This window comes from Corylus avellana, chromosome 9 (genome assembly GCF_965113065.1).
Source record: "Corylus avellana chromosome 9, dhCorAvel1.hap1.2, whole genome shotgun sequence".
NCBI lineage: Eukaryota > Viridiplantae > Streptophyta > Magnoliopsida > Fagales > Betulaceae > Corylus > Corylus avellana.
In genome coordinates, this window is record NC_142498.1 from 22380273 (window position 1) to 22494279 (window position 114007).

Here is a 114007-nt window from a genome sequence, read left to right on the forward strand (position 1 = left end):
CGGCCCTGGAACAGTACCATTAGCAAACAGGCCAAATGGTATTCTACCACTTGTAATGTTGACGTTGCCCCGGCCCCAGTCATATATATTGCCACAAATTAGCTGACGCTCACGACCAAGAAATTGAATAGTTTCTCTATGGAAAATGTCAATATATGTATTTTATTATATTTTCATTTTGAGAAATGAGAACTATATAATAAAATATATATAGTTCTCATCTGCCACATGGCTATAACCCTTTTCTTCTATATTATGCCATGCCATCCATGAGAGCTTTTGAGTCGAATTCAACTATAATTCAACTGACCACCTCCAAAACAATTGGGAGTGGCCGGCCATTCTGTCTTATCAATTATGGGGTGGCCAAACACCCCATACATGCCACTTAAATTCTAAATATAAAATCTCAAAGTCTCCTTTGATAGATTCCAAGTTTAGAATTTTTTTTAATAAAAATTAAAAAATTGTGAAAAAGGTTTTTTAAATCACAATAATTGTATGAAAGCGACGGATGAGGTTGACTATGATATTTTGCTTAATTGGATTAAGGCGGGAGATACCAATAATTTTTTTTATTTTGTCAAAGGAGATACCAATAATTAACCAAGAGAAATGGCGTTTGTGTTTGATACTTTTAAGGAGATATGCATGCATATACAATCTGTACACTGTACCGCATGGAGATCATGGCGTGCACAACATTATGAATTCCAAAACCATTGACTTCCATGATCGGAAAAATGGCTCATATTCACATATGACTTTTTCTAGGCAAAATGTGAGGGGATGCTAGTTACCGAATTCTAGTGAACCTTGAGGATTTACTGGCTATATATTTATTTATTTATTATTATTTGTTATATTATTCAACTCAACTCGTCAAAAGTCAACTCTGCAGCTGCATACTTGTGAAAAAACTGCTCTTTTCGACGAACACGAGCTTCTCATTCAAGCAAAGACTGAGGGAGGGGGAGACCAGGGTAGGCATAGTCCCTCCAAAATAAGGAAAACAAAATTATAAGAAAAAAAAAAAAATAAAAAAAAATAAGAGTAAAGTAAAGTTTTAAGTTTATTTCGGCACTCTCAAGAAAAAATTGAGTCATCTTTTTAGATTTTTTTGGCTATATCTAATAAAAACTTTTGGCCATATTTTTAATTTTTTTGGGCCATATCTATTAAGTTTTTTATTTTATTTTTGGTCCTTACTTTCAAATGTTCATTTTTTGGCCATTACTTTCAAATGCTCACTTTTTTTTGCCCTTACGATAGTCCTTATTTCATAAAAAAAACCAGAATATATATTTTTTTTAATAAAACAATTTTAAAGAACCGAATTTTTTTTTTAGCTAGCCTCATCGCATAAAATTTCTTGACTCCGTCCCTGCATTTAAGGAAATTAAAGCTGAAAAAAGAAAAAAGAGAGAAGAAGAGTATCTAAGGTAGGTTGAAGCTGAAAAAAAAAAAAAAAAAAAAAAAAAGAGGGGGGGGGGGGGGGGGGGGGGGGGGTTGGGGGGTGCGGGCTAGGTAGGTTGAAGCTCAATTTGGACCCGTTCTATATATATTTTTTAATAAGATAAGAGGTAGGCGTAAAACCGGCCAGTGTACGAGAACTAGTCTTTCATGGGCTACCTATATCGTATTATATTCCTTTTCAACCATAATCAATATCCACTTAATTCCAACTTCCAAGCAACTTCCTCTTTTGAACCTTCAACCGCCCCTCATTTACCATTTTCCAAACTCGTAACCAACCTTTACATTATTTTTTCTGATATGGATCATGATAAATGATGGATGATTTGATTACCTTAAATTAAGAAATTTAGTTATTTTAATTAAGGGTTTTATTTGTATTTGAAGCTCTATAAGTAGGGCATTGTATACAATCAAAAAAAGAAAAGAAAAAGAAAAGGAGTTGAATGATGTAGCCCTTCTTTGTGACCTCGTCCTTACATCGGTCGACTCCTGGGGGCAAAACGAAAGAGCTAGCTTTCTTTCCTTTATTCTATAAGGTTTTGTATGTCTTTTTATCTGTCTTTTATCTCTTTAATTTATTATGAAACTCTAGCCTTACACATATCACTACTCCGATCCCTAGCCAAATGCCTGATGGGGAGATTAACTTCCTGAAAAATTATTTTAAGAAACCATAATGTAATATGAAATAATGTTATACATTACCCTCGTCATCTTCTATCCCCCATGCCTATTTGGTCCTATGGGGGTAATCCCCCATAGTATTTGGTGTATGAAAATTGATTTTTTGGTTGAGGGAACCATGACACACATAGGCGTTAAGAGGATGGGAGAGAGGGAGAAAAACTTAAGCAAATAGATTTGAGTCTAATTATTGTATTAATCATTCACTATTGTGACATATATATAGAGCTCTTGTTTTTAGCCTTGCATTAGTCGGATTTCATATTGGTTTTACGTCATACTCATCAAACGACTATGTTTCAATAAACATAGATTTCAAATTTCACAAATTACAATAAAAGTAGAGTCTCTTCTATCAGGATGTAATGTAAAACTTCATTTTACAGTTTTCAATAAAAATTTGACACATCATATAAAAAGACTAAATACAATAAAAATGAAAACATCATATCTTTAAATCAGTCACTAGATTTTTTCATTTATTCTAACTCAACGCCTACCACCGAACCCCTGACACCGGAGTCTTCAAAACCAACCAAGACGGTGGCTCCGGTGATTTTGTCAATGGGTAATTTTGTCCATGAAGTATTTTGTCAAGAGAAAAAAAAAAATATTTAGTGTGAAAGATTATATTATTTTTTGGTATTTCAAGCTTAAATTTTTTAAAAAATATAAATGGTGTTGGACGGTAGACGAAGAACAAAAAAACATTTCTGAAAATGAATGAATGATTAATATATTTATAACAGATAATTAAACATGTTAATTCGTTTCTGCTGATGAGGATTTTACATTCAAATACAACTCTAGATGGAAGAGATAATTAAGCTCATTAATTTCCTGAAGAGATCATGAGAGATAGATAGTCATCTTTTTAAGACTACAACTCTTTAAAATCTTTTTTTTTTTTTTTTTAAGTACATCAACCTCACTTCTTCATATTAAGTTATTAACAAACAACTTTCATCGCTTTTATCTTAAAAATATTTAAATCTCATTTATACTTTATATCACATTAATCACTTTTAAAAAGATTGTAAATTTTAAATAATGTGAAATCATGTATTTTTTTTGCATATATGGAATTGCTTGAAAAATAATACATATTAAAAATGTGATATGTTATATATGGAGTCAAAAAGAATTTTTCTTCTAAAAAAACTTTTTCTCAATTTTTAAAGAGGAGATGCTTCTTCTTTTTCTCAAAACTTTTTTACAACATTATAAAGCACAAGAACCTAATAAAAATATATTAACATGTCATATTTTTAATATGTATTATTTTTCAATAAAAAAAAAAATCTAAATTCATAATATGTGGGCGTCCTTATCCTTTCCTTCCTAGTAAAAAATTGAAATTGTATTTGCTACTTGCGCGTTTAGACGTATTTGACTATTAATCACACCATCGCTGACTTTGACAATTAGCGGTGCACATGAATATCAGAATAATGGGACTTAATTAATTAGTATTTCCATGCATACGTTGCGTAACGACAAATTAGATTATGAATTTTCTACTCTCATCTGTGGACCTCGAGGCTGTATATATATTACACATACGCGATTATTGTTCAGCACAACTCCAATCACCACCTATTTTCAAGTGACTTGCGCTACTTGCTTGTGAAAATCATCCTTTTGTTAGCTTTCCATATCTGCTCGAAGGAAAGATGAAAATGGAGGTGGAAATTATTTCCAAAGAGTGCATCAAGCCCTCTTCTCCAACACCCCCGAACCTGAAAACCTACAAGCTCTCCCTCTTGGACCAGGTCCATTCATCCATCTATATTCCTGTGATCCTCTTTTATCCCATGAATGAAAGCACAAGCCATTCTGTTAACGTTGCTGATATTATCTCTCAAAGATCCCAGCTGCTCAAGCAATCCCTATCTGAAAACCTAACTCGCTTTTACCCTTTAGCTGGCAAAGTCAAAGATGAACTCACCATTGATTGTAATGATGAGGGGGTTTTTTATTTAGAAGGTTACTCAAACTGTCATCTTGTTGATTGCATCAGAGAGCCTGATGTTGTATCATTGCAACAACTTTTTCCGCAAGAGATGACTTTTCAAGATCCAGTTGAGGGAGATTATGTTGCTTTGATAAAAGTGACCAGCTTTGCATGCGGTGGTTTTGCCATTGGTGTCCTTGTTTGCCACATGGTCGCTGATGGAACTGCCTTCAGTGCATTTCTCAATGGTTGGGCAGCCATTGCTCGTAAGGCCTCTGAGCTTGTATATCCTAATTTTGATGCCCCATCAATTTTCCCACAAAACGATGCGTTCTCTAAAGAAGCAGCCATGACGACTTTTGCCAAGGCCTACAAAGCAGGTAGGTGTGTTGTAAGGAGAGTTGTGTTTGATGGCTCCGCCGTTGCATCACTAAAAGCCAAAGCGACCAGCTCAAGCGTGCCGAACCCAACAAGAGTTGAAGTTGTTTCAGCGCTCCTATGGAAATCCATCATGACCGCTTTAAAGGTCACTTCCGGCGTTCAAAAGCCAAACTATCTTACCCACTCGGTGAATTTTCGCCGAAGAGCAGATCCACAATTCGCAGACTCTTCCATGGGGAATTTATTTTGGGGAGCAGGCGCATTATGCACGGCTGAGAAGACAGATTTAGCTTACATGGTGAGCAAGCTTAGAGAAGCCATAGTAAAAGTCAACGCTAATTTTGTAAAAAGCCTACAAGGTGAGGGAGGGTTTTCCAATCTTTGTGAAGTTATGAAAGCAACGACAGAAGAACTCTCAAGTATCGAAAGTTCTTTTGGAATGAACTTCATTGCGGTTACTAGTTGGTGTAACTTTGGTATCTATGACATCGATTTCGGGTGGGGAAAGCCGATGTGGGTAAGCAGTGTTGGTTCAAGCGGCGATACGGAAAGCGTGTTCCCAACATCGTTAATTTTAATGGACACAAGATCCGGCGATGGAGTAGAAGCATGGGTTACATTAAATAAAGAAGAGATGAATGCATTAGCACAAGACAAGGAACTTCTTGCTTTCGCTTCTTTGGATCCCAGCCCCTTAAAATAGAAAAGGGTACTTACCATGCATGCATCTATGAAGATCATCATTTCATTCTCTTGTTATGTAAGCTTGATCATGGCTCCTATTGTTTTCTTTTTGGGTTTTTGCTTTTGTATTTCTTTTCTGGCTTGATCATGGTTATCAACGAATAAATGCAATATGTTGTTCAATCAATGGAACATATCATTCATACCATTCTCCTTGTTAAAGCATGGCAGTAACAAAATAATTAAATGCAGTTTTGTTTCACTTCATCAGGGGCTTGTAAGAGCAATTAAGTATATGTGTCCCAAAATGCAATTGACTGCATGTCCTAGGGTAAAATAATCATTAATATCATACTATTTAAAATTTCCTTACTGTCAATCCAGACGGCAAGCCTGCGATTCTTTACTTTGGGCGCAATCAATATTCTTTATTTAAATATTGTCTCTAAGGGGTAACTCAATTGGTTGGAGATCACGTCTTATAAAACGAAAGTCATTAGTTCGAATCTCTATTCTACCTTCTTGTGAACATGTAAAAAATAAAAATAAATAAAAAAATTTTACTTAAATATCAGCCATGCCGTCCTTATGTGCTTTTGAGATGGCTTGTCGGTGGCTGAGTAAGGCTGACCCACCTCCAATGCAGTGGGGAGTGTTCAGCTATCTTCTCTTATTAATTATGGGGTGGCATACATGTCATTTGGATTCCAAATATAAAATCCTAGACGGTTGATGGATTCAAAGTTAAGATTTTTTATTATTTATTATTTATTATTTTTAAGTTGTGAAAGGATTTTTTTTTTTTTCTTTCAATCACAATAATTGTATGAAAACGATGGATGAAGGTGACTATGATATTTTAAGGTCTTAAGGAGATACCAATAATTAATTAACCAAGAGAGAGAAATGACTGTGTACGATATTTTTTAGGAGATATAAACGTACATATAATTTGGCAAGTGGGTACCGCATGGAGATCGAATCATCGATCGTGGCAACATAATAAATTCCAAAACCAAGGACTTCAATGATCGGAAAATGGCTCATGACTTTTTCTAGGCAAAATGTGAGGCGATGCTAGTTACCGATCGAAATCTCGTGAACCTTGAGGATCGATTAGCTATATATATTATGGAAAATGTTACGTGTTCTTCTAGTATTTTTTTGGTGTCCTTTCACTTGTGATGTAACTTTTAAAATTACTGTTAAATTTGAGATTATTATTATTGACTTTTAATCTATTAGTGATTTTAAAAGTCACATCACAGTTGAGAGGACACTAAAAGAACACCTAGCATTTTCTATATATTATTTGTTATATTGTTCAGCGCAACTCCTCAACAGTCAACTCCATGTACTTGCATAGTGGTGATCAGTGATGAAAATGGTTTCATTTTTACAGCTACTACTTATAAACTTGTTTTCACTGATGTTTTACAAAGTGAAGCTCATGCAGTCCTTTTGGTGGTTTATTGGGCTGCTTTTATGGGTTTGGGTCCCATCTCGGTTGAAGGGGATGCTCTAGCTCCTTGTTATTTTAGCTCTTAATAGGCCTGCTCTTTTTTTTTTTTTCTTAGTCTTTTGCAAACTCTATTTCTGATATTAGTTGCTTTGAAAGTGTCTCGATGTGCCAATTTTAGGGCACATGCTTTAGCTCAATGGGTGGCTTCCAATCGTGTTTTTTTAAGTATTCCCACAGGATCCCGATTTTCTTTTCCATTCGGATCAGAAATAGGAAATATTCTCCTCTGTAACATTTTTTCTTATTCGATTAAAAAAAGAAAAAAAAAAAAAAAACTCCGTGTCCTTGCACTGCTTGTGAAAAGCCTGCTCTTTTTGACCAATGGTCGAAAAAAGCAGAAATGGAAAATATCTTCCTCTGTAACTTTTTTTCTTTTTTTTTTTTTAAAAAAAAACCTCCATGTACTTGCGCTGCTTGTGAAAAACCTGCTCTTTTCGACCAACGGTCCAACGTGATCAGCTTCTCATTCAAGGAAAGTTGAAAATAGAAAAAAAATAAAAAAATAAATAAAAAAGAGTATCTAAAGTAGGTTGAAGCTCAATTTGGACCCGTTCTATAGATATATAAACCGGCCAACGTGTACGTACGTGAACCAGTCTTTCATGGGCTACCTATATCCTATTATTCCTATTCAACCATAATCAATATCCACTTCCAAGCATATTCCTCTTTTGAACTTCCAAGCATCTTCCTCTTTTGAACATCGACCCCTGATGGACCTTTTTCCAAACTCCTAACGAACCTTTGCACTCTTGATTTGATTTGATTACTCTAAATTATGGAATTTAGTTACTTTAATTAAGAGATTTATTTACAGTTGAAATTTCCAAATATAAATTTTTGAATATTTTCGAACCACCGTTTTCTAAAAACGCAGTCTGAACTGAACCTTTTCTATCGAAGGGCGAAAATGGAATTAGCAGACAAAGTTTTGTCACAATCTGATTAATGTTTTACTTTTACACTTTAAACTCGATCTAATCCACTATAAAGGATAGAGTCTAGTGGTCAACTTATACCTTGTGATTTTCCAAGTCAAAAGTAAAACATCTGTTGGTCGACCCCAACACGATCAGATGACAAAACTTTGTCGATCTGCTAAAATTTTCTTTACTCGATCGGCCTTCCCTCCCTTTTCATTCGTTTACTTTGTCAATTCCACTTTCTTCCTTAGATAGAAAGTTCAATTCACACATACCCTGTCTGTTTTCCCATTCGATTTTAATATTGCCGAATCTCTGGTTGGTTTTGTCATGCCGTATGATCAGAAAAGGAAACTATATTATATTACATGTTGCTTAGAAAAACAGAAGTGAGACGGCCTTCAATACTTGGAAGTCTTGAGAAAATTTTAATCATATAATAATTGTGTAAAAAGTTAAATAAATCATACAAATGATGTTATCTGCCGATCTGCATGCGTATATATTTTAAGAGAGTTGACGATATATATATTGACGTCATCACAACCGTCAACCATGCTCGATCGGATTGGTGTACGTATATTAAATTTGGCCAGTAAGCGCATGGTTGCATTGCCATAATCGATGATTTTGATGATTGGCACTTTGGGTTTTGGAGGTTATGCCCTTTAATTAGTCGTTATAACTGAGGTTACTTAATTGCGCCGTTTGAGAAAAAAACTTGCCCTTTTTGGCCACAATGATTGAGCTCCCTAAATCTCCCTGTAGAAAAGCTGAAATGGAGGTGGAAATTATTTCCAAAGAGTGCATCAAACCCTCTTCTCCAACTCCCCCTAACCTGAAAACCCACAAGCTCTCCTTCTTGGACCAGTTCCTCCCTACCATCTATGTTCCCATAATCTTCTTCTATCCCATGAATCAAACCACAGGCCATGTTGTTGCTGATATCGTCTCTCAAAGATCACAACTGCTAAAGCAATCCCTATCAGAAACCTTAACTCGATTTTACCCATTTGCTGGAAAAGTCAAAGACAACCTCTCCATTGACTGTAATGACGAGGGGGTTTACTATGTGGAGGCCCATGTACAGTACTGTCATCTTGTTGAATGCCTCAATCAACCAAACCCTGGATTATTCTACCAATTTGTTCCCCGAGAGGGCCTTGGGAAAGAGGCAACAGCGGGAGATCAATCATGTTGCTATGATACAAGTGAGCACCTTTGCATGCGGCGGTATTGCCATTGGTGTCTTTATTTCCCACATGATCGCTGATGGAACTGCCACGAGTGTCTTTCTCAAATTAAGGTTGGGGTGCCACGGCTTACAAGACCCGTGAAGCTGTTTGTCCTAAATTTTGATGCCCCATCCATTTTCATACAAAACGATGGATACGGTAGAGAAGAGTCTTATACCTGTTTGTTCAATCCCTTCTTCAAATCAGGCAAGTGTATTTCAAGGAGAATTGTGTTTGATGCCTCGGCCATTGCATCCCTCAAGGCCAAAGCAACAAGCCCAAGCGTACAAAACCCCACAAGAGTTGAGGTTGTCTCGGCCCTCCTATGGAAATGCATCATGGCTGCTTTTAAGGCCACGTCCGGTATCCAAATGCCTACTTTTATTGTGCATGCGGTGAATTTTCGACCCAGAGCAGTTCCACCATTAGCAGAATATTCTATGGGAAATTTATTTTGGTCAGCATTCGCATCATGCACAACTGAGGTGATGCAGCGGAGGTTAGTAGTGAACAAGAAAACAGCAAGTAGAAGGGATAAATATTTCTAAGATTGTGAGACTATCACAAGAATCAAAGAAACCTTCTCAAATCAATAGATGCTATCTATAAATTTAAGGGAAAAGTGATGAAGAAACTCAACTCTGAGTATTCTTATTGAGAAAACCAAATAAAATCATAAACTGAGTTTGCTAGAGGCTATAAGCATGTATTTATAGCCTCCAATACTCCTAATACTACTAGAATACGGAATAGGGACTTTCAAAACCCTAATCCCAACAAAATAAGGAAAGAAAGTCGTTTTACAGCGAAATAAATGCGGAAAAGTAACATAGGCGCCCCGAGTGCGCTCGATCGCAGGTAACTTGCGATCGATCGCACTTCCAGAGGCTAGGTGCGCTCAATTATGCGATCGATCGCTGAAACAGGGGCCATCGGTCGCAGTTCCAGGAACTCCATTCTCCAACACAGGGGAACTGCGATCGATCGCAATCAGGGTGCGATCGATCGCACTTCCAGGGACTACTTCTTTTGCTGCGCGAGTCTGGGATCGTGTCACCATCTTCTGGGGCGTCTTCACACACTTATCCATTCCCGTCTTCTTCATGAAGTCCCATACACTTCGGTCTACATCATCCTCCCCAAGTTGGAGAGAATTCGCCCTCGAATTTGCATCCTCGTCCGAAGAATCTTCAGTGAACGGGACAAGGTGTTTGACATTAAAGACATCAGACGTCTTAATATGGCTAGGCAACTTCAAGCGATAAGCATTTGAATTGATTTTCTCGACAACCTCGACTGGACCAATCTTGCGAGCCGCCAACTTGTTGTATTCTCCCACCGGAAACCTATCTTTAGTTAACACGGCCCACACGAAATCTCCCTCCTCAAATTCGACAGCCCGGCGCTTCCTATCCGCATCCGCCTTATACTTTGCTGTGGAGGCTTGTAAATTTTGAGTGGTGAACTGGTGACCCTCTATGATCTGGGCTACTAAATCTTCGGCCTTACCATGAGGTCGCTTCAAATCCGGAATAGGTGCCAAATCCAATGGGGCACGAGGATTACTCCCATAAATGATTGTGAATGGGCTAAGGCCGGTACTCCGGTTAGTGGAACGGTTGTAGGCGAACTCGGCTTGGAACAATTTCTGGTCCCACGACTTGAGGTGCTCCCCTACCAAGCTCCGAAGTAAGGCTCCTAGTGAGCGGTTGACGACCTCTGTTTGCCCATCCGTCTGTGGATGGTAGGCGCTGCTAAAGTCAAGCTTAGTACGAGACAAGTGCCACAAACATCGCCAAAAGTGGCTAAGGAACCGTGTGTCTCGGTCAGAAACAATGGACAATGGTAGCCCATGTAGGCGGTAGACCTCTCGAAAATACAATTGTGCCACATGTACCGCATCGGCTGTTTTCTTACAAGCAATGAAATGCACCATTTTAGAGAATCGATCAACAACCACAAAGATAGAGTCGTTACCTCTTTGGGTCTTTGGTAAGCCCAGCACGAAGTCCATGCTCACATTGGTCCACGGCCCCTCTGGAATGGGAAGGGGCATATACAAGCCAGCATTGGTAGCCGACCCCTTGGACACGTGACAAATTCGGCAATTTTTCACCAATCGTTCCACCTCTTTCCTCATGCTCGGCCAATAGAACTGGTCCGCCACCAGTTGTAGTGTTTTATCCCGCCCCATGTGCCCCTCATTGTGGCGTTCTTGGATAATCTTCAAGCGCAGGCTGCCCTCAGGAATGCACAGTTGAGTACCTTTGAAAAGGAACCCATTGTACAAACCAAAGTCGTCTCTGACCCCCGAGGAGACCTCTCTAACAATGGGACCAAAAAACGGATCAATAGACAAAGAATCTTTCAATAAGTCAAAGCCTAGTACCTCCGAACTCATGGCGGTCAACAGAGATGATTTCCGGCTGAGGGCATCGGCCACTTTGTTCAAGGTTCCCGACTTGTGCTTGATTGTAAATGAGAATTGTTGGACAAAGGCAGCCCATTTAGCATGTCGGGATGATAACTTATCTTGACTATGGAGGTGTTTGAGGGCCTCATGGTCTGAATACAAGATGAAGTCATTGTAGGCAAGGTATGAGCTCCAATGTTTCAGTGCTTGCACCAATGCATAAAACTCAATATCATATGTGCTATAATTAAGTTGTGCATTCTTCAATTTCTCACTGAAATAAGCCACAGGCTGGCTCTTTTGGCTGAGTACCGCCCCAATGCCGATCTTTGAGGCATCACAATGTAACTCAAAGGGTAAGTCAAAGTCCGGAAGGACTAGTAATGGGGCTGTAGTCAATTTTACCTTGATCAACTCAAAGGCGGTAGTTGCAGCGTCACTCCACACAAATTTTCCCGCCTTCATACACTCCGTAAGAGGTGCCAAGATGGTACTAAAATTTTGAATAAAACGCCGATAAAAAGATACTAACCCATGGAAGCTACGTACCTCATGAAGTGTTGTTGGGAGAGGCCAATCCCGAACTGCTGCGACCTTGGACTCGTCCACCGCCAACCCATCTTTGGACACCACGTAGCCAAGGAAAAGAACCGAATCGGCCATGAAAGAACACTTAGCCGGTGCCGCGTAAAATTTTTCTCTGCGCAACACATCGAGGACCTCCCGTATATGTCGAATGTGTTCCTCCGCGGTGGAGCTATAGATGAGGATGTCATCAAAGTAGACGACTACAAACTTCCCGATGAAGGGGCGGAATGCTTGGTTCATCACCCTCATGAAGGTGCTAGGAGCATTGGACAACCCAAATGGCATCACCAACCATTCATAGAGCCCTTCGCGCGTTTTGAACGCAGTCTTCCATTCATCGCCAACCCGCACCCGAATTTGGTGGTACCCACTCTTCAAATCCAGCTTTGTGAAAACCCTTGCCCCACTCAGTTGATCCAATAAATCATCCAAACGAGGGATAGGAAATCGGTACCTCACGGTGATTTTATTGATGGCTCGGCTATCTACGCACATCCTCCATGTGCCATCCTTCTTAGGCGTGAGTAAGGCGGGGACTGCACATGGGCTTAAGCTCTCCCGAATATGCCCTTTGACGAGAAGTTCTTCCACCTGTCGCCTCAATTCTTCATGCTCCTTAGGACTCATGCGGTAATGTGGGCGGTTGGGAAGACTAGAACCGGGCACCAAGTCGATTTGGTGTTGAATGTCACGAAGGGGTGGAAGCTCCTTGGGTAACTCTACCGGGAACACATCGGAAAATTCGTCTAACAAACCCGTGACCGTAGTCGGAACTACCTCCGTAGAGCCACACTCCTTGCCATATAAGAGATACACACAATCCGAATCGAGCATCTCCTTAATGAACTCATGCTTAGCTAGCAATGTTTGACCCGCCCCTTTAGAAGGTTTGGAATCTTCTTTCGAGTTTGGAAGGAGAGTAAGTTTGACATTATCCACAAAAAAACTATAGGTATTCTTCCTCCCGTCATGATGAGCACTCCGATCATATTGCCATGGCCGTCCGAGTAATAAATGGCATGCATCCATGGCCACCACATCACACCATGTTTCATCTTTATACTTATTGCCAATTGAAAAATTCACAAGGCAACGTTTGGATACTATTACCTCGTTTCCTTTCTTAAGCCACTCCAAGCGGTACGGTGCCGGGTGTGTCTCGGTCCCAAGGCCCAATTTCCGAACCGCTTCCTCCGCTACTACGTTCTCACAACTACCCCCATCAATGACAAGCTTGCACCCTTTGCCCCCAATTGTGCATGTTGTCTGAAACAAATTATGGCGTTGGCCATCGTCGCTCTCCGCCTTCCGGGGTGTAAAACACACCCTCCGAAGCATTAATAGAGGGCTGTCATCCCCGGTGACAAATTCTTCATCCACCCTACCATAGTCGTCGAACACCGCTTCATGCTCATCCTCCTCTCTTGGTTCTCCGAATGTGTCTCCCGAGTCAATGAGTAGCCCCTTACCATATCTTTCTCCTTTGCGGCAATCCGCCATCCGGTGGCCCGGTTCTCCACACTTAAAACATTTAGGCCCATTGGATGTTGCAGCTCGAGTCGGGGGCCCCATGGTGGTTGGGGTACGGCCTTGGTTTGGGGCGGGAGTGGTGCTGCGTGCCGTGAAAGGCCCACTTGATCGGTTTGTGCTGCCCCCAGTCCCTCGACCAAATCCTCCAAAGGACCCTCTAGATGCCGTCCTTTCCAGCAATAGTGCTCTTTGATGGGCCTCGGACACGTTAGGGGGATCAAAGAGGTTTAGGGAATCCTGAATTTGTTGGCGCAAACCTCCAATGTATCGTGACACTAATTGGTCGTTTGTTTCGGCTAGATCCACGCGAGTGAGGTACTTGTAAAATTCTTCCGTATACTCATCCACGGACTTCGAACCTTGGCTCAAATTTTGCAGCTTTTGATACATGGTTCGGGTGTAATTGTATGGTAAAAAGGCCGGTCGCATATGCTTCAACAATTTATCCCAACTGTTGATTTTCTTCTTGCCCTGTCGTTCCCTTGCTTGCTTCAATTGTTGCCACCATGCCGCTGCTCTTCCCCGGAATTTGGTTGCGACCAAAGAAACTCGTCGATCCTCGGGCACCCCTTTGAAATCAAGAATTTCTCCAACTGCTGCTATCCAATCCAAAAATTCTTCGGGTTGAAGGCCCCCGTGGAATTCTGGAATATCGAGTTTGAAACCGCTCTCCCATCGATTGGCATAGGCTTGTACATGGGGTTGATGGCCATGTACTCGGTGCCCTGCAAAAGGGTTTCCAGCTTCATTCTCCGTACCTTGTTCGTCTTCCCCATCCGAGCCAGGCGGTGGGGGTTGGTGGCGACGCTCACGGTGGAACTCCGGATTGGCCAACCGAGTATTGGCGGTTGCAAGTTGTGCCCTCAATTCTGCGATTGTGTCCTCCATAAGTTGCCATTGTGCTGCCGCTTGTTCTCCACGAACTGAGTCCTCACGCTCATACACGTTCTCCAAATTTGCATAGCGGTTACCCCTTCCTCCTCTTGTGTTTGGTGCCATGGAAAGAAACTTGGGCTCTGATACCAACTGATGCAGCGGAGGTTAGTAGTGAACAAGAAAACAGCAAGTAGAAGGGATAAATATTTCTAAGATTGTGAGACTATCACAAGAATCAAAGAAACCTTCTCAAATCAATAGATGCTATCTATAAATTTAAGGGAAAAGTGATGAAGAAACTCAACTCTGAGTATTCTTATTGAGAAAACCAAATAAAATCATAAACTGAGTTTGCTAGAGGCTATAAGCATGTATTTATAGCCTCCAATACTCCTAATACTACTAGAATACGGAATAGGGACTTTCAAAACCCTAATCCCAACAAAATAAGGAAAGAAAGTCGTTTTACAGCGAAATAAATGCGGAAAAGTAACATAGGCGCCCCGAGTGCGCTCGATCGCAGGTAACTTGCGATCGATCGCACTTCCAGAGGCTAGGTGCGCTCAATTATGCGATCGATCGCTGAAACAGGGGCCATCGGTCGCAGTTCCAGGAACTCCATTCTCCAACACAGGGGAACTGCGATCGATCGCAATCAGGGTGCGATCGATCGCACTTCCAGGGACTACTTCTTTTGCTGCGCGAGTCTGGGATCGTGTCACCATCTTCTGGGGCGTCTTCACACACTTATCCATTCCCGTCTTCTTCATGAAGTCCCATACACTTCGGTCTACATCATGAGGAGATAGAGTTACCTAGGACGGTGTGTAAGCTGAGAGAAGCAATAACAAAAATCGATGGCGATTTTGTGAAAAGCCTTCAAGGTGATGGAGGCTTTGCCAAGCATTGTGAGCTTGTGAAGAAAATGGTTGGGGCATGGTGCAGCAAGCTCTAGTGGAATGAATTACATTGCGTTTACAGTTGGTGCAACTTTGGTCTCCGTGACATTGATTTCGGATGGGGAAAACCGATGTGGGTAAGTTCCGTTGGTGCCAGCAGCAATTCGGAGGACGTGTTCTCAAATATGGTCGTGCTAATGGACACAACATCCGGCAATGGAATAGAAGCGTGGGTGATGTTAGATAAAGAACATATGGATGCATTAGGACAAGACAAGGAACTCCTTGCTTTCGCTTCCTTGGATCCTAGTCCCATAAACTAGAAAAATGATTTTTTATTTTTTTTAGGGTTAAATACTAAATACCGCCATGGGGTTTTACAATTTTATTTTTTTCTCCTTAGAGTTTCATTTTTATCATAGGAGGTCCCTGTGATTTTGATAATAGACCAAATTAGTCTTCCATCAGTTGACCGTTAGTTGATTTAACGGAATTTCACGTGGACTAATCAGATGTTGACACATGGAACTTACTTAATTTTTTTTTTTTAAGAAAAAAAAAAAAAGAAAAGGAAAAAAAATGGGGGTGGCCGAAATCACTCCCAGTGGGTACTGGGGGTGACCGAAGCCACCCCCAATGGTGGTTGGGGGTGGTTTCGGCCACCCCCTTGGCTCCAACGGGGTGGCTTGGGTACTGGGGATGGCTCGGCCACCCCCATGGATCCAGCCAGACAGGCCACCCCCATGGCCAAAGGTGGCCAACCCCAAATGGCTAGCCACCCCCAATTTTTTTTCCTTTTCTTTTTTTTTTTTTTTTTTTTTTTTTTTTTAAAAAAAGAAGAAGAAATACATTTTTTTTAATTTAAAAAAAATTTAACAAATTAAGTAGGTGCCATGCGTCAACATCTGATTGGTCTAAGTGGAATTTCGTTAAGTCAACTAACGATCAACTGATATAAGGACTAATTTGGTCTATTATCAAAATCACATAGACCTCATGTGATAAAAATCAAATCCTAGGGAAAAAAAATAAAGTTGTGAAATCCAGGAAAGTATTTAGTATTTAACCCTTTTTAATTTTTATTTTTTCACCCTTGACTGTCGTTGTCCAGTGATCGATGTAGGCTTGATCATGTTGATCAACAAATTGTCTATTATCATTCTACTTGTTACAATATGGTGATCAACAAATAAATGCTTAAAATACTGCCTCAACTCTCTTTATATATATATATATATATATATATATATATATATATAACATCATTACACTTACCCCCTTCAAAATGACTACCCTTGATGAAATGTCTCCCAAACATTTAATTTGGCTAATGTTACGACCGTTGAAATCCTCTTTTTGCCCTTAAAATGAAAAAAAAAAACAAAAAACAAAAAACAAAAAACAAAAAAACAAAAACAAAAACAAAAACAAAAGCAAAAAAAACAAAAAACAAAAAACAAAAAAAAAAACTAACAGACAACAAGGCCGTGGGTCTTTTTTATCCTTTTATTTTTTCTTGATTTAAAAAAAAAAAAAAAAATTGCAAGATATTTTTGTCATTTTAGGAGCAAATTAAAAGAGGACATTGAAATCCCAACCTTAAATAAGTTTTATACATTAATTAAATAAAAAAAAAATCGGAAAAACATTACAAATTATATGATAAATTGATGGGAGTAAGTGTAGTTTATCCAAATTTGAAATATGTAGGGCGGTCAATTGCATTAATTTTGGGACATTTTCTGTCTAATTAAATTGCTCTAACAAGCACCAGAAGTGAAATATTCTGCATTTATTTGTTGTCTTCCCATGATCTAACAAGGAGAGGGTATTTATTTGTTGGTAAACATGATGAAGCCTAAATAGAAAATAGAAAAAATATAAAAAAAGAAAGAAAGAAAGAAAGCCATGATCATGCCACGACATCGTAGTACAATGATCTTTACAGGTAAGAAATACAATTTTCTATTCTATGGGACTAGGATCCAAAGAAGCGTAAGCAAAAAGTTCCTGGTCTTGCTCTAATATAGACATATCTTCTTTATGTAACAAAACCCACTCTTCTATTCCATCGCCGGATCTTGTATCCATTAGATATATCCTACGTTGGAACACGGTGTCCGATCGAATCATTGCTTGAACCAACAATGCTTACCCACACCGGCTTTCTCCACCCAAAAGCAATCTCATAGGCACCAAAGTTACACCAACTAGTAAACTCAATGTAATTCATTCCACAAGAAAATGTCATGCTTGAGACTGCTCTAGTCCTTGCTTTCACAAGTTCCCACAGCTTGAAAAACCCTCTATCACCTTATAGGTTTTTAACAAAATCAATGTTGACTTTCGTTTTTGCTTCTATAGCCTTGCTCACCATGCAAGCTAAATCCACTACAAATATTTTCACATTTAATAACATTTGAATAGTGTAACTATTCACACATTAGTCATTACTATTCACATGTGAATAGTATATTAGTAACACTATTCACGAGCCACTATTCATGCATGAACACTAAAACATATCAAAATTTGAAAATATTGGCACCCAAAGTTTGCGTTTAAAACAACCACCCATACTCAAAAACTTCAAAAAATTTTACTTTCACCGACACACATAAAACTTTTTAAAAAATAAAAAATAAAAAATGAAAACATAGGTGGCTACCCGTTCCAAATCGGCAACCACACTTGGGGGAAGGGGTGGCCCCTCGAACCACCCCAGATGTCCCTGGGGGTGGCCTTTCGGGCCAGCCTCCACTCCAACGAGGGGGTATTTTCGCTAAAATTGGATTGAATTTGATAGAATCATTTGTGAGTTTTCCGCTAAAATTGGATAGAATCATGTGTGTGCTATTTCCATTCCTAACATATAAAGTCTTGGTTTAAGCTTAGGCCACCATTGACTTTGTTAGAAATTTGCAATGCTTAACACTAATTGAAGGTTTAAATCAAAAGATACTTTCTTGTATGCATGAGGATATCTGTATTTGACTAAGAAGTATTTAATATCACAATCCAAGAGCATCAACAATAAGAGTTATTTTAGCTACTAAAAAACTCATCTCTTTTATTTTACCTACTCATTTTTCAATACATACTACACCAGTGGTCACCAATTAATAAAATTTTGAGATATGATAGGGGCTCAATTGAATCCCATATAAGACCCAATTTTTGTAGACATATGTTTTGATTTTGAGAAATGGTAAATGCACAACTTTGGCCAAATTTTTCTCTTATGTGGTTATTTTTTTTTAACAAAACAAAAAAAAAATTCTTAAGCAATAACATCCTATGTGGTCATTTCTTTTATAAAAAAAAAAAAAATGGTCTTTTTGTTCATAATAATGACCTTTTTTTTTTTAAAAAAAAAAAAGACCATTTTTATGAAGAAAAATACAACTTTTTTTTTTTAAAAAAAAAAAATACCAGAAAAAAGGGACTACATATATAAGATGTTATTGCTTTAGAATTTTTTTTAAAAATTTTTAATTTTGTTTTTCAAAAAAAAAAAAAAAATAGAAAAGTTGGGTCAAAGTTATGCCAAAGTTGTGCCAAAAAGTTGTGCATTTATCATGCATGGACTCTTTAATTTTTATCTCTTTTTAAAAATTTTAATTTAAACATGACACAACTCTTACGAATTTATACCACATAAATAAAAGTTGGCTCTAAATAAAGCTCAATTCAGCCCCTATGGTATCTCTACAAGTTTTAGTTTTAAGCGTAGTTGATCAAAATAGTAAATACAGTAACTCCTGCATGGCTTTAGCATTCTTTCGTTCCTTTTGTATTAATGAAATTAAGGCTAAGCTAAGCCAACCTAGCTATCATAGCCAACATTGACATGACAACTACCTGGCCGGATTTGCACACTCTAGCTAGCTAGGCTATGATGATATTGGGTGGCTGAATGGGCGTTGTATTATATTAATGCAAAGCCAACCCGCATGGTAGCTAGCTAGGGGGCTTCCATAGATCGGCCCATCACCCTAGCTATCAGGCTCAATAATTGTTCACAAATTTTGGCAGCTTAGGTTAGATTACTACTTATTTAAAAGTTTATATTAATCGTAAATAATAATTTTAATTATTTTTTTAATATTATAAAACACTCTTCTTTACAAGTAAACTCAAACACCATATCAATAAATAAAGTTTAACATATGAAATATTCAATTAAAATGATTGATAAATTACAAAAGTATATATGGTTCCAATACAAGATTCTTACTCTAATTAATACCACGTTAAATTATCATATATTTTAAAATTTTAAACTGACAAAAATAATATAGATTCAATCTTACAACGAAGTGATTGCATGTAACCAAAGACTTTGTTGTGCATGTATTTATGAGGTTTGTGTCTCACATTAAAAAAATATAAAGAAAAATAGTCGTTTATATATTTTAGTGGACCCAAGTCCATTAGCTTAGGATTTTAGGCTAAAATTGCCAAATTCTTGACTTTTATGATTGGAGCATTCATGGCTTTAATTTGCTAGCTGTAATGTAAGAATCAGATCGATATCCTCCATTTTCCTCTACTCAACGCTTGCCTATTTATAATTGACATACTTGCCTGCTTGTGAAAATTATCCTTTTGTTAGCCTAATTTCCATATCGTATTGAAGTAAAGATGAAAATGGAGGTTGAAATTATTTCCGAAGAGTGCATCAAACCATCTTCTCCAACACCCCCAAACCTAAGAACCCACAAGCTCTCCCTCTTGGACCAGTTCATTCCTTCCCTTTATATTCCTATTATCCTCTTCTATCCCATGAACCAAAGCACAAGCCATGCTGTTAATGTTGTTGATATTGTCTCTCAAAGATCACTCATGCTAAAGCAATCCCTATCAAAAACCCTAACTCGCTTTTACCCATTTGCTGGCAAAATCAAAGACAATCTCTCCATCGATTGTAATGATGAGGGAGCTTTGTATTTAGAAGCTCGTGCAAATTGTCTTCTTGTTGACTACCTCAACCAGCCTAATGTTCCCTCATCATTGCAAACATTTCTTCCCCAAGAGATCTCTTGGAAACAGGCAATTGCGGGAGATCATGTAGCTATGATAAAGGTGACCAGCTTTGCATGTGGCGGTATTGCGATTGGTGTCCTTGTTTCGCACATGATCGCTGATGGAACTGCCATGAGTGTCTTTCTCAAAGGTTGGGCTGCCAGTAGTGCTCATAAGGATTGTGAACATCTGTGCCCTAATTTTGATGCCCCATCAGTTTTCATACAAAGCGATGCATTCTCTAAAGAAGCAGCTATGGCGGCTTTTTCCAAGTCCTTCAAATCAGGCAATTGTATTGTAAGGAGATTTGTGTTTGATGCCTCAGCCATTGCATCACTTAAAGCCAAAGCCACCAGCTCAAGCGTGCAACACCCAACAAGAGTTGAGGTTGTGTCGGCATTCCTATGGAAATGCACCATGACTGCCTTCCAGGCCACTTCTGGTATTCAAAGGCCAACCTTTATTAGCCATGTAGTGAATTTGCGTCGCCGAGCAAATCCGCCATTCACGGAATCTTCCATGGGAAATATAATTTGGGGAACAGACGCGTTATGCACGGCTGAAGAGATAGATTTAGCTTGCATGGTGAGCAAGCTTAGAGAAGCCATAATGAAAATCAATCCTGATTTTGTAAAAAGCCTACAAGGTGATGGAGGGTTTTTCAAACTTTGTGAGGTTTTCAAAGCAAGGACTGGAGCTCTCTCGAGTATAGAATGTTCTGGTGGAATGGATTACATTGCGTTTACCAGCTGGTTTAACTTTGGTTTATATGACATTGATTTTGGGTGGGGAAAGCCGATGTGGGTAAGCACTGTTGGTTCAAGCAACGATTCGGAGGCCATGTTCCCAAATACGATAATTTTAATGGATACAAGATCCGGCGACGGAATAGAAGCATGGGTTTCGTTAGATAAAAAAGATATGACTATAATAGCACAAGACAAAGAACTTCTTGCTCTCGCTACTTTAGATCCTAGTCCCATAGAATAGAAAATGGTATTTTTCACCAATAGAGTCAAGTCATAGGCTAATAAGGAGTAAATCTTCAATTTTTTTTTTTTTTTTTTTTTTTCTGCCCTTGGAGTGAGAGTCCATGTTTTAGAAGTCAAGACCCAATTGATCTTTTATGTAATCAGTAGTCTGTTGTTCTTCTATTTAAAGGAGAAACTATCAATAATAAAGGATCGATGATGGTTGATTACTATCTTAAAACATTTTATTTGTCAAAAGATTTAGGTTCCCTCTTATATTATGTTACTAGTGGGTTCACATAAGTGGTAGGGAAACGTACAAGCTCTCCTCTTCCTTTTGGACCAAATCTGTCCTTCCATCTATATTGTGATCTTCTTCTATCCCACGAACCAAAGCATAAGCCATGTTGTTGTTGATATTGTCTCTCAAAGATCACAATTGTTAGAGTAATGTTACAAGTCCATCTTGTGTCCTTCTTGAATCCCTCCAAGAATAATGTGACTATTAAAATCACCATTAGATTTGTGATTGATCATTATTGAATTTTGATCAAATGGTAATTTTAATAGTCACATCATTCTTGCAGAAACTCAAGATAGACACAAGATGGACTTATAGAATTACTCACTATAGCAATCCTTATCAAAAACCCTAACTCGCTTTTACCCATAATCCATATGTAAACTGTCATCTTGTTGATTGTTGAGTGTCTCAGCTAGCGACAGTAACCATTTGGATTTGGGCCTTATACCCACCATCATTATTTGGTTAGATCCGACCCAACATAGTCCTACCTTGGAACCTCCATCTTTTCCTAATTTTTCTAAGACATTTTCACTAGAAAAATTTAAAATTAAATTATAATAAAAACCCTAACCATAGCCCGGATTATAAGTTAGTAAATTATAATTTAATAGAACTCATATCGCTCGAAACCAACTTTATGTTCATTGATATGTCAAGCAAATCAAGTGTCTCTTCTCGTTTTGTTTGCTATTTTTATGTAGAGACATACTTTTTGGAAAGCTCTCCAAACTCAATGGCATGACAACGCAATTATGTTTGCACCAACCTGCGAGGGTCGGTCATAAAATGCTGAAGGCTTGTCGCTGAAGACAAGATTAAAAAGATTAAAAAGAACAAATAAATCATGCAGACGATATTGTTATTGCCAACCACTCCTTTTAAATTCATGTTTCATGTTATTTTTAAATGTATGACAATCATATAATAATCTACTAAATAACATTAGTCAATTTAAATATTCAAATTTTAGTTGAGGAAACCACTCCTCGAAATACTACAGTTGGCACTAGTGGTAGTGGTGCGCGCCTTCGCACGCAGACACTGAGTTGAGAACTCGAAAGCCTTTTTATTTTTGTTGTTTTGTTTCCAAAATTAAATTGAATTTGTATACAAAAAAGCAACAACTGGAGTCACACGTACATAATAAGAGTAACAACCAAGGACTGAAACTAAAAGAAGGAAAATGGCCAATTTACACCTAAGTCGTAATAATTAATTAAATTATTTAACTTTATAATTAAATTTACATGTCAAATTTTGTTGCCTAATTTTTTTATCATTAAGATGCTGCCACTTATGTTTATAAGATAATATATATAGATTTTTCTGTTTTTGAGCCACCATTTAAAAAAAATGCAGTCACAAATGAAACAGAGGGAGAGTATATATGTGTGAACTGAGCCTTCCATGGATGGAAGAAAATGGAATTAGAAGACAAATTAAAGTTTTGTCACAATCTGATAGCGTGGGGTCGAGGACTCGAGCCCGAGATGTTAATATTTTACTTTTACACATTAGACTCGATCTAATCCATTATGAACCCTACTAAACGTGCAGAACACCAAATAAAAATTGCATGGCCAATGGGACAAGGATAGAGTCTAGGGGTTTAGTACTTTTACCTCGCGATTTTCGAAGTCAAAATTAAAATATCCTGCGTTATTTATTTGTTGTCTTCCATGATCTAACAAGGAGAATGGTATTTATTTGTTGATAAACTTGATCAAGCCTAAATAAAGAATAAAAAAAAAATAATAATTAAAATTAAAATTTAAAAAAAAAAAAAGAAAAAAAAAAGCCATGAGCACGTACGACATAGCAATACAATGATCTTCATAGGTAAGAAATACAATTTTCTATTCTATGGTACTAGGATCCAAAGAAGCGAAAGTAAGAAGTTCTTGGTCTTGCGCTAACGTACATAGTCATATATTCTTTGTCTAACAAAACCCATGCTTCTATTCTGTTGCCGGATCTTGTATCCATTAGATACATCTTACTTCGGAACACCGTTTCCGAATCGCCGTTTGCACCAACACGGCTTATCCACATTGGCTTTCCCCACCCAAAATCAATGTCATAGGCACCAAAGTTACACCAACTAATAAACCAAATGTAATCCATTCCACAAGAAATGCCAAGCTTGAGATTGCTCTAGTCCTTACTTTCACAAGTTCCCAAAGCTTGAAAAACCCTCAATCACCTTGTAGGTTTTTAACAAAATCAACGTTTACTTTTGTTTTTGCTTCTCTAAGCTTAGTCACCATGCAAGCTAAATCCACTACAAATATTTTCACATTTAATAACATTTGAATAGTGTTACTATTCACATGTCACGAACCACTATTCAAGCGTAAACAGTAAAACATATCAAAATTTGAAAATATTAGCACCCAAAGTTTGCGTTTAAAACAACCATCCACACCCAAAAACTTCAAAAAAATTTCACTTTCATCCACACACATAAAACTTTTTAAAAAATAAATAAATAAAAACACAAGTAGCTACCGGTTCCAAATCGGCAACCACACATGGGGGAAGGGGTGGCCCGCGAACCACCCCATAGGTGGCCAATGCCACCTCCGGCCACCTCTGGGGTGGCTCGCGGGCCACCCCAGATGGCCTTGGCAGTGGCCTTTCGGGCCAGCCCCCACCCCAACGAGGAGGTATTTCCGCTAAAATTGGATTGAATTGAATAGAATCATTTGTGAGTTTTCCGCTAAAATTGGATAGAATCATGTGTGTGCTATTTCCGTTCCTAACATATAAAGTCTTGGTTTAAGTTTAGGCCACCATTGACTTTGTTAGAAATTTGAAATGCTTAACACTAATTGAAGGTTTAAATCGAAAGATACTTTCTTGTATGCATGAGGATATCTGTATTTGACTAAGTATTTAATAGCACAATCTAAGAGCATCAACAACAATAAGAGTTATTTAGCTACTCAAAAACTCATCTCTTTATTTTGTCTACTCATCATTTTTCAATACATACTACACCAGTTGTTACCAATTAATAAAATTTTGAGATATAATAGGAGCTCAATTGAGTCCCATATAAGACTCAACTTTTGTAGACATATGTTTTTTTTTTTTTAGAAATGATAAATGCACAACTTTGGCCAAGCTTTTTCCTTAAGTGGTCATTTTTTTTTTCAAAAAAAATATATATATATATATATAAAAAATAAAAGTCTTAAGCAATAACATCCTATGTGGTCATTTCTTTAAAAAAATAAAAATAAAAATAAAAAATTACCATTTTTATGAAGAAAAATACCATTTTTTTTTTCTTTTTTTTTTTTAAAAATGGTATTTTTCTTGTTCTTTTTTTTTTTTTTAAAAAAAAAAAAGGACTACATATATAGGATGTTATTGCTTTGGAATTTTCTTTTTTCTTTTTAATTTTGTTTTTAAAAAAAATAGAAAATAAGAGAAAAGTTGGGTCAAAGTTGTGCCAAAAAGTTGTGCCTCTATCATGCATGGCCTCTTTGATTTTTATCTCTTCTTAAAAATTTTAATTTTAAACATGATACAACTCTTATGTGACTTTGTACCACATAAATAAAAGTTGGCTCTTACTTAAATAAAGCTCAATTGAGCCCCTATCGTATCTTTAAGAGTTTTAAGCGTAGTTGATCAAAATAGTAAATTCATTAACTCCTGCATGGCTTTAGCATTCTTTAATTTCGTTCCTTTTGCATTAATGAAATTAAGGCTAAGCTAAGCCAACCTAGCTATCATAGCCAACATTGACATGAGAACTACCTGGCCGGATTTGCACACTCTAGCTAGCTAGGCTATGATGATATTGGTTGGCTGAATGGGCGTTGCATTATATTAATGCAAAGCAAAGCCGATGTGGGTAGGCATTGGTGGTTCAAGCAACAATTCGGAGACCGTGTTCCTAAATGCGATACTTTTAATGGATATAAGATCCGGCGATGGAATAGAAGCATGGGTTTCGTTACATAAACAAGATATGACTATATTAGCATAAGACAAAGAACTTCTTGCTCTCGCTATTTTAGATCCTAGTCCCATGGAATAGAAAATGGTATTTTTTTACCTATAGATTCAAGTCGCAGACTAATAAGGAGTAAATCATTTTTTTTTTTTTTTTTTTTTTTTTTTTTTGCGCCCTTAGAGTTAGAGTCCCAGTTTCCCAATTGATCTCTTATGTAATCAGTTGTATGCTGTTCTTCTCTTTAAAAGATAAACTATTAATAATAAAGGATCGATGATGGTTGATTACTATCTTCAAACATTTTATTTGTCAAAAGATTTAGGTTCCTCTTATATTATGTTACTAGTGGGTTCACATAAGTGGTAGGAAAACTTACAAGCTCTCCTCTCCGTCTTGGACCAAATCTGTCATTCCATCTATATTGTGATCTTCTTCTATCCCACGAACCAAAGCATAAGCCATTCTGTTGTTGATATTGTCTCTCAAAGATCACAATTGCTAAAGCAATCCTTAGAAAAAACTCTAACTCGCTTTTACCCGTAATCTGTATGTAAACTGCCATCTTGTTGACTATTGAGTGTCTCAGCTAGCGACGGTAACTATTTGGATTTGGGCCTTATACCCACTATTATTATTTGGTTAGATCCAACCTAGCATAGGCCGACCTTGGAACCCCCATATCTTTTCCTAATTTTTCCAAGACATTTTCACTAGAAAAATTTAAAATTAAATTATGGGAAAATTAAACTTTACCCTCCTAAAATTGGCAGGGATTTTCAATTCGACCTCCAAAGTTTTAATTTTTGCAATCCACTCCCACAAAGTTTCAATTTTTTTCAATTCAGCCATTCTGTCAGTCAAAGCCGCTAGCTATGACTGGCGGAACAGTAATCGCGTGCGTTGCACGTAATTACTTATGCCTTTTTGTACTCAAAATGCCCCCATCCCAATAGACTCTCACTCCTTTGTTTGCCGACAACGACCCAGCTCTCAGCTCTGATTTCCACTCCATCTCGTCGTGCACGAAAGCTAGGATGTAGCCGTCATCCTCTTTCTCCGAACTGGGGCTACTTGGAAGGAACAGAGGCTCACCACCATTCCTCTATTCTCCATAGATGTGCTTCCTTCTTCTTTTCATTGAGTCACTAATTTAAATTCATGATTATCCTTATGTACCTTGTGAGTATTCATCTCGCATTGTACATATATAAGTTTAAGTATACTCACTAAAACACTTAGGCCCGAGCTTCAAGATAATCTTTCCCATTAAGTCTAAAACAAAGGGAATATTCCCTATCATTTTTGTTCTCTAACAAAGGATTTGTATTCCTTCTTGAAGCGAGTGTTCTCACAATGCTACATGCGATTACCCAACGTATCGAGGTTATTTCAACTGATGAAAGGTCTCACTTTTTGATACATCAAAGTAACCTACACATCACATATGAGTCCACGAACTCCTCAGGATTTAGAGCTGAGAACGTCTACATCAAGGTCTTCTATTGTTTTTCTATTTGTTTGGTGAGAAAATGAAGAAAGTGCTAGAAAAAAAAAATGGGAAAAGTGAAGAAATTAAATCAATTACAGTCAGGTCCAATCGATTAAATCAATTCCAGTCCACCAATGGATTAAATCAATTCCAGTCTACCAATCAAAAAAACTTGGACAAATTTATGTTGATTTAATTAAATCGATTAATTTTTTTTTTTTTTTCCATCAACCAGTCAAAGCAATTTCAATCCAACATATTAAGCGGACCTCTGTTTGGATGCTGAGAAAACTTGGAGAAGTGAAGAAATTTTGATATTGAATGCTTACTTCTTTTTTTTTTCTTTTTTAATCTGAGCCGCTTTGACCATCAGAACCCACCTTGTGGTTCTCGGAGATGAAGGTGATCATGAAGCTCAAGAGCAACATCGAACCCATATGTTTTGCTTCACAGATGAAGCCTGCAAATTGCAAGCAACTGGTGGAGGCTTAGTCTCTCAAAACCGTCTGTTTATGTTGAGAAGGTTATGAGAAGAATTGCGAAAAGGCCCAGCTTCACAAATTGACCTTCCTGTTCTGAAAACAAATATAAGAAAGGTCAATTTTTACCTTTCTATAATACCATGATAAAGAGTTTAATAGGTTATGAAAAGACTCTCAGCCAATTTGTGAAGCAGAGAGGCTCAGCTTATGTTTATGGATTTGACGACACCTAGGAGGAATGGAAGGACGAGATGGTTGGGATTGTCAAGGCTTTGCATCAGAAATTGCCCATTCAGATGAGGGTAGTTTTTGGTAATTGATTTGATGAGGGTGGGGACATTTTGGGAAAAAAAAAGGCAACAGTGATCACGTGAATCGCACGTGACCACTGTTCCGTCAGTCAAAACAGCTTTGATTGACGGAATGGTTGAATTGAAAAAAATTGAAACTTTGTGGGGGTGAATTATAAAAATTAAAATTTTGGAGGTCGAATTGAAAATCGCTGCCAACTTTAGGGGGTTAAAGTGTAATTTTTCCTTAAATTATAATAAAAACCCTGACCATTGCACGAATTATAAGTTAGTAAATTAAAGTTTAATAGAACTGATCATATTGCTCGAAACCAACTTTATGTTCATTGATATGTCAAGAGAATCAAGTGTCTCTTCTCGATTTGTTTTCTATTTTTATGTAAAGACATACTTTTTCGAAAGCTCTCCAAACTCAATGGCATTACGACACGATTATGTTTGCACCAACCTGCGAGGGTTGGTTATAAAATGCTAAAGGCTTGTCACTGAAGACAAGATTAAAAAGAACAAATAAATTAATCATGCAAACGATGTTATTGCTGACCACTCCGTTTAAATTAATGTTATTTTTAAATGTATGGCAATCATATAATAGTCTATTAAATAATATTAATTATTTTAAATATTCAAATTTTAATTGAGGAAATCACTCCTTGAAATACTACAGTTGGCACTAGTGGTAGTGGTGCCTTCGCGCGCAGACATTGAGCTGAGAACTCGGAAGCCATTTTATTTTTGTCCTTTTGTTTCCAAAATTAAATTGAATTTGTATACAAAAAAGCAACAATTGGAGTCACACGTCCATAATAAGAGTAACAGCCAAGGACTGAAAATAAGAGGAGGAAAATGGCCTATTAGAATCCTCTCTATTTTAAATGAACTGGATAATATCCAGTTAGTTATAGTGGATGTGTATTATTGTTTTTTCACTTTTTGAGAGAATAAAAATATCCCTACTAACTGAATATTATCTAGTTCATTTGAAATTGAGAGGATCCTAATTCGTATATAGAACACCAAATAAAAATTGCATGGCCAATGGGACAAGGATAGAGTCTAGTGGTTTAGTACTTTTACCTTGAGATTTTCGAAGTCAAAATATTAAAATATCCTGTGTTATTTATTTGTTGTCTTCCATGATCTAACAAGGAGAATGGCATTTATTTGTTGATAAACATGATCAAGCCTAAATGGAGAAAAGAAAGAAAGAAAGAAAAAAAAAAAAGCCATGATCATGCCACGTACTACATAGCAGTACAATGATCTTCACAGGTAAGAAATACAATTTTCTATTCTATGGGACTAGGATCCAAAGAAGCGAAAGCAAGAAGTTCCTGGTCTTGCGCTAACATAGTCATATCTTCTTTGTCTAACAAAACCCATGCTTCTATTCCGTTGCCGGATCTTGTATCCATTAGACAAATCCTACTTCGGAACACCGTTTCCGAATCGCCAGATGCACCAACAAGGCTTACCCACATCGGCTTTCCCCACCCAAAATCAATGTCATAGACACCAAAGTTACACCAACTGGTAAACCCAATGTAATCCATTCCACAAGAAAATGTCATGCTTGAGACTGCTCCAGTCCTTGCTTTCACAAGTTCCCACAGCTTGAAAAACCCTCCATCACCTTGTAGGTTTTTAACAAAATCAACGTTTACTTTCGTTATTGCTTCTCTAAGCTTGCTGACCATACAAATTAAATCTATCTCATCAGCCGTGCATAACGCGCCTGTTCCCCAAATTATATTTCCCATGGAAGATTCCGTGAATGGCGGATTTGCTCTGCGGCGCAAATTCACTTCATGGATAATAAAGGTTGGCCTTTGAATACCAGAAGTGGCCTTGGAGGCAGTCATGGTGCATTTCCATAGGAATGCCGACACAACCTCAACTCTTGTCGGGTTTTGCACGCTTGAGCTGGTTGCTTTGGCTTTAAGGGATGCAATGGCTGAGGCATCAAACACAATTCTCCTTACTATACACCTGCCCGATTTGCAGGGCTTGGACAAAGCCGTCATAATGGCTTCTCTAGAATACGCACCGTTTTGTATGAAAATCGATGGGGCGTCAAAATTAGGACATACAACTTTTTCACATGCCTTACGAGCAGTGGCTGCCCAATCTTTGAGAAAGACACTCAAGGAAATTCCATCAGCGATCATGTGGGAAACAAGGACACCAATGGCAATGCCGCCGCATGCAAAGGTGGTCACTTTTATCATAGCTACGTGGTCTCCTTCAGTTGGCCGTTTCCATGATTCTCGGGGAAGAAATTTTTCGAAGGATGGGATATTAGGCTGGCGGAGGCAATCAACAAGATGACAATTTAGATAAGCCTCTAAATAAAACACCCCCTCGTCATTACAATCAATGGAGAGATTATCTTTGATTTTGCCAGCAAATGGGTAAAAGCGAGTTAGGATTTCTGATAAGGATTGCTTTAGCGAATGTGATCTTTGAGAGACAATATGATCAACTGCAGCATTATTGCTTATGCTTTGGTTCATGAGATAGAAGAAGATGACAGGAATATAGCCGAAAGGACTGAATTGGTCCAAGAGGGAGAGCCTGTGGGTTTTCAGATTAGGGGGCGTTGGAGAAGAGGGTTTAATGCACTCTTTGGAAATAATTTTGACCTCCATTTTCAGCTTTCTTTTCAAGCAGATCTAGGCATGCATGCAGCTCACTGTCGCCAAAAAGTAGCAAGCTTTCCACAAGCAGCGCAAGTAGATTCTACTTTTACTCGATTATTTTCTCTGTACAATCCGATGTTCAATTTATACACAAACTACGTCGTTCGCTTTAGGAATTTAATTACATAAATGAGAGTCTGTGCATTGAATCATTTGTGGTAGGTGGTGTGATTGGCGCATGTTTGATGGATTGGCGCTACTTGTTTCCATATTCGATCGGTTAATGTGTATGTTATTGTATTTTATCATGGTGGATATGGCCATAAGAGAAAATGGTAGTAAAATCATGGCAATTATGTTACAATCTGGAGGTGGATTTGAACCTTTAATTACTAAAATATAGTAAAATATAATTTTCACAGTTAAATGATAATAAGAAGATAAGAACTTATAGACAGAGGAATCTAAATGAACCTATTATAATTACAATAATCAAATACAATCTGGGAGATAAATATCAATCATAATTAGACTTGAGTTGCTTGACCAATTAATCTTTATCAATAGAACAGATGGTGATGTTTGCAGTACTGTTGGTATTCTTATCAATCTGATATGATAGGTTAACACCTTCGTCCTACATAGAATGCAATGGAGCTAAGGCCAAACAAACCTGATATGTGAAACCTTTAATTGGAGGGGAACCTAAAGCTCATCATTATTGAAATTTAGGCCACCTTTTTGCTGCATTTTTTGAAATTTCTCTTCATTTTTGGATCCGGGGTGATGAAGTGTGTTTTAAATGGGGTCCTTCAGCAGCATGACTGTCACTCTTCCCTATTCTTGATATCATATTTAGCTCTCAAAACATTTTAAAACCATACGGAACTTATAAATTGGTAATAACTAATAATTATTACAAATATACAAAATCACTAAAAGTGATTTTGCATTTTCCACCAAGCCATACACAAAGAAATATGCATGCATGCAGTAGCCACTTTGATAGCGTCTATCTATCATAGCTAGGCGCATATATATAGGAAAATGGCTAATTAAACATTTAGGCAATCTAACTCAACCCTATCCTCTCATAGTTTCAATTCTATATCACTCTAAGGGCCAATAACTCAAACACTCCATCTTGTGGAGAAAGAGAAAAGATTGAATACTTTCCAAAAAAATTCTAAGTTTCATTGGGCATAGAATACAGATATACACAAAATCAGTCAATTATTTTGCTTTCTCTAGTTAATGGTAGCAACTGTGGTATTTGCCTGTAGTTTCACGGGAGGAGGCCTGATAAGATCTTAGTAACCTCGAAAAAGAGCCAAGAATAAACCATACCCAGTTATAATGATCTTCTTAAGGATAATCCTGTCTGGGTCAATACTTCTCAGTGAACCAAAAGCTGCAACAGAAGGGGCAGCAGCAGCTTCAGCACTCTTCAGGACTATCAAGGGAAGCGGAGGAAAAGAAATTGGGGCATAAATAGAAGCCACAGAAAAACGCCCTGCATGGAGAAACCTCTCCATCTTGTGCTTGTCTGAATTAATGTTGTCAGTAGAAAATATAGGCCTGCAAAGTGATGGGAAATGACCTCAGAACTTAAGATTAATAGATCCTACAGTGAACAGCCTTATAAAACACTACCTAGCAACAAATTGGCGAAAACCGACATGGAACACGAGTTCTTCTTTTGCTTTAATAGGAGCACTATATGTATCATGCTTCTTTATGCTGCAAAACATAGACAATTCATGAGACTATGATCAATTAGACGACTAATTCACAACTGGCAAAGTGAGAATGGAGACTGCAAAACAAAATATACCTGAAATGAAGGACAGACATCTTGGACTCATGCTGAAAAAGACCGCTCGCTATGACAGGCATTGTCTTCGCCAGCGAGCATAATTTGCAAGCAACACCGTTTGATACTTCCTTTATATGCAGCCTTACGTATGAGCTAACAGGTACACAGTCATCCCAGTTTTCTTGCTGCATATCTAAAGCTTTAGCAAGAACAAGTTTCTGTGTCCTTGCAAAATTATCAAATGCAAAAATTCTGGCATATTCCGGAGGGAGAGATTCCTGATATTCGTTCAAGAAAATATTAGGAGAGTTCTTGATATTCAGAGACAATGTAGACCACCATTGCAGAATAAGAAGAATGTTACTTTTGAGTCCCTGCCAAGAGGAGGTCCTAAAGGACTTGAGGCCTCTATACTTTGCAAATCGTTTTCTAGCAGGAATATCTAACAGTGTATCCACTTCATCAGGATTTTCTGAAGGATAACAAGAAAGCATGAAAGAAAAAATGTATATCAGCAACTAGAACAGGATAATCTCCAAGAAAATTCTTTTTCAAAGATCCAATATACTATATCTCATTCATCTCGAGCAAGTGCAACACCATGTAAGCAACATGTGTTCATAAGAGTGTGCATTAATCTGCTGCTTGTCAAAAGTGACTGATACAGGCCTAAAAAATCCCTAATTTATTTTTCTTTTAGTTTTGCCTGATCATTCGTGTTTCCTTCTTTTTCTCGCTTCTGCTATATGGACCTAAGCTACTGATTCAGGCTTACATCACCAAGGACCCATCTATTAGTAACAAAAAGATAGAAATGAAAACAAGTCACTTTTCCCTCGATAGTCACCAAAGAAATGAACTGGTCCCCTACTGCACAGAAAAATCTTACCTAAGAAAAGCCATACTTTGAGATCCACTTTAGTATTACTTATAAAAATAAAAAATAAAAAATAATTTTAGTATGGTATTGGTGGTGTATACTTGGGTTGCGCCTTTGTGCTTTTTAATGAATTTGTAATTACTTAACAAAAAGTATGGTATTGGTCGAACAAAAGATAACATAAATTTCCTAGAACATCCTTTACAATGTACATAATTTAAAAAAATAAAAAAGCAGAGAAATAAAATGAACATAAGTAGGCAGATTCACTTTAATTAAGAGTAATTCAATCACTTGAAGCATTTGCACCCAAGTTACTATACATTTTTCTGGCTATAAGGTGACAACTAATCACTGCTGATTCAAGAAGTACCACTACACAATCAGGGAAAAGATTATTACCCCCTCATCTTCAGCATGTGCATTTTTTATATTTTGAATCTCACCCTGTATCTGCTCCCTTGTCAACTTCTCATCGTCCTGCATCACAGATTTACATTATAATATTGACAAAAAGATTTACATTATATGAAGACAGATACAAATTCTAGAACCCAGCTTCAAAGGTCTCATGATTCTAGTAAAAAAACAGAATTTTGTTTACTTTTATCGCTGGAGAAGATAGAAACAGCATGGAATTTGCACCTTGACACCTTTAAGTGGTTAACCAAGTCAACATAGGCTGTGTCCCCAACAACGGAAATGAATCAATGCATCTATTGCGTATTAAAACTCACCATCATCATTGAATGAACATCGGTTTCTTCATCAGAGTCTTTCAAGTTCAAGGAAGCTTGATCATCATCAAGGTCAAAATTCTTACTGCCCTTTTGATGTAGAAAATCACTCTCTTGTTCATCCAATACCATTCCATCATCACCTTCATCATCACTATCTGAATCCTCTTCATCTGTATTATCCACAATCCAAGCAGCCTGCAGTACATAAATAAAGCCCATGAGTCCATTACTATCAGAATTACGTGAACGGCATACAAGGTAAAGAGATATATTAAAGAATTTTAAATGAAAATAAATAAATAAAGGCATTGACAAGAATTGACAAGAATAAAGGCATACCTGGTATTCTGAAGACAAGATTAAAAACAATAAATAAATTAATCATGCAAACGATGTTATTGCCAACCACTCCGTTTAAATTAATGTTATTTTTAAATGTATGACAATTATATAATAGTCTACTAAATAACATTAATTAATTTAAATATTCAAATTTTTATTGAGGAAATCACTCATTGAAATACTACAGTTGGCACTAGTGGTAGTGGTGCCCTCGCGTGCAGACATGCATTGAGCTGAGAACTCGAAAGCCATTTTATTTTTGTCCTTTTGTTTCCAAAATTAAATTGAATTTGTATACAAAAAAGCAACAGCTGGAGTCACACGTCCATAATAAGAGTAACAACCAAGGACTGAAAATAAGAAGAGGAAAATGGCCTATTAGAATCCTCTCCATTTTAAATGAGCTAGATAATATTCAGTTATAGTGGATGGGTATTTTTATCATTTCACTTTTTTAGGGAATAAAAATATCCCCACTAACTGAATATAATCTAGTTCATTTGAAATAAAGAGGATCTTAATTCGTATACATAACACCAAATAAAAATTGCATGGCCAATGGGACAAGGACAAAGTCTAGTGCATGGTTTAGTACTTTTACCTTGTGATTTTCGAAGTCAAAAATATTAAAATATCCTGTGTTATTTATTTGTTGTCTTCCACGATCTAACAAGGAGAATGGTATTTATTTGTTGATAAACATGATCAAGCCTAAACGGAGAATAGAAAGAAAGAAAGAAAAAAAAAGCCATGATCATGCCACGTACTACATAGTATAGTACAATGATCTTCACAGGTAAGAAATACAATTTTCTATTCTATGGGACTAGGATCCAAAGAAGCGAAAGCAAGAAGTTCCTGGTCTTGCGCTAACATAGTCATATCTTCTTTGTCTAACAAAACCCATGCTTCTATTCCGTTGCCGGATCTTGTATCCATTAGATATATCCTACTTCGGAACACCGTTTCCGAATCGCCAGTTGCACCAACAAGGCTTACCCACATCGGCTTTCCCCACCCAAAATCAATGTCATAGACACCAAAGTTACACCAACTGGTAAACCCAATGTAATCCATTCCACAAGAAAATGCCATGCTTGAGACTGCTCCAGTCCTTGCTTTCACAAGTTCCCACAGCTTGAAAAACCCTCCATCACCTTGTAGGTTTTTAACAAAATCAACGTTGACTTTCGTTATTGCTTCTCTAAGCTTGCTGACCATGCAAATTAAATCTACCTCATTGGCCGTGCATAACGCGCCTGTTCCCCAAAGTATATTTCCCATGGAAGATTCCGTGAATGGCGGATTTGCTCTGCGGCGCAAATTCACTGCATGGGTAATAAAGGTTGGCCTTTGAATACCAGAAGTGGCCTTGAAGGCAGTCATGGTGCATTTCCATAGGAATGCCGACACAACCTCAACTCTTGTCAGGTTTTGCACGCTTGATCTGGTTGCTTTGGCTTTAAGTGATGCAATGGCTGAGGCATCAAACACAATTCTCCTTACTATACACCTGCCCGATTTGCAGGGCTTGGACAAAGCCGTCATAATGGCTTCTCTAGAGTACGCACCGTTTTGTATGAAAATCGATGGGGCGTCAAAATTAGGACATACAACTTTTTCACATGCCTTCCGAGCAGTGGCTGCCCAATCTTTGAGAAAGACACTCAAGGAAATTCCATCAGCGATCATGTGGGAAACAAGGACACCAATGGCAATGCCGCCGCATGCAAAGGTGGTCACTTTTATCATAGCTACGTGGTCTCCCTCAGTTGGCCCTTTCCATGATTCTCGGGGAAGAAATTTTTCGAAGGATGCGATATTAGGCTGGCGGAGGCAATCAACAAGATGACAATTTAGATAAGCCTCCAAATAAAACACCCCCTCGTCATTACAATCAATGGAGAGATGATCTTTGATTTTGCCAGCAAATGGGTAAAAGCGAGTTAGGATTTCTGATAAGGATTGCTTTAGCGAATGTGATCTTTGAGAGACAATATGATCAACTGCAGCATTATTGCTTATGCTTTGGTTCATGGGATAGAAGAAGATGACAGGAATATAGCCGAAAGAACTGAATTGGTCCAAGAGGGAGAGCCTGTGGGTTTTCAGATTAGGGGGCGTTGGAGAAGAGGGTTTAATGCACTCTTTGGAAATAATTTTGACCTCCATTTTCAGCTTTCTTTTCAAGCAGATCTAGGCATGCATTCAGCTCACTGTCGCCAAAAAGTAGCAAGCTTTCCACAAGCAGCGTATGTAGATTCTACTTTTACTCGATTATTTTCTCTGTACAATCCGATGTTCAATTTATACACAAACTACGTCGTTCGCTTTGGGAATTTAATTACATAAATGAGAGTCTGTGCATTGAATCATTTGTGGTAGATGGTGTGAATGGCGCATGTTTGATGGATTGGCGCTACTTGTTTCCATATTCGGTTAATGTGTATGTTATTGTATTTTATCATTGTGGATATGGCCATAAGAGAAAATGGTAGTAAAATCATGGCAATTATGTTACAATCTGGAGGTGGATTTGAACCTTTAATTAGTAAAATATAGTAAAATATAATTTTCACAGTTAAATGATAATAAGAAGATAAGAACTTATATATATACAGAGGAATATAAATGAACCTATTATAATTATAATAATCAAAGACAATCGGGGAGATAAATATCAATCATAATTAGACTTGAGTTGCTTGACCAATTAATCTTTATCAATAGAACAGATGGTGATGTTTGCAGTACTGTACGTTGGCATTCTTATCAATCTGATATGATAGGTTAACACCTTCGTCCTACATAGAATGCAATGGAGCAAAGGCCAAACAAACCTGATATTTGAAACCTTTAATTGGAGGGGAACCTAAAGCTCATCATTATTGAAATTTAGGCCACCTTTTTGCTGCATTTTTTGAAATTTCTCTTCATTTTTGGATCCGGGGTGATGAAGTGTGTTTTAAATGGGGTCCTTCAGCAGCATGACTGTCACTCTTCCCTATTCTTGATATCATATTTAGCTCTCAAAACATTTTAAAACCATACGGAGCTTATAAATTGGTAATAACTAATAATTATTACAAATATACAAAATCACTAAAAGTGATTTTGCATTTTCCTCCAAGCCATACACAAAGAAATATGCATGCATGCGGTAGCCACTTTGATAGCGTCTATCTATCATAGCTAGGCGCATATATATATATATAGGAAAATGGCTAATTAAACATTTAGGCAACACTTGAACAGATTTGTTGGTAAACATGATCAAGCCTACATCCATCGTGGACAACGACATTCATGGTTGGAAAATACCAATTATTTTCTAGTTTAAGGGACTAGGATCCAAGGAAGCGAAAGCAAGGAGTTCCTTGTCCTGCCCTAATGCATCCATATCTTCTTTATCAAACAACACTCACGCTTCTATCCATTGCCGGATATAGTGTCCATTAGCATCACCATATTTGCAAACACGCCCTCAAAATCCCCGCTTGAACTAATCGAACATACCCACATCGGTTTTCCCCATCCGAAATCGATGTCACGGTGACCAAAGTTGCACCAACTGGTAAACGCAATGTAATTCATTAATCCATTAGAACTTGTTGCACTTGAGCATTCCCCAACCTTTGCTTTCAAAAGCTCACAATGCTTCACAAACCCTCCATCACCTTGAAGGCTTTTCACAAAATCACCATCGATTTTTGTCATTGCTTTTCTCAGCTTACAGACCGTGTCAGGCAACTATATCTCCTCCTCAGCCGTGCATGATGCGCATGCTATCCAAAATAAATTTCCCATAGAAAATTCTGCTAACGGTGGATAAATTGCTCTTGGGCCAAAATTCTCAGCATGGACAATAAAAGTTGGAATATGGATATCAGACGTGGCCTTGAAAGCAGCCATGATGCATTTCCATAGGAGGGCCGAGACAACCTCAACTCTTGTTGGGTTTTGTATGCTTGGGCTTGTTGCTTTTGCCTTAAGGGATGCAATGGCCGAAGCATCAAACACAATTCTCCTTGAAACACACCTGCCTGATTTGAAGAAGGGATAGAACAAACTAGTATAAGTCCCTTCTCTACTATATCCATCGTTTTGTATGAAAATGGATGGAGCATCAAAATTAGGACATATAGCTTCACGGGTATTGTTGTAAGCCGTGGTAGCCCAACCTTTGAGAAAGACACTCATGGCAGTTCCATCAGCGATCATGTGGGAAATAAGGACACCAATGGGCAATACCACCACATGCGTAGGTGCTCACTTGTATCATAGCAACATAATCTCCCGCAGTGAGGTCTTTCCAAAAGGCCGTTTGAGGAACATGTTGGTAGAATAATGCAGGGTTTGGTTGATCGAGGCGTTCAACAAGATGACAGTGTACGTGGGCCTCCACATGGTAAACCCCCTCGTCATTACAATCGATGGAGAGGTTGTCTTTGACTTTTCCAGCAAATGGGTAAAAGCGAGTTAAGGTTTCTGATAGGGATTGCTTTAGCAGTTGTGATCTTTGAGAGACGATATCAGCAACAGAATGGCCTGTGCTTTGATTCATGGGATAGAAAAGGATTATGGGAACATAGGTGGTAGGAAAGAATTGATCCAAGATGGAGAGCTTGTGGGTTCTCAGGTTAGGGGGTGTTGGAGAAAGGGTTTGATGCACTCTTTGGAAATAATTTCCACCTCCATTTCAGCTGGAGATTTAGGGAGCTCAATCACTGTGGCCAAAAAGAGCAAGTTTTTCTCAAGGGGGGCAAGTAACCTCAGTTATATATAACGAGTTATGAGGATTCAATGACAAGCATAACCTTCAAAACCCACTGGCCAAATTTAACATACTCCAATTCGACCGACCATATCGTAATTGTGATGAAGTAAATATATCCTCAAAATATTTGTTTATTTTTATACAATTAGTGATATGATTAAAATTTTCTCAAAACTTCCAAGTTCTCAATAAGCATGGGTGTGAACCCTAGACTTTCATCTGGACTGGAAAAAAAAAAAAAAAAAAATGTATATTAATCTATCTATCATGCATAGTATCAATCTTCCGGGTTGATGGTGGCCTGAAGACGTGTTAATCCCTATTCTAATAGGTATTTGAAGACCTTTTCGATCACCTTTGTCCAATCTTAATTATCGTTGCCAACCGAAAATTAAGGAGTTGAAAAACAAAATTGTTTAATTTGAATTCAACGACTTTCAAAAGCACGTGCATTTTTGTTTTCTTCATCCTAAAATATATTAAATGATTGTAAATGTGGTCCATACTAGTCTTACAAAATGATAAACATAACAATCATCTAGAAATACATGTGAGTTAGGAAGAAACATTCTTATTTACTCGCTATGGTCGTTACAGTATATATCGCTATTGAAGAGAAGCGACAAAGTGTTCGATCGGATCGATCATTGTGCAATGTCCTAATTAAATGCTAAGTGGCATGATCAAAGCCGATGATCGTAAGCATAAAAAGTGGCTTAAAACTCTAAGAGCATTCACATCCTGCTCATAAAATTTTAGCTAAATTTAGTCAAAATATCACTTTTTTCTATTTTAACTATCAACTTTTTTAAAGTACTTATATCCGACTCAGCGTTTTAACTATCAATTTTTAATATTTTATTTAAAATTTATTGTTCTTATTGTTTTTTTATTTTTTATGTAGTACAGTTCTACGAGAGAGGATAAAATATCAATTGGCTTGCCAAAAATATAAATCGACTTAGCAAATCTTTCAAAATATTTTTGTTGGCATCCCCTCGGATTTCTCACCTCAAACCAAGCGTCAAAGACACGAAATTTTGTATTTTGGTCTCAAAGATTATACTAAAAATAAATAAAAAAGGGAGATAGAGATTAGCAAGTCTTTCATAATATCTTTTGGCCTCCTGAAGAGTCAAGACTTGTTGGGCGTCTAGAGGGAAAAGGACTTTTTCTGTCAATTATTACGATGACATCGATAACTTATGCTATCAAGTGAGTGGTCAAAAATATTTTTTATTTTTTATTTTTTGAATTGATCAAACAGATTAATTAGATTAATTGACTCGGCAAGTCTTTCTTAATATTGTTTGGCATCCCGCGGATATTTTAATCTTGAAATTGTTGGGCACCCGGCGGATCCAAAAGGAAGACTTCTTCTTTTAATATTTGTAATGACATCGATTATCACCTTTTATAGTTCATCACTTATTCAATTACATCTTTAAACTTTAAAAAGTAATAATTTAGGCTTACCATCTTCTAGAAGTTTGCAATGTTAATCCTCAAGTCAAAATTCAATGTTATATTTATGGAACTTAATGCAAATCGGTACAATCACATAGACTAATTTTGCATTTTCTTTTCTCTTTAAATTAAACCCAAAATAGAAGAAGCTGAATTTATATTATTTTAAATTTCACTTGCTGTCAGTCCAGATGGATCTGATGTTGTTTTACATTGCAATTACGTACAATGGTAATTACCATTGGAGTAATTTCTGTTGCACAACATATGACCACCACTATATATATGCCATATGCTTTCTTTCACCTCAGAAAGATGACAACTGCTATTATGCTAGGCAACCCATAATATGGAATGTAGCTACCACACAAGCAGCGATATTTGGCTACATTGACAAAATCATTGGTGCACACGTTTCTCGCATATGCACCAATACACTATTTACCAGTACACCCAAACCATTCCCAACCAGCCAAACACTACAAGGAGGCATATCCCACTATAACGCACAAAAACCGAAGGCCATATTCCATAGGGCCCTAACAACGAAGTAAAATGTAGTCTACATTTTTCCTACTATTCTTGCACCAATCTATTACACATCCTCCTTAATGGCTCGTAAATTACATAATACAAGATACAAATATGAATCACCGGAAGAAACGCATATTTCCTAGAACATCCAAAAGAATGACATACTGCATAAGACTTACTCAAAAATAAGACAACCAAACAAGAGGCAGCAAAAACTAACCACCACCTGCGGAGGGGTGGGCGGTTCTTCCCTCTCTGCCTATTGACATAGATTTTCAGTTGTCTACCATTTCAAAAAATATATATTGACGGGGAAAAAGAAAATACAGGAGCAGGTACAATGAACCCCATGTAACACCCCAAAAAAGAACCAATGTCACTCAACTGCATGCAGCTTACAAGCAAACATGAAATTGGTATTGACAATCTGGACCAGAGCTTCATTCCCATCAGAAGTATGGCTTTCTTCCATATTCCAGAATCAACCGTACAGAATTGAGCACCAGCCACGGTCGATCAAGCATCAAGAATAGGGAAGTGAAAGTCTGGCCACTTTGGATATGCACGCTTATACAAGCTCATGCACACAGTGTCATGCTGCTGAAGGACCCCATTTAAAACACACTTCATCGCCCCTGAGCAAACAAGGAAGAGAATACCATTTAATTACAAAATAAATGAAGCGAAAAGGTGACCCAAATTTCAATAATGATGAGCTTTAGGGTCCCCTCCAATTAAAGGTTTCACATATCAGGCTTGTTTGGGCATTCCAAGAATATTGAACAGCTCCATTGCATTCTAGGTAGGAACAAAGGTTCAAATCCACATCCAGATCGTCCATTAAAGAAAGTAATAAATGAAAATAAAAAAGTAACATCATGGCTTCCAGGATTCTAGTGATTGAACATTAATTTTCTATCATTGATTAATAACCATGAAATTACTACCATTTTCTCTAATGGTCAATCCATCATGATAAAATACAATAATATAGGTATTAACAAGTGTAATCTGACTTTTCTCCGGCATCAAAGCATGCCCCTTGAATTCAAGGCATTCATAAGGATTTTCTTTATTTAAAAAAAAAGGGTAAGATCAAATTGAATTAAAACTAACAAAAGTACAACAAGAGGGGATGGGAAACCCCAACAAACACTAAAATAAAGTCAATACAGCGCTTGAATTCAAGGCATTCATAAGGATTTTCTTTATTTAAAAAAAAAGGGTAAGATCAAATTGAATTAAAACTAACAAAAGTACAACAAGAGGGGGTGGGAGACCCCAACAAACACTTCAATAAAGTCAATACAGTGCTCAAGAAAAACATTTAAAAAAAAAAAAAAACTGAAATATGTCAAAAAGTTGGCCCAATCCAAATCTTCTCGACCCAAAAGCCAAACAAAGACAGTCAGATCGGCAGTTTTTTACGCAAGCTAAAGGATGAGCTATTTAGAGTCACCCGCTGCAGCAGAAACGGAGCTTGGATGCCATAGTGGCAGCAAGGCATTCATAAGCATCTTAGCATACAATGAGAAACTAAAACATTGACAGTCCTCATAACCTGTTTTTTTGGATAATTAATCGAACAATGGATAAATTCTTTTGATAGGTAATTAATCAAACAATGGATAATAACCACAAGGCTTTATAAAGTACATCTAACGGCTATTTATTTTCCCAACATAGATGCCTAACAAAATTTGAACAATTTCCATTTTAGTCTCTGGCTCTTCTTTTCCTTTAGATGAAAATTCTAATATGATTTGAACAATAGCTTCATCAGCGCTACACACAAACTGTATTTTTCTGGCTAGATGCCAAATATTCTTCCTAATGCTAGGCAGGTGTCAGATTTCATATCATCATAATTGGTTATGGTACCATATAATATTATGACACAACATTTTAATATAGATCCAAACAAAACCACGTCAAAAGCATGGAGGACACATTAAACAGCAGCCTTAAATCTGCATTATTATCAACCTTATCACTCTGGGATGAAAAAAATACCAGATTCCTTTCAAAAGATATAACATGTCAGAATAAGCACCATACCATGTGTACCAACAGGTTCTTTAATGCGACCACGGCGACCACATTTGGTCCACACTTCCACAGGCTGCAATAACCACCACCAGTATCAAGTATCCATTCATGAGAAATGTAGTATAAGACTCCAAAACCTCTTCCTCAAAAAAAAAAAAAAAAAAAAAAAAAAAAAAAATTACTGAAAATATTCAAGATTAGCAAAGAGATTCTCTTACCTTAAACCATCTCACATCCTCGGGGCTATGAAACATGTATCTCACCATGGCTTTTAATTTTGACACTCTTTGTGGGTAACTGCATCAGGAAAAGCTTAAGCTTTAAGCTAAGAAGAGTAACCAAAAATCGTTAAATTTGTATCTTGTCTACCTAACTTTTCATAGGTATTAGGTATATAATATCAGCTTCAATAAAAATTTGTCAAAGTTACAGCATTTATATAGCATGTATATAGAGATCAAGAGCATCCAATATAAAAAAAAGTGTTGCCACATCATCTAAACAATAATGTCCAAACCAGGATTTGGAGCACGTAAGTTCTATTAATCACACTACTGAGAAATTTGTCATTGTTTCCTGCAAACGTTAGTCATATCTAATCATGAATTTATTTTTGGCAATATGCACTTATACAGAGTTTAGACCAGAAAAAAGAAAACTTCAGTGATATTGAAGAAAAGTTGGGAGGCATAGAGAATTAGAGAATGAATCCAATGTAAATTTTATTCTCATAGCACTTTCTTGAAAAAATTAGAGGAATTTGGATATTGTACAATGGGTTGAAGGCAGAAAATAAAGATACACAGTAAAAATGTGCAAGCGAATTCTTGAAATATATAAAAGAAACTAAATGGCTGGAGTTTCTGTTTTCTTTATCAACTCCAAAATGTAAAAAGACAATAAAGTTTTAATTCCAACGTATAACAAACAATTTATATATTAACAAAGTCCATGGGAATTTTCAGGTGGGATTCACTATAGGATGTTCTATGACACCAAGAGCTTGCTATTCCAATCCCACATTTGTGGCATTGGAGCCAAGATGTTTTCAGATTGATACAAATCAAACCCAAATGAAAAGGTGAGTATTTAATGCCTCACAAGCAGAAATCAACCCAGTTGGTATGAATTAACTACCTAATCGGTTTCCACCTTAAAAGTTTTTTATGTCATTATAGATGTCCTTTTGAAACTTTACTACACACATATATTTTCTTCATAAGTACTAGAATTATATTAAATTATTTAAGAAAAAGACCTGAATAATGAATATTACAGGTTGACGAGTCCCCACAGCAAACAGGTCAAGTCCCACTCCTTTCACTTTGTTCTTCTCATTGACAGATTTTAAGGGTACACGTTCACATTCTCAAGCCACACCACAAAGTTCACATTCTCTGGCCACATTGCCACAACCCTAGTCAATCTAACTCAACCCTATCCTCTCATGGTTTCAATTCTATATCACTCTAAGGGCCAATAACTCAAACACTCCATCTTGTGGAGAAAGAGAAAAGATTGAATACTTTCCAAAAAAAATCTAAGTTTCATTGGGCATAGAATCCAGATATACACAAAATCAGTCAATTATTTTGCTTTCTCTAGTTAATGGTAGCAACTGTGGTATTTGCCCGTAGTTTCACGGGAGGAGGCCTGATAAGATCTTAGTAACCTTGAAAAAGAGCCAAGAATAAACCATACCCAGTTATAATGATCTTCTTAAGGATAATCCTGTCTGGGTCAATACTTCTCAGTGAACCAACAGCTGCAACAGAAGGGGCAGCAGCAGCTTCAGCACTCTTCAGGACTATTAAGGGAAGCGGAGGAAAAGAAATTGGGGCATAAATAGAAGCCACAGAAAAACGCCCTGCATGGAGAAACCTCTCCATCTTGTGCTTGTCTGAATTAATGTTGTCAGTAGAAAATATAGGCCTGCAAAGTGATGGGAAATGACCTCAGAACTTAAGATTAATAGATCCTACAGTGAAAAGCCTTATAAAACACTACCTAGCAACAAATTGGCGAAAACCAACATGGAACACGAGTTCTTCTTTTGCTTTAATAGGAGCACTATATGTATCATGCTTCTTTATGCTGCAAAACATAGACAATTCATGAGACTATGATCAATTAGACGACTAATTCACAACTGGCAAAGTGAGAATGGAGCTGCAAAACAAAATATACCTGAAATGAAGGACAGACATCTTGGACTCATGCTGAAAAAGACCGCTCGCTATGACAGGCATTGTCTTCGCCAGCGAGCATAATTTGCAAGCAACACCTTTTGATACTTCCTTTATATGCAGCCTTACGTATGAGCTAACAGGTATACAGTCATCCCTGTTTTCTTGCTCCATATCTAAAGCTTTAGCAAGAACAAGTTTCTGTGTCCTTGCAAAATTATCAAATGCAAAAATTCTGGCATATTCTGGAGGGAGAGATTCCTGATATTCGTTCAACAAAATATTAGGAGAGTTCTTGATATTCAGAGACAATGTAGACTACTATTGCAGAATAAGAAGAATGTTACTTTTGAGTCCCAGGAGGAGGTCCTAAAGGACTTGAGGCCTCTATACTTTGCAAATCGTTTTCTAGCAGGAATATCTAACGGTGTATCCACTTCATCAGGATTTTCTGAAAGATAACAACAAAGCATTAAAGAAAAAATGTAAATCAGCAACTAGAACAGGCTAATCTCCAAGAGAATTCTGTTTCGAAGATCCAATATACTATATCTCATTCATCTCAACCAAGTGCAACACCATGTAAGCAACATGTGTACATAAGAGTGCACATTAATCTGCTGCTTGTCAAAAGTGACTGATACAGGCCTACAAAATCCCTAATTTATTTTTCTTTTAGTTTTGCCTGATCATTCGTGTTTCCTTCTTTTTCTGGCTTGTGCTATATGACCTAAGCTACTGATTCAGGCTTACATCACCAAGGACCCATCTATTAGTAACAAAAAGATAGAAATGAAAACAAGTCACTTTTCCCTCAATAGTCACCAAAGAAATGAACTGGTCCCCTACTGCACAGAAAATCTTACCTAAGAAAAGCCATACTTTGAGATCCACTTTAGTATTACTTATAAAAATAAAAAATAAAAAATAATTTGAGTATGGTATTGGTGGTGTATACTTGGGTTGCGCCTTTGTGCTTTTTAATGAATTTGCAATTACTTAACAAAAAGTATGGTATTGGTCAAACAAAAGACAACACTTGAATTTCCAATGTACATAATTACAAAAAAAAAAAAAAAAAAAAAAAAAAGAGGCAGAGAAATAAAATGAACATATGTAGGCAGATTCACTTTCCAAGAGTAATTCAATCACTTGAAGCATTTGCACCCAAGTTACTGTACATTCTGCTGGCTATAAGGTGAACCAATCACTGGTGATTCAAGAAGTACCACTACACAATCAGGGAAAAGATTATTACCCTCATCTTCAGCATGTGCATTTTTTATCTTTTGAATCTCGTCCTGTATCTGTTCCCTTGTCAACTTCTCATCGTCCTGCATCACAGATTTACATTATAATATTGACAAAAAGATTTACATTATATGAAGACATACAAATTCTAGAGGCCAGCTTCAAAAATCTCATGATTCTAGTCAAAAAAACAGAATTTTGTTTACTTTTATCGCTGGAGAAGATAGAAACATCATGGAATTTGCACCTTGACACCTTTAAGTGGTTAACCAAGTCAATATAGGCTGTGTCGCCAACAACGGAAATGAATCAATGCATCTATTACGTATTAAAACTCACCATCATCATTGAATGAACATCGGTTTCTTCATCAGAGTCTTTCAAGTTCAAGGAAGCTTGATCATCATCAAGGTCAAAATTCTTACTGCCCTTTTGATGTGGAAAATCACTCTCTTGTTCATCCAATACCATTCCATCATCAGCTTCATCATCACTATCTGAATCCTCTTCATCTGTATTATCCACAATCCAAGCAGCCTGCAATACATAAATAAAGCCCATGAGTCCATTACTATCAGAATTACGTGAACGGCATACAAGGTAAAGAGACATATTAAAGAATTTTAAATGAAATAAATAAATAAAGGCATTGACAAGAATTGACAAGAATAAAGGCATACCTGGTATTCTGATGTCCCTGGAGGAAGAATCCTCTTTCTCAACCTTTTTTGTTTCTGATTTCTATCAGCCTCGGCCATTTCTGCCTCGGTTGGCCATGTCTGACAAAAAAAGAACCAGGTTGTGAGTGGTGATTGTTCCAAGGAAGTTTCGTCATTCCCACAAAAATGAGAAACCAACATATCTGACTGACATTATTCTTTTTTTTGGTGTGTGCGTGTTGTTGGGGGGGGAGACTTCAATTACAACTAGGAACAGTAACCTGAAATTGGATAATGGCGTGGTTTATTACTTCTCACTAGGAGAAATTTTATGACGCTGCAAAAGCTCCTTTATACAACCATGCTGCTGTTCTAGTTTTGCTCACTTCCACTCATTCACTATCTACGTACGTTATTTTAACATGATACTTTAATAGTCACAAAGAGTTGACTATGCTACCATGTGAAAAGATGAAAAGCAGACAATCTACACCAAAGAGTATTACAATGGTTATCTCAATCAAGTTTTAGATTTGAAGTCCACTAATAGGGGCATGAAGCAATAAACCCATAACTTCTAAAAAGACTCCACCTTGTATAATCCATCTTTGGTTTAAGTACAAGTACATAGTACCATAAACTGTTCCTCCAACCATGACCACCAAAAAGAGATGCAACAAACTGAAAGTAGTCACACACACTCGAGAGAGACAAAACCTTCAGAAACTCAACAGTTCAACTTCTAGTTTATGTAAGTTACCTGTTCTCCAGCAAGAGGATCAGGAACATTTTCAACAAGTAAAGGCTCCTGCTTCAAAGGATCAGCAGCCAAAGTGCGAACAGCCTGATATAGTTCAAATACAGTAAAAAGAAGCAGGTGTATTGATCAGATAGAAAGGTTAAAAAATGCCAAAAGTGAGGGCCTGTTGTCAATCGTATCAAAATGTTACATGCATGACAGGCTAAATTTTATTACATTCACAACTGCAAAGACAAACATGCACATTTTATCCTTTCTATATTTTCAAAGTTAAATTGATCATAAAATAAGAAACTACATGCAGCATAGCATCCATAAAATTCCAGGTTCCTCGATATGAGATTTTGTTATAGCTACTTAAATTTGATCTTGAATCACATTACTTTCAGTCACTGGCACTACCATTCTTATTATCAATTTTCCTACTCGAATATCAGTATTCTAAGGACCCATTTTCGTGAAGCGAAGCATATAATAATATTCCATTTATGACTGAAATGAAAAGGCGACATCACTATTCCGACATGGCTAACTGTGATTGAACCCCAAATAAATCTATACTTGGCAAACTCAAAACTCTTGGGGGCTCTGCTTATAGGTCAGAATCATCTATAATTTTAAACTCATGGGGGCTTGACTTAAATCAGAATCATCTGACTTTTCACTTAGAAGCAAGACCAACTAAATGACAGACCTGCTGCCAGAATTGAGCAAGAATTGATCATTTCAAAAATAAACAATTCAAATAGAGGCTTTCTTGAGAAAGTGAAAACAGAAATTTATACCAATCTCATTTTGGTATAAGCAATAAGAATAACTCTAAAAGTTGTTATTTTCTACGAATGATTTCCCAAAAAAAAAAAAAAAGCTTATAATTCAATCTCTTTATCCTCTATGCTCTTCCAAGACAAGAGAAATTGATAAAATTTATTCTCTTGCTCCATTCTGTACCTTCCTCACCTCTAACCAGCCAGATCATATAATAGTAGTATAATGAACATCATAGTTTACCATGCGATTAAGAAGATAACTCATGATCATTTTCACTACATTAATCTGATCCACTAATATCTAAAGCGAATGGTCATACCTCCACATCATGCACTTCATCTGAGTCCATGAGGTCCTGCACTTTTCTTGGATTTAGAGGAAATGGATCCTTAAGAATTTCAATTTTGCTCAACTGGTAATCTCCAGCACCAGAAATATGAACCTGGTTTGAAGGAAAATAAGAAACACATCTAAAAGAGTAACCAGAGAAAAGCCCGTGGCTGAACTAGTTACCAGTTGATTCACTGAGAGGCTACAAGCGCGTAGGTAACCAGTGAGGAGAAGGGTACACTTCTCTGAATTACAATTGTCCACCACCATATCCACCTAAAATGCACCAATGAACAAAAGAATCATCATAAAATGTATATATCATCATATGAATCAGAGCACTTAAAGTCCTTCTTAGCTTGTTATTTGTCTTGCCTTTCCTATTGATATGTGGTTACACCTCTATAACACATATATACTAAAACATCTTAGACAAATTTACCCTTTCTTGTTCCATACTTATGCTACCTCTAACTGAAGCACAATTTTAGTGAAACCATAATAGAAATAAGTGAGCACCATTTGAGCCATGATGTAAGGCCGCAGATTTCTCCAATGAGGAACTGTGAGCCTCTGCTCCTTGAAAAGCCACATAAACTGCAAAATAACGTAACGGAGATAAGCAAAATCATCTGCATCATAATTTGATGCCATCTATCTTTTATATTATTAAAACTTCAGTGCCATAAAGCAGCTCAAGATAAATAATCTAGACAGTTACCTTGTGCAACTCATCCTTTGTATCTGCAGGATAAAACTTACAGTCCTCAGGAAATTCTGAAGCAAGACTAGACATACACATCTTCTTTGAATCGTGCTTTCTTTTCAGCTCAGAAGGTAGGTCCTACACGCAAAAAAGAAGCCTTTCTATTTTTTATGTCCAATCATGAAAAGCTAATTTCTTTCCCAAATTTTCATAACCGTTCAAAGAACATCAATGAGAACATACACGAATTAGCACAACAGTGCTTGGCAAACCAAGAGACCTAAACACAGAAAGGCATTGACTTCCAAATGAATCAATATCGTAAGAAGTGCTTCCTTCAGATGAAGAGCTCGCTGAGGCGACAAAAGCAATCAGATCAGCTACCTACCATTCAAATATTATCCACGTGTTAAAAAGGGGAGGAAAAATAAATTAAAGCACTCAAAAAACCAGAGGTGGGGGGTTGTTAACACAGGTGCTGGACATACCTTAGCCATTTCCATACATGATAGCAAATCCCCATGAGGTGCTTTCAATACCTAGAACATAAACTTCTGTTAGATATTCACAAATTCGAAATTCAGTCTGTCATGGCAGTAATAGTTCAATCCTTTAACAGAATTTCACCAGGCTAACATAAATCACGCAAATTATCTTCCTTCTAAAAGACAATAGATGATTTTTTTTTTTTTTTTCATTTATAAATTTAAAATTAATAGATAGTCATTAGATGATATAATCATGTTCCACAAGTTTTCAATACTTGATCAATAATACCTTGGTTTCCATATAAAAACAATAAAGCAACCTCTTCAAACATTGCCTTGAACACAGTCCTTACCGTAGTTCTCAGCTTATACTCGGAAGAAGCAACTGTTGAGGATGCAGCACCAGAACCTTCTTTAGCTAACAATGACAGAAGATCCCCAGCAAGTGAATCTACATTTACAGAAGCGGAAAGCCCAAAAAGAACCTGTAATTGAGATTTGTTAGACTAGTAAAAAAAATTGCGAGAAAAGAATATCCTAAACATGTACCCAAATGCACATAAGGGAAACATAGATCAAATCATATAATCTCCAAAAATTAGGCATATCCCCAATAGTCAATACTCACGATCACACGGGGAGGGCTTGTCAATCCACTAGTTGCCCTTTTCTCCTTCAAGAGGGCAGCCCGTTTCTGCTCCCGTAGCTACAAAATTACAAGAAATGTAATATGAACGATATAAGTAACAAAAATATGCCATGAGAGAGAGAGAGAGAGAGTGTGTGTGTGAGGAAGGTGAAAATTAGAAGATCGATTACCATTCGATTATGCTGAAGTCGAGCAGCCCTAGCTCCCTTGCCAACATTGCGCTCTGATTTAGTGATCCTGCTCTTATCTGAATCAACAATGATTTATATCAAAATTACACTTAAAAGAAAACATAATAGGAATATATGGTATGAGGAGACAGAAGCTTGAAGTCGATAAAGCCCGATAAAAACCAAGAATCAACTGTGCTTCGTTTGGTTGTCAACAAAATCCATGAGAACAAAACCAGTTTTCCCTCTTAGATTTGCCTAACGAAACCATATAGCTCAATTAAAGTGCGTTTTCCATATTAGAGGACAAAAACAAAAAATGCAACAAAACTCCGTTTTCTTTTCCGTGCCTAGGGTTTTCGATCGACCAAGCGGAGAGCAGAAAATAAGAATTTAACAAAATCAAAATAAGCACACCTTTGAGAGAGGTTTTGTGAAGGTTACGATAAGATTTGGAAGAGAAGCGGGACTTGTGGGCCTTATTGACTTGCACTCTGGAGCCTCCCATGGCGACCGCAATAATCGCACCACGCCTTGCTTGCAGAGGAACCCTAGCGAGTCATCGGAGAAAGAAAATCGCTCGGATTTTGTGAAAAACCCTAATCCGCCGTTAGAGCGTGCAAAATAGCGGCAAGGGTTTTAGTACGTTATCGTTAGTTGTAAGTGTTGGGATAGCTTTTTAAATCTAGTGGATCCGTGACTTCAGAGTACTATTGTACCCACCCAATAGGGCTCGATCACTGTACATAATGTTTTTGGTCAAAATATAGAGAGTACAAATCAGTACGTACATAGTCTTAACCGGTTTGAAATTGCATTTCAGAAAATTAAAATTACTTTTAATACTTAAAATATTTGTTTGAAGAAAAAAATATTTATTTAGTAAAAAAAAATTAAAACGTTTTTAATTATCTAATAAACTTAAAAATTATAAAAAAAAAAACACTTTTAATAAAAATTTAAAAATAAAATTTTTTCACAAATTCTTTTTGAGTTAAAAACTTTATTTCATAAATACAATCACAAATAAACAGACTTTTAAGCCTATTATGCTATGCTCACGTGGTGCACGCAGAAGATAGAAGCTGAGCTCAACTAATTTAACCTGCCACCATGATAAAGTTTGAAACAGCTTAATCTTGATAGGACACATGGTACCAACATGTTTCTACTTGTGATATTTGATCAAAAATAATTTTACAAGTGTTCTTTCAAATATGATGTAACATTTAAAATTAGTGAAAAATTAAAATTTAATAATGATCATATTAAATTTAATAGTAATTTTAAAAATTACATTATATTTGATAGAACTCTAGTCCTCCTTATATTATTACTTCATGTTACCTATAATTTTCTCATTGTCATTTTTAGTTTTTTTTTAGTTTTTATCTATATTTTGTATACAAATTTAATAGCTTGTCATATCAAAGACTTTTAGTGCTCGCCAGGTGGCGAAATGGGTTGGGGGTTGACACGATTACGACCCATAATGACCTGTCACCTAATTAACCTAAACATAAACACGATCCGTTTAGATAAACGGGTTAAACTCTCTAACACGACACGAAAAATAACTAGGTAACCTAACACAACCCGTTTAAAAATAACAGGCCATATCAGGTTAACATGACTCAACACATTTGAATGAAAAATAGGAAAAATAATGTAATAATAATACCAATGCCATTGAAATTCAATAGAATTCACAAATTACAATATGATAAAAACATAGTAGGTTTAATTGTTAACAAATTCTCATTCAATAAAAACATTCACAATGATTAGCAATTTTCAACTCCATAATCCATCATAGCAAATAGAAAATTTTAAAGTAGAAAGTTGACATGGTAAATGATTTGGGAATTGCCTCTAATAGGTTTAATTGTCAATTCAAATAACAACTCTGACAATTAAAATAACAACTCAATCTCTTTGAATTAAACCTATAAAACAACAAATCACTTACCAAGAAAGGTAAAATCATGTTAGTTATTTTTTTATTTTTTATTTTAAAAAATTTATAATAAACGAATCTGACGGGTCAACATGCGGGTTAACCCGCCAAACACAAAAAATAATTGTGTCATAAACAGGTGATCCGAACTCATTTAATCAAACCGAAACTCGGTAACTTTGTGTCAGGTTTGCGGGTCATGTCAAAATTACTAGCATTATCCCTCATATGCCATGTACAACATTAACATTACTTAAAAAATCAAAAATAAATAATAAATACATTTTTTATTAGAAAAAGAACAACAAATTCATAAGTGAGATCCACTCCGCCACCCTCCAAAAGGGGGAGTGAGGACAGTCCCCGTTAGTAAATTGTGGAAAAATTTGACCCGTGAACTTCGAGGAAATCTCCGACTCAAGTGGGTTGCGGGGCATCTCACCCCTAAGTGGCTCAACTATTCCTTTCAATTATTTGAATTTTTTTTTTTTATCAATTTTTTAATTTTTTTTAATAAAATTTTTTTGCTTAATGGATATGGCAAAAAGGTTTACATGATATTAACCTTGTTAATGCTATTAAGCAATTGATACGGCGAAAAGTCAGATTTACTCCTGAGGTTTTTAATAGGTTTTTAAAATCATCTCTTAATTTTTAACGGCGACGTTAACATATCAGCAATTCTGAGATAAACTGACTAGCGTCACCAGATTCGATCAGCTACTTCGCGACACACAAGAAAGATTCTGCATTCATCTTTCTCATCTGCCAGTAGCCACCAACTAGAACAAATATCCAAACATCAGATAAAACTAAACTCCTTCGTGAGCAACCTCTACCCTGTGTCTCCAACTCTCTCAACCTCTTTTCGCTAAGAATATATTACGTAACATGTTTCTTCTGCCACCGCCACTCCCAACTCGTTTCCCATTAGTTCCGTTAACTTCTCCAGTACACTTGCGCCACCACTATATATTCCAACCACCACTTTCCGTCACCGCCGTCACCACCACCGCTAGCGAAATCTCCTCTGGCTCTGTCTCTGTCTCTGTCTCTGTTTCCTCATCGAGACAACTTGACGACGACAAGGACGACGAAAACGACCTCGTTTCACTCCGTAACAATCGCTACGACTTCACTCCCCTCCTCAACTTCCTTTCCAGTTCTCCCACTTCCACCAGCAGCTCCAATTCGGATTCGGGTTCGGATGCTCCGACTTCGCTAGACCGGACCGAGTTCCAGCTCGCCGAGACGTACCGGGCCGTGCCAGCCCCACTCTGGCACTCACTCCTCAAATCCCTCAGCTCCTCCTCCTCAATTGGACTAGCGTACGCCGTCGTTTCGTGGCTCCAGAAGCACAACCTCTGCTTCTCCTATGAGTTGCTCTACTCAATTCTCATCCACGCGCTGGGGCGCTCTGAGAAGCTCTACGAGGCGTTCCTGCTCTCCCAGAGACAAACCCTAACCCCGCTGACCTACAACGCGCTTATCGGCGCGTGTGCTCGCAACGATGACCTTGAGAAGGCGCTCAATCTGATGTCTCGGATGCGCCGAGACGGTTTCCCATCCGATTTCGTCAATTACAGTTTGATAATTCAATCCCTTACTCGCACTAACAAGATTGACTTGCCGATTCTGCAGAAGCTTTATGCCGAGATCGAATGCGATAAGATCGAGCTCGATTGCCAGCTTCTGAACGACATTATTGTCGGTTTCGCAACCGCCGGCGACCCTACTCAGGCCATGCATTTCCTTTCCATGGCTCAGGGCAGTGGCCTGAGCGCAAAAACCGCAACTCTCGTTGCGGTTATATCTGCGTTGGGGAATTCGGGTCGGACCGTGGAGGCTGAGGCCATTTTCGAAGAGATAAGAGATGCCGGGTTAAAGCCAAGGACTAGGGCTTACAATGCGCTTCTCAAAGCGTATGTGAAAGCTGGTTCTCTTAAAGACGCCGAGTCGATCGTATCAGAGATGGAGAAGAGCGGAGTTGCGCCAGACGAGCATACGTACAGTCTCCTCATTGATGCGTATGCAAATGCAGGACGGTGGGAAAGCGCGAGAATCGTATTGAAAGAAATGGAAGAGAGCAATGTACAGCCTAATTCATTCGTGTATAGTCGAATTTTAGCAAGTTATAGGGACAGAGGAGAGTGGCAGAGATCGTTTCAGGTTTTAAGGGAAATGAAGAGTAGTGGAGTAAAGCCTGATAGGCATTTCTACAATGTGATGATAGACACATTTGGCAAATACAATTGTCTTGATCATGCTGTGGCCACCTTCGAACGGATGCTATCAGAGGGGATTCAGCCCGACACGGTCACGTGGAATACGCTTATCGATTGCCATTGTAAGGCAAGGAGGCGCGATAGAGCGGAGGAGTTGTTTGAGGAAATGCAGGAGAAAGGGTACACGCCGTGTGCCACGACGTATAATATCATGATCAATTGTTTGGGGGAGCAGGAGAGGTGGGAGGAGGTGAAGAGCTTGTTGGGGAGGATGCAGAGTCAGGGTTTGCTGCCAAATGTGGTGACCTACACCACGCTGGTTGATATTTACGGACGGTCAGGGAGGTTTGATGATTCGATAGAGTGCTTGGAGGACATGAAGTCTGCAGGGTTGAAGCCGTCATCGACAATGTATAACGCCTTGATCAATGCCTATGCGCAAAGGGTATGTTTGTTGTTGGCTCCATATGTCCTTGTATTTCTTTATACATTCATCTTCTAACCAATCTGCTTTTAGTGAATATGTGTTCTACAAGGAGAGAATAAATAGAGCATACATTGTTTCATGCATAATGTGTCAAACCAGCAGTTGCATCTTAGCTGATGATCACACACTGATATACCCACTTCAGGTTATATTATTCTGTGAAACCATGAAATGCCTTATATGTTTGGCCTGGCCATAATAGGATAAAATTATAGGTTTCTTGTGTTCTCTGTGTTCTGTAACATATCAAAATGTGTGTTAATTTTGTCAATAACATCTTCTATACCTGTACCATATTGAGAAAATTCTCCTCATACTTGGTTTACTTTTTCCCTCTGTTTTATCCCCTGCCTTCCCTGCCTGACAAGGATTGGACCTAATGCCCAGCCCCACTTCACCTCTTTATCACCTGAGCCAAGACTCAGGGGCTTAATCTAAGACATGTCAAACCAGAAGTACCATCTTAGGTGATCATTCCCGCACTTTGCATTATGTCATCATGTAGACCTTGAGATGGCTTAACACACAAAAAAAGAAAGAACAAAGAAATTCTAGTATAAAATGGGTATAGCAGAGAATCTCTTAAAGAATTACTAATAAGCTAATTAGCTACCAGCCCTAAAAGCTGTGTTTTTACTTGGGGCTGCCAGTTTTACCTTTCTGAAAGAATATGTTCTCAATCTCTTCAATTATCTGATCGGGAATGTAATTTTTTGTTGAGGATGCATTTGAATCTTCAGTTCCAATTTTTGACAGGGCATGTCCGAGGAAGCAATAAATGCATTTAGGGTCATGATAGCAGATGGCCTGAAGCCCAGTATTTTAGCTCTCAATTCGTTAATTAATGCATTTGGTGAAGATAGAAGAGATGCTGAAGCCTTTGCTGTGTTGCAGTACATGAAGGAAAATGTATATTACCATTCCATTGCTTTTACCCGCCATTTTGTATATTTTGAGGTTGTATCGTTCTTGCCATCTTACTACATATGTTCATTGGGATCCCTATGATTGCAGGACTTGAAACCAGATGTTGTCACGTATACTACACTAATGAAAGCTTTGATTCGTGTTGACAAATTTCATAAGGTATAAATCCATTATATTTGTTTTAAAGACCCATCCTGAGGACTCCTTGCTGCCCTTTTTTTGGGTTAGCACCCCATATGGTCGTCTGTATCTTTTATATGTGTAGGCATTTTAGATTTCTGGGTGCCTCTTGCCATTACTTGTGGCCATGACCTAGTCCTCCAGGTTTCTCTTTTGGCTGTTCAGTATTTCTAGCTTAGTTACTGGGGTAGCAATTGACTACTTTCACAAGAAAAGTTAGAAAATGATTATGTAAAAAGTTGTTGTTTTCTACTCAAAATATTATGGACTTGGCAGAAGCTTTTTTTATAAGCAATGTGTAGGGATTTAGTGGAACTCTTTTTTCTATAAACGATATGTAGGCAGGCACACCAGAGTTTCAGAACTTCCGAAACCACATATACACTTAACAGTGATCATCTATCTCATTATGATTTTACCACATCATGGACCCCAATTTTGACTAAAGGACCCTCATTTATGTAAATTTTAACATTTGATTTTTAAATTAGTTAAGGTTTCATACATACGGCTGCATCTCTGATTCCCTTTGACTTTGGCCGGCTGCATAGAACTACTAGGCTGCAAATTTTTGAATAGAGAAAGTTGCTGAAAGGAAAATTTACATTGTACATATATATTGCTCTTTGCTTCTGTATTTGCTAAGTTAATTGATTCTATATCAGGTTCCAGCCGTGTATGAAGAGATGATTTTGTCTAAGTGCACTCCAGATAGGAAAGCTAGATCAATGCTACGATCTGCTCTGAAATACATGAAGCAAACAGTGAAATCATAGTTGATGGGTAACACAACCAAAGCAAAGTACAGGACTGTCATACTTGATCTTTTAGTTATCTATTTGAGGTTAGTGTCGCAGTCTTCAGCCTATATTTCAACAATATACTGTGAATGGAGAATTTCAGTTTTGCTAAAAATTTTAGAGCAAGGGACAGAATCTGGAAAATTGGAAATTCTGAAATCCGAGGACAAGTCTTGTTATCGTTTTTATAAAGCATGACATACTATGAGGGCAATGTTGCAAATCCTGTTTGTATACTAGAATCTCATATACCAAATATTATTTTTGTCTGGTTTAAATGGTTTTGCAGGAGATATTGATTCATGTTCGTCATAGTCATAAAGAAATTCATACTACAAGGGTTGTTCAGGAGTCCAGGAACGCAAATGAAGACCACACCACCATCAAAACTCCAAGACTTGAAGAACTTCCTATACCCAACACCTTTTGCATTTCCTCAAGCGAGGTTATAAATTTTTTTTTCCACAGATGCATTGCCCATGTGTTAAATATGTTGTTTATAAAATTGTGTCAGGGATAATACAGAGGAATGTTAGCAATAGTTTTTGGACCAGTTCACTAATTTTTCACGTTGTTTTGTAAATGGACGAACAACAAAAAATTGGCATAAATCTCATTCTTCATCAATTGGAGGGTTCATCATTTTTTCCCCTGTTTCCCATTGTAAAAATAAATTTGTTGGTCTTCATTTTAGTTTTTGAGAATTAGCTAAGTGTTGACATCTGTCCTTTATGTGTTGGTTTGTTTGAAGGAGATGTCATAAATGGTAAATCTGTGTGTTCATTTTGTCATTTCGTTTTTCTCCATTCTCCGCCACTCAAACTGGATCTTTAGGTGATTTTGTCTAGTCGAGGTGTTAAAATGGGAGTGAAAAGAGAAATATTTGGTAGGTTGATAGCCTCCTCTTACCATGCTCGTTAAATGTAAAAACAAAGCAGTTTTTAAAACTCTAACATTATTTCTCATCTCAACAAAGAATAAATAATTTTTTTTAGAAATAATATTTAAATAATAAAAAAAAGTAGAATTCTTTTTAGCTAAATTAGAGAATAAATATGCTGAACCGGATGAAATGCTTGTTCCGTTACAGGTTTTGTTTTCATCTATTGAGCTAAATGCAGTCATTATATATATATATATATTTTTTTTACATGTCCGCACAAGAAGAGGGAGAGAGATTCAAACTAGTGACATCCGTTTCATTAGACGTGGTTTCAGCTGATTGAACTACCTCTTGGAGGCGTGACCATTCTAAATAAACAATGGAATTATGTTGTTGCAATAAATGAATTTCATTGCCATCGTAATTTTTCATTTTCCTCCTCTGCCTTAGCAAACCCACAAAGGTTTTAAATTATAATCAGAACGTACAACAAGCGAAACGGAAAAAATCCATTTTATAGTCCAAATTAAATTTCACTAAATATGGTGCATATGTTACCATATCGTGTATATATTGCTATATCATTTAAAATGTTAAATGATGTGACACTAAATATACTATTAGATGCAACAAAATAAAATTTAGACAATAAAATGAATCATCTCTGTTTTGCTTCCATAACACAAGCCCATGACAACAGTGATTAATTCTCAAAATAAGGTGTGCTACAAATTAGCAATTACAATATGGGTAAAAGAATATTTTTAATATCTATAGATGCAACACTATCTCTATGCCCCATTCATCAAGGTAAAATGTCATAGGGGAATGGCGGAAAGAACTGGTCTACTGGACTTACTTTTTGAAATTCTGGAGCAGAACATGAACAATAACAATACTGAGGATAACACGAAGAGCCTGAAATACGTTCTTATCTCTTGCATTCCAAAGTCAAGCACTTCCATCTTCTTCCCATTTCTGCTGCTCCTCTCCATCAAGTACCCATCAAGATAGTCATCGATGGATACCCACTTGTCAGACTTGGGAGCAGACACCTTCGGATGAACTTCACTAAGTTGCTGCGGACCCAATTTGAAAATGGCGAAGAACGCAGCAGACCAGTCGTTGAGAACTCTCTGAAACTCAAAGAGAAGATCTAGTTAGAGACATATGAACCTACTAAACTCACTCTTAGGGTTTATTTGGGTTTGCGATTTCAAAACCTGTGATTTAAAAATAGCGATTTGAAAACGCAATTTTTATAAAAGCAGTTAAACGTTAAGTAAAATCATATTGGCTTTTAAAATAGTGCATTTTCAAATCGCATTTTTTCAAAAACACACTCTCAAACAATACATTTTCTGCAATTTGGTTTAAAATCGCAGTACCAAACGCACTTTAATCAGCTGCAGATTTCCTCTCCTCAAATGTTATTTCTGTTCAGGAAATGATAAAGGGGAAAAAGGAAGAAGTTAACTAGACATTGGAGCAATCCATGCAAACATACATTAAAAGTAGTGAGGTCAGTGGGATTGAACATTTTAAAGCAGTCTTGGGATGAGGCTGCTTCGTCTCCATATATCTGTCGGTCAATGCAAAATATGTCAACGAGTCAAATTGCTCTAAGCAATCATAGGGTGAGAGTTCTGATTTCACAAACCTCAAATGTGAAAGCCATGGGCACCTTTGCAATGTCGTACATGAAATCTGTTGCTGTCCCATGTGCCAGATACCTAAAAATAAAGCAAAGTTCAAAATCATGGAAAGATGTAAGTAAACTTTCCATATTCTTAATGGAATTTGAGCACTCTCATGTAAAATGTGCCACACATCTAAAACTTAAGCAAACATTAAACGACCAGAAACAATCGTAACAAACATGTCAAATTTGTGTTCTTAATTTGCTCTTCAGGATGTGCTGAATATCGGCACTCCTTAGCTTCAAGACCATGCATCTGGCATTTAGCATATGTAAGAATGGGAGATAATTGTTTTAACCATCTTTGTAACGACCCAAGAAAAGTGCTAGTAATATCTGTGATATTACTTCAAAGAGACTAGTTAAGTTACAATTGGAGCCATGTGAATAAGAAATCAATGTAGAACTTAACACCCTTGAGCACATCTATAATCTACCCACCCCATATAGAACTAACTTCTGGGTAGTCACAATCTCCCCCACTCAAGTCCATGATGTCCTCATCAGGCCCCATATCATGCAATACTTCATCACCACATGGTGTTACTAGGTTGCTCTGATACAATTTATAACGACTCAGGAAAAGAGCTAACCATATCTACACTATTATGTCAAAAAGATTCGTAAAGTTACAATTAGAGCCCCCTAAAATCACTTATAAAACTCAATCTAATCTAATAAGGAATCAATGTGAGATTTTGTACCCATGAGCACTTTATAATCCACCCACCCAATGTAAGACGAACTTTTTGGGGTCTCACAATCCTAATAGCTGAATTCTTGATTCACTCTCTAAGGTCATTGTCTAAGTCAGCCTCGAGGTAATTTATCTACATATATGGGCATGAATTCTCCTCAAACTAATGGAATGTTTTTCAACGGTTATAGTTTTCAATATAAGTACTACTAACCCGACAGAACCTCCACCAGATCCAATCATGCAATGCTTTTGGCAATGATGACGGTTCACTTCTTCAAGCAACAATTTCATCTGGTGTGCAGAAAATCCATCAGGTGTAGTGTTTTTATGATCGTATGGCATAAACAGTGCCTGCACAAACAAGCAACTTAGGAAGTTAGCCATATGCAAAGTTTGGAAACATTGGACAGCGGTGAAGGACATAACAAGCATATTTGTTGCATATATTTGCCTGGTCAAAGATTGTCATATGGAAAGATCATATCAAATATGAGTGAGAATTTGGATGGCAATGTCATAAAATTGAGCAGAGACAAGTCAAGCAACTAATCAGTGGTTTGAATTCAGCCTCATAGGCTCATACAACTCACATCAAGCTGGAATCAATATCACAACCAACCCAACCTCAACTAACCCCATTTTAACACTGCTCACGTACATCTCTGACCAAGCATGAGCTGGTTAACATGCCTATAAAAGCACGTCTATCATCCTAACAAAGCCTAATGTCGATCTCACCCAGCTCGTTCATGAAATGTGACCTGATTCACACAAATATCAACTATACTTGTTATTTTAAAACAAAATTTATTGACAAGTGCTGCACATGAACACAATATCTTATAACACAATGAGGCTTGTCCAGAATAGTAATCAAGATCAATAGACAGTTTTTTCAGCACAGCTTGTCATGTTTAAGGGCCATTGAAGTTAAAATTGCTTGATTTAATGACTTACAACATTGAACATAAGATTTTTTTTTTCCTTCTTTGTCTTCTTGAAAGGTGGTACAGCTTAACAAAATGACGAAATTAAGAAGAAAGCTAATACATGAATATTTTGCAATTCATTTGATTGCAAGATCCTGTACTTTTTAGTGGTATAATCCGTAGACTCATTACATATTAATATAAAACTTTTGAATGCAAAAACAACTCGTGCAATAACAGCCAACAGTGAATATTAACAGGAAACACAGTACAACTTACCTCCATTCCAGAGTGCACATTAATCCATACATGTGGATCAAAAGAAAGGGCAAGTTTCCGCATTATTTGAGTTTCAGGCTCGCTAAAAGGAGCAGTTCCAGGGTTTTCCTCATATGGATCATAATCCTGTAATTGGAGAACGGCAGATATAAGAAAGACTGTCACAGAATACCATAACACTGACTATGACAGTTGAATAATTAGGTGCATGTGTGTGTGTGTGTGTGTGAGAGAGAGAGAGAGAGAGAGAGAGAGAGAGGATACAAAAGCTTAAAACCTAAAGCCTCATCCAATGGTGTACAATTTTCAGTAAATCAATTTTAAAGAGGGTCTCAACAGAAATTATTTACCAAATTAGTGCATAATCACCAACAAGCTTAAAAGATGCATGCACACATACAGCACAATAAGGGGTATACAGCATAATTCATATAATAGGATCCATGTGTAGAAAATGATAAGGATGATGGACCTTTTCCTTTTTGCCCCAATCTACACTCCAATTTCGGTTAAGATCAACTCCCCTTCCTGCCAAAAAAATACAAAATTAAGCATTTCAATATCTTTCCAGGTGGTCATCTAACTCTTGAAAAAAGAAAAATAAAGTGCATGACCATTTCTCCTCTCACAAAGATCTCCTGCTTCAACGAGCTTGCGGCCATTCAAGTTTTCCATAGGCACCGCCTAACATATCATAAGATATTAGTATGCCAAAACTACCGAAGTTCCCCAAAATATTTCCCAAAAAATAGTAAAGAGACTCGCATATCTAACAATTTAAATCTTTGGGATATACCACTTATGTCCTTTTATCACTACAATAATGTTTTGGTATAGCTCAGAAATGTCTTTCTTACTAAATATCGATTTGAAATTGCCAAAAAAAAAAACACCATAAAGTTCTCTATCATTAACTAAGTACCAATGGCTATGAGTAATCTAATATGTAAGGATATAGTCTCCAGGAGCATTTAATATTAGATTTATATATTGACACTAGCACTAAAGCTATTCAAATCACTCAGTTAATTTAATTGCTACAACAGTTAACTCAGTGTGCTTGCATATAGGCACCGGCATTGGTAATGCTACGTTATCCTGGTTACTATGGCAGTAAGTTGCTCATATGGATGAATCAAAATAGAATTCAAAAACAATTCAATTTACTCATCAGAAGCAAAATAACGCTTCAATAAACTGTTATAGTTACCTTTATGATTAGCTTGTCAAGGGTACTGTTTAGTGAAACTGGATCCATGTTGGGTAGAAACTGCTCCTCGCTTAAAATTGACAAAATCCGGAAAGCAAGTTCAGATGTAATGAGCTCCCTTCCATGCTGGCCAAAACTCTGGAAGACAAGGAATCATCTGTCAAAAACACCAGCAATTACCAATCTGAGAATCTATTCACTACATAGTGAAAATAAGATTTCCCAAGTACACTGTCATATGTTACTAAAATCGATAGTTTACCCTTAACACCAGGTAAAACTAAGGCCTAACAGGCTAAATATAAAATCTCGTTAAGAGACTGATCCAACACAGGCAAAACTCGTCCATTGAAAACTTACAAGAAGGATCCGAAACTTTGACCTGTCATCATTCTCTCTCCTTCCCCGGCAATATGTAACCACTGAGATCTCTGCCTGGTACCCCTTATTTCTAGATTTAATTGTTTCCATCTGTTAAAAACATTAATAATCAGAAATTGAAATCAAGTATAATGAATAATTCAGGAAGTCATAGGCAACCTACAGTGAGTTTGTCGGGGTGACGATGGACCAAAGCCTTTATCTGCTCCATCAAATCCCCACTGCAAAATCCACATAACAAACAAAGAAAATAAAAAAAATTAACCAACCTATTAATTAGATTAGGCATTATCCCAAAAGCTCAAGCTGGTCAAAAATGATCTTAGCATACAAATAAACTGGATAAGAAGGTTCTTAATTCCTAACCCACATAGTTGATTTTCCTTTTTAGGGGCTTACGTTAGTTGAATACATGTAAAATGAAAAATCCAAACACTCAAGGTTTCAGTATCCTACAATTTCTCAACAACCAAATGAAGCATGAAAACAAGTGAGACCCAGATAAAAATTCTACTAATTCGACCAAAAAAGACACTGACTTTACCCCTAAAACCATGTTAGCTTTACTACCCATTTCCAAGATTCAAACAAAGGACAAAATTTTATCGAATCCAAACTACCAATTCAACAAAGCCTGTTCTTTTGAACTGTAAATTTCGTCATCGAAAAACTATACCACGAAAAAGAAGAAAAAAAAAAAAACAAAACAAAAGGGTTTCATAGGGAATCACCTGGAATGGTAGAGATCGCGATTGATGGGCATCGATGGCGACAGGATGAGATTTTTTTTCCCATTAACGACCACGACCAAAAAAGATGCATATTGCAGGAAAGCAAAGAAGCAGAAGCTAATCGATGAAGAGGATGAGAGGGACAGGACACGACGACCCATGCCAAGAGAATCAGCAAAAACAGAGTAACGAAGAGAAGAAGAAGAAGAAGAAGAAGAAGCTTCTGTCTTGCTTTCTTTGTTTTCGTTTCATTTTTGTAACATCAATCAATGATATTTCTCGCCCATGCTTCGAGCTGGGAACATAACAAAAGGCAAACCAGAAATAAAATTAAACAATTTGCAATGACGCCAATGATCGTGGATAATGAAAAGTTGGAGAGAGACAGAACGTGTGGATTTGTCAGCTATTGTCTCGGAACTTTTCCACGTTCAACGGTCTTGATATTGGAGTTTTCACTTCATCAGATCAGAAGCTCCAAACAACAACGCTTTCGATCCCATCGAAGATTTTTGATGATTATTGATCGGCTATTGCCTGTTTGACATGTGGAGCGTGCTTGTAATTTAAGCACATTAACGATAGCGTGTTAATTGTGTGGCGTGTTTAGTAGTTGTGTGGCGTGCTGGTAAGAAAAGGATATATACTATTTTATTGGATTAAGGCCGTAACAATGTTCATCAATCTTTGAATAAAAAAATAGTATGCGAATGAAATAAAAGTATAGTGTATAACATTATTCAAAAGATAAATGATATCTAACCAACCAATCAAAAACAGAAAGGTTGACTTGGGTTGGGCTAAATCATTGCTCAGATTACAATGAGAGATGCATACAAATAAAAACAACAATGTCATGTCATCTTAACTCTCTCGTTATTTTTGACAATAATCAATCCACATTCTTATGCTCTTAATATGGTAGTAGGGATGGAATTATAAACTATTATGGGTAGGGGTTAAAGTCAAAAAAAATTTGTTGCAAGGGGCCGGTTGGCTGGAAAAATAATAATAATAGTAATAATAATTTACCTTATTATTATTTTTTTTTAACTTAAAATTTTGTTGTTAGGAATTGAAGGGCCATGCCAATACCAATCCCCCCTCCCTCCGTTGCTAGTATGCATGTAGCAGTACACGATGAATGCCGACAGTTACAGCTTGGCAAGAGACATAGAGTTCAAGGAACATCTGAGAAAGGTTATACCTCGCAAAAGAAAATGTGTTCAATGTCATGCTTTGTCAATGTCGTATCCTAACAACACCCGATTAGGATCAAAGGAGTAAACAAACACTATTTATACCCTACATGTAGTCTTGCATTCTCATTTTCACTCATCCATCAAAGAAAAATCTTTACTAACTTAAATACTGGAGGTGTCCTCACGGGCACTCCTGGCAAATCTTTGAGCTTATTTTTCATTTCTCTTTTGTAAGCATTTGTGGTTTGAAGTTGGTTGTGTAATCAGTTACATCAACAATAATAGTTTTTTTTCTAAATTGAGTTTGAGAAAGTTTCTATAATTGAGTTTACTAAAATTATGTATTTGAAATGCATATGTGATTTTTATATGTATTTTTAATTCTCAAGCGTACTTCTTACTAAATTGTGCACATATTCTATCGCAATGCACGAGCATTAACTTTGATTAAAATGAAACAGGTTCAATTAGATGTAAGGTCAACGGTAGAAATATATATATATATATATATATATAACTTGTTCATGTATCATCTGTAAATTGTCCATAAGTGGCCTATATGATACCATTCCATATAACTATGAACAGTATCATTATGTCAGAGGACTGGGATCCAAGGAAGCAAATGTGAGGAGCTCTGGATTGCATACTAATCTAGCCATGTCTTGTTCATCTAGGGTCACCCAAGCTTCTATCCCATCTCCCAACCGTGTGTCAACCAAAATTGTCAGATTCAGGAACACTGGATCGCTTGAACCAATGCTGCTGATCCATATAGGCTTTCCCCGGCCACCCAAAATCAGCTTCATAGAACCCTAAATTACACCAGCTGCTAAACCCAAAGTAGTCCCCTCCCTCTTTGGAGCCTTCTTCCCCAATTTCTTTGAGAGACTCACGCAGCACAGAATTCCTCATCTCTTCACCTTGCAGCAGTTTTTGAGCAAAGTCATCATCGATTCTTGATATTACACCCCTTATATCACTCACTAAGCCTTGTAATCCTACCTATTAAAATATAAATTAAATAATTAAATATATTCAATTTTTATTAATTTAATTAAAATTTTGAAATAAGTGATAATTTAACATAACAATGACTCCCAAGTTTTAGTGATTTTACACTAACTACCTCATCTTTATCCGTGCACCGAGCGGCAGCTACCCAGAGGAGATTCCCAATAGAATACTCCGACAACCGTGACGTCATTCTTCTGCGCAGATTCACCAAATGGGTTAACAAAGAGGTCTTTTGAAAACCACAGTTTTCTCTAGTCGACACAGCCATGGCATGCTTCCATATGAAAGCTGAAACCACCTCCAAGCGCGTGGGGTGTTTCACACACAAGCTGGTTGCTTGAGCCTTGAGGGTGGCCATAGCTGAGGCAAGAAACACCAATCTCCTTGTCAAGCTCTTTCCTTTTCTGAACAAGGAACCCCACATAACCATTGATGAGTCTCGCAGCCAATTATCACTTGTGGGGAAGACATAAGCTGCGTCGAAGTTGGGGATATTGCTTCAGAACATCCCCTGGCTCTGCCACTCCATGCCTTGAGAAAGGTGCTCAATGCTGCACCATCAAGGATCTTGGTGCGAAATACACAAACCAATGGCGATTCCGCCGCAAGTAAACACGTTCACATGTGTCCGAATATAAATTAGACGGACATTTTTTTATGAGTCAAAACTTTTGAGATAAGTGATGATTTAACGACCTGAATATTGGTCACGTAAATTCCCGCAGCGGATTCTTTCAAAACGAGCTCACAAGGAAGGAACTTGTGCATTAACAAGAGATCAGGATGGCTAAGAAACTCGGATAGACAGCCGTTGACGTTTGCTTCCGCAAAATAAGCGCCGCCATCATTGCATTCAATGCAGAGGTTGTCTTTGATCTTTCCGGCTAGTGGATAAAACAGAGTCAATGTCTCGGACAAAGATTTCTTTAGCAATTCCAACCTGTTGGGGATGTTGCTAATGTTCGTGCTTTCGTTGTTAGGATAGAAGAGGATGGTCGGAGCATATGGAGCAGGAATAAGCTGATCCAAAAGGGAAAGCTTATAATTTCTGAGGTGAGAGGGCGTTGGGAAAGATGGTTTGATGTGTTCCTTGGAAACGATATCTACCTCCAACATTCCCATTTCCGCCTTAGATTGATTCTGCTTGATTTATAGGTGAGGTGGGCGAAGATTGGCACACATTACGAATTAACACACTATATATAAATACAAGCAGACCATTGTTCAAATGGGCTGTTAATAACAAACGCACCTTTATATTATTTCATTATAAGCGAATCTTTTTTCACAGGGTGCGGCTTCCACTTGATTTGGCCCATTTTATGTGAAGTCATTTTCCGATTAGTCATTGCTAAAAAAAGAAAAGACAAAAAAAAAAAAAACATTGATAATTGATGGACTGACAGCTACATTCACATAGTAAGATAATAGATCAGGCCACTACTAGTACTAGAACTACGATGATGGAGACGTTGGGATATATATGATAATTTTTATTTTTATTTAAAAAAAAAAAAACAGATTTTAAACTAAAATATTAAGGCATCGATCGACTAATTAATAACTGGAACAATGACGACATAGCCGACCAGACACACCAGCTCTATTGTGCTTTTCTAGTCGTTATGATGTCTCTCTCACGCACTTGCTGCCCTTGCTGTTTGTTACGACAAAAGCCTCTTAGCAGATTTGTTACGACAAATGCCGCCCTTGCTGTTTATAAGAGTATATTTCCATATCATTGTGATTGAAGTCAAATCTTTATTTATATTATATTCACCTAAAATATAATTAAGAAATAAGAGCAAAAATGTAGCTTTTAAGGCTTTAACTTGCAGATGTTGATTATAGACCGAATCACTTAAATGTTGTGTGTTTATTTCTTTAATTATTCCCTTTAATTTCCTTTACGTTTGTGAATTTATTCATTGTATCATAGCCAATCTTCGATCCCTAGTGGTATATTGTGGAATCCATTTGCCTACCGTACGTGATTCTTCTCCGACTACTATAAGGTGTTGTTGGTGATTTGCGATTTCCAGATAATTGTATTCGTTTGATTGTGGGTTGCTGTGAGGCTTTGGACTTCTTTTGAAACCAAGGCTTTTGCTTCTCTTGTTGGTGACTTGTGATAATTGTATTGCATGCATACTAGTGAACGTTGAGGGCAGCCATAGCAAGCGTCGTCATTTATCCTATACAAGTTCTAGAGAATTTTCAACAGGAAATCACGAGTTGAATGCATGTTCTTGAGGTTTTGTCAAACGTATTCTAGCGATGTTTGTTCCTTTGTTGTTGACTCCGTTGGAAAAAATAAAAAATCAGGCCAAGTTGCTCGTAGTATAATTGGCCTGATTTTCGGCCAAAGTTGGCCCTCATTTTCTGACCATAGTTGGCCATGTTTTTGGCCCCTTTTTGGTCTATTATTATTGTTAAAGGTACATCTTCGGTCTCTATTGCCGACTGTTACCATCTTCGGCCATCGTCGTTGACTACCACCAACTCGATTTAGTCACCGATACTGACCGCTACCAACTTCAATGAGTTTTCGTTTATTATCTTTGGACACCACTACCAGCCTTCGCCGCCAATCGTAGCCATCTTTAACCAAATTTTAAGAAGAAAAAAAAAATGTCACTTTCAAAAAAAAAATTCAAGCTTCCAGAATCTTTCAAGTTAATTTGAAGAGATGTTAGAATATATTTTCATACCCTTGTGATTGTAATAAAATTTGTATTCACCAACTACATTTTCCCTATAAATGTTAGATAATATTTCTATAACTTTGTAATTATAATCAAATCCATGTGATTTGATTTCTTTATTTACATTTTATTCAATTACCACATTTTTCCTATAAATAGGGATCATTATTATTGTAAAGATTATCAAGAATTGTGTTTATTTCCTTATTCCCTTTACATTTGTGATTTCTTCGAAGTTCGTTTGAGATTGCGGTTTCAATCAGTGCAATTATAAAATTGTAATTTTTGAAATCATTACTTTTTAAAATCATAAACACATTTAGTAAAACATATTAAAAAGTTTTTTTTTTTTTTTTTTATCAAATATTTGTCATACGAAATCATAATTTTTGTTTAAATTTGCGTTTTTTCAAATAAGCACCCCTAGCTAACTTATAAAAATCACACACACACACACATATATATATATTCCTATCTTAGATTGAGTGCTTTTTAAATCGCAATCTCAAACGCCTTAAATTTTGCAATATCTTTTAAAAATACAGATTATACTTATGAAATCGCAATTTCAAAAGCACCCTCAATCATGTCTCTCTCACGCTAAATATTATCACCTGCACTAAGCTGTTACCTATACAGATTTGTTACGAAAAATGCCGCCCTCGCTGTTTGTCCAAATCATCAAGCGTCTCCACAGACTCGCATTATATCAAGCTCACCAATGCACTTAAGAGGAAAAAAAATAAATAAATCGACTTGCAGCATTTAGATTGAAGTACTAGAGTTAAAGTGCTTAACCGCCACATATTGATATAGACCGAATGTAAATGACAATTTATCGATTATTTTTTAGTATTTTTAATTATATAATTTTAGAACTTTAATTTAGGCTACTGTTTTATTTATTTGTTTTTAATTTTTGTTAGTGTTTTTATGGTCGAATCAAAATCTCAATATATAGGATATTCGATCTATCTATAGGTTATGGTCAATTTACGAATCTATTAATCACCTATATATCGGTCAAGTTTTAGTGTTTGCGTGCAATATATAAAGTGAAAACATGCAAAACAATTAATTATTCATATTTGATTAAAATTTTGTTTGAAATTTTATTAGTTTTTGGATGTAAAAGCCTATTCTTTTGTATTAATTCAAGGAACTCTACAGATTTTGTTACCTTGTAACCCTTTTTTCCATATTGATTAGAAAAAAAAAAAAAAAAAAAAAAAAACTCTATAGAACGAGTTCCATACACCACATTTCTAGCAGAAAATATAAGTACGAATACTCATATTTAATTCACTATTAATTTTGAAAAATTAAACAAAGGTACGTGCTACGTACTAAGTAAACCAAGGAAAAACCCAAACCCTAAATGATGAATATAAAAACAATAAAACATAATTAATTAAAAAAAAAAAAGGCGTGCTATCAATCAGAAAACGATGCCACACAATTGGTAGTCTGAAAAGTAGACTGGGAATGATGATCAAGCGGAACCATGAAACAGATGTGCATGGTGGACTTGTGAGTCTTCATAATCCAAAGGGACGTCGCATACCTAAACTTCACGTCGAGTTTGACGCCAATGTTATAATTAGGTCCCTTGTTTTTGTTTCCCTTCTTCAACAACTCATCATAAAGCTCAGCAGCCCCGACCGACAACGAGCTCTTCCCTTGAAAGACGGGATTCAAAATGTGGCTGCTCTTGTGTGGCACCGAAAATGGGGTCAAAGTTTTCGTGGCAAACCTCTGGCCATTGTAGTCAGCGCTGACCTCGACTTTGTCGAAGTATATCGGAGAGTTGTAAGTGTTTCTGACAGCGATCTCGAGAGCGAGGTTGTATTGGAGAGTAGTGTTTTTTGAACCGAAATCGCATTGGGTGAGAGAGACGTTTTCGACACAGGAGTTTGCCTTTCCGCTATATTTGGAGATCACCGCGAGCACCAATATGCCTATGGCGAGGACAACAAAGAACGTGATCTTGACAAAGAGGCCAATACGGCGGTCACGACCACAAGCGTCGGGTTTGGGTTTTTCCTCTTGTTCTGGTTCATCAGCCATGGTTGATTAGTGAGGTGAAAAACGGATGTGAAGTTTATTTAGGTTTTCTAAGACAGCTTATGGGAGAGTAAAATTGTGATATATATATATATATATATATATATATATATATATGAGAAATGTTAGGGGTAAATAAGTTTTCATAGTTGGCACATATTCCCCTATAAATTCAATAAATCAACTATAAGATTTGTGTGGGTACTATTGACTTATGTGAAGTATACAAATCTAATAAATGATTGATTAATTTGTAGGAGAATATAAGTCAAATATGAGCAAAATATTGACCTATAGCATTTCTCTCTCTCTCTCTCTCTCTCTATATATATAGGGCTAAATATGGGATTGCGATTTCGTAAGAATAATTTATGTTTCTAAAAAGATATCGCAAAACGTACTGTGTTTGGCATTACAATTTAAAAAGCACTTATTTAAAATAGGAAAAAAAAATTGCGATTTTTATAAGCATGCAGGCTATGACGGGGTGCTTATTTGAAAAGAAAAAAAAAAAAAAACGAATTTAAACCAAAATCATGATTTCGAATAACAAATATTTGATAAAAAATATTTTTTAACATGTTTTACCAAATTTCGTTGCGATTTCAAAAACGTAATTTTCAAAATCTCACATATTAAAACCGCAATCCCAAGCAAGCCTAATTGGTTAAAAGCTGTGTTTTCCTGTTTTGGAAATTAAGGTCATGACACTGCACTTTCAAATCCAGACGGAAATTTTTTCTTTTTTCCTAAAACAAAAAGAAATTCAGTTTATAGGGTTTTGTTAACAAGTAGTATTAAATTACATCCTTCCATATGTCCCTGCATGAATGTTGAGGGTTCCATTTTACAAGTTTTTTACAAACTAATATAATATATATTAAATAATGAAGGCGTATGTGTTAGTTTGAGTGGATATTGTTAGAGACATCTCTTCAAATGAGAACTCTACACAAGATAATATCAATTTAAACAATATCTCTGGATAAAGCTTGCAGCAGATCATGTAGCTAACAACTTCTTGTTAAACTTATCTCCTTGTATATCTTATCACTTAATATTTAAATTTCATACCAAGTGTAATCTCATGTAAACATTATTCTATAAATACAAAAGCCTAAACCAATGTTTGATAAGGCATCAAGCATCAAATTATTTTCCATTATAGATATAGGTCATATTATGTCACATCCCTAATGGTTAACTAATTACATGAAGGATGCGTTTGGGATTGCGATTTCGTAAGAATAATATGTATTTCGCAAAACGCAAAGCGTTCGACATTGCGAAGCACTTAATTTAAAATAGGAAAAAAGAATCTGATAAAAAAATATTTTTTAACATGTTTTACCAAACACCTTTATAATTTTTAAAATCCCACTTATTGAAATTACAATATCAAAAAATTATATCTATATTGTCGCCGGAGATGTTTGAATAGCAGCAGATGTCTTGGATTTATCCAAGTGATCCTTTACAACTAATTAAGAAGGAAACCTGGGTGAAATTATCACAAAAATTAGTGGAAATTGGATTCTTTACACTACGTATGGGCAACCGCAACCGACATAGCGCTTGGAGGTTTTGTTCACAAGAAACCAAGGAAACTAAAATACTAAATCCTATATTGGACAGGATTCCTATAGATTATAGGAATCACGACCGAACACGTACAACTTCTACTGTTCTACACCCCTTAATTAGGGTATATATATAAACGCTATGTACCCTCACCTTCATATATTGCTTTCTCTTTTCTTGTATTCCTCAATTTCAGACTTGCTTCTTCGATAGTGTATTTGTTAAAAGAAAAGCCACAGTTGTTTCTCTTTTCTGCATTAATGGAGTTGAAACGTGTTTTTGTTGCCGACGACTCTCTTCTCCAACGAAAACTCGGAAAAGGGAGATTAACGGAGCTTACAGCCAAAGGTGTGACGTCTTAATCTCTTATATATTATTGGAATTCATTTATTTTATTTCTAAATTCTCAATTAATTATATACTGCATGTTATCATGCTTGAATGTGAAATTAGTATATATATATATGGTATTGATCTAAAAAAAGAAGAAGTATATATATATATATATATATGGTGGTAATTTTCTCATACCCATTATTTAGTTTGTTAATTTATTTATTTTGCCGGTGTTGGCCGGGGCGATGGAAAGAATATCTCAATTACGTACAGTAACATTTCAAGGAATATATATATAATCCGAAACTCTTATTGCTTCATCCTTAATTATGATGGGATCAATGGGTTCTTAATTATGAACATTTGAAGCCATAATTTACAAACTGCTTTACAAATTCATACACATTCAATTGAGAAATTTAAGCGACCGATTTATTGTTTGATTAATTGGTGTTCCTTTTCCCCATTTTTTTTTTAAAAAAAAACTTCTTTCAATATAGACTTTATTTATTCAAGGATTAATGGATTTGCACCACTATCTTGATTTAGTAGTGACATAAAAAATATTATGAATTAGACAGAATTTTCTTCCAAATTGAGTTGAAGGAACTTTCTCTAACTCAATCTATATATAAAAATGATATGCGTACGAAAAGGAATCATAGATATTATAGCTTCAAACACTTTCATATTTTTTATTCCTTTATTTCATTACTTAATTTAAGAATTTAGGCGACCCTTTTTCATAATGCAGAAGACAGTCAACTTGAAGGGCAACTGGCAAAGCTTCCACAGGATTTGATAAATGAGATTGGAAAAAGATTGATAAACTATGCTGATTACATCCGATTGCAGTCAACTTGTAAGTCATTGAAATCCATGCTGCCAAAGATGCCAAACCACCAATTTAGTCAAGTACCATGGCTAATGCTCCCACACGACAACGTGAGTGAAAATACACGTTTCAGTTTCCTTAATCCGTTAGAAAATAAGATGTATAACCTTGACATTCCAGAAGTAAAGGGAATGTTGTTGCGCGGATCATCGTATGGTTGGATACTAGCTGTTGATGGGTATCCGAAGTTGTGTTTAATTAATCCGTTTACTAGGGCTCAAATTCAACTGCCACCTCTAGACACATTTCCAGATGTTTTGAGTTTTGATCCTAATATGCCTAATAAAGAATATTTGATTTATAAAGAAAGATCATATCTTCGTAGTCAAAAAACACACACCAGAGGAGTGGCCTACTTTCGAAAAGTTTTTGTTAATAAGGTTGTCCTATCATCGAATCCTGTTTCTAATGATTACACAGCCATCGCCATCTACGGTGAGTTTGAAGAGTTGGCTTTTTGCAGAAGTGGAGATAAGAAATGGAGTAAGTTAAATATTCCAGGATATGGTGATGACATCATGTCTCATGAAGGAAAATTCTATGTTTTAAATATTAGCAAAGGAGTTTGGATTGGTGACGCTACTTCTCTGCCAAAGATGACAAGAATTGCACCGCCTCAACATACCCCAGATGCGTGCTGGTTGGTGCGAATGACATCTGGTGAACTTGCGTTCGTTAATATAAGATTTGAATGTAAACCATTAGTTGATCCCAAAGGAAGAGAATATTACAAAACGACCCACTTTGTGGTCTACAAGCTAGATCAGAGACGGTTGAAATGGAATGAAGTAACAAGCATAGGAGACGATGCATTCTTTATTGGAAAGAATAACTCATTATCTGTCTCGTCTCAGAATCTTCCTAATGGTTGGAGAAAGAATTGTATTTACTTTTCTGATGCCTACACTGAAGGCCACATAGATGGAATTGTAGGTGGTTATGACAATGTTATGTACAACTTGGAAACTAGAAGAATCGAGTCAATACCAGGATATGTTCATTATGTTGTAAGTGATTCGTTGTTGGTGTCGCCTGCACCAATTTGGGTTATTCCTAACCCATCTATATAAGGAAATAAAAATGTATTTCATAAAGTTGTAGCAAGAATGCATGGAAAACGCCATCCCTTTGTGTTTTGGTTCGGATATTTGCGTTCAAATAAAATGTGATTTTTGACATGAGAATAGTTAATACGATAGCTTGTGTACTATATATTATGATGATTGATGAACATGCATGTTAGCGTATCCATGAGAATTTCACCAAATTATTTTGATGAAAATTTGTGGCTGGCTGAAGGGTTTAATCTTCTCAATTTTTTTATTAATTAAAAAAAATTAAACTTTACATCTTTGTGTAGTATAATTGTTTAATATCATTCTATGAGATATTATGACAAGAGATATGATATGAGCTCAACTAATCTCATTTAAAAGTTTAATACTCAACTTTTATAGACATATATTTTAATTTTTATCACTTTTTTAAAATTTTAATTTAAAATTCTCCACCCCCCTCCCCCCCAAATTGGTTAATTTCCGTCCCCCCTTCCAATATGACACGACTTTTCTCCCCCACCAACACTAGTTTTTCCTCATTGATTTAATTAAGAAAAAAAGATTTAAAAGAAGATGTGTGGGACGTTTGAACTGACATGCACCGAAACTTGTTCCTAGAGCCCTACTCTTACAAGGCCTATCTCTGCAAACTCTGAAGAGAAATTTACAAATTATACCTACAAGTCAATTCGCGCAGAAAGAGAAATTTGTGTGGATATTTTCCTCTCACCTATTTTTCTTCCTTGAAATCCCCAACATTATCTGTCCTTTTTAATGCACTTTTGTTTACATTTATTTTTTTTCATATTTCAGAACAACAACGTGAGATTGATGGTGTTTGGTTGAAGAGTGTCTAAGTTTTTTTTAACGTGAGAACAACATCTATAGAAGAAGAGTCAATATATATCTATATATTTCTGAAAATCATCAAACTTAATAATATAAAGCATGCGACACTGTTTTTACCAGTGTTGATGGCCCAAAAGTTCTAACCCTTATCATAATCATCACCGTTATCGTTTACGAAAGCCGACTTCCCACCCAACAAATCCTAATTCCGCCTTTGTTTACACGGTTTTGTGCCACGTTAAATAAGATCAGTTGAGCCTTCGTAATAACTATAAGCAAAAAGTGCTTAATAGAAAAATAAAATGATGAATATGCGGTAAACAAGACAAACGAATCACATATATATATTTATACACACGTACGGCTAAACAAAAATAATACACATTATTTCTTTTTTGCTTGAGCCTTAGTAACTTTTTTGTTTTTTTACAGATTTAATATAAATGGACTTTTATATTAAATTTGCAGTATCACGTGAAACATTACTTAAAATGACAAATTTAATATATCATTTCTTTTTTGCACATCACTTAATGTATAATAAAACTTAGAGCAATCCTAAAAGAATGACTCGTCTTTTTACGTACCCTATAAAATAATGATAATTTTGATCCAATAATAATTTTAAAAATTACATCACTTTTGGAGTATAAAAGAATGACAAGAGTCATACCTATAGCATTACTCTAAAGCTACGTTTTGCTTTGATATAAAATGTTTTTCATCTCAAAATGTTTTCAGGGAAAAATAGTTTTCTTGAAGAATGATTTCCTTAAAAATATATTTTTGGCTTTTGACGGTCCCAAGCGTGTCTAAATCTTGTCCCAGAGGGACCTCGACTCAGCAATGTCTTGAACGAGTCCTGGCGACTCCCGGTTAGAGACATCTCTTCAAATGAAGACTCTACACAAGATAATATCAATTTAAACAATATTTCTGGATAAAGCTTGCAGCAGATCATGTAGCTAACAACTTCTTGTTAAACTTATCTCCTTGTATATCTTATCACTTAGTATTTAAATTTCATACCAAGTGTAATCTCATGTAAACATTATTCTATAAATACAAAAGCCTAAACCAACGTTTGATAAGGCAGCAAGCATATCAAATTATTTTCCATTATAGATATAGGTCATATTATGTCACATCCCTAATGGTTAACTAATTACATGAAGGATGCGTTTGAGATTGCGATTTCGGAAAAATAATCTGTATTTTTAAAATATATCGCAAAATGTAAAGCGTTTGGCATTGCGAAGCACTTAATTTAAAATAGGAAAAAAAAAATCTGCGATAAATTTTTTTTTTTAACATGTTTTACCAAACACCTTTGTAATTTTTAAAATCGCATTTATTGAAATCGCATTCTCAAAAAATTATATCTATATTATCCCCGGAGATGTTTGAATAGCAGCGGATGTCTTGGATTTATCCAAGTGATCCTTACAACTAATTAAGAAGGAAACCTGGGTGAAATTATCACAAAAATTAGTGGAAATTGGATTCTTTACACTACGTATGGGCAACCGCAACCGACATAGCGCTTGGAGGTTTTGTTCACAAGAAACCAAGGAAACTAAATCCTATATTGGACAGGATTCCTATAGATTATAGGAATCACGACCGAACACGTACAACTTCTACTGTTCTACACCCCTTAATTAGGCTATATATATAAACGCTATGCACCCTCACCTTCATATATTGCTTTCTCTTTTCTTGTATTCCTCAATTTCAGACTTGCTTCTTCGATCGTGTATTTGTTAAAAGAAAAGCCACAGTTGTTTCTCTTTTCTGCATTAATGGAGTTGAAACGTGTTTTTGTTGCTGACGACTCTCTTCTCCAACGAAAACTCGGAAAAGGGAGATTAACGGAGCTTACAGCCAAAGGTGTGACGCGCGTCTTAATTTCTTATATATTATTGGAATTCATTTATTTTATTTCTAAATTCTCAATTAATTATATACTTCATGTTATCATGCTTGAACGTGAAATTAGTATATATATATATGGTGGTAATTTTCTCATACCCATTAATTAGTTTTTTAATTTATTTATTTTTATTGGTTGAGGCAAATTAAAGAATATCTCAATTACGTACAGTAACATTATATATATATATATATATAATCCGAAACTCTTATTGCTTCATCCTTAATTATGATGGGAACAATGGGTTCTTATGAACATTGGAAGCCACAATTTACAAACTGCTTTGCAAATTCACACACATTCAATTGAGAAATTTAAGCGATTAATTAATTAATTAATTTGCTGTCTCATTCCTCCGATTTATTGTTTGATTGGTGTTTCATTTTGTTTGTTTTTTTTTTTTTTTTAACTTCTTTTAATATAGACTATATTTATTCAAGGATTAATGGATTTGCACCACTATCTTGATTTAGTAGTGACATAAAAAATACTATTAATTAGACAGAATTTTCCTTCAAATTGAGTTGAAGGAACTTTCTCAAACTCAATTTATATATAAAAATGATATGCGTACGAAAAGGAATTATAGATATTATAGCTTCAAATACTTTCATATTTTTTATTGCTTTATTTCATTACTTAATTTAAGAATTTAGGCGACCCTTTTTCATAATGCAGAAGAAAGTCAACTTGAAGGGCAACTAGCAAAGCTTCCACAGGATTTGATAAATGAGATTGGAAAAAGATTGATAAACTATGCTGATTACGTCCGATTGCAGTCAACTTGTAAGTCATTGAAATCCATGCTGCCAAAGATGCCGAACCACCAATTTAGTCAAGTACCATGGCTAATGCTCCCACACGACAATGTGAGTGAAAATACACGTTTCAATTTCCTTAATCCATTAGAAAATAAGGTGTATAACCTTGACATTCCAGAAGTAAAGGGAATGCTGTTGCGCGGATCATCGTATGGTTGGATACTAGCTGTTGATGGGTATCCGAAGTTGTGTTTAATTAATCCGTTTACTAGGGCTCAAATTCAACTGCCACCTCTAGACACATTTCCAGATGTTTTGAGTTTTGATCCTAATATGCCTAATAAAGAATATTTGATTTATAAAGAAAGATCATATCTTCGTAGTCAAAAAACACATACCAGAGGAGTGGCCTACTTTCGAAAAGTTTTTGTTAATAAGGTTGTCCTATCATCGAATCCTGTTTCTAATGAATACACAGCCATTGCCATCTACGGTGAGTTTGAAGAGTTGGCTTTTTGCAGAAGTGGAGATAAGAAATGGAGTAGGTTAAATATTCCAGGATATGGTGATGACGTCATGTCTCATGAAGGAAAATTCTATGTTTTAAATATTAGCAAAGGAGTTTGGATTGGTGACGCTACTTCTCTGCCAAAGATGACAAGAATTGCACCACCTCAACATACCCCAAATGCGTGCTGGTTGGTGCGAATGACATCTGGTGAACTTGCATTCGTTAATATAAGATTTGAATGGAAACCATTAGTTGATGATCCCAAAGGAAGAGAATATTACAAAACGACCCACTTTGTGGTCTACAAGCTAGATCAGAGACGGTTGAAATGGAATGAAGTAACAAGCATAGGAGACGATGCATTCTTTATTGGAAAGAATAACTCATTATCTGTCTCGTCTCAGAATCTTCCTAATGGTTGGAGAAAGAATTGTATTTACTTTTCTGATGCGTACACTGAAGGCCACATAGATGGAATTGTAGGTGGTTATGACAATATTGTGTACAACTTGGAAACTAGAAGAATCGAGTCAATACCAGGATATGTTGTAAGTGATTCGTTGTTGGTGTCGCCTGCACCAATTTGGGTTATTCCTAACCCATCTATATAAGGAAATAAAAATGTATTTCATAAAGTTGTAGCAAGAATGCATGGAAAACGCTACCCCTTTGTGTTTTGGTTCGGATATTTGCGTTCAAATTAAATGTGATTTTTGACATGAGAATAGCTAATTATAATACGATAGCTTGTGTAGTAGTATTACGATGAACATGCATGTTAGCGTATCCATGAGAATTTCACCAAATTAATTTGATGAAAATTTGTGGCTGGCTGAAGGGTTTAATCTTCTCAATTTTTTTATTAATTAAAAAAAAATTAAACTTTACATCTTTGTGTAGTACGATTGTTTAATATCATCCTATGAGATATTAAAACGAAATATGATAGGAGTTCAACCGACGTCATCTAAGAGTTTAAGACCCAATTTTTATGGACATATATTTTAATTTCTATCTCTTTTTTTAAAATTTTAATTTTAAATTTGACATAACTTTTACGTGCAAGGGACGCATTTTTATTAAGGAGATCCTCCCCATTGGTTAATTTCCGTCCCCCCTTCCAATATGACACATCTTTTCTCCCCCTCCAACACTAGTTTTTCCTCTTTGATTTAATTAAGAAAAAAAGATTTAAAAGAAGATGTGTGGGACGTTTGAACTGACATGCACCGAAACTTGTTCTTAGAGCCCTACTCTTACGAGGCCTATTTCTGCAAACTCTGAAGAGAAATTTACAAATTATCCATACAAGTCAATTCGCGCAGAAAGAGAAATTTGTGTGGATATTTTCCTCTTACCAATTTTTCTTCCTTGAAATCCCCAACATTATCTATCCTTTTTAATGTACTTTTGTTTACATTTATTCTTTTTCATATTTCAGAACAACAACGTGAGATTGATGGTGTTTGGTTGAAGAGTGTAAAATTTTTTTAATGTGAGAACAACGTCGATAGAAAGAGAGTCAATATATATATATTTCTGAAAACCATCAAACTTAAGAATATAAATTATAAAGCATGCGATGCTGTTTTTATCGGTGTTGATGACCCAAAAGTTCTAACCCTTATCATCATCATCACCGTTATCGTCTACGAAAGCCGACTTTCCACCCAACAAATCCTAATTCCGCCCTTGTTTACATGGTTTTGTGCCACATAAACAAAAATTGAGTCTTAAATAAGATCAGTTGAGCCTTCGTAATAACTATAAGCAAAAAGTACGTGCTTAATAGAAAAATAAAATGATGAATATGCGGTAAACAAGCTAGACAAACGAATCACATATATTGATACACACGTACGGCTAAACAAAAATAATACACATTATTTCTTTTTTGCTTGAGCCTTCGTAACTTTTTGTTTTTTTTTTTTTAACAGATTTAATATAAATGGACTTTTATATTAAATTTGCAGTATCACGTGAAACATTACTTAAAATGACAAATTTAGTATACCATTTCTTTTTTGCACATCACTTGATGTATAATAAAACTTAGAGTAATCATAAAAGAATGACTCTTGTCCTTTTATCCTATAAAATAATGATAATTTTGATTCAATAATAATTTTAAAAATTACATAACTTTTGGAGTATAAAAGAATGATAAGAGTCATACTTATAGCATTAATCTAAAGCTACGTTTTGCTTTGACATAAAATGTTTTTCATCTCAAAATGTTTTCAACAAAAAATATTTTTCTTGAAAAATGATTTTCTTAAAAATATTTTTTTGGCTTTTGACAGTCCCGACCGTGTCTCAATCTAGTTCCAGAGGGACCTCGACTCAGCAATGTCTTGATCGAGTCCTGGCGACTCCCGATTGGGTCCGAACAGTGTCTCGACTGAGTTTCGATGAAGTCCTAGTGAGGTCTTGGCTAGGTCTGTGGATTTAAGAATGAGAAGGTCAAGCTCGAAAAATGATTTACAACTTTCAAAAATAGAAATCATTTTATGGAAATCAAAGAAGATTTTTCGATCAAACTGAAAATATTTTCTGTTGATTATTGTTTTTTGCCGTACCAAACATCAAAAAATAATTTTCAAATTAGTATACAGTAAGTGATGCTGCAAAAAATCATATATTAAATTTGATATTAAATTTGTTCTTTTAAGTGATGTTTCAAGTGATGCTGCAAATTTAATATAAAATCCCTTTTATATTAAGTTTGTAAAAATTATAAAAATAAAAAAATAATAATAAAAAAAAAAAGATTAAGAAGCCCCAAGCAAAATCAAATGAGAGGAGGTCATTAGAGTTTAGAAAAAAAAAAAAAAAAAATTAAAAAAAAAAAAAGTGATATAAAATTTTTAAAATCTTAAAAAAAAAAAAATTGTATTTTTTTTTTCTCTTATTTTCTTTCACCACTTATAGTCTTTTGCTTTTTGATTTTATTATTCTATCTTTTTTTATATTTAATATTTTATACTTATAGTCAAAGGCTGTAATTTTTGTTGGTTATTGTTAGGAGATTTGATTGCGTGCCATTTATTTTATTACACAACTAATTAAATCCTACTTACAATCATTTATCTTACAAAAAAAAAAAAACAAATTAATTAATTATATTATTTATTCGGAGCAATATAGTAACAAAATTTGAATATATATATATATGAAAAGTTACAACTTACATCTCAAAAGGTTAATTTTTAAATTATTTTTTAGTATTTAAAATTTTTATTATATTAATATATTTTTTTAAAAGTCTCATTTTATCATTTTTACCTTAAACCTCATTTTTCGTTTGTTTAAAGCTCAAAAATGGCAAGACTTCCAGCATACGTGTATATATCCCAACCATTTGTTGTGCATGAGTGACTCATTACTTTCACTAAATCGCTCTGAACAATACGGAAGGCACGAGCTTTGAGCCTTTCGGCAACCCAGGCACAAGCACAGGCTGGCTCGGTCAAATTATTTTCAAGACAAAGACGTGCAAGAGAGAGGGGCGGATCGATTTTGTGCTCTGCGGAAAGATTTTTTAGCTCTGCATAGAATTTCTGAGCTTGACCAAGCCATTCAAATGAGTTTTTTTTTTTGCTCGATGGATCACGCAGTTTGTATCCTTTCTCTCTTTCAACTGTGGAAGAAAAAGAGGGACCACAACTTGTTTTTACTTCCTTCAGTTTCTATCTTGGCAAGTCGTGGTGGAAGAAAAGTTGCAGCAAACGATCCAAATAAGTATGTAGATTAAATTTAATAATTTGGAGTAACATCGCATATATCTTCTCTGTTGGGCATATATCTTCTCTGCTGGGCATGATTTTCTGAGCAAACCCTTTCTTTTGATATTAGTTTTGGTAATGAATTTTTCATTAAAAAATAAGATGATTTTTAGCTATAAATACCTATCTCTCTTCACACTTTTCTGATCACCAACTCACTACCCTTTCTCCATGGACTCCGTTGAAGGTTCAGAGACTTCCGATCAATTTAGATGTGCGCACTGTGAGGACTCTAAGCAGAAGGTTTTTCTTCATCTGAGTAGGCTCCAAAGTCATACGAAAGACTGCCATCCAAACTGTCATGTACCTTGTCCAGATTGTGGCAATAGTTTCGAAAATGAAAACACCATGCAACAACACTATAACTCATGTCACTCAAAGTAAGTCGCTTTTAGTTGTATTTATTTTATGTTTAGTTTTACATTTATTATTAATTGATATTTGTTTATAAATATGCAGACGTTTGAGGCACTGGAAAGCGAAAAAGAAGGCCAGCTCTAGAAAAGCGGCCCATTAAAAATTGTGCGTTTGTGTCTTTTTTAATCAGTTGTGTTTAGTATGTGTCGTTTCTGTCGAGTAATGTGTGTTGTGTGCTGTTTCTACTCGCCGTTGTTCAGTTGTTTCGGTTCAACCTTGATTAATATGTGAGTCGTTTCAATTAAATTAAACCTTGTGTAGTATGTGCGCCGTTTCTGTTTAGCCGTGTGTATTAATGTATGTGTTTCGTTTATGTCTTGTTTACCCCATGTTAGCACTTGTCGCTTGTAATGAATTGTTTTAATATCACCGGCCAGTATTCTTGCTTTGAGATGCATGTGTTTTTTTGCCTTAATATCATTTTGTTTTAGAATCACGTATTAAGCACTTTTTGCTTGATGATGTGCTTTGTGTTTTCTGACGGGGAAAATTGCATAGAAAGGAGATCGATATCATGACTAGCTTGTTTTTTCAATGTGGTTTTAGTAAACACTTTTGGCAGGAAATTTGAAAAGCTTGTTTGATCCTTTGAAATCCATTTTATGCAAACTTGGGTGGAGTGCTGCAATGTATAATATTTGGAAGCAACGAAACAGTATAGAAATTATATATTGTATTCTTAGAAAACGGCATTTTCTACACTTTTCTAATATAAAAGGAATTTTATATTAAATTCGCAGCATCACGTGAAACATCACTTAAAAAGAACAATTTTAATTTCAAATTTAATATATGATTTTTTTTTTTTTTTTTGGTTATTTTGCAGCATCCCCTACCCAGCCATGCATATCCCATAGGATATATATATATATATATATATATATATATATATATATATATATATATATATCAATTGCATGGACAACCCAGAGCACACTATATATCAATTGCATGGACAACCCAGAGCACACTTGGGACATGGGTTTTTAATTTGAATTTTTTAAAAGTAATAACCGAGTAGGTACGTAGTGGAATGTGGACACCCCATCCTCGATTTCATTTGGGTCTTCAGAAGTAGATATTATAAAATAATAGAATCTCACATTGAAAATATATAAGAAGTGCCGGTAGTTAATATAGTTTTGTTATGCTATATATAAGCTCACAAGAGAATTTCTCAAAGTAACCTTCTCAATTACCTTATAAACAATAAACCACTAATTTGATGACATTTTTAAAATCCCGGCTTATAAACAAGCTAGATAAAGCAATACTTGTGTTTTTCTTCCTTTTATCACTTATAATCAGGGAAGAAATCAAAAATTTTTATCGAAAGGGCAGGATACTAGAAATAAATGGTCTAGTAGATGGCATCTTAAGAGAGATTGAGAATGAGAACTTGAGAAGCTTAAATTAGTATTTAATACAAAATCTTAATGGATGTAGAAATAACTATATATGCAGTATATTGTAAAGATGATATTGAATTGGATTGAGGTAACAAGCATAGGAGACGATATTGCAACAAAATTTGGCAGATGTCAGATGGAGGCAGAGACAGAACTATGCAGTATGCACAAACCGGGGTGGCCTACGGTTTTATAGTTTTTTTTTTTTTATTATTATTATTATTAATTTTACTTTTAACATTTGCATTTGAGAAGGAAGATTTTGAGATGAGATAGACAATGAGTTATTCTTTCCAATAAAGAATGCAATATATATCATCTCCTATGCTTGTTACCTCAATCCAATTCAACTTCCTTTGATCTAGCTTGAAGATGCCAAAGTAAGTCGTTATGTAATATTGTTTAACATTGTGATCAACATATATATTGTTTCCAATTTCAATCTCCTATAAATCATTACTAGTTCACTAGATGTCATTAGTACCAAACATCACTTAGATGAGTATGCCTGTGAAAAAAACGGCTCGAGTCTCGTCATCTTTGGCAAAGAAGTAGCATCACCAACCCAAACCCCTCCCATTAAGACTTGCAACATAGAATTTCCCATCATGACAAACGACATCTTCAAAATAATGATGATTATTTTGCTGAAGCCGATTCCATACTTTATCTCCACTTCTACTGTTATCATTTAAACAATTATATTCTCTCAATTTAAATAAAATGATATACATCTTTTATAAGTTTTAATGTGTTTTCTACTGGTAGACAATGTATTTTAAAATGGAATATAATTTCGTATAGCCCTTAATTTTTATCTTATTTTATGCACTATAATTTTATATTAGTGCATGTTTATTATTTTAGTAAATAGTCTATACTCTACAATAGAATCGATTTTTCTTTTTCTGACAACCCATTGGGCCTTTCATGAAACTCGTCAAATTATTTAGAATAATGGGCCCTATATTGGACTATGAGGCCAATTATTATTATTATTATTTTCATTGTAGCATGCTAATTTTGATGTTAAGGGTGACTAATACAAAAAAGATCCGCCACTAGAATTCAACCAAAACATTTTTGGCACCAACATTTTCAAAAGAAATGAGACTTCACGCTAAGTTGCTACAACTATAAACATTAAAAAGTTCACCGTGCTGGTGAATTGGCAAATGGCAATAAACGACAATTACAACATAAATGAATTAAAATGCAGTTAATTTACAGTTTGCTGATGCTCTTCCTTGGAAGGCTTCCCATGGCCTTGGCCTTTTCTCTAAGAACAAACTTTTGTGTCTTACCAGTTGAAGTCTTTGGCAGATCCTCAAAAACAACTGTTCGAGGAGCCATGTAATGGGGCAATTGATTCCTACAAAACTTAATAATCTCCTCTGGACTGGCATTACACCCATCCTTCAACTTCACAAATGCACAGGGTGTCTCCCCCCAGTAATCATCAGGTCTTCCCACAACAGCTGCCTCAAGAACTGCCGGATGACTAAAAATCACTGATTCCACCTCAATTGTGCTAATGTTTTCTCCCCCAGAAATAATAATGTCCTTGGAACGATCCTTCAATTCTATGTAGCCATCAGGGTGTTTCACCCCCAAGTCCCCGGTCCTAAACCATCCACCATTAAACGCATCTTGTGTTGCTTTCAAGTTTTTCAAATATCCATTCATCATAGTGTTGCCTCTGAACATAACTTCACCCATGGTTTTCGCATCAGGGGGTACACTCTTCATGGTAACAGGATCTTTAATGTCAAGTTCCTCAAGGCCAAGATGGTTCACGCCCTGACGAGCCTTGAGCTTCGCCTGAGCATCTCGGGGCAGGGAATTCCATTCAGGTTTCCAAGTACAAATTGTCCCAGGACCAAAAGTTTCTGTCAAACCATAAGAGTGCGTCACACTAAACCCCAATTCTTCCATCTTGAATAGCACTTGCGAAGGTGGTGGTGCACCGCCTGTCATGACCGCTACCTTGCCTGGAAGTGGCCTCCGCTCACTAGCTGTTGCATTTACTATCATGTTCAGAACTGTTGGTGCACCACCCAAGTGGGTCACCTTGTGCCTAGATATATTATCAAAGATTCCTCCTGCAGTGACATTCCTTTGGCACACATTTGTGCCACCTTGAGCAGCAACACCCCAAGTGAGGCACCACCCATTGCAGTGAAACATAGGGACGCACCATAGATATACAGGCATTGAGCTCATCTCATTGAGAAGTACTGTTGCAAGTGAATTGAGATATGCACCTCTGTGGCTATAGATAACACCTTTGGGGCTTGATGTAGTGCCTGAAGTATAATTCAACGAGATTGGATCCCATTCATCATTTGGCCTTTTGACCTCAAAATCAACTCTTCCTCTCGCCAAAAGACTTTCATATTCCAAGTTATTGGATGGTGAACTGGTGTTGCTTATTTCGGGGGATAGCTGATCAGACTCTGGAATTAAGACCAGAAGGGGCAGCTTGGTGCTTGTCTGGGATAGAACATCAATGGCTCCCTGAGCAATATGAAGAAATTGGTAGTCTACAAAAATGATTTTGGCCTCTGAATGTCTAAGTAACGTTGACACCATTGATGAATCATGACGTGTATTTAGCGTACAAAGAACTGCACCAGCCATTGGAACACCAAAATGTAGCTCATACATTGGTGGAGTATTCGGGGCCAATGCAGCAACCTGCTCAAATGAGTAAAAGTTCATTGGAAACACAAATGAATATTGAGTATGTTGAGATGTTCATATAGATTCTGCAGACAAATAAGTTTTGCAGATAAGTGTTGATCTATAGATTCTGCAGACAAGAAATAGAGGTGGGAATTGAATAGTGTCCAGTTCAATGTGTTTGTAAGATGTGAACTGTAGATAGGCCGTGTATTGCAGCTTTTTGTTGTAGTTTGGCTATAGGTTGAGATTTGTTTGGTTGTAAGCTGATCCAGCTTGTTTTAGTATAGTAAATGTGTGTTTCTTTAGTAAAAAAATTTCAATCATCACCAAAAAAAACAAAAAAAAAAAAGTATGTTGAGATGCTGTGAGCTAAATATCAGGAGTAGTTTCACTTTCGAGAGTGAATTTTGGTGAATGATGAAATTGGATTCTCCAAACGGTGCTCTCAATTTGATGGAGGGAGTATGAAAAACCTTTATTACCACCTTAATTAACTAGTTAAGATTGTAGTAACTCCACCCCATCCACAATACAGACTGAGATTCTTTGGAATTCGTTGCCTGAATTCCCAAAATATGGGCAGGGAATGAAAGAGGGGACCGAGTTTTAAGGTGTTCAGGCAAGTAGGCTCCGCCGCACCAGGGCTGTCCGGAGACCTGCCCAAACCCTCATTCTCTTTCCTGAAATTCGAGCAAGAAATCCTCCATAATAAAGCTAAAACTCTCCAATCAATGGCAAAAATGAATGCGCAAAGATAGAAAAAGCAGTAGAACATAGACAAGCCATATTTTGCAGATCCTAAATACTTGAGAACAAAATTCTTCAAGCTGTAAAGGTTCAAACGTACCAAACTATTGTGACAATCCTGCAATTATCTCATCATAAATTAAAAGCCAAGACAAAAAAAAAAAGAAAAAGAAATTATAACACCATTAAAGAAATCATTTTTTTTTAAAAAAAGTAAAAGATAAAAGATACAACATTGAACGCAACCAATGTCAACTGTAATTGTGGCACGATTCGTTGAAAATTTTAATTTAATGTCTCATTGTGATTTGTCAACAGCACCACTCCTTTTAGCTCTTCCAGAGAATGAAGAGCAGCAAATCTCTTCCTAATCCCCAAAGGACATCAAAAAATTGAAATGCATGTTTTTTCAAATAAAATTACAAAAATTGTCCAACTGGAAAGCAAAGCAATCAACCCACTTTGCTGCAAAATCAATTAAAAAGATGAGGAAGCAAGAAAAGATTGAACAAAATTCAAAGACTTTTACCACATCTCCGCGAGAAATTCCGAGGTGGGCGAGAGCGGAAGCGAGTCTGGTGCACCGTTCCCGCGTCTCTCTCCAGGTGTACCGCACATCACCGTACACAAGAGAGACTCTGTCGCCGTAGACCACCGCGGAGCGCTCCAAGAAGCTGATTGGAGTGAGAGGGACGTAGTTTGCAGAGCACCTCATCACGCCCTCCATAGATTCCAGGCACTTCTTCGTCAGTTGCTGGCGATGTATAGATTGATGAGATTGATGAGACTGATACAATATGGGCGTTGTGTCACTGCTGACGCCAAATCCACGTGGAAAACTTTCTATGGTTTATTTTTTTTTTAATTTTTAATTTTAGTTTGTATTATTTATCGAACATTCTCCACGATGTTGTCCTTAAATTTATTGTTATTATTACATCGATCTACTGCGACATATATGGTTTATACTTTATTGCTTGGCTTCTCGTATTGCAATAATTATTCTAATATTCTCAGTTTGTTTGTTTGTTTATTTATTATATTTGAATAAACTCCCTATTTATCTATTCCTAATTCCTAATATCGTATCAAGTTATGCAGTAACCCACGCATGATGCATCTCAAGGACGATTTTATTGAAAAGTATTCCTCACAAAAAAAAGAAAAAGAAAAGTATTCGAGTAAGAGAATGCTAGCCTTCCGTATTCAATTGGCTCACGGCTTTCACAGAATTTTCTTTGGAATTTGGTTGAAAAATATTATTTTTTAATTTAATATATTATATATGTTTTTTTTAATATGTAAAAAAATCATTTTTTTTAATGACAAAAATAAAGTTAAAATAAATTTTATTAAAAAGTTATGTATATCTCATATTTTATTAAAAAAAAAAGTCATTTTTATAAATTGAATTGAAAGAAATGAAAGGTCTCCATTGGTCTATTTGTTACGCCCCAATTTCTATACCACAGTAAAGGAAAAAAACTCAGGGTGTGAGCTAAGCTTCTTTGAATTTCACAGTGAAAAAATGACATGAACTCGAACTTCTGTTTATCTGCTTTCTAACATTACTAATTTGCACCGGCCCATATCCTCGCCAAAAAAAAGAATTATAGGTGAAAGGAGTGAGTCTACGACTTAGTAAGTAATCTACAAATAATTTAATAAACAAGTAAACCAATAAGTTAATAATGTGATAAAAACAATAATTTCTCATAATAAGATTTTTGTTCCCTTTTCTTCATAACATCTTCTTTCTCTTTTTAAACCTCAGGGAAATTGGCTGCCCAAGTTTATAAGGTGAGACTGAGACTCATGCATGTTGACACATTAGCACTTTCATTGGCCCACCTCATTTCTACACTTACCTCTTTAGGCTGTATTGACTATTTTGATGGGTTGCAAAGTAGTTCGTCATCTATGGGCCTAATAAGAGGCTCGGAAATCTTTTCAAAAAGAGCTCTCTCGAAAGCCCAAGAGCCGAAAGCCAACTATTGGGAGGAGACGAACCCATAAAACAGATTTTTTTTTATTTTTTTTTATTTATTTTTTTTAAAGGGAAAAATATCACTCATTTTTGGTCCGTCTTGTACATATCATTTAAAAATTGGTCATATTAGTACCTTGTCATTGTTGTCAAATGACGACGTTAGCAATGGAGCTAGTCCTTATTCAAATCCACCAACACATTAATAATATATTTTAAATTATATTTATTTTTTTAATTGACTAATATGAAAAGATACATAAACACACGCTACATCAATTAATGTGAAATGAATATGAAAAGAAGCCTAACTTTATTAAGAAACTTGCCACAATCACCAAGATAGCGCAGCGGTAAAGTGCAACCCCCCAATAGAAGAGTGAGTGATCAGAGCCACCTCCAACAGCATGTGTAGCTACATGAGTAATTTTAGAAGTCCTTTTTGTGTTACTTTTGTATCTCTCAAAAAATGAAGTGGCTTTTAATATCACCATTTAATCAAAAATTTAATAATGATCAATCATAAGGCCAATAGTAATTAATTTTAAGAGCCACATTATCCTTAATTAGAGGAATACAAGAGGGATTTGTAACATTACTTGTAGCTCCACAACCACCCCCTCTAATTTTTTATTTATTTATTTTTTGTCATTTGTTAAGTTGAGGTAGTATTTTTATTTTTATTTTTATATTTTTTTTGACATGTCCACACAAGGGAAGTGAGAAGGGAGATTCGAACTAGTGACCTCCGCTTCATGAGGCATAGTTTACAGCCGATTGAGCCACCCATTGGGGACTAACAACAAAACTATTATAATAGGCTTGATGTGGTCTTACGCCAATGTGTCATAATGTTTATTGAAAATTCAAGCGACAAGCTTATGAAGAAAATCTTCATGCTCATATGTGCTGAGTTCAGATTGGGACCCGATAATTGAAATAGCATCATCGGTCATTACAAAGTTTTTAACACTTTCCAATTACTTACTAACAACAGGTGCCAACAAATCGTAAAGGACTTATAAATTTAACATTCTTTTATTTTATTTTATTTGTCAGTATTTTGCTTATTACTATGTTAAAGGCATCAATTAATGCTAGAGACTACACTTCTTTTATACAGTCTTGTTAAACATGACCATGTCAATAAATTCTTGTTTACAAAAAGAAAAAAAATATATATTGACACCGGTATTTCACCGAAATACAATAATAATAGAGAAAATTTCACTCACGAACTATGATCTTTCATTCCTTTTTCAATTATAACCTTAACTTAAAAAGTGTCATCTTCCATTTAGAGACTCCTCTAGTAAAATCCACCCTTAATTTATATCTCCCAACAAAAACACAGAATCTTTCTAATAACAAAAGTGAGTAGTCCTTTTATTAATAAGAGGAAAACATAATAACATAGATATATTAACATACCCATTTCTTATGGAACGCACGCCAGAAACAAGAGCCAGAAAGCACGGGGAGATGGAATCCTAGGGAATAAAGATGGGTATGCAAACAAAAAAGTGCATGGCCACGACAGTCAATTTTATTAACGTATAGCTAGCTAGTATATATTATGGAACACGCGCACGCGTGGTCGATAATTTGCTTAATAGGGATGGATAATTTTCATTTTATGTGGGAGGAATATAAATAATATGCATGACCGTCTTGCTATGCGTGCGATCTTATTCTTGAAGATCTGGCGGCTTTCATCCATACTTTGTTGAAACCCGAATGAAAAAACCATCTCCAAACCCTAAAACAGGAGACCGAGTCACCTCTCCTCCCTTGATTGCAGTCCACCTAGGCTCACATAGAATTCAATTATGTTAAAGTATATCATGAAGATCAAGAATAATAGTCATAATTGAAGACTATCATTGATTTATAGTTGAAAAATATCACTAAGTTACACTTAAAGATTATCATTGAATTACAGTTAAAGTCTAGTTATAGTTAATTAAAGACTATCATCTAATTAGAGTAGAAGTCTATTTGTATCTAACATGATTTTCTTATAAATTGGAGCATACATATTATATATTGTAAACATTACTTAGAAAATAAAAGCATAACCTAACCTTAGAGCTTTATCCTATGAATAGACCGAAAAAGTAGGTACGTACCTGTATTTGGTGACAATAGCATGAAGAAAAACACCCATTAAAACCTTGCTGAACTCTGCTCCTACACACGATTTCATGCCTGCTCCAAATGGTATGAAATTCTTTGCTGTGACGTTTGCTGAGATGTCCTTTTACATCATAATTATGGAAAGAAAGATTAGAAGAATATAAGGTAAGCCAACTAAAATTGGTCCATGTTTTAGTAAGTGATCGTGGTGATGACTGATGACCATATCAAGTTTTTGTTTTTTTTGTTTATCAACCGACCTGCCAGCGCCGTGGATTGAAGGCAAGAGGATCCTCATAAGCGTTTGGATTAAGTTGAATGGCAGAAGGAACAACCATAAGTACCCAGCCTTTTGGAATTGTATACCCTGTATAATTAATGAGAGTGGCTCATATATATTGACATCTGAAATAAGTCGTGGTTTTAACATTTATTATGATAAAAAAAATTAAAAAAAAAAAAAAATTATTTGAACAAATATATATATATATATATATATATATATATATATATATATATATATATATATATATATAAGTTGACGTTGCCTGATTTGATTTTGAACTTACGTACCATTTACTTGAATGTCTTGAATTGTTCTTCTCAGAATCCCAGGAGCAACACTGGCCAGTCTTAGTGACTCATTGATAACCTATTTTTCCAATTCATTCGACAGTAAAAATGAGGCCCTTCAAAAACATTAAAAAATTAAAGTACGAGCGAGCCCATTGAAAGGTGGGAGAATCCACTCACATGATGGGTAAAGGTCATTGATTTGTATTCCCTCCATGTGAGTCCAGAACTGGCATCTCCTCTGCTATTAAGAATTGCTTCATGCTCCTCCTAATATATAATATATAAAACGTTGTTAATTAAGAAATATTAAACACCAAAAATGTTTAGTTTTCCAAACCTGATTTCTATGTGTCATGACTAACCGTTAGTTGTTGCAAGACTTCAGGGTGGTCGGAAATTAACTTAATGGCCAACGTAAGAGTTGCTGATATTGTCTCAAAGCTGGCAAGGAGAAGCCCAAACATCATACGGATAATGAATTTTTCGGTCAAAAAGGTCTCCGTTTTCATGTCTGCCAACAACAGATCAAGAAAATCTCCTTTACGAATGTCAGGATTACGCTTTCTCTCTTCCAGCGTGTTAGTTATTACGTTTATTGCCTTCTTCTGGATCTGCATGATCTTAATCGAATTGATCAATATGTATCAGATTAAATTTTGATTAGTGTAAGAATTGAGTTTATAGGACTTACCTGTCGACATGTATGGTAAGCTGTACCAGGGATGTTAATGGGGAATGCAACAAGTCCTTGCAAAAAGTTGGTTAAAGATTCACCAATATTTTCACCTGATTTCTCCGCATCATAGCTGAACAACTGCGCGGCTGTAAAATCAAAGATCATCTGCAAATAACCAAGAAATAGGGTACTCAACAAAACAAAAAAAAAAAAAAAAAAAAAAAAAAAACTTTGTTTAGAAGGGACTGAATAGGTTGCTTACAGCTGCAGTACTTTTCTTCACTTCCAAACTTGGCAGCTTAGACCAATCCTGCAACCTATGATTAATAACATCCTCTAACTTAGGCAGCATGTTGTCCTTGAGAGCCTCAATACCAAAATGACCCAAGATTAAGTTTCGAATGTACTTATGAATGTTTTTATGAGCATGAATTTTTGTTGCGTCTTGGTTAAGAAGCTTTGCAAAGGAGTCCATATACCACCGTTCCACTAGTTTTCCTTCTTGTTGGAAAACATAATAGTTGAATTCTGGATCCGATGATACCACAACTGGCCGCCCTGCCAGGCTTGTCCGAAATATTGGCCCATATCTGAAATGAAAGAATAATTAAAAAAGTTATCCACAGTTGAGATATATACTACGTAACAAATTGCATGAGGACTAATATATATTGTGCATGGGCGTACTTTTTCATCCTTTTCTTGATAAAAGTCGGCGTGTCTAATGACTTGGTTGAGACCATGAAATCAAGTGTCTCCCCAATGAGTGGGAAGCCCATAAATCCTGGAGGTAATTTTCCTTTACATTTAGGGTTCCTCCACCTATAAAGCCAATGGGTGGCAACCAATAAAAGCAAGGTAATGATGGAAATCCAAACAGACCACATACTTACAACTGAGGTATAGAGAGCCATGATAAGAGTATTGGGGGAACTTTGGGTTGGTTTCTAGGAAAAGAGTGCGGCTCTTTATATATATAGGCAAATTTTCAAGAGTTCCTCCCCCAGGGCCCCCAGCCTCTGGTTTGATTTATATCCGTTGTACTTTAAAAAATAATAATAAATCTAGAGTCAAGCAACATTCATTTAAATGTCACTCATGATGAAAGTTTTTTTTTTTTTTTTTTTTTTTAACAATATCTTTTTATTAATATCAATTAAATATGACAAAATGGTCTTTCAATATCGACAGAAAATTATTGATTCCATAATTCAATTATTATTCTGAGTACACCCTTACGGGTGAGGCTCAAACCCTCCTTAATAAATGGGCCAGGCGCGTAGACAAAATATTTTAATTGAAATTATGGTGAATGAAGGTTTTGAAATTATGAGTTGTGCTAAAAATTTAAGCTTTTGAGATAATTGTAATTTAATAGCAATGAATCATAGAAGTAAAGAAAAAAATCAAATATATTATTCGAAGAAGGTATATATTATAGGACAGAAATTTCCTTCAAATAGGTCTGTAAAAAATATCCTCCAACTCATTTAAAATAGTGGCAAATGTTTATATTATATTGCTTGCATGATTAATTCTATTGTTTACACGAGTATTTTATATATAAGGCAAGAGGAATAAATCCCAGATTATATTGTTTGCTTGAACACATGGATATTTTTATATCTATTAAATTGTATCATAGATTATAATCGATTAAACAATCGAAAAAGGTATTGTATTGCTTGCTTGAATTCTATTATTTACATCCCTCAAAAAAAAAAAAATCTATTATTTACACCTGGGTATTTATTTATGAGACAAGGGTTACACATGGGTATTTATATATAATTAGGCAAGATAATTATATACGGAAAATGCTACATTTTCTCTAGGGCTGTTAAGTGAGCGAAGCGTCTCGCGAGCAAGCTCGGGCTCGGCTCGTGCTCGACTCGAATATTAAATGAAGCACTTCATGAACACAAATCCTAACTCGAATATTAAACGAAACAAACTCGGCTCGACTCAGTTAGGCTCGTGAGCAAGCTCGTATAAGCTCGTGTGTGTGTATATATATAAACTAAGTAATACATAATTAATTATAAATCTCATAATTATTAAAATCTTAAAATTGCATTTATATTTAAGCGTTAGAGAATGAAAAATTCTAAATCCTTCGTGATCAAAAAGAGAGAGAGAGAGAGAGAGAGAGAGCAATCATTAAAAAGACTTCGATTCAATTAAAGTAGACCCAAACGAAATGAAGAAGAATCGAGCAGAAACTATTGAGGGAGATTGCAAAAGGCATAAACTATTGAAGAATCATACAAACCCAAATACTATCACTACCTGTTTGATGAGCGAGAGTGAGAGAGTAAGAAATGAGAGTTCAGGTGGAAGATGCACTGTGACTGATGATGGGGATTGAGAGAGAGACGTTGAAAAAATAGTTTTTTTGCAGGGGGCGTTGTCCCAATGCAGTCTAAATGCAACTTGTTAACTTGTCCCACATTGTTAAGAAAACATTAATCTTTAAGTTTGCTTATCTATAAAAGGATGCATATCCTCTCTCTTTGAAATCAAATGTCTTGCTCTATTGACTCAAGCTCTATACTCGACTAGTCAGGTTAAGCAAACACTCATATGCAAAATAACTTCTTAAGCCGTTTAAGAGTACTTGAAGTTAATTTTTTTTTTTTTTAAAAAAAAAAACATTAAATATAAGAGTCAGCTCGCGAGCTAACTCGGTTCGACTTATTATTAGCTCGAACTCGATCTTTTTTGCTCACCCTTGAGCTCGAGTAAAATTTAAACGAGTCAAGCCTGAACAAAGGAAGCTCGCTCAAGTTCAACTCGTTTACACCCATAATTTTCTCCATAGCGGCAGGGAAAACTATTTGAATAAGTGCTCCCCATGGAACCCCTCTTTCTTTACCAAGAAAAGTATGATTGAAAATTTTCAGGAGTCTTGCAACTGAATCATAGAAATAGTGAAAAAAGAAAAAAAGAAAAAAAAGAAGACATAATAATCCACCAAGGTACGTATATTATATAATTTATATTGCTTGGTTGACAATTTTTATTTACACGTGTAATATTTATATATAAGATTATAAGGCAAGGGAAACAAATCCCAAGTATTATAATGTTGCTTTTGTTGACATTAATGTAACCGCTTTTGTTGGGATGAGATTTTTCAGAAGTATATAAAAGGATTTTTTATCCAGGAACATTACTTGTAATTAAGTATCAGGTACCTATTCTATATAATCCCGAGGAACTCCTGTATGTTCGGTCAACTTGTGGATAACGTTTTAATGGTGTTAAATTCTTTTTTTTCGATTGGCAAGCTAGCTCGACATGTGAATCAGTCAATGGTTTAGCTAAAGTGGCAATTGTTTAGGTTATAGATACAACTTGATTGGAGGAAATTCAGTGATATCGTGTTAGTAGATCAATTACTATGTCAATGATTCATTTATGAAAGATTATAAGTGTTGATTAAAAAAAAAAGAAAAGTATCAGATACCTAAATTCAAATGGGCAAAATTTTTTAAGTTAAAGAAATTTTCTATAGCTAGCTAGCTTGCTCATTTGGTTTGTTTGTTCAAACATGCGTATCATTTTTTATGCATTAATTATATTGATATGTCATTGCTGACATAGTAGAGAGAAAGCTCAATCTTTTTATTTATTTTATTTATTTTTTTGTTGACGGTTGGTTTTAAACAACATTGCATAAGAACTTTATTTCTGTTTGTTACTGCCTATTTCTTGAGATGGGGGTTTGGTAAGTCTGTCTTGTTACCCTATTCCCTGCTTTTAGGATCCTTTCCCTTCTTTTCTATGGCTTGTTTTTGTTTTTTCTCTTGGTCTTCTTAATTTGTTTCTTTGTTGCTTGCTTCTTGTGTCTGTCGTTCTATTTAATTACCTTTCTTCCTGTCATGGAAGTCTTTGACCATAACATTATATTAATATTATTGATTGGGTCGTTATAATATATAATATATCATACATTGAGTCTTTATCATAAATTATTGAGTCTCTAATCTCTATCTATATTACTTTAGATATTAGGAAAAGATCCTCTCTTATAACCGCTCATTTTTTAAAGAATAATGTTATTCGTTTCATCTATTATTATACTTATTTTATATTGGCTAAAATTGGTCATGTTAGATCTATTCTTTCTCCATAGCATGTATAAATAAATCTAACAATGTCATACCTTCAATATTCTCATGACAAGCTTTCCATATCTACCTTCATAAATCTCATGTAGATGCCCAAACATGTAGAAGAAAACTGTGTTTTGTGTGTGGAGGGAGACTATTACTCTCAACCCTAATTTTCACATAATGACCTAGTGAAGCTTAATAGGCAAACCTCACTTATATATAGGGTGAGAGTAAATGGTTTCCTCATGTGTCCTCAAAATTGGCCCATTCCATTATGGGCCCAAAACAAAACAAATGATTAGCTAGTCCACCTAAAATGAATAAATACAACAATCTCCCATACTACAAAAAACAGGGTGTTTTTTGACGTGGCAAACTGTAACCAATTTTTGCCACGTCAAAACATTTTGATGTGTCTAAGTAGACACGTCAAAAAAAATATTATTGACGTGCTAAATTTTAACATGTCAAAAGTTTTTGACGTGTTAATCTAACACGTCAAAAACTTTCGTCAATAATATTTTAACATTAATTTGTAAATAATTAGGTAATAATTAATATCAAAAAATATGTATTAAAAAATAATTAAATTTAATTGGCATAAAAAATTAAATTTGATTGGTGAGGAAAATAAAGTTTATCATATTAGTATAAATTACTTGGTATATATATATATATACACATGCATGCCAATTAATATATATATACATATATGTTTGTTGTATATATATGCATGCGTAATCATTCTAGCTATATATTGTGTACCAATTAATATAATTATCACATGCATGCATCTAATTCAGCCATTTCATTACTATTAATTTGAACATGATATTATCATGCATAAATCAGTCTAGTAATATTAATATATATGATAGCCATATTAATTTTGTAAAAATATATAAAATATACTAAATACATTTGTTTTATAAGACCCGCTAACTTCACATGTACTCGGCCAACACAAAATATGTGGTCGGTGAGTGAATACATCTAATTATTTATACATCTACAATATTAATTTATTTATTCTCTAATTAATTGTAATTGTGTTGTATGGATAATGTGTTATATAAGAGGAAAAATTATATAATAGAATAAATATAATTTTTAATATAAATTATAATTTTAATAAAAATATAATTTAATATATAATTTTAATAAAATTAAAATAAATATAACTTATTATATTTATATTTATATAATATAATGAAATTAAATTAAGTATAATTTGTATTGGTTTTTTGATGTGCCACACATGACACGTCACTGCACCGGGTCGATGAGCTTTGCTAGAGCGACATATCAAGAAGTATTTATATATCTTTACTGCATATATATATATATATATATATATATAATCTGTTGTTTAGGTCGATCATTTTCTTAATGTTTTTTATTTTTTTGTTGTTGTATTGATATATTTTCTATGCAGACTGTATCCGTGGGGGGCACTCCTCCAACTCGAGCGGAAAGTTACATCAAGACTCACACATACAAGGAAGGTGACTATCCGAATAACGTGGTCAGGGATAGATGTGTAAGTACTCAAGCATATATATTTTAATAAATTATTTATGATTAACGTTCCTTATACGAGATACTAACTTGTTTTTTAATGTACAGGAGAGGATGAAGGAATTGATGCCCACTGACCCGGTAAATACTACGACCGTGACAGAAGGGACGGTACGGTGGACACCTAATGACGCGTATGCTCAGGCGCATGGAAATAAGCCTGAGTATGCTGGCAGGGTCCGCCAGCTGGGTCCGAATGTGCTGCCGGTGCGGGACAACATACATTCATACTATACACCATCCCAGACACGGTCTCAAAATTCTTGGAGCTTCTCGTTCTCACAGATGATAGATAGAATTAGAGAACTTGAAGAGGAGCGGGCAACACAAAAAAGTGCAATGGATGAGATGGCGAGGCAGATTGAAGCACAAAAAGCTCAGATAGCAGAGAAAGATGCTACGATTGAGGCTCGTTTCCGCCAAATCGAGGCAATGTTCGCGTCGACGTCTGGATCTGCGCCCCCCCAGAGGTAATGATATATTTTATTTTGTTTTTCTAACAATTGTTAACTGTTGCAAATAACTGTTAGAAACCCCTAGTTACAGCGGTCCATTTTAGAACTTACGTATATTTGCATCATATTATAGAGTAATTTTTAATTTTTGTATTGATTATTATTGGTTCATAACTCATTTGCAGGTAATGCAAATTAGAAGTTGGAGAATGATTGTGTTGAGTTGGGCGCCACAGGGCTGGTCATCACTGTTTGTTAAGTTATATATGCATACTACTGTTTATTGTTTTGTATATAGTTAGATCAAGCTATATGTTTGTTGAGACTAATTGAAACTTTTTTCTAGTAGATAGTCCAGAAATGTTTTATTGTATATTTGTTTTGCCTTGTGTTAGAACGTATTTTCGATGTATATATATGTTTTGTTATGTGTTGTGTTGAAATATAGTATGTGTGTTGAAATTTTGTTTAATAAAGTCTGTGTTGGATATATGTTTGTTGGATATTAGATATATATTATTAATGAAGTTGTGTTGTGTTGGATATATATATTGGATATTGAATTTTGTTTAATGAAGTTGTGTTGGATATATATATTCTTGTAATTGCTAATAGGTGGGCTGGAACTATTAGTAGCTATATTAGAAACTTGCTTAGAAGCTTTAAGTCTACTTTAACTTGATTTTTATAAATTTGAGCTTTGTGCTAGGCAGTCATTTATGAACACTATTGAGTTTATTGGATTGGATTGGATTGGATTGGATTGGATTATATTATGGATGTGTATTATGGATTTGATTATGGATTTGATTATGGATTGGATGTGTATTATGGATTAGATTGGATTGAATTATGGATGTGTATTATGGATTGGATTTGATTGGATTATGTATATGGATTTGATTGTATTATGGATGTGTATTATGGATTGGATTGGATTGTATTATGGATTGTATTATGTATGTGGATTATGGATTGGATTGTATTATGGATTGGATTTGATTGGATTGGATTGGATTATGTATGCGGATTTGATTGTATTATGGATGTGTATTATGGATTTGATTGGATTATGTATGTGGATTAGATTGTATTATGGATTGTGGATTATGGATTATGTAGGTGGATTATGGATGTGGATTGTGGATTGTGGATTGGATGTGGATTATGGATTGGATGTGGATTATGTAGGTGGATTATGGATTAGAAATATTTGAATATTGAAATTATTGTATTGGAATATCAGGAATATTGGAATTGGAATATCAGGAATATTGAAATTACTAAAAAAAAAAAAAACAAGGTTTTTGACGTGTCAAACTGCGTGACACGTCAAAAACCACACGTACACGTTTTTGACGTGTCAAAATGACACTTCACTTTTTGACGTGTCAAAATGCCGCGTCAAAAAAGTTTTTAACGTGGTAATGTTAGCACGTCAAAAACTTTTTTGACGTGACATTTTTGACACATCAGAAATGTTTTTGACGTGTCAAACATGCCACGCCAAAAACTTTTGACGTGTCGGTAGCGACACGTCAAAAGTTTTTGACGTGTCACTGTAGACACGTCAAAAACCTCGGTTTTTTAACACCTACCCTTTTGACCCTTGGTGAACGTAAAAAATGACGCGTCAAAAACCTCTGGTCAAAAATTATGCCCATTTTTGTAGTGCCACTTGGACAGCATAAGCCCTTTAACCACGAGATAAATACAAATATATTCTAAATACACAACATAATTAAAATTTGTTTGCAAGAAACAAGTTAAAATACACCGATAGGATGCATAACATATAACAAGTACTTACAATCATGTGACCAAGGAAAATAGAATACAAGTTTAAGACACAAATAATACAAATAGTGATCACTATATTCTCAAATGAAGCCTACTGAGACTAATACACAATGTCCAATATCACAACACCAATGTCATAGTTAACACAAATGCGTGTAGAACAATATATGGCAACACAAAAAAATACTCATGATATACACAAGGCGCATAACTCCCACTAACTTAATAGAATAAAATACTCTAACAACCCCATATGAGTCGTATGTTCCTGAAACACTATAGAAGCCAAAACCCTTGGTCATTGGGTCCGCCAACATATGTTCTGTAGGGGTATGCACTACACAAATGTGAGATTCAGCTAACTTTCTCTATAACAAACACATATTTTTTATGTCAATATGCTTGTATTGAAAGGAGTTCCTAGTGTTCCGAGAGAAATAAAATTGCTGTAGAATTAATATAAAATATCTCTAATGGTATCACAATGGCATCTAGAATACCTAACCCTGAGATAAAAGTCTACAGTCATGTATACTAACGCGTAGTCTTACAATAAACTACACATTATGTTTTCATAGTTGAGGAAGCTATAAGTATTTGTATGACACTTTTCTACAAAATAGTTCTTCCACCATCACAAATACACAACTTGGACAACTAAAATAGTTGGCATCACAATATCCAACCAACTACATTAAAAATGTCGGATTACCGTTATGTTAGCACAAAGTCCCTAGCATCCCTACAAGCACCTTAGTACTTTCTTTGCAGCTTTCCAGTGACTCACGTATTTCCCAAGTACACCAATAATATAATCATATGATGTTATGTACATACTTAAGTCCATATCAAGCTATATACAGTTGACTCAATTAATATGATTGCTTGAGGCAATTGAGACTTAGAAGCTATCACATTTTCGTAATATGTGTATTTCCAAGAGAGATATGCTAGGATCGTTAGGATTGGGGATGTCACAATAAATTTATAATGCATATATAAAAAAAAAAAAAAAAAAAAAACAGAAACACGCACTCATAAATATCCTTATTCACCAAATAGTAAGATTTTTATCTTATACATATGCTAGAGTTCAAAATAAACATTGCACTCTTACGCACTACTTTTATCTCAAGTTCATGTTAGAGTCTCTAACACATAATGACTTTTACGCACTATTTTATGTCAAATCCATGCTAGAGTGTGCAACACACAATTGGCTCTTACACATTATTTTTATCTTAAGTTCATGCTAGAGTGTCTAACACATAATGAACTCTTACTCATTATTTTATGTCAAATCCATGCTAGAGTCTGCAATACATAATTGACTTACACATTATTTTTATTTCAAGTTCATGTTAGAGTCTCTAACACATAATGACCTCGTACGCATTATTTTATGTCAAATCCATGCTAAATTCTGCAACACACAATTGACTCTTACACATTATTTTTATATCAAGTTCATGCTAGAATCTCTAACACATAATAAACTTTTACATGCTAGAGTCTACAATACACAATTGACTCTTACACATTATTTTTATCTCAAGTTTATGCTAGAGTCTCTAACACATAATGAACTCTTACTCATTATTTTTTTATGTCAAATTCATACTAGAGTCTATAACACACAATTGACTTTTACGCATTATTTTTATACTCAACTCCATGTTAGAGTCTATAATACATAATGGACTCTTATGCATTATTTTTGTCAAATTCTATGCTAGAGTCCGCAATGAATCATAGAAGTAAAGAAAAAAAATCAAATATATTATTCGAAGAAGGTATATATTATAGGATATAAATTTCTTTTAAACCGGTCTGTAAGAAATATCTTCCAACCCATTTAAAATAGTGTGAAATGTTGCTTGACATTATATTGCAAGGGAAACAAATCCCAAGTATTAGAATATTGCTTTTGTTGACATTAATGTAACCGCTTTTGTTGGGATGAGATTTTTCAGATGTATATAAAAGGATTTTTTATCCAGGAACATTACTTGTAATTAAGTATCAGGTACCGGCTTATTCTATACAATCCCAAGGGAGCTAGGAGTTCCTGCATGTTCGGTCAACTTGTGGATGACGTTTTAATGGTGTTAAATTCTTTTTTTTTTTTCAATTGGCAAGCTAGCTCGACATGTGAATCGTGAGGCTAATGAGGCAGTCAATGGTTTAGCTAAAACGGCAATTGTTTAGGTTATAGATACAACTTGATTGGAGGAAATTCAGTGATATCGTGTTGGTAGATCAATTACTATGTCAATGATTCATTTATGAAAGATTATAAGTGTTGATTAAAAAAAAAAAAAAAAAGTATCAGATACCTAAATTCAAATGGGCAAAATGTTTTAAGTTAAAGAAATTTTCTATAGCTAGCTAGCTTGCTCATTTGGTTTGTTTGTTCAAACATGCATATCATTTTTTATGCATTAATTATATTGATATGTCATTGCTGGCATAGTAGAGAGAAAGCTCAATCTTTTTTTTTTTTTTTTTTGTTGACGGTTGGTTTTAAACAACATTGCATAAGAACTTTATTTCTGTTTGTTACTGCCTATTTCTTGAGATGGGAGTTTGGTAAGTCTGTCTTGTTACCCTATTCCCTGCTTTTAGGATCCTTTCCCTTCTTTTCTATGGCTTGTTTTTGTTTTTTCTCTTGGTCTTCTTAATTTGTCTCTTTGTTGCTTGCTTCTTGTGTCTGTCGTTCTATTTAATTACCTTTCTTCCTGTCATGAAAGTCTTTGACTATAACATTATATTAATATTATTGATTGGGTCGTTATAATATATAATATAGCATACATTGAGTCTTTATTATAAATTATTGAGTCTCTAATCTCTATCTATATTACTTTAGATATTAGGAAAAGATCATCTCTTATAACCGCTCATTTTTTTAAAAATAATACTATTCGTTACATCTATTATTATACTTATTTTATATTGGCTAACATGACTTGTTTTAAATTGATTTTCTTTAAATTTTTTTAAATAGCTAATATGAAAAGTCACTTACAACATGCTACGTCATTCATTATAAAATAAATGTGATAAATAATGTATGATGTTTAAAAAGTCCAGATTTTATCTATCAAAATGCCAATATTGAGCAATTCCCCTTGGGATAACTCTAATGCTAGGATCACATTGGTTAATGACTTCAATTTATGGAATTTAGTCAACTCTAAGACTTTTGATAGAGGAGTGACACAGTCAAGCAAGGATAGCAACAAGTTCAGAATGATAGGCCCGTCTCGTTTATGGTCCTTTTGTGATCATCAATAGATTTATTGCCTACTATTTGTTTTTATTTTTGTATTGTCTTTTCTCTTTGGGTTTTGTTGTTGGGATGCCCATCCCGTTATGGTTGTATGCTCCTTTGTAACCATTTTCTCATTATTAATTTTTTTTAAAAAAAGTTCAAAATTATAGAATAAGTGGCATCTTAGCGTAGAGTAATATTGCTAGAAGGAAAACATTTTTTTTTATTTTTTTGAAGTGAAACTTGAATATTGCAATAAAAAGATATTCATCCATTACAATATCTCGAATGCAGAGAGGAATGGAAATTCCTCCAGAAATTATCTTCATTCAAATTCAGTGCCATCATGGCAATTCGGTGTGCCGCTTTATTGGCAGATCTTTTTACGTGTTGGACTCTCCCTCTGCAGAAGAATCTTCGCATCTTCCATCCGGTGTCCGAATTGTGGCAAACTTCTCTCTTCGCGTCGTAGAACTTGAACCACCTCAAGAGAATCCCCTTTAAGAATTACATCGAATAGCCCCAACTGCCTAATGAGTTCCCTACTACTGTTCATGCCGCTATGACTTCGGCAATTTGGGGATCGGTTATTTAAGGTTTTGTCAAACATTTTGTTACAAGCACAACTCCATCATGATTACGTACAACAATTGTTGCTAGAAGGAAAACTTATATTTTCTTTATATCCTCCAAAAAAAAATTATGTGATTTTTAAAATTATAATTAAATTTGTGAGAGATGATTATTAATTTTGATTTAATCATAATTTTAAAAGTCACATTAATTTTAATAAGACACAAGAAAAACATGGGTGTTTTTTATAGCATTATTCGTTACTGTAAGGAGCAGAAAAAGATAAATTAATATTTAATATATTAATTATCCTGTAACTGAATATTCATGAGGATGGAAGGTACGGTGGATATATAATATCTAATATTATGTAATCTAATTTGGAGGCTGAAAGAATGTACGGTCGTTCTGTCACTTGCAAAGTACTTTTCTCTTTTTCGATTTCTTCCTCTAAATTAATCACATGAATGCTACTATCACATCCCAATCCGTGACGGTAGATCTTTGTTTTATCGTGGAATTCTACTTTGGGTGATTTCACTCAAAAATTGCCCATTTTATTTAAAATGTAAGCATTCCGTGAATTTTTTATAATATTATTTCAAAATATATATTTACGTGCGCCCTCAACCGGCCTCCTCTCTGACTCTCTCTTGTTCTATATCTGAATTTCGTGAATTATTTATTTATTTTTATTTTATTTAAAAAAGAAAATCATGAAATGAGATACACATGTGACATGTTAACCGCGCGATAGATGGGCCGGAGAGAAATAACTAAATTAAGCAGCTCCTTTTTATTAATAATAGGAACTGATAATTATAACATGGATGCCTGCTTTCCTTTAATTTATGGATGGAACGTACGCCTAGATGGCTTAGTGTTTTACGATACAAACAATTTAATAAACAAGTAAACCAATAAGTTAATAATGTGATAAAAACAATAATTTCTCATAATAAGATTTTTGTTCCCTTTTCTTCATAACATCTTCTTTCTCTTTTTAAACCTCAGGGAAATTAGCTGCCCAAGTTTATAAGGTGAGACTGAGACTCAGCATGTTGACACATTAGCACTTTCATTGGCCCACCTCATTTCTGCACTTACCTCTTTAGGCTGTATTTGACTATTTTGATGGGTTGTAAAGTAGTTCGTCATCTATGAGCCTAATATGAGGCTCGGGAAATCTTTTCAAAAAGAGCTCTCTCGAAAGCCCAAGAGCCAGAAGCCAACTCTTGGGAGGAGACGAACGCATAAAACAGATTTTTTTTTTTTTTTTTTTTAAGGCAAAAATATCATTCATTTTTGGTCCGTCTTGTACATATCATTTAAAAATTGGTCATATTAGCAATGGAGCTAGTTCTTATTCAAATCCACCAACACATTAATAATATATTTTAAATTATGTTTATTCTTTTAATTGACTAATATGAAAAGACACGTAAACATACGCTACATCAATTAATGTAAAATGAGTATGAAAAGAAGCCTAACTTTATTAAGAAACTTGCCACAATCACTAAGATAACGCAGCGATGAAGTGCAACCCCCAATAGAAGAGTGAGTGAGAGGCTGAGAGCCACCTCCAACAGCATGTGTAGCTGCATGAGTAATTCTAGAAGTCATTTTTATCTCACTCTTGTATCTTTCAAAAAATGAGGTGACTTTTAAAATTATCATTTAATCAAAAATTTAATAATGATCAATCACAAGGCTAATGATGATTAATTTTAAGAGCCACATTATCTTTAGAGAAATACAAAAGGAACTTGTAACATTACTTGTAGCTGCACAACCACCCCCTCTAATTTTTTATTTATTTATTTTTTGTGGTATGTTAAGTTGAGGTGGTATTTTTATTTTTCTAATTGAATAAGAAAGAAGGAGTTGAGGTAGTATTTATGTACAAACAAAACTATTTTAATAGGCTAGATGTGGTCTTACGCCAATGTGTCATAATTTTTATTAAAAATTCAAACGACAAGCTTATGAAGAAAATCTTCATGCTGTATATATATGCTGAGTTCAGATTGGGACCCGATAATTGAAATAGCATCATCGTTCATTACAAAATTTTTAACACTTTCCAATTACTTACTAACGGATCCGGCTTTCACTACCGCATGCCTGCGGTTAGTGGAAAACGGTACTGTCTTTCACTAAACGGTACCGTTTTTCACTTAAAAAAATTAGGTTTAAAATACAAATAATATAAAATTCATTAAAATTTAAAAATTATAAAACAATAATAATTAAAAAACTAAAAAAAGTAAAAAAAGAAGGGAGAACCAGAAACAGATTTCAAGGAGAGAGAAGGAGGCAGAGAGAGAGAGAGTGAACCGAGAGGAAGAGGTGGCGCCGTGGGCAGGCGTACTCCGGTGAACCATTGCCGGAGCCCGGAGGCCTCTAAACTCAAAACTCTATTTCAATTGGTATAAATTCTAGGTCTTATTTCATATGGGTATTGAATTTGAGGGTTTCTTTTGTATTGATTTTCTGGATTTAGCTTGAGTTTGTGGATATTCTGTTTGGTTACTGAGAAAATGTTGGGGGATGTAAAGAATTTGGAAAGATTGTGAGTTTTATTGGGTCCTGCTCTTGCTTGATTTCTGGGTAATTGTATCAGAGCAAAAAACTTTCCCTAAAGCTTCGTATAAGAGAAAAAACTTCTCCATCTTCACCTCCTCTTCTTCTTCTTCATCTCCCCCAACTCTCACACTTTTTCCTTTAAGGATTAAAAAAAAAAAAATGGTCCATCCTTGGCTGTTCTATATAAAAATGAATTTTATATGCTTTTGTCATTTTCCATGGATGAAGCATGGAAAATTATGCTTGCCTTAAAAAAAGGGTCAATGGTAGTGAAAAAAAAAAAACAAAACGGTGTGCAAGTTAGGGGAGATGAAGAAGAAGAAGAAAAGAAGAAAAGAAATGAACGGGCTGGAGAAGAAGAGGAGCAACAAGAAGATGAAGATGATGTGCATTAGAGTTTTTTTTTATTTTTTTAATATTTTTATTTTTTTAAATATTGATTTTTTTTAATATTATATAAAATTTATATTATTTCTTTAAAAAAAATATTTTTTTTATTGCCCTAAACGACCCAAACTGGGTTGTTTTGGGCTACCGCATGGTGCAGTAGTTTTGAATTACCGCACGGTCCGCACCTAAGCCGAATCCCTTACTAACAACAGGTGCCAACAAATCGTAAAAAACTTACAAATTTAACAATCTCTTTTTTTTGGTAAGTATTTTGCTTATTACTATGTTAAAGGCATCGATTAATGCTAGAAACTACACTTTTTTATATACAGTCTTGTTAAACACGACCGTGTCAATAAATTCTTGTTTACAAAAAAAAAAAAAAAAACAAAAAGAATTGATTGACACCGCTATTTCACCAAAATACAATAATTTTCTTTCATTCCTTTTTCAATTATACTCTTAACTTAACAAGTGCCATCTTCCATGTAGAGACTCCTCTAGTAAAATCGACCTTTAATTTATATCTCCCAACAAAAACACAGAATCTTTCTAATAACAAAAGTGAGTCCTGTTATTAATTAGAGGAAAACATAATAACATAGATTAACATGCCCATTTCTTTTATGGAACGCACGCCTAGCTAGTATATATTATGGAACACACGTGGTGGTAATTTGCTTAATAGGGATGGATAATTTTCATTTTATGTGGGAGGAATATAAATATGCATGGCGGTCTTGCTATATGCACGATCCTATTCCTAACGATCTGGAGACTTTCATCCATGCTTTGTTGAAACCTGAATGAAAAAACCATCTCCAAACCCTAAAATAGGAGACCGAGTCACCTCTCCTTCCTTGATTGCGGTCCACCTAGACTCACATATAATTCAATTATGTTAGAGCATATCATGAAGTTCAAGAATAATAGTCATAGTTGAAGATTATCATTGACTTACAGTTGAAGAATATCACTACGTCGCACTTAAAGATTATCATTGAATTACAGTTGAAGTCTAGTTATAGTTAAAGACTATCACCTAGTTAGAGTAGAAGTCTATTTGTATTTAACATGATTTTCTTATAAATTAGAGCATACATGTTATATATTGTAAACATTACTTATAAAATAAGAGCATAACGTAACTTTAGAGCTTTATCCCGTGATAGACCGAAAAAGTAGGTACCTGTATTTGGTGACAATAGCATGAAGAAAAACACCCATTAAAACCTTGCTGAACTCTGCTCCTACACACGATTTCATGCCTGCTCCAAATGGTATGAAATGCTTTGCTGTGACGTTTGCTGAGATGTCCTTTACATCATAATTATGGAAAGAAAGATTAGCAGAATATAAGGTAAGCCAACTAAAATTGGTCCATGTTTTAGTAAGTGATCGTGGTGATGACTGATGACCATATCAAGTTTTTGTTTTTTTTTCTTATCAACCGACCTGCCAGCGCCATGGATTGAAGGCAAGAGGATCCTCATAAGCGTTTGGATTAAGTTGAATGGCAGAAGGAACAACCATAAGTACCCAGCCTTTTGGAATTGTATACCCTGTATAATTAATAAGAGTGGCTCATATATATTGACATCTGAAATAAGTGGTTTTAACATTTATTATGATAAAAAAAAAAATTAAAAAAAAAAAAATTATTTGAACATATATATATATATGATGTTGCCTGATTTGATTTTGAACTTACGCACCATTTACTTGAATGTCTTGAATCGTTCTTCTCAGAATCCCAGGAGCAACACTGGCCAGTCTTAGTGACTCATTGATAACCTATTTTTCCAATTCATTCGACAGTAAAAATGAGGCCCTTCAAAAACATTAAAAAAGTACGAGCGAGCCCATTGAAAGGTGGGAGAATCCACTCACATGATGGGTAAAGGTCATTGATTTGTATTCCTTCCATGTGAGTCCAGAACTGGCATCTCCTCTGCTATTAAGAATTGCTTCATGCTCCTCCTAATATATAATATATAAAACGTTGTTAATTAAGAAATATTAAGCACCAAAAATGTTGAGTTTTCCAAACCTGATTCCTATGTGTCATGACTAACCGTTAGTTGTTGCAAGACTTCAGGGTGGTCGGAAATCAACTTAATGGCCAACGTAAGAGTTGCTGATATTGTCTCAAAGCTGGCAAGGAGAAGCCCAAACATCATACAGATAATGAATTTTTCGGTCAAAAAATTCTCCGTTTTCATGTCTGCCAACAACAGATCAAGAAAATCTCCTTTACGAATGTCAGGATTACGCTTTCTCTCTTCCAGCGTGTTAGTTATTAAGTTTATTGCCTTCTTCTGGTTCTGCATGATCATAATCGAATTGATTAATATCTATCAGATTAAATTTTGATTAGTGTAAGAATTGAGTTTATAGGACTTACCTGTCGACATGTATGGTAAGCTGTACCGGGGATGTTAATGGGGAATGCCACAAGTCCTTGCAAAAAGTTGGTTAAAGATTCACCAATATTTTCACCTGATTTCTCCGCATCATAGCTGAACAACTGCGCGGCTGTAAAATCAAAGATCATCTGCAAATAACCAAGAAATAGGGTACTCAACAAAAGAAAAAAAAAAAAAAAAAAAATCTTTGTTTAGAAGGGACTGAATAGATTGCTTACAGCTGCAGTACTTTTCTTCACTTCCAAACTTGGCAGCTTAGACCAATCCAGCAACCTTTGATTAATCACACCCTCTAACTTAGGCAGCATGTTGTACTTGAGAGCCTCAATACCAAAATGACCCGAGATTAAGTTTCGAATGTACTTATGAATGTTTTTATGAGCATGAATTTTTGTTGCGTCTTGGTTAAGAAGCTTTGCAAAGGAGTCCATATACCACCGTTCCACTAGTTTTCCTTCTTGTTGGAAAACATAATAGTTGAATTCTGGGTCCGATGATACCACAACTGGCCGCCCTGCCAGACTTGTCCGAAATATTGGCCCATATCTGAAATGAAAGAATAATTAAAAAAGTTATCTACAGTTGAGATATATACGCAACAAATTGCATGAGGACTAATATATATTGTGCATGGGCTTACTTTTTCATCCTTTTCTTGATAAAAGTCGGCATGTCTAATGACTTGTTTGAGACCATGAAATCAAGTGTCTCCCCAATGAGTGGGAAGCCCATAAATCCTGGAGGTAATTTTCCTTTACATTTAGGGTTCCTCCACCTATAAAGCCAATGGGTGGCAACCACTAAAAGCAAGGTAATGATGGAAATCCAAACAGACCACATCCTTACAACTGAGGTATAGAGAGCCATGATAAGAGTATTGGGGGAACTTTGGGTTGCTTTCTAGGAAAAGAGTGCGGCTCTTTATACATATAGGCAAATTTTCAAGAGTTCTTCCCCCAGGGCCCCCAGCCTCTGGTTTGATTTATATCCGTTGTACTTTAAAAAATAATAATAAATCTAGAGTTGAGCAACATTCATTTAAATTTAATGTAACTCATCGATCATGAAGGTGTTTTTTTTTTTTTTTTTTAACAATATCAATCAAATAGGACAAAATGGTCTTTCAGTTTCATTGATAGAAAATTATTGATTCAATGATTCAATTATTATTCTGAGTACACCATTACCGGTGGGGCTCAAACTCTCCTTAATAAGTGAGCCGGGCGTGTAGACAGAATATTTTAATTGAAATTATGGTGAATGAAGGTTTTGAAATTATGAGTTGTGCTAAAAATTTAAGTTTTTGAGATAATTGTAATTTAATAGCAATGAATCATAGAAGTAAAGAAAAAAAATCAAATATATTATTTGAATAAGGTATATATTATAGGACAGAAATTTCCTTCAAACCGGTATGTAGGAAATATCCTCTAACCCATTTGAAATAGTATCAAATGTTTATATTATATTGCTTGCTTGATTAATTCTGTTGTTTACACGAGTGTTTTATATATGTAAGGCACTACAAAAAAAAGAATTTTTTGCTGACATGGGTTTTTTGACTTGTCAGGTGGTTTGATACGTTAGAAAATTTTTCTAATGATGCGTTTTTAACGGATCACTCACAAACTGTTTCTCTCTCTTCCTTTACGGGAGAAAGAGATGAAGAGGGAACGGTGGAAGAAATATACAGAGTTTACACGACTGTTCTCGTTGACTTTTTCAGAAGATATATTTATCAAGGAGGACTAGTTGGGTTCTCAGAAAAAGAAAGACTGGTTAGCAGATGTTATCGACATCATCGCAACTTTTGAACCAAGAAGTCTTTCTTTTCTATTGATCAGAAAAAAGAAAATGAAAATTCCTCGAATCGAAAAACATCACACCCTCTCCTTAACCTTGGCCATGTTTAATTCCCCTTTCCCTGTATTGGTTAGCTAGAAAGAAAAAACAAAAAAACAAAAAACTGCGATCCAGTAAAGACAGGAGGCCAAAAAATATTAACAAAGAGAGAATGGGAAATAGAGATGAGTTACTTAAGAGTAATTTTATTTAGTAAATCATGTATATGAGCGTTAAATCACCGGTTAGTAAGTAAAAATATTGTGCTTTTGGGATTGCGATTTCGCAAAAATAATATGTGTTTTTAAAAGATATCGTAAAACGTAAGGTATTTGATATTAGGATTTAAAAAACACTTAATATAAGATAGGAAAAAAAAAATTCAAAAATTTCTATTAGTAGGTTGATATAAAAAAAAAAAAAAAAAAATTAACATGTTTTACCAAACCCCTTTGCGATTTTAAAAAGTAGCAATTTCAAAAACGCAATTTTTAAAATCGCATTTATTGAAATCGTAATTCCAAACGGACCCTAATTAACATGAATAATCTATTTTTTAAAAAAGATATAGCAAAACCTAAGGCGTTAGACATTGCGATTTAAAAAGCATTTAATCTAAAATAGGAAAACAATGTACGCTTTCTATAAGCAAGTTAGATGGTACTTATTTGAAAATGTGCGAATTTAAACTAAAATCACGATTTCAAATAACAAATATTTGATAAAAAATTATTTTTAACATGTTTTACTAAACGCCTTTGTGATTTTAAAAAGTAGCGATTTCAAAAACGCAATTTTTAAAATATGATATATTGAAATCGCAATCCCAAACAGACCTTAAAGAAGTAAATTATTTGAGTGAGTATTTGAACTCAAGATTTCTAATCATGTAAAATCACAATTTATCCAAAAAATTTAAGTTAATAAGAATGAATTAATTTAATAATTTAAATTACATTCTAACATCAAAGATTATACAAGAGATGACATATGATCAATGAAAATCATACAATGAGATCAGTACATCATGAGATTACTCAAAATGGGGTCTGAGAAGTAAAAATAATAATAATAATAACGGGCTCTGATCAAATGGTAGAGATGGTTGAGTTTTTTTTTTTTTTTTTTTTTGCAGGTAAGAACAACTTACCGTCTTCATAGATTCCGTCAAATCCCCTAGGAATTCCTCAAGTATTGGTACAGATATGTTGAAGAGTCAGACTGAGACACATATGAATGCTGATTCAAGCCAGAGTGATAAAGATTTCAGTCTTTAGAAACAGATCTAACTCCAAGCTTATGAAACAGAT

General features: G+C 35.5%; 11 protein-coding genes and 6 pseudogenes across 11 annotated transcripts; 6 read left to right on the forward strand and 11 right to left on the reverse strand.

The window, feature by feature from the left end:
- The first annotated feature begins 3760 nt into the window (after positions 1-3760).
- LOC132190565 (epi-neemfruitin B 7-O-acetyltransferse L7AT pseudogene) lies at positions 3761-5250 on the forward strand (annotated as a pseudogene).
- A 3155-nt stretch (positions 5251-8405) lies between these two features.
- Positions 8406-15491, forward strand: LOC132191080 (epi-neemfruitin B 7-O-acetyltransferse L7AT-like; annotated as a pseudogene).
- Positions 15492-19793: 4302 nt separating this feature from the next.
- Positions 19794-21407, forward strand: LOC132190127 (epi-neemfruitin B 7-O-acetyltransferse L7AT-like). The gene has a single exon (XM_059605021.2). It carries the CDS (start codon positions 19813-19815, stop codon positions 21181-21183), a length of 1371 nt encoding a protein of 456 aa, XP_059461004.1. The 5' UTR covers positions 19794-19812; the 3' UTR covers positions 21184-21407.
- A 7602-nt stretch (positions 21408-29009) lies between these two features.
- LOC132191081 (epi-neemfruitin B 7-O-acetyltransferse L7AT pseudogene) lies at positions 29010-30368 on the reverse strand (annotated as a pseudogene).
- A 1301-nt stretch (positions 30369-31669) lies between these two features.
- LOC132191082 (uncharacterized) lies at positions 31670-33380 on the reverse strand. The gene is made up of 4 exons (XM_088510824.1): positions 33350-33380; positions 32194-32647; positions 32013-32099; positions 31670-31937 (listed from the first exon to the last, which is right to left on the reverse strand). Exons 1-4 carry the CDS (start codon positions 33378-33380, stop codon positions 31670-31672), a joined length of 840 nt encoding a protein of 279 aa, XP_088366950.1.
- Positions 33381-34950: 1570 nt separating this feature from the next.
- Positions 34951-36309, reverse strand: LOC132191083 (epi-neemfruitin B 7-O-acetyltransferse L7AT pseudogene; annotated as a pseudogene).
- A 1159-nt stretch (positions 36310-37468) lies between these two features.
- On the reverse strand, positions 37469-38835 carry LOC132191084 (epi-neemfruitin B 7-O-acetyltransferse L7AT pseudogene; annotated as a pseudogene).
- A 2057-nt stretch (positions 38836-40892) lies between these two features.
- Positions 40893-51564, reverse strand: LOC132189313 (pre-rRNA-processing TSR1-like protein). The gene is made up of 21 exons (XM_059603993.2): positions 51352-51564; positions 50935-51011; positions 50744-50821; positions 50469-50600; positions 50116-50166; positions 49871-50011; positions 49643-49765; positions 49441-49518; positions 49105-49197; positions 48911-49033; positions 47821-47904; positions 47082-47180; positions 46741-46938; positions 46409-46484; positions 45498-45601; positions 45152-45411; positions 44972-45058; positions 44666-44896; positions 43183-43261; positions 42974-43037; positions 40893-41550 (listed from the first exon to the last, which is right to left on the reverse strand). Exons 1-21 carry the CDS (start codon positions 51440-51442, stop codon positions 41432-41434), a joined length of 2388 nt encoding a protein of 795 aa, XP_059459976.2. The 5' UTR covers positions 51443-51564; the 3' UTR covers positions 40893-41431.
- A 2121-nt stretch (positions 51565-53685) lies between these two features.
- On the forward strand, positions 53686-58020 carry LOC132190492 (Pentatricopeptide repeat (PPR-like) superfamily protein). The gene is made up of 5 exons (XM_059605499.2): positions 53686-55561; positions 56360-56512; positions 56618-56689; positions 57376-57554; positions 57800-58020. The coding sequence occupies exons 1-4, from the start codon at positions 53783-53785 to the stop codon at positions 57484-57486; spliced, it is 2115 nt and encodes a 704-aa protein (XP_059461482.2). The 5' UTR covers positions 53686-53782; the 3' UTR covers positions 57487-57554; positions 57800-58020.
- Positions 58021-59042: 1022 nt separating this feature from the next.
- LOC132190298 (Zn-dependent exopeptidases superfamily protein) lies at positions 59043-64802 on the reverse strand. Its single transcript, XM_059605245.2, has 11 exons — positions 64323-64802; positions 63755-63812; positions 63571-63681; positions 63211-63348; positions 62615-62684; positions 62473-62528; positions 62001-62126; positions 61004-61143; positions 60054-60126; positions 59901-59975; positions 59043-59529 (listed from the first exon to the last, which is right to left on the reverse strand). Exons 1-11 carry the CDS (start codon positions 64481-64483, stop codon positions 59212-59214), a joined length of 1326 nt encoding a protein of 441 aa, XP_059461228.2. The 5' UTR covers positions 64484-64802; the 3' UTR covers positions 59043-59211.
- Positions 64803-66117: 1315 nt separating this feature from the next.
- LOC132191085 (limonoid 7-O-acetyltransferse-like) lies at positions 66118-67663 on the reverse strand (annotated as a pseudogene).
- Positions 67664-70680: 3017 nt separating this feature from the next.
- Positions 70681-71313, reverse strand: LOC132191086 (NDR1/HIN1-like protein 10). Its single transcript, XM_059606099.2, has one exon. The coding sequence runs from the start codon at positions 71311-71313 to the stop codon at positions 70681-70683; it is 633 nt and encodes a 210-aa protein (XP_059462082.2).
- Positions 71314-73151: 1838 nt separating this feature from the next.
- Positions 73152-75192, forward strand: LOC132191087 (F-box protein At2g26160-like). The gene is made up of 2 exons (XM_059606100.2): positions 73152-73239; positions 73982-75192. The coding sequence occupies exons 1-2, from the start codon at positions 73152-73154 to the stop codon at positions 75190-75192; spliced, it is 1299 nt and encodes a 432-aa protein (XP_059462083.1).
- A 2639-nt stretch (positions 75193-77831) lies between these two features.
- Positions 77832-79845, forward strand: LOC132191088 (F-box protein At2g26160-like). The gene is made up of 2 exons (XM_059606101.2): positions 77832-77919; positions 78641-79845. The coding sequence occupies exons 1-2, from the start codon at positions 77832-77834 to the stop codon at positions 79843-79845; spliced, it is 1293 nt and encodes a 430-aa protein (XP_059462084.2).
- A 6062-nt stretch (positions 79846-85907) lies between these two features.
- Positions 85908-89025, reverse strand: LOC132190519 (butanoate--CoA ligase AAE1). Its single transcript, XM_059605532.2, has 2 exons — positions 88807-89025; positions 85908-87542 (listed from the first exon to the last, which is right to left on the reverse strand). The coding sequence occupies exons 1-2, from the start codon at positions 89002-89004 to the stop codon at positions 86070-86072; spliced, it is 1671 nt and encodes a 556-aa protein (XP_059461515.2). The 5' UTR covers positions 89005-89025; the 3' UTR covers positions 85908-86069.
- Positions 89026-91705: 2680 nt separating this feature from the next.
- LOC132190667 (beta-amyrin 16-alpha-hydroxylase CYP87D16) lies at positions 91706-94539 on the reverse strand. Its single transcript, XM_059605705.2, has 9 exons — positions 94340-94539; positions 93915-94242; positions 93668-93817; positions 93339-93587; positions 93154-93243; positions 92974-93052; positions 92661-92767; positions 92394-92521; positions 91706-92070 (listed from the first exon to the last, which is right to left on the reverse strand). The coding sequence occupies exons 1-9, from the start codon at positions 94537-94539 to the stop codon at positions 91977-91979; spliced, it is 1425 nt and encodes a 474-aa protein (XP_059461688.2). The 3' UTR covers positions 91706-91976.
- Positions 94540-109210: 14671 nt separating this feature from the next.
- LOC132191090 (beta-amyrin 16-alpha-hydroxylase CYP87D16-like) lies at positions 109211-111695 on the reverse strand. Its single transcript, XM_059606102.2, has 9 exons — positions 111496-111695; positions 111074-111401; positions 110834-110983; positions 110505-110753; positions 110320-110409; positions 110145-110223; positions 109885-109991; positions 109619-109746; positions 109211-109304 (listed from the first exon to the last, which is right to left on the reverse strand). Exons 1-9 carry the CDS (start codon positions 111693-111695, stop codon positions 109211-109213), a joined length of 1425 nt encoding a protein of 474 aa, XP_059462085.2.
- Between the last annotated feature and the right edge of the window lie 2312 nt (positions 111696-114007).

Bases quoted from the DNA above. Each gene is read 5' to 3' on its own strand.
- LOC132190667 (XM_059605705.2), bottom strand. From the start codon at position 94,539: ATGTGGTCTGTTTGGATTTCCATCATTACCTTGCTTTTATTGGTTGCC. The intron at 94,243-94,339 runs GTACGCCCATGC...CTTTCATTTCAG, and splicing joins ATCAAGAAAAGGATGAAAAA to ATATGGGCCAATATTTCGGA. The intron at 93,818-93,914 runs GTAAGCAACCTA...GGTTATTTGCAG, and splicing joins TGAAGAAAAGTACTGCAGCT to ATGATCTTTGATTTTACAGC.
- LOC132190298 (XM_059605245.2), bottom strand. From the start codon at position 64,483: ATGGGTCGTCGTGTCCTGTCCCTCTCATCCTCTTCATCGATTAGCTTC. The intron at 62,529-62,614 runs GTCATGCACTTT...TTTTTTTGGCAG, and splicing joins TCTTTGTGAGAGGAGAAATG to GAAGGGGAGTTGATCTTAAC. The intron at 59,530-59,900 runs GTATGTTTGCAT...TTTGAGTTTCAG, and splicing joins CTGACCTCACTACTTTTAAT to AGAGTTCTCAACGACTGGTC.
- LOC132190519 (XM_059605532.2), bottom strand. From the start codon at position 89,004: ATGGAGGGCGTGATGAGGTGCTCTGCAAACTACGTCCCTCTCACTCCA. The intron at 87,543-88,806 runs GTAAAAGTCTTT...TCATTTGAGCAG, and splicing joins GAATTTCTCGCGGAGATGTG to GTTGCTGCATTGGCCCCGAA.
- LOC132191082 (XM_088510824.1), bottom strand. From the start codon at position 33,380: ATGTATAGTAACTTGGGTGCAAATGCTTCAA. The intron at 32,648-33,349 runs GTGATTGAATTA...GTTATCCTTCAG, and splicing joins CTTGGGTGCAAATGCTTCAA to AAAATCCTGATGAAGTGGAT. The intron at 31,938-32,012 runs GTAGTGTTTTAT...ATCACTTTGCAG, and splicing joins TTTCGCCAATTTGTTGCTAG to GCCTATATTTTCTACTGACA.
- LOC132190492 (XM_059605499.2), top strand. From the start codon at position 53,783: ATGTTTCTTCTGCCACCGCCACTCCCAACTCGTTTCCCATTAGTTCCG. The intron at 56,513-56,617 runs GTATATTACCAT...CTATGATTGCAG, and splicing joins TGCAGTACATGAAGGAAAAT to GACTTGAAACCAGATGTTGT. The intron at 56,690-57,375 runs GTATAAATCCAT...ATTCTATATCAG, and splicing joins GTGTTGACAAATTTCATAAG to GTTCCAGCCGTGTATGAAGA.
- LOC132191087 (XM_059606100.2), top strand. From the start codon at position 73,152: ATGGAGTTGAAACGTGTTTTTGTTGCCGACGACTCTCTTCTCCAACGA. The intron at 73,240-73,981 runs GTGTGACGTCTT...TTCATAATGCAG, and splicing joins AACGGAGCTTACAGCCAAAG to AAGACAGTCAACTTGAAGGG.
- LOC132190127 (XM_059605021.2), top strand. From the start codon at position 19,813: ATGAAAATGGAGGTTGAAATTATTTCCGAAGAGTGCATCAAACCATCT.
- LOC132191090 (XM_059606102.2), bottom strand. From the start codon at position 111,695: ATGTGGTCTGTTTGGATTTCCATCATTACCTTGCTTTTAGTGGTTGCC. The intron at 110,754-110,833 runs GTAAGTCCTATA...ATGATCATGCAG, and splicing joins CTTACCATACATGTCGACAG to AACCAGAAGAAGGCAATAAA. The intron at 109,747-109,884 runs GTCGGTTGATAA...TATGATGTAAAG, and splicing joins TCAATCCATGGCGCTGGCAG to GACATCTCAGCAAACGTCAC.
- LOC132191086 (XM_059606099.2), bottom strand. From the start codon at position 71,313: ATGGCTGATGAACCAGAACAAGAGGAAAAACCCAAACCCGACGCTTGT.
- LOC132189313 (XM_059603993.2), bottom strand. From the start codon at position 51,442: ATGGGAGGCTCCAGAGTGCAAGTCAATAAGGCCCACAAGTCCCGCTTC. The intron at 50,167-50,468 runs GTAAGGACTGTG...TTTATGTTCTAG, and splicing joins AGTATAAGCTGAGAACTACG to GTATTGAAAGCACCTCATGG. The intron at 43,262-44,665 runs GTATGGTTTATT...TTCCTGATGCAG, and splicing joins AAGAAGATCATTATAACTGG to TTACCCACAAAGAGTGTCAA.
- LOC132191088 (XM_059606101.2), top strand. From the start codon at position 77,832: ATGGAGTTGAAACGTGTTTTTGTTGCTGACGACTCTCTTCTCCAACGA. The intron at 77,920-78,640 runs GTGTGACGCGCG...TTCATAATGCAG, and splicing joins AACGGAGCTTACAGCCAAAG to AAGAAAGTCAACTTGAAGGG.